Source organism: Schistocerca serialis, chromosome 2 (assembly GCF_023864345.2).
Source record: "Schistocerca serialis cubense isolate TAMUIC-IGC-003099 chromosome 2, iqSchSeri2.2, whole genome shotgun sequence".
NCBI classification, from domain to species: Eukaryota; Metazoa; Arthropoda; class Insecta; order Orthoptera; family Acrididae; genus Schistocerca; species Schistocerca serialis.
Window position 1 is genome coordinate 308,248,629 of NC_064639.1, and position 136,010 is coordinate 308,384,638.

The 136,010-nt window shown below is 42.0% G+C and overlaps 1 protein-coding gene across 1 annotated transcript; it reads right to left on the reverse strand.

Annotated features, from left to right (window-relative positions):
* Positions 1 to 47,196: 47,196 nt before the first annotated feature.
* On the reverse strand, positions 47,197 to 116,232 carry LOC126455930 (trypsin-1-like). Its single transcript, XM_050091689.1, has 7 exons — positions 116,169 to 116,232; positions 85,892 to 85,977; positions 81,171 to 81,283; positions 70,814 to 70,964; positions 65,621 to 65,734; positions 59,976 to 60,140; positions 47,197 to 47,382 (listed from the first exon to the last, which is right to left on the reverse strand). The coding sequence occupies exons 1-7, from the start codon at positions 116,230 to 116,232 to the stop codon at positions 47,197 to 47,199; spliced, it is 879 nt and encodes a 292-aa protein (XP_049947646.1).
* Between the last annotated feature and the right edge of the window lie 19,778 nt (positions 116,233 to 136,010).

The window sequence follows — 136,010 nt, forward strand, 5'->3', positions numbered from 1 at the left end:
GCTCCGCTATAAAAAATGGGCCGGCCGGGGTGGCCGAGCGGTTCTAGCCGCTACAGTCTGCAACCGCGCGACAGTTACGGTCGCAGGTTCGAATCCTGCCTCGGGCATGGATGTGTGTGATGTCTTTAGGTTAGTTAGGTTTAAGTAGTTCTAAGTTCTAGGGGACTGATGACCTTAGAACTTAAGTACCATAGTGCTCAGAGCCATTTGAAACATTTTTTTTATAAAAAATGGTATCTCTTGCACTAACCGGTATTTAGCGTGGTCAGCATGAACTACTAGCTTCTTGGAGACGTTTTGTCGATTATGAGCTCTGCGTGTTGAGGAACAGATCGTCTGAGAACAGTGTTGGTTTTGTTGTAGCTTTCATTTAACTTTTTGTGTATGTGGTGAACGTAATTACTGTTATAAGTTAACTGCCAATATCAAGTTTTATTATTGGTGAATATACATGAAATAGTTTGCAGACAGTCATGAAACAGTATTCTTTATGGTTCGTTTATAGAAAGTTTAAGAAACTTGCTTGTAAATTGTGCTTTAGAAACGAATTTAGCGTTATTAGTGCAACATAATGTTTAGAAATGTCATGATGAATTTTATAATGTGTTCTTTATCCTAAGCTATTAATTAACTAATTATTTTTTATTACTATATGGCAACGGAAAGGCGCTATGGAAACTGTAGCACAGATAAATTACATCTAGTTGTGGCAGTACATCTCAACAGATTGGTTGGTTTGTGGGATTAAAGGGACCAGACTGCTACGGTCATCGGTCCCTCATCTCAACAGGGATCACAGATTATGTGAATGTGCTTGCATATAAAATGCGCCCAAGTCAACAGTTAGAAGGCCTTCTGAAAATATAAACGAAAACGCAAACTCGGATATAAAAATTTTTGATCTCAGGAAATGGTTTTCTAATGGTGCAGAAAACGAATCCGAAGAGCATATTCTTATATTGGGAGAGATAACGTTCGGTTTAAACATGTCGCACGGAAGAAAACTTGCGTTCAGCATTGCAGAAGGAAGTAGATTGCTCCATAATTTTAGTGCAGAAGAAGCCATGGCAGGCAAAAAATGGTCTGAAGATATCCATCCAAGGAATATCGCCGAAGCCGAAGGAAATGAAGAAGGCTCCAAACAAAACTTCCAAGTCTTAGGCAAGGAACCTGTGAACTGAAGATTAGTCAAGGCTAATAAAAAAGCTAACCGAAGTAATGGGGAAGAAATCTAGAACTAAAGATCCACCCATCAAGAAAAAGTGTTTTGCAGACTCTGCAGGGAACCATCACAGAAACTTATTCGTAAAGCAGAGGAATGGTATAGAGATGTGAGAGAAAGGCGGAATAGAAGAAATGATCAGCTGCATGAAATGAAAAATGTGGACTCATGCAAAGTGAACGAGGGTGGGAAAAGGAGGGAAAAAGTTATGCTGCAGTGTCTGCAAATAATGATGTAAGACCTACAATTTGGAACATTTCTTTAAACTTAGACTAGTACTAATGTTTAAGCTCAGGGACATCATTTATAACAGTAGCTCAGTTTATATACCAAGTGTTACAAATTAGGAAGCCAGATTATTACTTTGTAGCACTTGCAGATGTTAAGAAAATTAAGTGTAGTGTATTTCTTTTTCTTAAATAAAATACCAAGATCAACATTCTGCAGCTGAGAATGGCGTTTTTTAAAGAATTCTGTAACTTACTGTTTAGGTCAAAAGAAATAAAGTGGTGCAATTCAGGCACCTCTCTTCTATATGTGACAACTGAGGCTGGGAGAGTCAACAGCCTTTATAAAGGATAGCTTAGATACTCTAGCGATATTTGGTCGGCCAAAGGCATCCCTCTTGTGGTAAGGAATCCGACTGAATCGAAAGTTGTCGCATACAGCGCTTTGACGGATGAACCACTAAAGCAAGCCCCACTGCCAGTCAAAGTTTCAGACTGCCGCTTTATAAATTTCATCGAGGATCTCCTGCATAGCCCATTGAACTAGCAGCCCTGAGTAACAGGATATGGTGCACAAAGACGTAATTCAAGATCTTGGGTTGTTTTTGGATTGCAGTGAAGCATGTTTGCATAGTTCATTTGTTACGGGCAGTGGCAGCAGAGAGTGACGTTCTGGGTTCGCCTCCCGGTTCAGCACATAAGTTTAAAACGACAAGAGTTTCATTGCGGAGTGTAGATGTTATTGCAGAGAGAGCTATTCACTCTAGGTTTACTACAGTATCATCGATACTCCCTTTCGAAGTCAGTATCGTTCACGGTCACAATCTACCTTGTCAGACATTACGTGGGGATAACAAGCTTACGGAAACAATTTGTAGGTAGTGGTATACCAGTTCTCCGTAGTTTACGTCCTGTCAGTTGTTTTGGTACACCAAGGTATGCAGGAGAACTCGAGTGAGGTTGGTAAAGTAGAATTGAGGTACTTGCGGAATTGCACTTGTGAGTAGATTTGGGACTGGGGGAAGGGAGGATACGTAAGACGTGACTGAACTGCCGTGACTGAATTGCTCAGTCGGTAAACAATTCTTCGTTTGCTGAGTTCAGGTCTAGGATACTATGAAAAAGTTTCGTACTACAAGAATCTTTTACATACTCTCCTGCAGAACAGGAAAAAATGATTGCATGTGAAAAAAAGGATTCTAATAGACTCTTAGATTGCCGACTGCTGGAACCGTAGATCTAACTATAAAGCAAGGAAATGTTTATTTCAGTTCATCGAACTCATGGTGGCTGCGCAGTCAGCTAGTATATGGCTTCAACGAAGATCAGCGTTAATTGACTCCGGGTTAATCACCCCCTTTTTTTATTTCATTCCAGAGAGCTTGAGGAAACATCACGTCCAGATAGCATCGCGCAGCGTCTTCATCGTTTTCAACAGAGGAAATAGTGCTGCGCGACAAAACTAATATAAAAATAGAAATGATACTCTAACAGTGTAGAAGGCTCTGCACAACCGCCCAGACCATTAAGAAAGTCGCCTATTGGCGTAACACGAGGCTCGGAAACTTGGCTGTACTGTAGAACACAACAAATATAAACTGGACATACAATGAGAATAAAACATAGCAAACGAATTGATTTTTACACATTAGTTAGAATCCCAGAATTTCTGTTGATCCCAGTAAACAATAGATAATATTGAAATGAACGAATACTGAACGTTATTGACCTTCTACTTTATCAGCTTCCGATCGAGCAGCAGAAGGTGAACTTGCGCAACAGTTCTGTAATGAGCTTACTCTGTCACGTATTCTCAAGAACGATAAGATAGCTATCATTCATGTTGCAAGTCTTCAATGACACGCCATCAATCTTTAATGAAACCGATTGATAAATTTTTAATTATAATTCGTAAAAGCTATGGAACGACGTTCGTGACCGAGTATGCTGTTCTTTGAGCACCTATCTTGATTCCTATTATTCATAACCCTTATTAAGTAGCTCATTGGAACTCTGGGATTCAGCTGATAATTTTGCTTGAGGAAAGTAGTGGATCACTGAGAATATGGGCAGGAATTTCTCTGGCATCAGCATCAGCACTCGGTTCTAAAGCAATTATGCTTGTTATATTTCGCTGACATCAACATTAGTGCTGTCTTATTATCAAGGCCGTTCCTAGAATTATGTCATCATTGCGTCAGGTCATTTGCACCATGGCCATTGCGAGAATTCTGACATCAGTATCAGCACTTCCTTGTCATCAACACTACCCTCCCCCTCCCGCCCCCGTGCCCGCAACCCCTGCACCAAGCTCCCCCACATCCCTGTGCCCTGCTCAGCGAATTGCATGCAAGTTCGCCCGAGCAATTTTGCACGTTGTCAGCCAATGGCCTGCAAATCCATCTCCCCACCCTCTGACCATTTTTTTTTCATAATAATGTGATTAAGTGTGCTTCATCATTTGCTGTCCAGCATAAAGAGCCGCCAGCAGTAGCAGCTGCAATCGGCTGGGAAGAAGAAGGCTATCAGTAGATATTTTGACAATCCGCCTTTAATTATCATTATTAGATGTGTATATTGTTATATTTACGACCTTGTTATTATTATTCCTACAGATGAGGACGCGCAGATGTTGCACACATCGCAACAGCAGCCACTGTCCACGGGATTTTTCCTGAAGAAGTGTCGTCCGAGTATGTCATAGCACAACCACAGCAGTCAGGTCCCAAACGAGCACCGTTGTTCAACAACACGTACAATGCGACTGCCTCTGTTCTAAAGAAGTCAACAGAGTCCTGACACTTGATAATGCCTTTGAAGTAGTTACAGAAGTAGGAATCCACGACGTATAGGTGCTTAAGTGGAGCAATCGTAGTATGAGAAGGAGTATCTACGCAGTTTTGTGAAATACATAGACGTGAAGATGACGGATGAGTATGACCCATCTCACACTCCTAGTGACATTCACAGGTTCGGATGCCGATATGCACGGTAAGGCAATGATAGAATTAACCTCATGGGGTACGAATATTCACTTCAAACATTTAAGTGTTGTTAAATCAAAAGTTCTGTGCTATGATTTATCAATTCAACAGATAGATTGTGTACTATAAATTTGTCCAAAATTTGCGCACAACAGTGTAAATATGCAAGTCTAGCAATGCATCTATGCCTGTATTATTCATGTACCACAGTGCTAAGTGTTGGCCTATAACTATAAAATCGGTGGAGGATGAATTTATTGAAGGAATGCCCATGTATGTACTTGTGACTATAGGGCTGAACACGAGTCAGGCCGAATTCAAAGTAAATAGTAAATAATTATTTGGACAGTATTTTAAAACTTAGTGATATATATATATATATATATATATATATATATATATATATATATATATGGTTTATTAACAGTAACAATACTTTTTTTAAATAGATTACTTATAGGCAGAATGATTTTATATACATAACAGCAACTGACCAACTACTACTACGGAATTTTTTATACACAATATTTATAGCATCACTCATTATAACGATTAGTAGACATACGTCGTACTAAGAGATGAGGAGAATGATTTTTATTCACACAACAGCAGCTGATCAACTACAAAGGGTTATACAGTATTTACAGTGCACAGGGACTAACAGCAACAGGCGAAGAACTGCACATATAGACACGTATGTACAAGCACATATGATGTACAAGGAAAAACGTGTGCACAGTGCACATGATAATGTAGAATAGTGTACAGTCGTACACAAACATACACACGACACTCCATCTGTGGTCCTGACCCCATCCCTACGGATAAAACGACTGTCTTCATCATACGACAGACAGGTTTTCGGTTGCACTGCAGTATGCACCTCAAGGTCGCACGACAAAAAAACTACTTGCTGTACCATACGAGGAACTTCATCATCACCTATTTTGGCACTCATTGCCTTCGATCATGAGAGCCTGTGAGGCCGCACAATGCCCAACCCTAGCCCTTCTCTGTCCAAATAGTTCAAATGGCTCTAAGCACTACGGGACTTAACATCTGACGTCGTCAGTCCCCTAGAACTTAGAACTACATAAACCTAACTAACCTAAGGACATCACACACACCCATGCCCGAAGCAGGATTCGAACCTGGGACAGTAGCAGCAGCGCGGTTCCGGACTGAAGCGCCTAGAACCGCTCGGTCACAGCGGCCGGCCCCTTCTCTGTGTGGCACAGGTATCTGTATGGTATATATACATCTTGGAACTGAGAACTACAGACCCCACAATCTGCGAGCCATTTGCCTCGTCTTACATAACCGCGCCACTAATCTTCTTGTTTTGAGGTTTTACGCGAAAGGATTATCGGCCGCTTATCCAGATGTGTCGAGTACTCAGGTTTTTACCTAACTAAACATAAAAAAAAAGAAATCCGCGAAGCAGTTATCCGAATGGGACGGAAATCGGTAGATGTGATGTATTGAATTAATTATTCAAGAGAACGCGCTTCACTGACTGAACAAGTCAATAACGCATTGGTCCATCTCTGGCCCTTACGCAAGAAGTTACTCGCCTTGGCACTGGATGTCATATTGGGGGATATAGTGCCGAATTCTGTTAGACTGGTGCGTCAGACTGTCAAAATCACGAACTGGTTAGAGGGCCCTGTCCAACATGGTCCAAAAATTCTCGATTTAGAAGAGATCTGGCGATCTTGCTGGGCAAGATAGCGTTTGGCAGTACGAAGGCAAGCAGTAGAAACTCTCGCCGTTCGCAGGCAGGCACTAAGTTACTGAAATGTAAGGAGTTTGTACTGTTTTTCTTTGTGCTGCAAAAATGCAATGGACTATTGTATGACATGTACGCATCTTACTATGCGACTGATGGTGGTTTCAGATGCCCACTCAGCCAGAAGTTTAAGAAATTATCACTCATAGCGGTGATAGATTGTTTAAAGTAGCATGGGGCGGTGAAGACTGGAGATACGGAGTACATACTGAATTCGAATCATCGCAGGACTTCCCTGCAAGCACTACAGCAGACGCTTTATTCTGCATGAGCGTCTCATAAACTAGTCATCACTAACATGAATTGTACAGCGTGTAGCATAAATGTAGAAGTATTACACAAGTATTACATTAAAGTGATTTTTCAAAGTCCGAAGATCATCGCAGACACACAACGGTTATGCAGTGTAATGAGTGTGGACAATATGTGTTTAAAGACAATTTTGACTATGCAAACCACGGGGACTATTATGCAATGACATGTGTAGATGTGATGTCTTCGCGGTAAACACAAAGATTTCCTACCCTCAAGCAGCTGAAGAAGATATATGGACAATGTGAGTTCATGGCCACCTCATAAAATGTTAGCTACCAGTAAATTGGTTTACCAATAAACAAACAGTTTCGTTTAAAAAGCTATGTACGGTACTTATTTATTCACTTACTGTTTTCTGCCTCCTCTCTTACAGTCTTCAGATAACATATGCTATCTCCGCTTCTCTAAAAGAACAGGAGAAATAATTTTCGAGACATTGCCTATACGACAGTGGAAGCGTCAGCTATCGATTTCTACTTTTAAGCAGTTTTCTCTTGCGAGCCTCTCTGTATGTGGTAAAATACCAGTCGTCCAATAAAAAGATGGTTCAGAGTGTGAACTCTCTTTATGGAATCCATGTCTGAGCAGATGCAGTGTAACCTTGGTAGGTAACCAGTAGACCTTGCAGACCAACCCGTTCTCAGATTGCTCCAGCAGCCGCGTTGTCACTGATAACCGAAGGAAACTTGCAGACTCTTCTGTTCTCAGGTTCCACTGCAGCCTTGCCATGTTGTCTCAATTTGTGTTTTACAATGCAGGTGACCACACTTCTGTAAAAGAAATGGATGGCTTATTTGCGGAATTAATGGAACATGAGAATACTGAACGAAAACAGCGGTTATTTTATGTCCTTGTGTCTAATTTTTTTTCTAGGTAGTTACCGGCTGTTATACCGTTTCTTAGATTTCATTGATAACATTTCGATGAGTTAGGGATCAGATGTCATTGATCCTGAACCCATCGCTCTTAATCCACCAACATAATTCTCAGAGTCATAGGGATGGCGTGTATATATATATATAAGTGTGTGTGTGTGTGTGTAATTTCACATGGTATATGTGTGTTTCAGAATTACATGAGCACATGGTGTAGCCACTTTGCGAGATGTGTCCTTCGGCGGGTTAGCTGCCCTGGCCCATAACCGTCTTCTCATATAATTTTAGCGCGTATGATGTTCACTTTCTTGTTGGGAATGGGGGATTTTAGGCTCATGAATGATAAGATCAGTATCATACCTGACAATATAAAAAAATAAATTTTATTCTCCATGCAAATCACGCCAAATACAGTGCTCCTCTACCTGGATTCCTTACGACTCATACAGACATCTCTTCATAAACTTGCGGAGACAGTGCTTCGGGAGGGTATACGTATCACTCGAGCTGCATTTCCTGATGATGCAAAGTTTTAGCTTGTAACCTTGTAAAGAACATGGGGGGTCTACCTATATGAATATTTGTATTAGACGGAGAGACTCAACGAAACCACATTGCCCAAAATAATTGCATGCATCAGCAAATTCACAGACACTGTCATAACAGATGCGGAGTATAGACAAGTGGTATGTGTGTGACAGGAGTTTAGCATCTCTGATAGAATTGCATTCACCAGCAAATTCACAGACACTGTCACAACAGATGGCGGAGTATAGACTAGTGGTATGTGTGTGGCAGGAGTTCAGCATCTCTGATTTAGAGGGATATGCATAAAGCCTACATGGAGATAGATGCACGCTTATCTGCAGACAATTGTGTATGCGTGGGCATATGCAATCTGGATCCTGCCTTACACGACGCCAAGGCTTTCGTGGGTTCGGTATTAAAAAAGACACGTTTCAACGTCGACCTGTTGACTGATGTTGATATGTTGCTTTTTTTCGAACGCAGAATTGACGGGGGACTTTGTCTGTAAGGCCACAGATACGCCAAGGCAAATAAACCACGACCGAGTGAGGAGGAGTACAGATAACCTGATGATTTGAGTTACGTCCTTTTATTGGATGTAAACAATCTGTATAGGCATGAATTGCAACACACAACGACTTTCCGCTGTGTCCGGAGCGCCTACTCCTGCAAAATTGTTCTGTCCCCAAGATGATGGCTATGCTGGGGAATAAGGAAAGATACATTATTCACTATAGAAACCTCCAGCGTCTCTCAGGTTGAGGATGTAACTTCTTACGATCACCTGCGGCATCTCTTTCGACTAGCGTACCTGGTTGAATGAGTACATTGATGTTAATACTGAAAAGAGTTCTGTCGGGATGTGTGAGTTTGAAAAAGATGTTTACAAATTAATGAATAATTTAACTTTCGGCAAAAACAGGAAGAATGTTGCAAAACGTCTCGAAAGTCGTTTATTCTACCGTTGGAATGGACATCATGGCCAAGAAATTATGTTGCCAGGACAAATTTGAAGCGGTCCACAATCTTCTGTGCAGGATTATTCGCATAGATGGCTGAGTTTTCATTGGAGTTCACGAATCCTGTATATATCGGTAGGTGTGTTGTGGGTCTCTCCAAACTCCACAAGTGCTGATTTACAAAAGCAGACTCCGCTGATTTTACTTTATATGAATGGAATGCAGATAGTTTCATCTACTGGGTGAAAGGCTGCTGTCGATATGAAGTAAACTCTAAGAAAAAGAAGAAAAAGACACACCACGAAGCAATTATCTGAATGGCACGGAAATCTGTAGATGCGATTTACTTGTACAGACAAGCAAATGATTACAATTTCCGAAAAATTGAATTATTTATTCAAGAGAAAGAGTTTCACAAATTGAGTAAGCCTTCATCTGATAGAGTAATAGTATTTATCCACTACAGTTGTATGTTCTTCTATGTCTTATAGAATGTTCAAATGGTTCAAATGGCTCTGAGCACTATGTGACTTAACATCTGAGGTCAACAGTCCCCTAGAACTTGTTGTTGTTGTTGTGGTCTTCAGTCCTGAGACTGGTTTGATGCAGCTCTCCATGCTACTCTATCCTGTGCAAGCTTCTTCATCTCCCAGTACCTACTGCAGCCTACATCCTTCTGAATCTGCTTAGTGTATTCATCTCTTGGTCTCCCTCTACGATTTTTACCCTCCACGCTGCCCTCCAATACTAAATTGGTGATCCCTCGATGTCTCAGAACATGTCCTACCAACCGATCCCTTCTTCTAGTCAAGTTGTGCCACAAGCGCCTCTTCTCCCCAATTCTATTCAATATCTCCTCATTAGTTATGTGATCTACCCATCTAATCTTCAGCATTCTTCTGTAGCACCACATTTCGAAAGCTTCTATTCTCTTCTTGTCTAAACTATTTATCGCCCACGTTTCACTTCCATGCATGGCTACACTTCATACAAATACTTTCAGAAACGACTTCCTGACACTTAACTCTACACTCGATGTTAACAAATTTTTCTTCTTCAGAAACGCTTTCCTTGCCATTGCCAGTCTACATTTTATATCCTCTCTACTTCGACCATCATCAGTTATTTTGCTCCTCAAATAGCAAAACTCCTTTACTACTTTAAGTGTCTCATTTCCTAATCTAATTCCCTCAGCATCACCCGACTTAATTAGACTACATTCCATTATCCTCGTTTTGCTTTTGTTGATGTTCGTCTTATACCCTCCTTTCAAGACACTGTCCATTCCGTTCAACTGCTCTTCCAAGTCCTTTGCCGTCTCTGACAGAATTACAATGTCATCAGCGAACCTCAAAGTTTTTATTTCTTCTCCATGCATTTTAATTCCTACTCCGAACTTTTCTTTTGTTTCCTTTATTGCTTGCTCAATATACAGATTGAATAACATCGGGGATAGGCTACAACCCTGTCTCGCTCCCTTCCCAACCACTGCTTCCGTTTCATACCCCTCGACTCTTATAACTGCCATCTGCTTTCTGTACAAATTGTAAATAGCCTTTCGCTCCCTGTATTTTATCCCCGCCACCTTCAGAATTTGAAAGAGAGTATTCCAATCAACATTGTCAAAAGCTTTCTCTAAGTCTACAAATGTTAGAAACGTAGGTTTGCCTTTCCTTAATCTTTCTTCTAAGATAAGTCGTAGGGTCAGTATTGCCTCACGTGTTCCAACATTTCTACGGAATCCAAACTGATATTCTCCGAGGTCGGCTTCTATCAGTTTTTCCATTCGTCTGTAAAGAATTCGTGTTAGTATCTTGCAGCTGTGACTTATTAAACTGATAGTTCGGTAATTTTCACATCTGTCAACACCTGCTTTCTTTGGAATTGGAATTATTATATTCTTCTTGAAGTGTGAGGGTATTTCGCCTGTCTCGTACATCTTGCTCACCAGATGGTAGAGTTTTGTCAGGACTGGCTCTCCCAAGGCTGTCAGTAATTCTACTGGAATGTTGTCTACTCCGGGGGCCGTGTTTCGACTCAGGTCTTTCAGTGCTCTGTCAAACTCTTCACGCAGTATCATATCTCCCATTTCACCTTCATCTGCATCCTCTTCCATTTCCATAATATTGTCCACAAGTACATCGCCCTTGTATAATCCCTCTATATACTCCTTCCACCTTTCTGCCTTCCCTTCTTTGCTTAGAACTGGCTTTCCATCTGAGCTCTTGATATTCATACAAGTGGTTCTCTTTTCTCCAAAGGTCTCTTTGATTTTCCTGTAGGCAGTATCTATCTTACCCCTAGTGAGATAAGCCTCTACATCCTTACATTTGTTCTTTAGCCATCCCTGCTTAGTCATTTTGCACTTCCTGTCGATCTCATTTTTGAGACGTTTGTATTCCTTTTTGCCTGCTTCATTTACTGCATTTTTATATTTTCTCCTTTCATCAATTAAATTCAATATTTCTTCTGTTACCCAAGGATTTCTACTAGCCCTCGTTTTTTTACCTATTTGATCCTCTGCTGCCTTCACTATTTTATCCCTCAAAGTTACCCAGTCTTCTTCTACTGTACTTCTTTCCCCCATTCCTGTCAGTTGTTCCCTTATGCTCTCCCTGAAACTCTGTACAACCTCTGGTTCTTTCAGTTTATCCAGGTCCCATCTCCTTAAATTCCCACCTTTTTGCAGTTTCTTCAGTTTCAATCTACAGTTCATAACCAATAGATTGTGGTCAGAGTCCACATCTGCCCCTGGAAATGTCTTGCAATTTAAAACCTGGTTCCTAAATCTCTGTCTTACTATTATATAATCTATCTGATACCTTTTAGTATCTCCAGGGTTCTTCCATGTAGACAGCCTTCTTTCATGATTCTTAGAACTACATAAACCTAACTAACCTAAGGACATCAGACACATCCATGCTCGAGGCAGGATTCGAACCTGCGACCGTAGCAGTCCCGCGGTTCAGGACTGAAGCGCCTAGAACCGCTCGGCCACCACGGCCGCCCTTATAGGAGTGTACTAGTTATCATCAGTAACACTTCTAAGTAGAATCAGCCCATGTTTAGCATTCGTAATAACACGTTTATTGTCTTCAGAGAAGCCTATTATCATTTTGAGCTGGGTACCCACTAAAGGAGTTAACTATCTACATGTCCATGAACCATCCAGCGTTTTGTAGCTCATTCAGACCGATGTAGATACAGAGACGTATGTTTTGGGAGTCGGTGTGGTTTCTGGTGCAGGCGATTTCAGTGCCATTAAGTTAGTATCTTATTTCTTGAAATAGAAAGGCGAATGCATTATGGATAAGGTGCGATGTCATCACTGCTGCTGTTGCTACGGCTGCTGCTGCTGAAGTCCTCTTAGGAAGCTCTTGCTTGGAATTGTCAGACCATCTTGATGTTGAATAGTAGTTTGTATCTCATTATTATTATTAAAAGTTGCTGTGGCAAACGATTTGTAGAAAAAAACATTTTTTGAATAATGATATGCTCGTCATATTGAGCTGGAGCTGTTATATCGAGTGATTTCATTGTGAGGTTTCAGTCTATGGATTTAAGAAACTCGTAATTCTCACGTGTTGTCACATTCTGCTTTCACAAAAATGTGGTCTTCAAATCGCTGTGTGGGGCGGTATTTATACTTTATGCATATAATGCAGCTTCAAATGAAATTGTACAGTAATTTCCTCACTGCGAAAATCGGAGTGATTCGTGTTCTAACCTATGATATTCAGCTCGAGATGGTATTATGTCGGAACAGTCACTGTGAGATATGGCGCATTGCTGGCAACCTCTGCAAATTTCTTACCTAGACTCACTGTAGGAAAAAATCTGTATATATTATGGATTAACCTGTTACTAAAGTATTAATTCATCATGATATCACACTCGGCATTTACTGTACTGACAAGCAGTATATCCACTTGGTGATCTGACTTGTAAATTTTATCAGTATTATTCTCCAGTTCTTAGACCTGGAGAAACCAAGTATCGATCGTATTAAAACCTTGTGGCTGAAGAACACCGCGTCTTCTATTGCTTTTATCTGTGTTTTTAATCTGTTAACGTACGCCCGTAACTAAAATCGATTTATATACCAATTATATCGTCGATGATGTAGGAGTCACGAGCTGCTGCCATAACTACCGCGTGTGCTAATGCTGTTTATTGTATGTGTTGGTGACATAGCATGTTTGTAGGCCAGTCAGTGCAATATCCTACACCCCCTTGCTTAGACCTATGGAGGTAAGTAGTTCACTTTTAATGTAAACGACCGTTCCTTCAGAGTTAATGCGTTTGACATCATACCTGCATATCAACTAAAGCCCAGAAGTACATATAGTTTGTTTTTATGCCATTTCAGGAAAAACTTTAGACATAGGTGACCGCAGAGATATGAAGTGAAGTTTTGTCAACGTCTATAGTTGTGGAACACCTGGTTCGGTGAAGTGACGACACAATATTTTTGGTGCTCTTTCAAAGTACTCACACGTTTTGTGCTGGGACAAAGGTAAAAGAGCGCACTGCATGTGTAGTGAATAAATTCCTTGACTTTCTGTTTAGTTTTATCTGTGGTTGACTTGCTGGTCACTCTGTTGTACAGCGTTGGACATTCTTATTTGAGGCATAGTAGCGAGCAGTTGAGTTCTTCCGAGAAAGAGGTTTGTATTCGTAAATCTGGGGGAAACTATCTGGAATATTTTATTTCAGAGTGGAATACAGATACTTAATATGTTCTTGTTCATGGTATCGATGAAGATTTTGGAGAAATTGTAAAGGCAAGTTTGTAATTTTTATAATGAGAGAATTTTGTAATTGTTGGAGGCTTTTTATGTTGTGCTGCATTTTTCTCTATAACCAGAGATTGATTTCTTAAAAAAAGTTTTCTTTATAGTAAAACCTACCTCCGTGATTCATACTAAAGTTTTGAATTTTTATCGTGTGTGCATTGCACCTTGTGCCACACGAAGCAGCAGATTGTTTTGACAAAAGAAATTTATGGAGATATTTATCTTTAGCTGTTGCATCTGCTGATCTGTATTTGCCTTCGAGAACGTCAGTACTCTAGACACAAAACACCACGCTGAGCACGAGGTAAGTGACTTCCGCGTCAGGGCGGGTCTCATCTTGCATTCGCGTACGAACAGTGTGTACTCACGATTGTCAGGTGCCGCACTAGCAGGTACACAACTTTTCAGTGAACAGTTTTGATAATTTGAAACAGTTATTTTCTTCCGAGTAGAGAGTAATCTTTTTTTGTGGATTTTTTAATCTAACATAGCACTTCATATTAAGCATTGTTCATAATGTGTTTCTGTACTGAGTTTTAATTATATAGTTTTCATTCAGCACACAACTGGTTTCTTTCGGAACTTAATTAGGTTCATTTTCTTTATTTCAAAATTTTGCATGTCTTGAAGTTGTAAGTTTTGTTTCACGACACTGCACAACACAGGGCCAATCAACACTCAGTTTTGCTCAGCAATTGAATACGTTATCTAAAGTACTTGTTTCATGAGTTTTCAAAATCGATGTATTCAGTTTCTCACGTACAGACGAAATTTGATAGAAAGCTTACACACGTCAACCGTTTTCGCCTAGGATAGTCCTCTGGTTTTTTCTGTGATTACACAGACTGCAATACAGGTTTTTGAAAGCCAATCAGTGCTATACGTGTATGTGCTAAGATTCGTATTTTTTCTTTCAGCTATTGTAATTTCATTGTCATATTTGTACGTGGTTTTATGTGACTTTTTCTTTTCTCCTTTTGCGAAAATTGAGAGTTAAGGTCTTTGTTGCATAGGCAGGCAAGGGTATAAAACGTGTGAAACATTCTAGTGTTACGTGGATTTTTCACAGATACTTCAGTTTCGTAAAAGAAATTATTACGTTCTGTTATTTAATGACAAACAGAAATTTTGTCTGGTATTTCCCATTATGGCTAGCAACCCTATTTCGCCGCTGTACTAGATCGCAATCACTTCACGCAGTAGTGGTGAAGCTATTAATGATACAGAAGAAGCACAACAGTCATTACACATAAATAATTTATTTGTGATTTCGGAGAATGCAAATAAGTGTTCAATATAGTTAAGTTCTTTATTAGATAATGCAACAGAACAGATTTCCAATAGAAATCAAGAAATTTCAGAAGACGAATCGGCAGGCTGCAATTCGCCTGAGATACACGAAATTTCGCAACAGCCACTTACTGAGAGAATCGGTTCGGGTTTGTTTCATTGCTTTTAATCAAACAGTACACAAGGCAATATCAGTTATAGACAATACACACTTAGTCGTCGCAAATCCAGTAAACAAGCATGCAGAAAGTAAAAATCCAACTTTGTTAGAGTTGCTACTGAAAATAGACAAAACGCTGGAACAAAACACAGAACAGTTTCAGAAAATAACATAAAGCACTTGAAAAAAAACGCGGAACAAAATGCAGAATCACAAGATATATTCGACAAGAGATTAGAAACGACTTGCAACCTATTATTACGAAGCTAGAGGCCAGGCAGCTTTGAAACTGAACAAAATAACTCAAAAACTACACAACAGAACGACAAAGAAAAATTTCTCGTAAAAATAAATACCACTGTAATGAGCGTAGTAGTCTAGCAGCTTACAAGATCTCATGACTACCTTATTATCACTATTGAAAGGAATTAAACTTTGATGAACAAAAAGAATAAATTTTCACGTTAACAAAGAGCACATTAGCCTATACGAGGTCGAACAGTGAAACAAATCCACGAAGTGACAAAGTAGGAAAAACTATCTAAAGAAAAGAATGTAATATCCTGTGTCATTATAACTCATGGAGAACAAGAAATCGAACATCTGGCTATCCCATCCTCTGAAGAACTCGAACAAACAGCCATCATTTCAAGTATCATATGCCAAAACTTAGATAACATTTCACTAGTTTGTTCTTCACGTATAAACAAACACGAAGTCTTGAAACAGTACACAGGCGGTCATATAAGAATAATGGAACAACAGCTTACACATAGTGAAAGATAATGCAAGTGCAATGATCTTGGTCATTAATACGTATTTTGGCATTTTTGGTATCTGTATGTATTCATGGCATTTAGGTAAGTTTTCGCGAGAACACAGTTTTTCTCACAGTCGAAACTGTGAACAGCCTTGGCGGCATACCAGCGAAGTTTTATTGATACATATACCTTGCAGTTACGACTACAAACATTTTCGTACTGTCAACTTGGCGATTATTTTCTTGTACGAAAACACGCTTACACACAAGACAGTGAACAGTCCATGCGCTATTGTACTGAGCTTTGGTGCAAAATAATTACTAAAAGAAATGACAGTCTGAATTCCATGTATTTTATTACGTTCAAATGTAGATAGGGGATCCATTATACTGTTTAGGTGACATAAATTGGCGTACGATGCCTGCCTGAGCTGGATATAAACCATTTTTCAGTTTCTTGGTACATTCGCCTTCTCTTACTATTCTTTTCAGTCGAAAAGTACTATCCTGATGTAAATATGTTGAAAGTAATTTTAGTGACGAAAAAGTACATTCCGATTTCCGATACAGTCAAAATGAAATCTGGGTACAAGCATTTTATGACAGTAACAAAATTTGACCCGGTTAAAGATATTTAAATGAGAAATTACTCGATTTCATAACTATTTGATCCCGTCAGCAATATATGTAGAGAAAAACAAGCTGCATTCTCATTGAAGTTCGACTGCGGCATATACGTATCAATGCGCGACAGGAAAGTACTACGGAACGGCGATTTGCCAATTCCGGCAGTAAATAATGAGTCACATCACACAAAATATACTGCTGCTGCAGCACTAAACTTTGTTCACTGATAGAAATATCTGGGATATCTTACTCATCGTCCCAGACGCGACGTCGGACTGCCAAGAATAAAAAAAGAAAGGAACTGGAATTGTGCTCTCAATAAACATTTTCCAATAAGAAATTTTAGGACGTGAAACACAGATTGGCGAAACGAAGTAAACAACTGAGTTTTGAACACCATGACGACAGTAGCAGTCGTGACTTATAAAATTGATGATTTAGTACCAGTTGTGGTGAAATATACAGATTGTTGAAATCGTAGTTATATTGTCCAAATGGAAATTCGATTTTGCAAATAGTGTTGGTACCGATGAATTGCAAGCATATGAATGATTTTATACCAGTTCAAGGAATAATTACAGGTTGTGAAAGGTAAGACTGTGTTGTCTGAAGGAAATATTAAGTGTCTGAGGTAATACGCATTTTTGTGGAGATTTTCTTTTCATGATCAGTTGTACAGTAATGAAGGTTTGTTTGCTCAATAGTGTTATTTATGAAGTGTGACTGTGGAGTATTTCTCGTGTAAGGATTGATCAATGAAACAGAGCAGGGAGTATTGACTGTTGATTATTTTCGAGATATGAGGATATTGTGAGGTTATTATGATGATGATACAGCAGAGATAAATATGTTGGAGGTATTAGTGATTATTGATGATGATGATGATTATGAGGATAATGATGATAATATGATAGAAATAAGTTGTGGTTAGGAATATGTATTATGAGGAATGATAAGGTAATGGTTAGGGCATATGTTAGAGACCCTGTTTTTTATTTTTTTGAAGTTCATTTCTCTTTGCATGGGTATATTTCGTTAGCTTGTATGTAGTAAAGGGAAGGTGATGAACAGTAATATAGTGAGTAGTACAACAGAGATCTGAAATGGTAAGTAACACCAGTGTGGTGAAAGGCAACACAATTACTTTTTTATGTGAAGGTTTTTGGGTCATGGGGTACAACTGGTATGGCATACGTTTCTGACATGTTCTTGATCTCTGTTTTCTGACCCCTTCTTATTGTATTTTGCTGCATATGACATACGAGAGCATTATCCTGTTGAAGTATGTACTTTTTTCTTTTGTGACTAATTAAGCACCTTTTTGTATTCAAGTCAGATTATGACAGATGTGTTGATATACATGTATACTGAAACGAATTTGGATACTATGCATATATTCCAGATGTATAAAACACAACTGCACATTAGGTGAACTGTTAAATAAAAAGATTTTATGATGTCACTAGGCAGAGATGCAAAACATGAGATGCATTTTGTGGCAAACTGTATATTTTTACGGTACTAATCTGTAATGATGTTTCTTCCTTTTGGCATTTTGGCACTTATTAATTAATTTTATTGCCATGGCCTAGGTTAGCGTTTGAAAAGTGTATACTTTTGTTGCATATTATGACTATTGGTTAACATAGTTTGTACCTCTTGTGAGCTCATCCATTACGCAATCTCGGACGTGTGCCACGCTTCAGTTAGTGTGCGTATTCTGACGCTTAGAACGCCACTTGTTCGTTAAATTATAGTTAAATTTTTTTTCTTCCGTGACAATTCCACTGTTCAAATTTGACGTCATCCTGAGAAGTGGTTCTCTTTCTACAGCGTTTTAAAACTGGAACTTTAACAATAAACATCCTGTATGTACACACATCAAAAAAAGCTTTGCATCACCCCAGTTTCCAGAACTCTTGAAGACAGACGTTGACTGTGGATATTATATCACATACACAGTCCCTTGGACTGTTCAGAGATGTCACTAAACCCGCCCAAAGGAGTGAACAACCAAGCATGAGCAGCGCCTATTAGCCGGAGGGGGTGCGACTGCCGATCAGTCATTCCACCAGGAAAGAGGTACACGGCTCATGTTGTCTGTAGTTCAACCATGCTTAGACGCTGAATGCCGCTGTTCGATCGCGTCCGCATTGTTACTTTGTGCCAGGGAGGCTCTCAACAAGGAAAGTGTCCAGCCATCTCGGAGTGAACCAATGCGATGTTGTTCGGTCATGGAGGAGACACAGAGAGACAGGAACTGTCGATGACATGCCTCATTCAGGCTACTACTACAGTGGATGACCACTACCTACGAATTATGGCTAAGAGGAACCCTGACGGCAACGCCAAAACATGTTGAATAATGGTTTTCGTGCAACAATAGGACGTCGTGTTACGACTAAAACTGTGCGCGATAGGCTGCATGATGCGCAACTTCACTCCCGACTTCCATGGCGATGTCCATCTTTGCAACAACGACGCCATGCAGCGCGGTACAGATGGGCCCAAGAACATGCCGAATGGACCGCTCAGGATTGGCATCACGTTCTTTTCACCGATGAGTGTTTCATATGCCTTCAAGCAATCGTCGTGTTTGGAGGAAACCCGGTCAGGCTGAACGCCGTAGACTTACTGTCCAGCGAGTGCAGCAAGGTGGAGGTTCCCTGATGTTTTGGGGTGGCATCATGTGGGGCCGACGTACGCCACTGGTGGTCATGGCTGGCGCCGTAACGGCTGTACGATACGTGACTGCCGTCCTCCGACTGATAGTGTAACCATATTGGCGAGGCATTCGTCTTCATGGATGGCAATTCACGCCCCCATTATGCTCATCTTGTGAATGACTTCCTTAAGGCTAACGACATCGCTCGAATAGAGTGACCAGCATGTTCTCCCGACATTAACCCTATCGAACATGCCTGGGCTGTTTATGGACGACGTGACCCACCAACCACTCTGAGGGATCTACGCCCAATCGCCGTTGAGGGGTGGGACAATCTGGACCAACAGTGCCTTGATGAACTTGCGGATAGTAGGCCACGACAAATACAGGCATGCATCAATGCAAGAGGACGTGCTACTCGGTATTAGAGGTAGCGATGTGTACAGCTATTTGGACCACCACCCTCGAAGGTCTCGCTGTATGGTGGTACAACATGCAATGTGTGATTTTCATGAGCAATAAAAAGGGCGGAAAAATGTTTATGTCGATCTCTTCCAATTTTCTGTACAGGTTCCGGAACTCTCGAAACCGAGGTGACGCAAAACTTTTTTTGATGTGTGTATTTGGCAGCTCTCTCGGATGGAAACATATAACATACCTGAAGAAAACTGTGACCCTTTCAGAAATGAGACCGTTATCAAGGCTATAGTTGATGTTACACGGTATTAGCGTGACGTCTTACGGTGAAAACTTATTTTTTGTCTGGTGCGCTATCTGTTCTTCTCTTTTTCTTGGTATCTCACCTCCCACATCAGCTCACCTGCTTCCACCTCGCCACACACATCAAACCCTTGCTACTGCTCCCTGTTGTGATGACGACGAACGAATCGTCGGCAATGTTGAATGACTCGTGGCCAATGCTGAATAGAAACACACAAATCTCTTCTTTGCATATACAGCAGATTTGTCAGTGAAGTCGATAAGGAACTGGCTACATGGTTTGGGTCTGCAAGGACTAAAATAATTAGAAATCGTTGGTAAAAAATAACATATTGTACTTAACTGGTGGTACAGGAGTCTTCATAGTCAGGCTGAATATAATTACAAACAGAGAGCTATAGGGGCATCATATAGGCCATACTTTAACTAAGGGCCTTGTTAGAGATTGCTTCCTGTCAACTAAAGGTTATACTATTTTCCTACTCGACGTCCCGAGCAAGAGTGGACGGGCGTTCGCTAGAGACTTGTTACAAGTTACGGAGCGGCGCTAATCGTGACTCGCGTGTGCAACGATACTAGTACGGACGGCGGTCGATAACTGCAACTCCTAACAAGTGTGGTATTGAACGGTGATAGCACACTCCCCTCTCCCCCCACCACAACCTACCACTGTGTCTTCCTCTAGTACAGTTGGTACCCCCATGTTTCACAATCACTTTGCAGACAGGGCTAAATATTATAATGGAAAAAGAGAGGAAAAATAAGTGAAGTGCACAGACGTCTGCATTAGAATATTCAACGTAATTCTTAGCAAATGTTCAAATGTGTGTTAATTTCTGAGTGACCAAACTGCTTAGGTCATCGGTCCCTAGACTTACACACTACTTAAACTAACTTAAGCTAAGAACAACGCACACTCCCATGCCAGAGGGATGACTCAAACCTCTGGCAGGAGGGGCAGCGCAGTCCGTGATAAGACGCCCGCGAGGCCACTCCGCGCGGTCCATTCTTAGCACCTAACAAGGAAAATGAAATAAAAAAATAATAAAATAAAGTAAAAATATTTGTCACAAGCAGTCCCAATCATTGCGGTTGTAGGCTACGTAACAGCGTACAAACATAATTTTTGGTAGAACTTGTGAAAAATATCTGAAGGAAAGAGGTTAAGTTCTATAATTATGCACTACAGCGTTTAATATCTTTTGCTCTGAGTCAGAATAACGAAGCCGGTCCGTTATTATGTCTTCCTTTTAGCTGTAATATCAGTCGTCGTGAGGATCACTCAATAGAGACGTATCGCGCTTTTATCATATCGCTCTTGATAATCGCTCCGGCCTTCTCGTGCAGCAGAGCATACTGTAGATGGATGTTGTTGTTAGGGACAGATCGGAGACGATGTAATTATAAATGTCAGCTAACTACTTTGTTGTGTAGAAAACGCTGCAGAGTTCTGAGCTATAAAGAAAAATGCAAAAAAATTTCAATTGTGTGTGAATTCCTAAGGGACCAAACTGTTGAGGTCATCGGTCCCTAGACTTACACACTACTTAAACTAACTTATACTAAGAACAACACACATTCACCCATCCCCGAGGCAGGACTCGAACCAGCGGTGGTAGGTGCCGCGCAATCCATGACATGGCCCCTCAAACCGCGCGGCCATTCCACGCGGCCAAATGCAAATGAGATTTGGACAAGGGTGGGGGAAAGAAATCTACCATGGTAGCCTTTGCTTGTAACAGGTCGACATTAACCAAGAATGCTTTACAGGGGAAAAAGAAACGTAATCAGATATCAGATGTGCTCTTCCAGAATACCAGTTTCTTCATTAGTCTCGACTGTTTAGAAAGCCTGCCAAATACATTATTTGATGTGTTACACTCTCGCTAACCTTGAAATAACAGTCATAAGAGTATTTTTTGTCAGACGCATAAATGTATTTAGACGCTGTCATCAACGTTAAATTTTATTTTTGCTTCATTCTGAATTTCGTTGTAAACACAATATATATATATATATATATATATATATATATATATATATATATATTCAGAATATATATATTATGACCACAGTTCTGAAATATTTTGGAAAGGAAAGTATGTTCTTCCTAATGCAAGATACATTATTCACCAGTCGCGAAGTGGACAACTGTCGTCGACTTTTCGTAACTCTGGTTTTTCTCGTATTGTCAAAACAGTCAAACACTGAAAGAGATTTTCATGTCAAAGACAAAATTACATCAACCCTTCACAACGCTGCTTTGCACTTCTACAAAGCAGATGTTGAATTGGGTTTTCTGCTCTGTCAGAGTTTAAAACTGGCGAGTGCTTTACTTACTAAAATTGAAATAGATCTAAGTGGATATTGATAAATGTGACCACGTTCATACAGTGTCATAGATATGGAATGTTACAAACAGAATTAACTTTCAGAACATGAAAGTGAACTTTTTTAAAAATATTTCTACTTAACTCCTTGACCAACCGTGCACCTGAAAATGGTTATTAATGATAATTCATAAAATGTACGGAATGAAGGGTTAAGCCATGGCACGTTATCGACATTCGATATGATCTCGGAGTTCTCTCGAAAGCCCGCAAACAATGATTTGTCGTCTGCCCAAAAGCGATGATATATCCACTAAACTCTGGAAGTGCGACTGTACTGTAATGAATTTATTCAACTGATATGCGTCAAGCTACATGAGATTAAAAAGCCATTAACTGGTGATAAAGCACCTACAATGGCACATAATTTCACTGGAGATATCATAAAATGATCACACCGATGCAGATGTTGATTCGGAGTATTTTGCGTCCTCACTCATGAGAAGTGGTGAAAATCGAATACGAGGTTGAAAGAAATCGACATTTTTGTATCAAATTTTGTAAGAGTGGGTCACTGGTACTCACTAGCATCTACCACGTAGAAGTGTGTGGTCGATCAGACCATGTTAAACATATCTAAGAAGTTAAGTTCAGAAAAGAGACACGGTAACTATTCTACAAGTTAGGTTTTTCCAGTTATTCGTTACGACTCTAAAAGAGAAGTGAGAGGATTTGTTAATGTTACTCTCGTAAAATAAAAGTCACTGGGATTCTCGTGATGCCGGCCGAAGTGGCCAAGCGGTTGTAGGCGCTACAGTCTGGAACCGCGCGACCGCCACGGTCGCAGGTTCGAATCCTGCCTCGGGCATGGATGTGTGTGATGTCCTTAGGTTAGTGAGGTATAAGTAGTTCTAAGTTCTAGGGGACTGATGACCGCAGATGTTAAGTCGCATAGTGCTCAGAGCCATTCTCGTGAAATAGATAAAATAAGACGTTAAATATCTCTTGGTACGTAACACGCTACGCTAAAATGGTATCATCTAACACCACTTTTAATGATTTTAGGGTAGTATTCATTTCAGTAATAAACAGAGTGGGATACCCGTATAAGAGAATAAACATTGCACCCCCTCTGGCTCGATGCAGGCACTGATTTATTTGGGAAGAGTGTCATAAAGCCGTTGAATCCTTCCTCAAACTTTCGAACACGGTTCATAGAGATATGTGCCATGCGAGGACAAGCGTTGTCCTGAAACTTCCTGGCAGATTAAAACTGTATGCCTGACTGAGACTCGAACTCGGGACCTTTCGCGGGCAAATGATCTACCAACTGAACTACCCAAGCACGACTCACGCCCCATCCTCACAACTTTACCTTTGCCAGTATCTCGTCTCCTACCTTCCCAACTTTACAGAAGCTCTCAGATATTTCTCCGTTTGCACTACTGGTTCTTGTTACGTAGCTGCAAAGGCAGATTGACAAATTAACTTATCCTTCAGATCTCAAAATTTTCCAGGCAAAAATTCTAAAACTTTCTGGAATCAGGGAAATATCAGGAAATTCCACTTGGGGAGATTTGTGGCACCCCTGAAAACGTGATTCATCTGCTAAGGTGACCTGTCGCCGCTCACTGGACTTCTGGTACTAACGTGCAAATTCCAGCCTTTGTCGTCAATGAACAGCAGTCCCATGGGTGCATCAATCAGGCGCCTGCTGTGGAGGCCCATACGCAGCGGCGTTCGTTGAACGATCGTTGAGGAGATACTCGTGGTAGGAACTTCGTTCACATGGGGTCAGTTACTCACCAGTTGCGCGTTATTCGCCCATACACACGACCGCATTTGACTTTAACCTCCGTCATCTATGGCCCAAGGTGCACCACAGCTACCTCGGCGGCGGTTATGGATGACCCCATTCCACCACACGCGGTATGCTGTGACCACGGCGACACCCAGGCAGTTTACAAATCTAGCCGTTTCGGAAATGCTTCCACCCTTGGCCCGAAACGTAATGATCGTACACTTTTGGACGGCAAATAAATTTCTCTGTTTCCGCGTTACGACACCGACTGCGCTGTTTTCCGCATCCTCCCGATACGTTTCATAAAACCTACACTACTATAGCGCACGAGTAACAAAGGAAGTGACAAGACGCGCGGCTGGCTTTTGGCAGAAATAGGAAATTGATGACGTGACCTCCCTCACTCGCTACTTTTGAGTAGAGTGTTTGGGTTGTTTCCATGTTATAACTTGTGTGTTACGTATGACAGTATGACATTTCAAGATAACGATGCGTTGAAGATTTATCACGTACACCTCAATATAGGTACCATTTGTTATAATTAAATATCCGTTAATGACGCATTGGCTGTTAAAGTCCTACGGGGATATCAAGATGAACAGTAGTAATGTTCAAAATTGTATCTATTCGTGTGGTTATGTGGTTGTAAGTTCAAATCCTGGTATACGGTAACATTTATTTGCATTGGGGAAACATCTTGGGTTTTCTTATTCACCTAACGGAAATATGTTGTGCTGTGTTCGATGTAATGTACGTACAAGATCATGCTCTCTCAGTAATGAGTTTCTTTGATTTCGTGACTTCAGCCTGATTAAATAACGAAAGATGAAACTGCTGTGAGTGAAGCAACCATCATTAACATTTATATTGTTTCTTCTAAAAAAAATTCGACCTTTCTCCGAATATGTCGCGATTTCCGATGATATGCTTAGTCAAGAACCTAAGAGTACAGTCTAAATTCCTGCAATTGAAACGAGCAGGAATCGTATTTATAGGCTTGCTTGTCACCAGTGTTCAGCTGCGATCGAGTCCTTAACAACGCATTTGTAAATCTCGCTGTCAAGACAAAGATCGCAGCCGCGCGGAGTGGCCTTGCGGTTTGAGGCGCTATGTCATGGATTGCGCGGCCTCTCCCGCCGGAGGTTCGAGTCCTCCCTCGGGCATAGGTGTGTGTGTTGTTCTTAGCATAAGTTAGTTTAAGTAGTGTGTAAGCCTAGGAACCGATGACCTCAGCAGTTTGGTCCCTTAGGAATTCACACACATTTGAACAACAACAAAGCTCGCACCACGCAGCGCGTGAGATATGTCGCGTGACGAATTTCCGATTTTAGCCGAGCGCCAGTCACATGGTATGGTACTTCCCGGTTTTAGTAACTCTTGTGTAGCACATACTATGCTGACGATACGGCACCCTATAGTTTTGCTGAAAATATGCACTCAGTTTTGAGTGATGACTCGATAAATGCCAAATAACTTTCACATTTCTGTGTGAAAAGTCTCAACCGTTTAGAACGATATTTCATTTTCTCTTCAGAAGGCCTGGCATACATTTCTCTAGCATATTTTGGGTAAACATCTTAGACGTTTCATTAATTCATAATTGTTAACATCCCTCTTATTGTTGAATTTTAGTGTCACTTAAACGTTAATTTTATAAATGGGCGCAAATAACCATGATATTTTGCACCCTAACCCAAATCATAAACGAAAAGTTTTCATACTGATACCCTGGAGGTGAGGCAATCGCCTGGATTTATAGATGAACAGCGGAAGGCGATTAAGTCTGCCAGTACGTTTGGATATGGAAATAGTCAGTATAGGTAGGTAAAGGTAATTCATTCACTCTGTGCAAAAGTTATCTATCAGCAGATAGCGTTTACATAACTGCGAGTACGTGTCTTAAATATCATATAGCACTTATGTTCCGTGCCCGAAAGTCGAATTATCGACAGCGATGTGGCAATAATTTCAGTTTGCATCATGAGGCCACTTCATGTGGTTTAATCGTGAATCGATAAGATGGTGCTATGGACAGAAATTAAATTACTTACTTCGTAAGTTAAGGTCAAGATGAACGTAATTTCTGCATCGCGAACAGCCTACATTTAATTTAACAAGCTGCGAGATTGTCGCGAATAAAACAGCGACCCGTACATACAATAAGTTTCCTTTAATTTACGTCTATGTTCACAAACTGTTTGTTAACAGATTACCGGTTTTGGTCTATAATGACCATCATCACATCTGTTTTATGAAAACAAAGTCCTAATGTACAGCATTTGACGATGCCACTATGGCTGCAGTACATTAGGATTTTGTTTTTATAAAACAGATCTGCTGATGGTCATTATAGACCGAAACTGGTAATCTGTTAACAAAATGTTTGTGACTACAGACGTAAATGAAAGGAAATCTACTTTTAGTTTGCCGGCACCTCCTTCAACTCTAATAATAGTTTAACATGCGGTGTTAATTATACAGTATTTAAATGTTAATTGTATACAAGCTGACCGTGAACGTTTATACAGTAAATAACTTTGTACAACTGACATAAACGTTCACAAATAGCTTCTATACAATATTTTTTGGTCACTGTATTATATAAAGAACAGTACATTACAAAACGAAAGTCAGTTAGATTCTCTCGACATAATTAAGTAAAGTAACAATTTTTCACAATTGAATTAACATAACCAGAGTGGTTAATTTATTACGAGTTACAACAAAAGCCATTGTGGTGATTAACACGCAAGGTGGAGAACAACCTGACAAAAAGGTGAGAGCAGTATAGGGGTCGTTGAGACGAGAAAAATTTTCCAGGTAGTCACAGGTCGCAAATATATCGTTGTGGAGCTATGGCAAATCAACGACGTGCTAGCTTCTAATAAGGGAGCGTGTGTGAATGTGTATAACAGCACAGCTTATTTATAATCTTAACAAATTAATGACATTATGTTACTCTCAGCGCAGTTACCCTACTCTTACCTCGTTGAGGGTCGTTTTCCCGCCCTGTATACAGTTTCCAACAAAGCAGGAAAAATTGTGTATTACTTATGACGTAGAGTAGTGGTGGCAAAGCCCTACTATTTTCAGTTTTTCTAATATTGTGGTCAATGGTGGGCAAGTTTTCCACGCGATTTCAGATCGAAGTCGAAGGCTGCTTTGTCACCTACAAAACATCCAAATTCCGGCTTTGTTTGATTATGAAATACAGAGAAATTTACAATTTAGCTAAAACAAATATTACGAAGTTTTACCCGTTTCAGATCAACGTGTGTGAAAATAGATGAGTGGATAATAAAAACACCTGAAATAACTCTTTGTAACATTATTGTACTGTATCTTAGTTACCCAACATAACACTCATCTGTATTGTCTTGTAATTTTGGACTAACGCTTAAAAATACTTGCACAGAAACAATACTTACTTCTCCACGGAAGGGGGGTTAGTTTGTCTGCTGGGTCTAAGCTATCTAGATGCTTAGTAAATAGTGTACGTCGTTAGGTCCTCTGATTTTACCTTGAAGTATTAGGCTCTTGTTTTTCTTTTCCTTTAGATACTCCTCCCCTACATAGCACGTCTGACTCTGAAGAACAACTAGCTGACTGTTTGATCTGTTTTATTCTTTTTGTGACACTGATGTAATGAAATCTAGCTTTATCATTTGGTTTCTGTAGTAAGCTCTTTTCTTTCTTTGGCACATCTTTCCTTCTCAGCAGCAAGCTTTTCTTTCCCCATGCATTCTTCTTCTATTCGTTCTTTACTGGGTTTCCACGTTAGATGCACAGACTTCAAGGCTTTGCTGGAAAGTTTCCCCTTAGTCTTTATTTTAGTCAGAATTATGTTTTTAGGTGAGATAACCTCACTCAGAGTATGTTGTATGTCATCTTTTTTAAGGTATATCGTTGAATAATTGTCGTCATACTGTTAGAGTTGTGGGGATTTACCCGAAATCACCTGCGCGGATTTGAAACATTTGCTCATTTTCTGACAAATGTACCATTGCTCACTTCGGTAATCATCTGGAACAATTATTTTCACCCGAGAATGAAGCTTCAGTGTAGTAGTGTCAACGAGAAATTCGTTGATACTTCTTTTCAAACCGTACATTACTCAATGTTTCAAGTAAAACATCAGAAAAGTTACATGTAAGTGGTGAAAAACAGACTTACCTCATTTTCTTATCTGTGGAGCGACGTATCGGGAAGAACTTTCATGGAAAAATAAGTTACAATAAGAAAAACTTACCACCAGGTGGTCACCTCCTGAAGTCTAAGGGTAGCATGACGAGTGACAGTATTTTCCAAGCCTGACGAGCAATATCTGAGCCGAGCCGAAACGGAGAAAAAGTGAGGGATGGTAGTGAGTGGGGGGGGACATTTATTGCGAAGGAATGGGAAAAATTTCTTACGAACTAAAACTCGAAATTATAGTAAAACTATGTTTATTAACCAATAAACTTACCGTACTGATATTATTAATACCTCAGCAGGTAATATTCAGATATATATGACTACGCCCATATTCACATTTTCTGTTGTTTTTTATTGACGTAACACGATAAAAAAAATTGTGACTTCAAGATACAACACCAGTGGAAGCTTCTGGAATCCACAGCTACGGCATTTTCAGAAGAAGAGAGAATGGTGGTGTAAAACGAAACAGTTTCCAGATTTCTCGACAAATGGCTCATGATACACTTGCTGCTAACCAGAGTGCATTACACGTTCTGATTTTCTTGAAACTGAAACTAAACAGTTACATTTGCCTATGTGTGGGAAGGGTAGTAGATAGAGTGTGAGTCTGATTCGCTAGAATAACTTCTTTCTTTTTTTCAAGGAGAGGGGGCCAACGGCTTTCCACTGATGTCCGCTGGGTACTCCCTTGAAAACAAGTATGTTGGAGCATGCTTTGCGCAAATGTGTATAAAATCAGTTTACGGACTTAAAAAACAGTAAATACACAACCGGTAGAAAGAATAAAACCAAAAACGGAAATTAAAAAAATACCATAGCTAATAAGAGCTCACTATAAAGGTGGTTCAGTAGAGAGAGAGAGAGAGAGAGAGAGAGAGAGAGATAAGCAAACAGAAATAAAAGTTATAACAGGAAATTCATTATGTTTTTGTAATTTTTACTCGTAAGAGTTTTGGATGCAGCTTTTCATACTAGCCTTTCCTCTGTAAGTCTCTTCCCTATACGTAAGGACAAGATCCCGCTGAAAAGTAATTTTCTTTAATTTTTCCAAGTCGCATTTATTTTCCTGAAGTATTCCATTCGTCAACGGCTTTGCATTTTTCCTTTAGGCGGTCTTGCTTTGCCACTTTGTACTTTCGGTCAGTTGTCATAAATTCTCACTACATGAATAATAATCAATGAAAAGACCATTGGTAGGTGTTATGCCGGAGCCAACGTAGTCCCTGAGGGCCGACAACCCATATTACATCACAGAGGACGAGGTTGTCTATGTCCAAGGCGTAGCAAAAGTACCATGGTAAACACCGGCTATTTACATAAAAAATAATGGAATCAGACATTCCGAGCACTACTTCTTGCAGGGGGGGGGGGGGGGGGCTCGAGCCATGGCCTGCAGGAAGTATCACTAGCCAAATCCTGATTGGCTGGAGGCAGCTAGTGTGTGTGTGTTACCACGAACCTTTGTGGAAAATTAGAAGTGAACTTTTGCTTGCCTCAATTAGGAGAGTTCAACTGGCATCGTTATTGTTACGTTTCGTTTGTTGTTCAGTCATCAACATTGTGAACTTACATCAATAAAAGTTGTGCTTGTGAAAAATTGCGAATTGTCAGTCGCAACAACAGGCACATCAGAAAATCACGCCCGTGGTGCGTACCCTTGTTTGCACTGACATCATCACTTCACACTAGGGGATGCAGCACCTGCTGCAGTGTTGTCTACTTGAAGGTACAGTGAAGTGAGAAAAGTCGTGGGGTACCTCCTTTTGCCCGACGTAGTGCAGCCCGTTGGATGTCATCTGCAAAAACATTGAGCAGTCAATAGTAGATCCATCCCCTTCACAAAAAGGTGGATGTTACTGATTTGAACAAATACCGTGGAATATCTCTTCTCTTGGTAACATACAACATCCTCTCTAAGGCATTATTAACAAGGGCAGAAGATCAACTGGACAGTCAACTGTGAGAATATTGGTGAGGCTTCAGGAAGACCTGATCCTGTGCCTAACAGATCCTCAACCTTAAAACTGTACTGGCACACTCCAAGATGAGAAACGGCGAAGTGGTTGTCACCTTTGTTGATTTCAAGAAAGCCTACAACACTGTTGATAGAGAAACGCTTTACAAAATACCGCAGGAATTAGAATTAAACAACAAAACCCTCAGACTCAATCTAGAAACCTTGACAAACACCCATTCGAAGGTCAAATTTAGAGGTGAGATCTCAAAAAGCTTCGAGATAAAAACTAGAGTGAGACAAGGGGATGGACTCTCCCCTCTTCTCATCAACGGTGTCCTCGAAACGGTTGTGAGAGAATGGCGCAAAGAACTGACCAATTTGGGTGTCCAGAGTGGTGTCTACCTGGGCCGTAAGAACGAAGGACTGTTTGTAGATTGCCTGACTTTTGCAGACGACATGGCACTGATTGCTGATTCTCTTGAAATGGCAACAATGCAGGTAAACTGCCTCAGAAAATAGGCAGCCAAAGTGGGTCTCCAAGTGTCGCTGTACAAAACAGAGTTCTTCACCAACATGAAAGAAGCTAACAAAGAGATGTTACTAGACCAGGGAAAGATCAAAAGGACTGAGAAATTTAAGTATCTCGGCGATTGGATTGAACCCAACTTATCAGAATAAACGTCAGTATTCTTGAGAGTCAACAAGTTGGAACTAGCCTATCGACTGACTATGAACACCTACAAAAAGAAATGCCTGTCACGCTACCTGAAACTTAAGCACTACACACATCAGTCATACGACCAGAAGCCCTGTATGCCATGGAATGTCTTTCTATGAACCGGAGAGGTCTGATGGAGAAATTGGAAGTCAGAGACAGAGGAGAATACTCAGGAAGATCCTAGACCCGGTAGAAGAAGCAGGGGAATTCAGAAGGCGGCATAACTCGGAGCTCTGCGAACATATCGAGAGGCTCTCCGACTGTGCAAGAAAAAGAAGGATAGCTTTCTATAGCCATGTTGCAAGATTGCCTCCAAACAGATTGACCAACCGTCTGTTCACCTTCTGGCAAAACAAGAAGGTTTGAACCATTTGACTGACAGAAACCGAGAAGGACATTAAAGAACTAGGTATAACTGACCTCCCTGAAGGAAGTCCGAGGATTTGAGGAAAAGCCCCGAAGAAAAGGTACCCAATGGACAGAAAGAAAGGAAGGAGTTACACCGACAGAGCATATAACAGTATTGGGCAAAGATCAAAGCCCAACAGTTGAACAAGCGTGGTCCAAAGTAGGCCCATTCGAAACAAGAAGAAGAAGAAGAGGAAGAAGAAGAAGAAAAAGAAAAAGAGAAAGTGTTGCCAGTGTAGGATTTTGTGCACAAACTGACCTCTCAGTTAAGTCCCATAGATGTTCGATGGCATTCAAATTGGGCGATCTGGGTAGCCATATCATTCACTCGAACTGTCGAGAATCTTCATCAAACCAGTCGCGAACAGCTGTGAACTGGTTACGTCGCGCACTGTCATGCATAAAAATTCCATCGTTGTTTGGGAACATGAAGTCCATGAATGGCTGTAAATGGTCTCCAAATAGCCGAACATCACCGTTTCCAGTCAATGATCGGTTCAGTTGGACCAGAGGACCCAGTCCATTCCATGTAAACACAGCCCACACCATTATGGAGCCACCACTAGCTTGCATAGCGTTTTGTTGACAACATGGGTCCATGGCTTCGTGGGGTCTCCGCCGCACTCTAACTCAACCATTAACTCTTACCAACTGAAATCGGAACTTGTGTGAACAAGCCACAGTTTCCAGTCGTTGAGGGTCCAACCGATATGGTCATGAGCCCAGGAGAGGCGCTGTAGTTGATGTTGTGCTTTTAGGAAAGGCACTCACGTCGGTCGTCTGCTGCCATGGCCCGTTAACACCAAAACTCGCCTCACTGTCCTAACGGATACTTTCGTCGTACGTCCCACATTGATTTCTGCGATTATTTCACGCAGTATTGCTTGTTTGTTAGGACTGACAACTATCCTCAAAAGCCGCCACTCTCGGTCGTTAAGTGAAGGCTATCAGCCTCTGCGTTGTCCATCGTGAGATGTAATCTCTCAAATCTGGTATTTTCAGCACACCCTTGACACTGTGGATCTCGGAATATTCAATTCCCTAACGATTTCCGAAATGGAATGTCTCATGTGTCTAGCTATAACTACCATTTTTTCAGTTATATGCTGGGTGAGTTCCAATCTCTGTCTTCCTCTAAGCTTTTACCCTCTACCGCTCCCTCTAGTATTATGGAAGTTATTCTCTCATGTGTTAACGGGTATCTCATCATCCTCTCCTTTCTTCTTGTCAGCGTTTTCAATACATTCTTTCCTCACCGATTCCGCGGAGAACCTCTTCTTCTGTAGGACCACATCTCAAATACTTCCAGCCTCTTCTGTTTCGGCTTCCTTGCAGTTCATGTCTCACAACCATATAATGTTGTGCTCCAAAAGTACAACCTCAGGAATTTCTTTCTCAAATTAAGATCTATTTTTGATACTAGCAGACTTCTCTTGGCAAGGAATGCCCTTTTTGCCAGTGCTAGTCTGCTTTTATGTCCTCCTTGCTCCATCCGACACGGATTATTTTCTGCCCAGGTAGCAGAATTCCTTAACTTCATCTACTTCGTGATCTCCAATTCTGATGTTTAGTTTCTCGCTGCTCTGATTTGTGCTACTTCTTATTACTTTCTCTTTCTTCGATTTACTCTCAGTCCATTTTCTGTACTCATTGGACAGTTCATTACATCCTGTTATTCTACTTCACTTTCACTCAGGACAACAATGTCACCACCGAATCTTATCACTGATATCTTTTCACACTGAATTTTAATCCCACTCTTTTACCTTTATTTTATTTCCGTCTTTGCTTCTTCGATGTATAGATTGAACAGCAGGGGCGAAAGACTACATCCCTGTCTTACAATTTTTTTCATCCTAGCACTTCGTTTTTGGTCTTCTAGTCTTATTTTTCCGTCTTGGCTCTTGTACGTATTTCCCTATAGCCTAACCCTATCTTTCCCGTAATTTTGATGTTGCACCATTTTACGTCGTCGAATCTTTTTTCAGATCTACAAATCCAATGAACGTGTCTTGATTTTTCTTCTGTCTTGCTTCTGTTATCGACCGCACGCTCAGAATTGCCTCTCTGGTGCCTTTATCTTTCCTAAAGACAAACCGATTTTCATCTAATACGTTCTCAATTTTTCTTTTTCATTCTTCTGTATATTATTCTTATCAGTAACATAAGCTATTAAGCTGCTTGGCCGATAATTCTCGCACTTGTCCGTTCTTACTATCTTCAGGATTTTAAGTCTTCCAAAGCTCTTTTAAGTTCTTATTTTAACAGTGGATTCCTTATCTTATCTGCACCGACTCCTGCTTCTTGTTCTATCACATCATCGGACAAATCTCCCCCCTTATAGAGGTCTTGAGTGTACTCTTTTCATCCCTCCACTCTCTCTTCTGCTTTTAACAGTGGAATTCCCATCGCACTCTTAATGTTAACACCCTTGCTTTTAATTTCACCGAATGTTTTCTCACCTTTCTATGTGCTGAGTCAGTTCTTCCTACAATCATTTCTTTTTCGATTTCATCACATTTTCCATGCAGCCATTTGGCCTTGCTTTCCCTGAATTTTCTATTTATTTCATTCCTAAGTGACTTGTATTTCTCTATTCCTGAATTTACCTACAACTTTTGTACTTCCTTCTTTCGTTGATCAACTAAAGTGTTTCCTCTGTTATCCATGGCTTCTTCGCAATTAAATCCTTTGTACTCGTACCTACGGCTTTCTTTCCAACTTTTGTGATTGCTCGTTTGAGAGATGTCCAGTCCTCTTCAGCTGAACTGTCTAATGAGCTCTTCCTAATCGCATTATCCTTAGCCTCAGAAAACTTCAAGCGTATTTCTTCATTCCTTAGCAATCAGACTTCCTTGCGCACTGGTTCTTCCTGACTAATCTCTTAAACTTCAGCTTACTCTTCATCATTACTAAATTGTGATCTGAGTGTATATCTCCTCATGGGTACGCCTTACAATCCAATATCTCATTTCGGAATCTCTTCCTGACCATGATGTAATGTAACTAAAATATTTCTGTATGTCCCGGTCTTTCCCAAATATCCACCCTCTTCTTGTGATACTTGAATACAGTATTCGTTATTCCTAATTGATATTTATTGCAGAACTTAATTACTCTTTCTCTTCTCTCGTTCCTATTAACAAGGTTAGTCCTGTTCTCCCGTAACCCTTTCTTCTACTCCCTCACCTACAACCGCAATCCAGTCCAACATAACTATTAGGCTTTCATCTCCCTTTACATGCTAAATTACCCGTTGAATATCTCATATACTTTCTCTGTCTCTTCATCCTCTGCTTGCGAAGTCGGGATGTATAGTTGAAGTATTGCTGCCGGTGTTGGTTTGCTATCGGTTCTGATGAGTACAAGCCTATCACTGAACTGTTCACAGTAACTCACTCTCTGCACTACCTTCCTATTCATAACGCATTCTTCTCCTGTTATAGCATTTCCTGCTGCTGTTGGTATTACCCTCTACTCATCTGACCAGAAATCCTTGTATCTCATTCCATTTCATTTCATTTTAATGATCCCCACTACATCTAGATTGAGCCTCAGAATTTCCCTTTTCAGATTTTCTAAATTCCCCATCACATTCAAACTTATGACATCCTAAACGCAGACACGTAGAACGTTATCCTGTCGTTGATTATTCAATCTTTTTCTCATGGTCAAAGTCCTCTATTGGAGATCCGAATGGGGGACCATTGCGGAATCTCATGCTTATGGAGAGGTTATCATGACATTTTTCTTTTTGCTGGTTCCTTGGAAACGGCAAGGTCGAATTCCTTCCCCGTCCTTCTTTAATCCGATGATGTCGATGAGCTGGCTGTTTTGTGCCCTCCACCGAATCAACCAACCAATTGAAGGCCACATGCCCTGTGGATACACATTATGTGTCTTTAATGTAGTGGTTTCCATTGCTGCTGCATGCTCATGTCGTTGACCGTTGCTGATTCTTCCGCCTTTAGAGGCAGTTTACCACCTCAAGGTTAAGAGTGTGACTAGTACCTCTGTCGGCTGTTTCGCCCTCTTTGACAAGGCCACTGGCAGAACGAGGGTGCTTTCTTAAGCCGGAAGTCATCGGTCGCCATTGTTGGTGATTGATATTCACAATTTAAGCAGTGGCGAGATTCGAACTGGAGACCGAAGACGTTTTGTTTACTAGTCAAAGTCGTTACCCAGAGATTCAGACAAAATTTCTGCTTTTGGTGAGCTTTTTAAAACAAATTTATTTTTAATCCAAGCGGAATTAAATAAAAAAAGAAAAAGAAAAAGAGAAACTTGTTTCTCCAAATGGACTCGAATCAACGACTTTTTTTTTTTTTAAGTGTGAAACTAATTATAGTTTTTCAATGCTGTGAAACAAGGAAACCATCTGTCTTTTTTTAATTATTTTTTTCTTTTTATAGCATCAGTCAGCTACAGGATAGAGGAGACAAAGTGGGCAGGGAACAAACCCCACAATTCTTCCTCCCATCCATGCCTGAGCTGCACCATCACATGGTTTAGTGTTTGCTCTTTGCTCATATATACATTGGGAAAAGAAATTAAAACTAGTCATGCTACTCTTTGACGATTTTCAACAGATTGTATCAGTTTCATGATGTTATTTGATATTGGGTAATGTACTGTACTGTAACCCCAAATATAACGTCATCTCTCATGTTGTGTCCCCCCCTCCCCCAACCCTCCCCCCCATCTTCTTCCCTTTCCTTTTTACAAGGGTTAGTCATCACCTGAGATTCCATAGGTTTTGTTAACATTTGTCGTTTAGACAACATTACGATGTCTTCAGCACTTTTTATGTTGATGATATTAGTCTCATGACTTTGGTTTAATGGTTTCACATATAAAAACGGTTTATTTATTATTAGTGCTTTCTAACACGGGAATTTGGTTACACGTGCTCAATCTGATGTGGATGCACTTTTGTCTGAATTCCGCCCCCCCCCCCCCCCCGCCCCCCCTTGTTTAGTTCATCCACTGTTAAGCATTCATTCACATAAGGTGTTTCTATACCATGACTTCTGTCGATGGCCTATGTGACAGTTTTGTTTCTTTTAAGATTCATCTGCTTGAAGCACTCGGGTTTGGTTTCCCAAGTATGATTCTTAATGTAAACAGATTGCAAGTTTCAAATTTCTGATCATTTTGCCCATTGATAATTGAAGCGGGGTTCTACTTTACATTAGCATTTGCCTGTATATTAGAACACATTAAGATTTCCTGGTTATGACTCAGTACTGACTGAAGTGCTTTCATGTGTACTGTATACATGAGATACCACTCTGTGAGGGATACAAATTGTAGATTGTGATTGTCGCGCTTCTCGCTAACAATTTCGTGCAGTGGAAGTGTAGCTAAACTCGATATTGTTTTATTGGTATTCAACATGTACAGGAATTTTTCTTTACACGTATTTCTTACTTAGTTGGTAACATCATTTTTCTAAGCAGCACTACAATCCTACAGTTACTATTCTTGAGACAGCATAGATGTTGTTAGTTTTTTGTATCTTTCTACTTTTTTCGTAAGTCCTATATGGCGTAAGTTAACGTTACCTTGACCTACTTACTTGCTTACCTTCATTCTTCGACATGTAATCACGGTGGTTGCTGCGCTACATTTGTTGGCATTATGGTGTTAGTGTTGCGAGTTCTTCCCTCTTGTCATTGTTTTCATGGTACATAACGAGTGTTCGTTTTCAGGGGACTACAACTTTTATGAGCTGACAGGGGATTTTATTCAGATTGCACAGCTGTACTTCTAATACTTTGATAAAAGCCGGCACAGTGTTCTGATATATTCCTTGACGTCGATAGTCTCAATTAACCATCTAAACATGAAGGTACCAGTTGACATACTACACATTGTATAGTATATCCTGACACATATTTTCTGGTAGTTTTTCTGTGGTAGGTCATACCATCATTTGTATTCCGCTGCTGAAGAGCTACATGACATATAGAGGTACATGTATTTGGTTGTTCTGATAGAAATGAGTGTCTTCCTGACATACTGCGTATTTATTGCGGTACTCTTCTTTGGACCTACTTCATAGGTTATGGTTTGGTATTTCATCCAGCCGCACGCGTACTTACCTTTTTACGTATATTTCAATACTTACTGCTTAGTAGGAAATCGTTACGGTATACTACGTTAGATTCATAGTTTGGTTCGTTAAAATGTTTTATTAAATAAATGGCAACTTATGAATGGCAACTTATGAATCTGTGATAGACTGCATTAATATAACTTTATATTCTCGTTTCATTAGTTATTATTAGTATATGGAACATGATGATAAAGATGGTTGTGGGATTGACCTCCATTAAGTGGTTTATGTTTTACTTGTATATGACAGTATGTAATGAAATGATTTGCCTTCAATTTGTACTCATCAGTGTATGACTATAATTGTTTTGCTCAAGTTGTTTCACGGGTATTGATACTAGCATTAAACTGATATCCAAGTATAACATGCAATATGATGATATGACATATATATTTTGTTTTTTATATTAATATAGTGTGCAACTCTCTCTCATATTATTCCTTAATTTATCTGTAACTTTGATGTTGCTCCCTGTACAGCTTGGTATTGTTATATGTTACCACAAATTACTACTTTTGCTATGTATTTCGTAGTGTTACCATTGTTGTCTGTACGCAGTGGCCTGAAAATAGCGTAATATATCGCCGAAACTGGTAGCCCAATGAAATAACACTCTGGAAATTTAGACGCTGAAAGGTGTTTAATTTGACGTTCTGAAATTAAAACCATTTGGAACCCTGAAAACCCCGCAAGGCGATATAGCATGACCGGCAGACCGAGTCCAAGGAATAGGCGTGTCATGTTTTGTACCGACTCCTGCAGGCTCATGTCACGATGGGAACATGCCAACTTAGTGGGGGCGTGGTAAAAACACTGTTAAGACAATTTGCAAAATACGTCCGACTATGCCGGCCGAAGTGGCCGTGCGGTTAAAGGCGCTGCAGTCTGGAACCGCAAGACCGCAACGGTCGCAGGTTCGAATCCTGCCTCGGGCATGGATGTTTGTGATGTCCTTAGGTTAGTTAGGGTTAACTAGTTCTAAGTTCTAGGGGCCTAATGACCTCAGCAGTTGAGTCCCATAGTGCTCAGAGCCAGCCGTCCGACTATGGAAACAGCGCGCAATCTCCGTATGTCCAGTCTGCAAGTACTGCCCAAAATCGAGATCTTTAAGAAATTACAATTAAGCCTTATACTAACATTTAAGAAACACTTACTGTTAATAGAACTACAACTTTATAAACTTCACTTTGGCAGCTGAAGATAACAAACACGAATAATGCACCTGTCAATGTGAAAGTTCTGAATCACGTATACAAACTAACCGGTCATGTCACGTGCTAGATCTACTCACGGGCATGACCTTCTTTACGTCACAAACAAGATGGCTTTCAGTATCGAGGCCCAGTATCTCTAGTCCGCCATGGATTTGTGCAGGACGTGGTCGTTGTGTGGACACAACAGCCTGGAGGAGCAGTTTGTATCTTTCCCGGTGGAACAGTCAGTGATGCTAGTGGAGGAGGAGTAAGGGGCATTTGACTGTCCAGAGGAACACTACCCACGGGTTTTTGCAGCCGTCGTTTGCGCACTGGTGGCTTTACGATTGATACAGTGCTTTGTGTGGTATACGAGTGATGTATTCGGTGTATGTGCGAGCGATAACATTCTGCACTGACGTCTTTAGTGTCGGAGTGACAGGTTGTGGTTGCTTATTGATGGAACACTGGAATGTGCGTGTGTACACTGTGATCAAGACAGCTCTACTTGTTGGCTACATGTTGTGAGTGTGATTAAATGCGTTAATTCTGAAGTGTTAGTTTAAACTATGCTGTGAGTTGACTTTTGAGAATTCATCTTTTTACTTACCCTATGTGAACAATCAATTGTTTTTATAATCATATAAGAATTTAGTAACATATATACGCAGGTAATTTGATGGAGAGTTGCATGCGGCTTGTTTACGTAGCTAAGAGGTGACAGTAATAACAGTAGAGGAATGCGTAACTGTGTGGCCCTTGTTAAGTCTAAAAGTTGTTTTGCCATCTTGTGTTTCCCAAGCATTGTAAATTGTTAATGTTGTTGTCCAGTTATGCACATTACAGTCAAATTCTGGATTTTAATTCTTTTACTTAATGGAAGGCAGTTTTGTATTGATTTTGTGGAGCCCTGCTTAAGGATATTTATAGGCTACAGGAATATCTTGTTTAATTGAAAATGTATCTCTACTATGTTATCAGAAGTATTTTGATGTTTAATAAAAGAACTGTTAAACTGGGTCTCACGTCTGCATACCCCTAGCCCAACCCCATTCCACCTAAATCCTAAGCTATCACAGAGAGAAAAAGAAGGAAATACATTTTCAATTTCACTTGTGATGTCGTTATTATAAAAAATGTGTTGCACACCATGAAACCATATGTGTTGCGAGAGGCTGTACTTAGTTATTACGCAGAATCGGACTCTTTGGATTTTGATTGAGCCGTAAATAAATTCTCCCGCCCCCCCTCCCCTCCCCACACTGAGACCACCCCCTTCCATTTTGGTCAAATCACTCTGCTACCTCCAGGATAATCGGTACTCACCTGTACCACTGATTTCCAGCTGATGTTCCTGTCGTACTTGTCGTAGAGATATATTTTCGGTCAAGAAGTAGACAATGATTTGATCAGAAAAAGGTCTAAGCTGTGAATCAAAATAACTAAACTAGCCTTATTAACTCATGCATATGATCAACTATCGTCGACTGTTAAGAACTGATGACCTTCAGTTGCTTGACATTGCCCCACTAGTTGCACACAAAATACAAAGGCTAGTCTTATGTACGTAAAAGTTTCGTTGCTACTAAAGCATAATGCGTGCAGTAACACTTCCCATCCATTGTATGGCGTTACTTTCCACGGTGGCGAACATTTCAAATACACATTGAGGTGGCAAGTCATGGGATACTCCCTAATATCTTTGTCGGACGTCCTTTCTCCTTGCCTAGTGCAGCAACTCGGTTGGCATGATCTCAAGAGGTTGTTGGAAGTTCCCAACAGAAATACTGAGCCATGCTGCCTCTACAGGGTGTTACAAAAAGGTACGGCCAAACTTTCAGGAAACATTCCTCACACACAAAGACAGAAAATATGTTGCGTGGACATGTGTCCCGAAACGTTTATTTTCCATGTTAGAGCTCATTTTATTACTTCTCTTCAAATCACATTAACCATGGAATGGAGACACACAGCAACAGAACGTACCGGCGTGACTTCAAACACTTCGTTACAGGAAATGTTCAAAATGTCCTCCGTTAGCGAGGATACATGCATCCACCCTCCGTCGCATGGAATCCCTGATGCGCTGATGCAGCCCTGGAGGATGGCGTATTGTATCACAGCCGTCCAAAATACGAGCACGAAGAGTCTCTACATTTGGTACCGGGGTTGCGTAGACAAGAGCTTTCAAATGCCCCATGAATGAAAGTCAAGAGGGTTGAGGTCTGGAGAGCGTGGAGGCCATGGAATTGGTCCGCCTCTACCAATCCATCGGTCACCAAATCTGTTGTTGAGAAGCGTACGAACACTTCGACTGAAATGTGCAGTAGCTCCATCGTGCATGAATCACATGTTGAGTCGTACTTGTAAAGGCACATGTTGTAGCAGGACAGGTAGAGTATCCCGTATGAAATCATGATAAAGTGCTCCATTGAGCGTAGGTGGAAGAACATGGGGCCCAATCAAGACATCACCAACAATGCCTGCCCAAACGTTCACAGAAAATCTGTATTGATGACGTGATTGCACAATTGCGTGCGGATTCTCGTAAGCCCACACATGTTGATTGTGAAAATTTACAATTTGATCGCGTTGGAATGAAGCCTCATCCGCAAAGAGAACATTTGCACTGAAATGAGGATTGACACATTGCTGGATGAACCATTCGCAGAAGTGTACCCGTGGAGTCCAGTCAGCTGCTGATAGTGCCTGCACACGCTGTACATGGTACGGAAACAACTGGTTCTCCCGTAGCACTCTCCATACAGTGACGTGGTCAACGTTACCTTGTACAGCAGCAACTTCTCTGACGCTGACATTGGGGTTATCGTCAACTGCACGAAGAATTGCCTCGTCCATTGCAGGTGTCCTCGTTGTTCTTGGTCTTCCCCAGTCGCGAGTTATAGGCTGGAATGTTCCGTGCTCCCTAAGACGCAGATGAATTGCTTCGAACGTCTTCCTGTCGGGACACCTTCGTTCTGGAAATCTGTCCCGATACAAACGTACGGCGCCACGGCTATTGCCCCGTGCTAATCCATACATCAAATGGGCATCTGCCAACTCCGCATTGTGGCCGAGCGGTTCTAGGCGCTTCAGTCTGGAACCTCGCGACCGCTACGGTCGAAGGTTCGAATCCTGCCTCGGGCTTGGATGTGTGTGATGTCCTTAGGTTAGTTAGGTTTAAGTAGTTCTAAGTTCTAGGGGACTGATGACCTTGCCTCGGGCATGGATGTGTGTGATGTCCTTAGGTTAGTTAGGTTTAAGTCGTTCTAAGTTCTAGGGGACTGATGACCTCAGAAGTTAAGTCCCATAGTGCTCCGAGCCATTTGAACCAACCAACTCCGCATTTGTAAACATTGCACTGACTGCAAAACCACGTTCGTGATGAACACTAACCTGTTGATGCTACGTACTGATGTGCTTGATGCTAGTACTGTAGAGCAACGAGTCGCATGGCAACACAAGCACCGAAGTCAACATTACCTTCCTTCAATTGGGCCAACTGGCGGTGAATCGAGGAAGTACAGTACATACTGACGAAACTAAAATGAGCTCTAACATGGAAATTAAGCGTTTCCGGACACATGTCCACATAACATCTTTTCTGTATATGTGTGTGAGGAATGTTTCCTGAAAGTTTGGCCGTACCTTTTTGTAACACCCTGTATAGACTTCCATAATTGCGAAAGTGTTGCCGGTGCAGGATTTTGTGCACGAAATGACGTCTAGATTATGTCCCATAAATGTTCAATGGGACTCATGTCGGACGATTCGGGTGGCAAAATCATTCGCTCGAATTATCGAGAATGTTCTTCAAACCAATCACAAACAATTGTGGCCCAGTGACCTGGCACATTGTCATCCATAAAAATTCCATTGTTAGTTGGGAACGCGAAGTCCATGAAGGGCTGCAAATGGTCTCCAAGTAGTCGAACACAACCAGTCTTCTACGGTGCGACCGATATGGTCACGAGTTCAGGAAAGGCGCTGCAGGCAGTGTCGTGCTGCTGGGAAAGGCACTCACGTCGGTCTGCTGCCATAGCCTGTTAACGACAAAATTCGCCGCACTGTCCTAACGGGTACGTTCGTCGTACGTCTCACTCTGATTTCTGCGATTATTTCACGCAGTATTGCTTGTCTGTTAGCACTGACAGCTCTTCCCAGAAGCCGCTGCTCTCGGTCGTTAAGTGAAGACCGTCGGACACTGCGTTGTCCCTGGTAAGAAGTAATGCCTTAAATTTGGCAGTCTCAGCGCTCTCCTGACACTGTGGATTTTTGAGTGTTGAATTCTGTGACGATGTCGAAAATGGAACTTCCCATGCATTTAGCTCCTACTACCATTCCGCGTTCAAAGTCCGTTAGTTCCCGTCGTGCTGCCATAATGACGCCTGGAACCTTTTCACATGGATCTCTTGAGTATAAACGATAGCTCTACCAATGAACTGCACTTTTATACCTTGTGTATATGATACCACAACCATCTGTATATTTGCATATCGCTATCCCATTACTTTTGTCATTTCACTGTACATCTTGCAGCATGATGACGTGTAATTTAAGTCAACGTCAGGAGTGCAGAGTTATATGTATCCCTTCGTGGAAAGTAATTCAATCATTTCGTTTTGTTCACTTGTCACTATACACCTGTGAAAACAAAAAAAATGCTATACCTTAACCGTTTAAGTTAACATATTCTGCGCGTGCGGGGAGTCTTACGTCGGACAAAAACTGCGCACTGTATAACAACACGAGAAGCAGCAGGAGAAGTTCTGTCAGCTCCGTTACCATGAAAAATCTGCTTCAGCTGGGCATGCTCTACAAAAGGATCACCGGATCAACTATGAGGACGCCTCTGTCGTAGCTCTCACTAACGACTTCTAGGACAGTGTAATTAAAGAAGCCATTGAAATAAAAATCATTGAGAATATTCTTCATAAAGATGGCGGCTTACAGCTGAGTCTGGCATGGGATCTAGAGATCGCGAGGTTGAAGCGAGCGCTCACAACAGGAAGATGATATATGCTCATATATGTCAGTACTGCGGGTACTAGTGACGTCACAGACGGCGTTTATAGTATTTAAGGGTGAACGAGCAACGCATTAGCCATTTTGCTACTTGAAAATGACAAATGAGTACTTGGTCGAAGTGTCGTGCAACTTTAACCAAACATTTCATTAAATGGTCTTGTGTTGAAACTCCTCATGTTAAAATAAATAACGGTGTAAGCGGCAAATTATACTCGAAGTGACTGTTTGATGAATATAAACAAAGAAAAAGAGCCATATAGTGAACAACAGCAGAAGCTGAACGATTATGAAATCTGTACCTGCCATTAGAGCATTAAGACCAATGGGAAACTAAATTCGATCACGATGCCAGGATGACATCAACCAATGAAAATCGAGTCAAATATAAATAAAACAACGCTGTGGTACAGGAAGAATAATCGAGGAGATTAAATGGATGTACACTCGTACGAAAAACTTAAGGACCAAACTAACTTGCGCATCATCTTTCACTGGCAAGTAACGTAGCTCGATGATACTTGGACCAAACATAGGAAGAACTACTGCAGTATAGTACAGTACAGAAGGAAACTGGAAGAAATACTCGAAGAGATGAACAGATATAATCACACTGAAGCCACCGCGATTGATGATGTGCCCTAGACATTACAAAAGGTGGGATATGGTTCTTCATAAAGTGTGTGATCACCACGGACGGTATTACATGCTCTGCAACGTGCTCCCATGCTGGCCACAAGTTTGATAAGTTCTTTTGGTAGGACGTTGCATTCCGCTACCAACACGATTGACTACTGACTGGTCGTCGGTGGATGCGGACGTTCTCCAATACGTCTTCCCAACGAATTCCATGAGACAGCGCGAGTTGTGATGTCCCTTGGACATTACAAGAGCTCCTCCACCTGTGCTGTTCGATGCGGTCGCACATTGTGAAGCATGAAAATGAAGTCAGCGCCTAAGGCGTTACTGAAAAGATGGACATGAGGAAGGAGTACAGTATCAGAGTAACGTTATCGGTCAATGTACCGTGTTGAAAGATTTGGAGGTCAGAACGCCCATGAAACATTGTGCGCCACACCATAACATCTGGACCACCAAAACGATCATATTCGACAATATCCCTGGTTGCATTAAGTGTTCCCACTTGTCACTTCATCAATTTACGTCCAGAATCACTACTCATACTGAACCTGCTCTCATCCAAGAAGAGCACACGATGCCACTCCTCATTGGTCAGTCGCTATGCACTTGCTACCATCTAAAATCATTGTGCTCTGTACACTCACAGGTCAAGATTATTATGACACTGCACTCCTCTCACATGTGCATCTTTTCAGTGGTGCAGTCGGCCCTGACGTCATTTTTATGGCTGACAATGCGCAACCACATCGACCAGCGCAGGTGGAGGAGCTGTTGGAGTGGGAGGATATTCGGCAAAAGAGCTGGCCTGCCCATCGAGCACTTGTGGCGTGCACTGGGGAGACGTATAGCAGGACGTTCATATGCACCAACGACCATCGACCAGTTGTCAACCACGCTAGTGGAGAAGAACTCCTTGCCAACCTTGGTACTAACATGGGAGCACGTTGAAGATCACGCATTGCCATCAGTGGCGATCACACACCCTATTAAGAACCGTATCACGTCTTTTGTAATGTCCAGGCGATAGTCATAAACCGCGGTAGTATAGAGTCCATAAATAAAAGTCTGCAATATACGTCTCCAAAGATGTTACTAAATTGGGCTATAGACCCATAAAATTGAACCCAAATGCATCCATGGATATGACATGGGATTTTTCTATCAATGATCATAGCACATGCTACAGAAAAATTTTATAAAACCTTTGAAAGACATCATGTTTACACCAGTGACTGTTAAACTATTTATTTCCACTATTGCAATTTCGGCCTTAGGCCATTATCAAGTGCAGACATTTTGGCTTTAAGTCATGTCAACTTTATCCACGCTGACACATTTATATGTCATTGTCATTTGCTGTTATATAATTCGTAGCGCTGCTAAGTAGTGCGGGCACATATATTGTAAAGACCGTATACCGTGAAGTTGACATGGCTTAAAGCCAAAATATCTGCACTTGATAATGGACTAAGGCCGAAATTGCAATAGTGGAAATAAATATTTTTTGGGTTTGAGGTACACCAGTTATGCAAATTACCGTTTTTCTCAGTACTCGAACATGTTTCGGCACCACTGTGCCATCATCAGTGGGTTTTCGTTTTTATTTATTCTGCAATGTTAACATTTTTGTTACATGATTATAAAATTATGTGCACTTTTAGTTCAATCAACAGATCGTTTCTTTTTGTAAATACCTTTACATTTGGTGAGCATGAATTTTCTGGACCACTTTTGTGTTAATTATTACAGGTAGCTTGTCATCTGCAACCAAACGATGTTGACGAGAAAGCTACCTGTAATAATTAACACAAAAGTGGTCCAGAAAATTCATGCTCACCAAATGTAAAGGTATTTACAAAAAGAAACGATCTGTTGTTTGAACTAAAAATGCACATAATTTTATAATGATGTAACAAAAATATTCATGTTGCAGAATAAATAAAAACGAAAACCCACTGATGATGCACAGTGGTGCCGAAACATGTTTGAGTACTGAGAAAAACGGTGTTTTGTGTAACTGGTGGACCTCAAATACAAAAAATTTTAACTGCAAACACGGCCTACGAGGAGCTGCAAATCAAAAAGATGGATATGGAAATAAATAGTTTAACAGCCACTGGCGTAAACATGATGTCTTAAAAAAATTACATGACTGTGAATCCCAGTTACGAAAAGTTAAATATAATATTTTTGTTGGATTCTCTTGTCATGTCTAGTGTATTTGGTTTTTCGTTCTTATCAGTTTTTATTACCGTTATTATTAAGAGAGATATCTTTAGGCTGTTCATGAGACCTTACTCATTATTCTTTGAACAGTATTATTTTCTCATTTCAATTTTCAGATAATCTTCTTGATTACCTACCGCAAATATTATTTTTTGAATTGTACTGCTCCTGTTGTTTTACGGAATACCAATGTAGTCTTTTGGAAATGGTGATGTAGGCCTGTAAAGTCTATAAACAAACTGTCAATCATTTTTAAACTGTAAAAAATGTTTCTGGTGGATCCAAGACTTGAAAACTGAAATAGTTACAGTAGAAGATGTAAAACGAAATAAAACTAATTTTAGAAGTTTTAGTTAAAATATCAGTCATTTCCAGGAGAAGGAAAAAGAGAAAATATGCGGAAAGAACGAATGCGAGGAAGGAAGTGGAGGAATAACAGTAAGGTGGGATTTGGGCTTTTTAGACGGTCCTCATGTGGATAAAATGATAAGAAACAGAAAACAGACATTTAAATAATAAAAACTGGATTCATGTATATTTCATTAACAGTACTTTATTATGGATGGACAATTTGAATATTGTAAAGTTATAAGGTTAGCAAGAAAATTGGAGCAATATGTGTATTAGCTTAGAATGAGATGTGAATGGTGAATGCTGTAGGCAGCTACGGCTGCAGCCTCTTGAGAGATAACTCGGCGTAGCTGGCAGCGAGCGTGTCGGCGATCCAGTCAGCGTAGTAGGGGACACTGGTATAGACCCCAGGGTAGCCGGGGATGCCACATATGTCGTGACCCCAGGACACCAGACCCGTCAGTATACCGCCACAAGCCATCGGCCCTCCGCTGTCTCCCTGCAGCAGAGTACACCAGTTCGCCACTTGGAACACAGTTTCTCTATTCCTCACTGATCATCTTAGCACTAGGAATTCACCTGTTCCATACCTAACAGTACATCCACATGTACATTCAGTTAATATTTGTTATTAATTTAGGCGCTTCAGTCTGGAACCGCGTGACCGCGACGGTCGCAGGTTCGAATCCTGCCTCGGGCATGGATGGTGTGTGATGTCCTTAGGTTAGTTAGGTTTAAGTAGTTCTAAGTTCTAGGGGACTGATGACCTCAGGAGTTAAGTCCCATAGTGCTCAGAGCCATTTGAACTATTTGTTATTAATTTACAGTGACGAAAGTGGACAATATTATATCGTGAAGCACCACCCCAATATTTATCACAGTGCGAGCGGAGTTCAATAAGTAATGCCACACATTTTTTTCTCGGTCAGTTTCGCTTGAAAAAGATCGGAAGTTACTGTGGGACATCGTGGAATATTCCCGCTTCAGCCCCTACAATTCCACGAAGTTTCGATTGGTGGCGGTCTGCTCGTAACCTTCAAAGATATTCATAGGCGCTTTCAGAATGACTACGGACACCTGGCAGTGAACAAAAGCACGGCGAGTTGTTGGGAGAGGTGTCTTTCATCGTCTCAACGCGGTCACGCAAACCTGCCCAATGTCCTGCTTGCAGACCTGCCGCACACTGCAGTGACTCCTGCAATGTTGGAACTAGTGGACACTCATTCGAGGCGATCCACGGATCCCAATCAAACACCTCGCTGGTCAGCTGGACATCTCTCTTGGTAGTGCTGACACACTCGTCCACCTGCCGGAGTACTCTTAATGTTTGTGCCCGCTGGGTTCCACACCGCCTAACAGAAGACAATAAAGAGCAACGAAGGGCCTTCTGTACGGAAGTGCTTGCCTGTTGCGCAGCTGATCGTGACAATTTATTCCCGAACATCGCCTCAGATACATGGCTTCATCATTTCGAACCGGAAACAAAACGGCAATTCATGAAGTGGCACCACACCACCTTTCCTCCGTAGGAAAAGTTCAAATCCGCACCCTTAGTCGATATAGTCATAGCGACTTTGTTCTAGGCCCCTGAGAGGGTTATTCTGTTTGATGTCCTCCACTATGGTGCAATGATCAGATGTGAAGTGTGTTGTGCTATCCTCAGGAAACTGAAGAAACGATTATAACGTGTTCTTCGCCACAAAAACGCAAACGAACTTCTCCTTCTCCATGGCAAAATGCCTCACACAGTTGTGCGCACCCAAGAGGAGCTGCCGGCCGGAGTGGCCGAGCGGTTCTAGGCGCTACAGTTCGGAACCGCGCGACCGCTGCGGTCGCAGGTTCGAATCCTGCCTCGGGCATGGATGTGTGTGATGTCCTTAGGTTAGTTAGGTTTAAGCACTTCTAAGTTCTAGGGGACTGATGACCTCAGAAGTTAAGGAGCTCACGAAACTTCAATTGATTGTTCTTCCTCATCCACCCTACAGGCCGGATCTCGCACCTTCCGACTTCCATATATTTGGTCTCATGAAGGATGCACTCTGCGGGAAGCAGTACGTGGATGATGAGGAGGTTATTGATGCAGCAAGACGGTCGTTGCGACATCAAAAATGGCTCTGAGCACTATGGGACTTAACATCTGTGGTCATCAGTCCCCTAGAACTTAGAACTACTTAAACCTAACTAACCTAAGGACATCACACACATCCATGCCCGAGGCAGGATTCGAACCTGCGACCGTAGCAGTCGCGTGGTTCCGGACTGCGCGCCTAGAACCGCTAGACCACCGCGGCCGGCACTGCGACATCGACCCTTTGAATGGTACCATGCGTGCGTACAGGTCTTCCCAGTTAGGCGGCGTAAAGACGTCGCATTGAACCGAAATTTTAGTGGAAAACAGGGTTTTGTAGCCTAAAGAATGGAAATAATATGGTGCACTGGAATCCCGAATAAAACCAACCTGCTTTCAGAAAAAAAATGTTGCATTACCTATTGAGCAACCCGCGTGTGTGAAGATGTTCATCTCGTAACGGAAATTATGTGATCAGACATTCCGACCATTTGTAGCTGCTGCCTATCCTCAACATGAGCATGAGATGTGACCCCGACAGCCACAAATGTTCTTGTATTCGTTTGAATAAAAATCATCAGCAATGTTGGCCGAAGACTTCCAGGTTAAAAATTCACCATTATTCTGCCAATGGCCGTGTTGAAAGAGGGCGGACGTATGGAGAAAGGTTCAGGACACTCTCTTACCCTTGTGGTGGAAAACTGCCCTTAAAGGCGGAAGAACCAACAATTGTCAACGGTATGAGGATGCAGAAGGCAATGGAAACCACTACATTAAAGGCACATAACATGTGTCATCAGCACATGTGACCTGTAATTGAAAAAGTGTCATGATGATTGATCTCTCCACTGCCAGAAGCTTCCGCACTAGTCCCCCATTCGGATCGAGAAAAACAAGGATTTCTAGTCAATTGAGTTTAGGGTAATATCAACAGCAGAAGAAAATCATAAAACGGGAGTAGGTTTCGTTATGAGTAGGAAGGTAGGGAAGAAAGTAAGTTACTGTGAACAGTTCAGACATAGGGTTGTTCTCATCAGAATCGACGTGAAGCCAACACCGAGAACGATAGTTCAGTTATACATGCCGACGTCGTATGAAGATATAGAGAAAATATATGAGGATATTGAAAGGATAATTCAGTACGTACAGGAAGATGAAAATCTAATAGTCATTGGGGACTGGAATGCGGTTGTAGAGGGAGGAATAGGAAAATGGATTATGGGAGAATATGTACTTGGGACAAGGAATGAGAGAGAAGACAGACTACTTGAGTTCTGCAGTAAATTTCAGCTAGTAAAAACGAATACTATGTTCAAGAACCGCAATAGGACGTAGTATAATTGAAAAAGGCCAGGATATATGGGAAGGAAGTTGAAGATAGTAACGTAATGGGGAAGACAAGAGACCTTTATAAGAAAATTAGAGAAATTAAAGGAAAATTCCAGGCAAAAATTGGAATGATAAAAGATAGAAACGGGAAAGATCTGAGTGAAGCAGAGGATGTTAAGGAAAGATGGGCAGAATATGTAGAAGACCTATACAAGAAAGAACTGCACCATGACAGGGCTCCTGCAGCTGATGTTAATGTTAATGTAGAACTAGAGCCAGATATTTTGGAGAGCGAAATCCAGTGGGCCCTTGAAAATATGGCTGATAACAAAACTAGTGGACATGATGAAATACCAGCAGAATTGTTTAAAGTCACTGGAAAGGATGCAGTGAAAGTGCTGCACTCAATATGTCAAAAAATATGGATTACGCAGCAGTGGCCAGAAGACTGGAAAAGATCAGTATTCATCCCCATTCCAAAGAAGAAAAGTTCTAAAGAATGCTCAGATTACCGAACAATCGCACTTATTTCACAGGCTAGCAAAGTTATGTTGAAACTCTTACAAAATAGACTTCGCCAATATCTAGATCGAGAGCTGCCAGAAGAACAAGCTGGATTTAGGAAAGGAAGAGGAACTAGAGATCAAATTGCTAACATTCGGTGGATTATGGAAAAAGCGAGAGAATTCCAGAAAGATGTGTACCTCTGCTTTATTGACTACGCCAAAGCCTTTGACTGCATCGATCACAACAAATTATGGAACGTACTGAAAAACATGGGTGTACCAGATCACCTCATTCATCTGATACGGAGTTTATACCTTGACCAAGAAGCCACGGTGAGAACTATGTATGGAACAACGAAATGGATAAGGATTCAGAAAGGGGTCCGGCAAGGCTGCATACTGTCACCGTACTTGTTCAATCTGTATGCAGAACATGTCATGAGGAATGCGAGGCTAGATGAAGGAAAAACAGGAATTAAAATAGCTGGAATAAATGTAAACAACCTCAGGTACGCGGATGATACGATCCTTTTGGCAGAAAGTGAAGAAGAATTGAGAACACTGTTACTGAAGGTGAAAGACGAAAGTGAAAAGGCTGGTCTTATGCTGAATGTGAAGAAAACGAAAATTATGGCAACTACACCTACCAATTCGTGGGATATAGCAGGAGAAACCATGGAGGTAGTGACCACATTCAGTTATCTCGGTTCCCAGATCTCTGCTGACGGTGACTGCAGCCATGAAATCCGGAGACGCCTGTTGCTCGGTAGACAGGCGATGTCAAACCTTGACAAGATCCGTATTGTGAGGGCTATGGTCTTTCCAGTTGTGATGTATGGATGTGAGACCTGGACCATTAGAAAGGCTGAAGGGCGAAGAATTGACTCCTTCGAATTGTGGTGTTGGAGGAAACTTCTTAGAGTTCCATGGACTGCAAAGAGAACCAACAGATCAATATTGGAGCAAATTAAACCAGATTTCTCCCTGGAAGGTCTAATCTTAAAACAAAAGCTGACCTACTTTGGACACACAATGCGAAGGCATGCCTCGCTGGAAAAAACATTAATGCTGGGGAAGATTGAAGGAACTAGAAGAAGAGGACGTCAGAGGATGAGATGGATCGATGGCATCACAGAAGCAATGTGTTCCAACCTGGAAGGTCTACGGGAGAAAGTGCAAGACAGGAAAAAGTGGCGTGATTTGATTCATGGGGTCACGAAGAGTCGGAACCGACTAAACGAATAGAGAGAGAGAGAGATATGGGAAGATTTCAGTTATATTACATCATGGTCAGGCAGAGATTCGGAAATCAGATACTGAATTGTAAGGCGTTGCCAGAAGGAGATATAAACTCAGATCACAATTTAGTAGTGATGAAGGGAAGCCTGAAGCTTAAGAGACTAGTCAGGAAAAATGAATGCCCAAAGAAGTGGAATACAGAGGTGCTAAGGAATGAGGAGATACGCTTGAAGTTCTTTGAATCTGTAGACACTGCGATAACTAATTGCTCAGTATGCAGTTCAGTTGAAAAGGAATGGACATCTGTAAAAAGGGGAATCACATACGTCGGAAAGAAAAACATAGGTACAAAGAAGGTAGGTGTAAATAAACTGTGGATAACGCAAGAACTACTTCAGTTGATCGATGAGACAAGGAAGTAAAAAAATGCTTAGGGAAATTCTGGAATACAGAAACACGAGTTATTTAAGAATGAAATAAATAGGAAATGCAGAGAAGGTAAGGCGAAATGGCTGATGGAAAATTGTGAAGAAATCGAAAGACAATTGATCGTCGGAACGACATATTCAGTTTATAGAAAAGTCAAAATAACCTTCGGTGAAGGTAGAAATAAAGGTGGTAACACTAAGAGTGCAATGGGAATTCCACTGTTCAGTGCAGAGGAGAGAGGGAGGGAGAGAGTGAGAGAGCAGATAGGTGGAACGAGTAAACTGAAGGCCTCTATGAGGGGAAGACTTGTCTAATGACGTGATAAGAAAAGAAACAGGGGTTAATATACATAAAATAGGGGATCGAGTATTGAAATCAGAATTGAAAAGAGCTTTGGAAAACTTACGATCAAATAAGGCAGAAGGGACTGGTAACATTCCATCAGAATTTATAAAGCCATTGGGGGAAATGGCAGCAAAACGACTTTTCATGTTGGTGTGTAGAATGTATAAGTCTGGCAATATACCATAGACTTTCGGAAAAAAACATTATCCACACATGTCTGAAGAGTTGCAAGAGCCGACAAGTGCGAGAATTACCGCACAATAAGCTTAACAGTTTATGCATCGAAGTTGCTGACAGGAATAACAGACAGAAGAATGGAAAAGAACATTGAGGACGTGTTAGATGACGATCAGTTCGGTTTCAGGAAAGGTAAAGGCATCAGAGAGGCAATTCTGACGTGCAAAATGGATCTGTGATGTTTCGCCAACACCGAAGAAGGTGCGAATGTAACACATGAGTACAACAGCTGAAAGAACGATTTTTATAACAGCTTAATGTGGTTGTACGAGCGTTTCGTGCGTCATGAGAGGGAGACGATTAAAAGCGCCATATGAACTTTTCTCCACTTTTAATTAATCCAGTCTCGAAACTTTTTGGACTGACAGCCTACTTCTTACCACCGAATCCTTGAAATGCTCTGCGGATGGCAAGCCAGGGGAATGGGTGGGTCAGTCAAGGATCTGTACCTACCTGGATGTTTTTGTAGCTATATAATGTATTATCATCATAATAGGAGAAGATGTGAGTAGTACAAGTTTCCTAAAGAGATTGAAACTATTTACTTCAGCTGAAATTGTATTATACGAATTTACGTAAATTAAATACAGTTCCTGAAATTTTCCCGTTTTAAATGATATCTCACTGGCTACAGCCAGATGACATCGACTTCTTGCCACTACATTTCTTCTGATAACCATTCGGCCGTCTGCAAGTGAACGATTTGTAAAAAAAGAACCCCATTAAGATATTAACTGTTAATGTAATACCTAGAGCTGAAGTTGTGTTATGAAAATGTAGGACGCCGTTTGTTCATTTAGAAGAGATGCAGCTGTATTACGATGAATTCGAAAATATTTCCATCATATGTTGACCTTAAATATGGCAGAGCTGTAATTTTAGTGTAAAAATGAAACATATACTGTTTACAAATGTAGAACAGACGCAGCTTTTGTACTGTGAGGAGAAAGTAAAAGTCTCCACAATCCATTGAGTGGAACAAAGCTGAATTTGTGTTGTGACAATGTAACATGCTGGTTGTACATTTGGCAGAAATGCAGTTGTATTGCAGCAACATTATCAGCTATATCTCTCAGTTTATATGTCTCTTGATTTCTCAAAGATCGGCCTATGCCTGCCAATATATGGAGAGTGAGAGAGAGAGGGAGAGAGAGAGAGAGTGTGAGTGAAGGATCTTGAGAATAACCCCCCCCCCTACCAACACACACACACACACACACACACACACACACACAGACGTTGACACCCACGCGCGCCCGTGAACACTTTTCCTGTTCAAACCTGCATGCCAAGTAGTTTTTCGAAAAGAAATCAATCTATACGAACACATGCACACAAGTTGAAAGCATTACGAAGTTGTGTAGCAGGAGTTCTTTCCCTGGGTGACAGTGTGTGACACGGTGTTTAAAGACTCGGCTGTGCGTAAATACAAGTGAATGAACGGGAATTTTTTTTTCTCTCTTCCAACTTACGTACAAAAAAATTCCTAGAAAATAATCAGTTCATAAGAATACGAGTAGGCAAAGAGAATATTTCATCTGATTCACGGCTGTGCACAGAGTTATTTACCGCGTAGGCCGTAAGTCAGTTGTCACTCGTAATCCTTAGACTTTATTTTGCCTAGCATTGTGGTTAGTCTGTTGTGTCTTTGGTTAGTGTGTAGTACCCATACGTCAGTTGAATACTAGCAGTTTGAGGTTATGTTGTTTGTTGCTGTTTGAGAAACAATGAATTGAAAGTTAACTACAGAACTGCGTGTATTTGTTTTGCAGACATTATGGAAACATGACTGTAATTACGGTGATGTTCGTGACTTATTTGTGGAACGTTTTGCAAACATCCAACTTCCATCTCGAAAAGGTAATCGAAAGTTAAATCTACGATTTGAAGAGACTGGAAGGGTAATGGAGCTACCCCATTTGGGAAGGCCAAAGTATGTTACTAAAGGAGAGAATGTTGACCTTGTTACGTAATGTTTTGTGCAATCACCGACTGAAATTCAAAGGAAAGTGTTCAAGGAATAGAGCATAGCAAGAACAAGCATACGAAGGCTCCAGAAAAAGCTGAAATAAGGACTACTTTTTTACTTCATGCCAAACCGGCATAAGGAATTCTGCGAGTTATACGCAGTCGGACAAACATCTGACCCCAAGTCTTACATAAGCAGTCTTTGGAGCGATGAAGCGACTTTTAAAGTGAATGGCAGAGTGAACAGAAACAACTGTGGCTGAAAAACTATGTCTCTTTTTATGTGCAGTATGTACGCTTCAGTGTTGCTCTTTACCTACTATAATTTTATTTGTTTGGGGAAGCCAAAATGGCTATTGATTATGACTGAAACATCACATTTAATGGTGTGATATGTACAATACAATACGTTTCTACTCAGGTCTGAAGAGGGTCATTACTGCCCAAAATTAATAACGTGATTACAAATAAACATTGTATCCTAGACTGGAGTTACAATAAAAAATGGTTCAAATGGCTCTGAGCACTAAGGGACTCAACTGCTGAGGTCATTAGTCCCCTAGAACTTAGAACTAGTTAAACCTAACTAACCTAAGGACATCACAAACATCCATGCCCGAGGCAGGATTCGAACCTGCGACCGTAGCGGTCTTGCGGTTCCAAACTGCAGCGCCTTTAACCGCACGGCCACTTCAGCCGGCTGGAGTTACAATAAAAGAAAGAGTTAAAATCACCTTGTTTGAGCGTTTAAGCAGGGTTTTTCCACAGTGCACTAATCGGGCCTTATTTTTATAACAGTACTCTAAATTATCTAGATATGAATCAAGAAGTGTAGTTAAAATTGGAAAGTAACAATTAATGTGGGCATATTGGTTAAACACTTTGAACGTTGTGTAGGCATTGTATTCATTACTTTGAATCGTATCACGTAACACATATTAACCAACAAAAGCATTTTAATAGGTATGATAAAGATCAAAAGTCAAAGAGTAAACAGATTTTTCAGAGAATAAACGTTTCTTTCATAATTCACGTAATATTCTTCTAATCAATAAATATCCTGTATTACACACTTTCTAAACTAGCCCATTTTCTTCCTCAGGTTTCAAGCTATCTCCGTACAAAATTTAACAGAAATTGGTTGAGTGGGATAGTCGTGAAGATTTAATAGACAGTAAATTTCACATTTATAATATTAGTACGGGTATTTTGAGGAGTGGATTAGTGGAGGAGGTATTATGGAATGGTCATCACGATCATTAGATATAACACCCATGCAATTTTCTATCTGAGGTACACTACAAATTAATATTTATTCCATCAAATTTGGTGGTATTGAGCATTTGAAAGAACAGAATTTGAGAACATACAGTCTTGGAAGATTTGTGACAAAATTTGTAAATGCTGTTGAAAAGATGCAATGTTTGCTTAGAACAGCACGTAAACCAGCTTGAGCATCTTTTGGAGTTTCACTGAACTCTTCATGTAATTCTGTGTTTACAACAAATTTATGTTTTCATTTGTTTAGTATTACTGCATCGAACGCATTTTTGACAGCTGACTTATAGCCCATCCTGTATATTACACAGCTGTTAGAGTACCATGCGTGCTGTGTTGTCGCGCACATCCCTGGGCGTCGCTGTACACACAGGAACGAATACGAGGTATGCACTTGACCAAATCGGCATGCCAAACTATTTGGGAAGTAATCAATCCATACGTACACCATCAACACTGGATGGGCATGTTTTTTGTGATTGTAGCTGTTCAGAATCAGTTTAAGAAGCTAATTCTATTATGTAAGTAACCTACAATATATCGGAATACACGTCACCGAACAATCTATTGATACCGGTAAAATTTTCTTCAACAAGGTGTCGAAACTAAGAGCGTGGTGAACTATAAATGAACGAATATTAAACACATTTCTTTTTTTTCTGTGTTATGATAATCCTGTTTCACCGTGGACAGAACGTATGTAACAAACATCTCGGTACCAAAGTCATTCTGGCTCTACCACCGTACATAGGAATAGCAATACAGGAAGCGTCTTTGTTACATTTTCTCTTAATGGATCTGATATCAGATATATTAAACGGAATGGTAACGACCGACGTAACGATGAGTTAGGTGAAATTCACGTACATTTTGCAGTAACTTGGCAAAATGATTTAGTTGTTACTGTTTAAGTGATTGGTATAAACTGTGGAGTAGGTCAGCATGAAAATGTGATTACAATTAAAACAGAATAAGAACACTACGCACGCTAAAAGTACAGTCCGTGCACACTTCGTTGGGTCTTTTGTGTCACTAGTCCTCAATTGGTAAAATAAAGACGACTTGGAGCAAACTAACACATCTGTGTCAACAGCTGCAAACCTTTGCAGTCGGGTAACGCTTTCGGAAATGAGCAGTCACGGCGACAATGTAAAACATTCCTACTTTTAAATTCGGACTTTTGTGGAGACGGATATTTCTATTGTAACAATATCTTCCATTAAGCGTGTCATTTACTTATGAAGCAAATTCTGTTTCGTCCATACGAAAGATGTAACCCTTACTTTTCTATACATGCCACATGTTTTGCTGATAACGCTACACACCGATGAGCCAAAACATTGTGACCACTTGTTTAATAGCGTGCTGTTCCACTTTTCAAACAGTACAACAGAGACTCTGCTTGGCATGAATTCCAGAAGTATATGGCACCAGATGTCTACCCACAGGTCAAGCAATTCCTGTAAATTACGGGATGTTGGTTTACGGGCATGCAGCCGGCGCCCAATATGTGTCCGAATGGGTACAGATCAGGCACATTTTCTGACTAAAACATCAATGTGAGTTCACTATAATGCTCCTCAAATCGCTGTAGCACGATTCTGAATTTGCAACACAGATAGTTATCCTTGAAGGATGATGTCATCGCCGTAAGGGTAGACTTCAGGCATGAAGCGATACAGGTGATCAGCAATAATGTTCAAGTAGTTCATTGCTGTCATGATGCTTCGAATACCACCACAGATCCCATGGAAGCCCAATTCATGTACCCCACAGCATGATTCTGCCCTCACCGGCCTGCATCTGTGGCGCGGTGCATGTTTCTTGCAGCAATTCGTCAGGGTGACGGCGTGTAAGGGACCCAGCCATCGCTATTTCACCATCCTTCAACTACTTTCCACGGGTGCTCACAACAGTAGTACGCCAACAGGCGACCAGCTTCGCAGTTTCAGAGATTCTCGTTTCAGCCGTAGTGCCACAACAGCGTCCCCTTTGTCAGACTGCTGATATCACTGGATCTCCGCATCTGAGGCCCGCGTCTTCGTTATAGTGGTTGCACGTTCGTCTCTCTTCCGCTAACATTCTTTCCTTACTGCGTCACCTGCCCGCAACACCCTATTCAGCCTCGTGGTGGGCAGTGCTCATTATGTTTTGGCTCAGCGGTGTATGATTAGCAAGGCAAAGTTGTCACAGCTCCCTGCGAAACACTAAAATTGATCATTAAAATGTACGTACACTGTGGATCGATTCAGTATGTGTGCAGTGAGGGTGAACGTATCCTACACAACTATGAGTTTGCAATCTATAGGGAACGTTATGCAAGCATGGTATGTTGTGTGCTGTATTTAGCAGCAGAAGTGTTACGACATTTTGGAAAAAACGACGTTTTGTCTACGGAGTGCGTGATTGACTATACTGAAAAATTTTTTTTTGTTTATTTATAGACGCAATCACATGTTTATGATACAGTCATAACCGGTTTCGGCCATACAGTGACCATCTTCAGATTCTAAAATAATGGAAAAGAAAATTTATATTAAAACCAGGCTTATTAGTAATCTAACTGAATTTATGCGAAATACATATAATTCATACCTAAAGGCGGGATACACTCAAGACAGATTCATGCGTTGTCAAACACCGGTCTTATATAGATATAAAAATTTGTTAGATTTTGTTCTCCCTCTTTGCGCTAGATGCGAGCGTCCTCTAAAAGATAGTCTTAATTTTTCAAAGTCCTAAAATATACAAATTTACCATTACTATTTAGGCCAAATGTACATAAAATTTAAGATTACAGAACAGATCGTTAAATCAGTAAAATAACATTTCAGAACAAGGAGAAAACATTGCTGTAGATAAAAAAGTAGTAGCACTTGTAGAGAGTATTTCTGACGTCCAATGGCGCTGTATTTCCGGCTACTGCCTGTTTATGGCGTTGTCCCTTAGTACGGCAGGGACGACACGGGCAAGACGACGAGTGTAGCGCTCTGCTGCAGGTGGATGGCACGCTCCTCCGCCTTAGAGGTTGTGGACATCTGCTGCGGCCCTCAATAGACAGTGCAATACTCGACCACTGGAAGGCTCCATCCTCAGCTGAAACACGCACGTAGTAAAAACGATTCGCTCAGATGAACAGATCGTCGTAAATGTTGAAGTATGCGTCTGTTGCAAATTCATTCTGTTCATTGAGGAGTTTGTCAGGGTCTCTGCGTTTCGTAACATAAACCTCCAGTTGTTCTAAACTGTCTGATCGTTTACTTTTTGTAACTTCATGTAGAATTTGAAGCTGTTCGTCGATGTTACCAATACTACGACCCTCCTCTTGCATATGTAAGGCTAGCGCTGTCTTATTACTGGGATACGTGTGCTCTTTAATAAGTGTCATAAAGATGTGATTGAGTCTATAAATAAACAAAAACATTTTTACAGTGTTACGACATGTTTCTCAAATTATTCAGTGGTCCTGTCTAGTCTATACAGCTTGAGATTCTAGATTATGTCCGTTCTTTATAATGACGAGCCTTAATCATTTATGATTCCGAACCAGAACTCTTGGTTGTCTCATTCATCAGCGTCCATCATCCATCCGTACCTGAAATCTGAGTCACAGTGCGTGCGCTTATATCCGAGAAACCGTACGCTATTGACACAGTCCGATAAGCTTGTCACATATTCTGTCCGGCTACTCACGTTGCAGGAGTCCTTCCCTCCTTCCTCTAGTCCAGCGCAGATGTTGTCCTCTCGTACTTCGTTGTCTGGGTTATCGTAATCGACGTACATTTCAGCGCACTCCTTCGTCAGAATGAGCGGCAGATCTACGGCTTGTAGGATTGCGGGCAACACATGATACTCGTCCTGGAACACACAAAGAGCGATGAAGGATAAGTCGCCGTGAGTAGTGCGTCAGGAAAACAAATACGAGGGTTGGAACTTAAATAATAGAAACTATTTATTCACAACCGATACAAAAGAGTTACATGTTTGCACCTGTTACTATCCTTCAAAGTAGTCGCCAGCGTTGTGTAGAACCCGTTGCCAGCGATGTGGAAGGCGTAGTATGCCGTTAGCAGAGCCTGTTCTGTTGATGGTGCGAATGGAGCGGTGTACTGCCTGTCGAATCACTGGAACAGTTCCGAAGCGAACGCCACGAAGTGGTTCCTGCATCTTTGGAATCAAATCAATGTCACAAGGACTTAAGTCCGGGGAGTATGATGGATGGTACAGTACTTCCCAGTCCCATCGACCGAATAGAGCAGCCACAGCTTGGGCTGTATGCTCCCGCGCATTGTCGTGTAAAATGATGGGTGTGTTGCGCAGAAAGTGTCGCCGCTTGTTTCGCAAAGCCGATCGCAGGTGATGCTCCAAAAACGAACAGTAATACTGTGCATTGACGGTCTGCCGTGGAGGAACGTAATGCGTTAGGATAACACCATCACAGTCTACACGAGGATTACCGGCATCATAACTTTCACCATACTGGCGCTCTGACGCATTTTCGACATTCGCGGTAGTCCATAACGACGCCTTTCATTGGATTGGCGTTTCAATTTTGGCTTCGTGGCATTCGCTTCAGGATTGTTCCAGAGATTCGACAGGCAGTAGATTGCTACATTCGCATCATCAACAGAACAGGCTCTGCTAACGCTATACTACAACTTCCACGTCGCTGGCAACGGATTCTACACCACGCTGGTGACTACATTGAAGGACAGGAACAGGTGCAAACATGTAACTCTTTTGTATCGGTTGTGAATAACTACTTGCCACTATTTAAGTTCCAAACCTCGTATATTGGCGTTGACGACGGTTGTCGTGCTGGAGAGATAACACCTTCATTGCCTTGATAAAAAGAATATTCTACAGGAGCAATAATTACAGTTCCAGTTTCAAACGGCTGTTGAAAGAGAACCATTGTTCAGAATGGCGTAAAATTTGAACAGTACATTATTTACGCAGAGAGGAACGTCACGGGAAAAAGCGGCGATTCCACAGTTTGCGTCCGAGATGCCGAACATGACTGTGTCCACGAAGAATCGCTCGGTGCTGGTGAAGCTCTTTTACAAGAATGACGACTCCGTCAGTGGCTTTGCAGTAGTTTCGGACGCTCAAGGGTAGGGTAGGTGGTGCGATGTCTGCTAAAGATCAGAAGAAAGTGATAATAGAATTCAAAAAGATACGTTCTTTTGAAGTGCATTTCGGCAGAGGGAGGTGAGCATGTGATCCGACGTCTGTCGAAGATGTGGCCACAGCACTTTCAGGAGGGATCGGGCGGTGGTGTTCAAACATGCAGTGCGCGGAGAATCGCCCGAACGTTTCACACGACTTGTGGCACAGTGCAAAAATCCTACGAAGCATACTGAATTGTTATCTACACAAAATCGCCTATGTTCAGTAGTTGCTTCGTGCTAATCTTCCAGAAAGGCGAATGTTCGCTCTGCAATTTCTTGCTTACTTATAAGAGGACAGTGAACGGCCACGGGACATTCTGTGGACCGACGAAGCCCTTTGCATTTCCAAGGACATGTCAGTACGGAGAATTCCAGAATATGGCCAACGGAAAATCGGAACTCGTATCAACCGGCACCACTTCATTCTTCAAAGGTGACGGTGTGGTGCGGGTTGAGCGTATCGTTCATCGTAGAAAAGTATTTTTTCGAGGAAGTGAGTCCTGTGATCCGGTTACCTGCACCGTCACCGGTAAACGCTACGAGAGCCCTTTGCGCACCGTCATTCCAACCCTTCAGCAGCGTGGATGTGTGGATAGGATCATTTTTATGCAAGATGGCGCTCCTCTGCACACTGCTTAGCCGGAGAAACGGCTTCTGTAGAGCTATTTCGGAAATGCTAGAATTATTAGTCACTCAGTCACCTTTTGCCTACAACATGGCCACCCAGCTCACCTGATACTAATCCGTGTGACTTAGGGCTGTGCAGTTATCTGAAAGATGTATTCAATGGTACAATTACGAACATAGCCGATCTGCGGAAGTGCATTGCGTAACGCATCCTGAACATGAGCCCCGAGACACTCCGATCTGTTGTGGAACATACTGTTTCTCTATTCCATTTTCTGGCAGAAAACTGTCGACAGCGTATAGAACTGGTCTTGCGTCAGACTCATGACAATTAGAAACCGATATCATTTTGCTTTTTATGTGATTTTTGCCTCCAGGACAACTAAAAACTAATTTCTACCATCCGATGTGGTACGAGCTTGCCGTCGTGAATGGGGTTAGCTAACTAAGCAGAGGCACGACTGTTCACTGCCGAACTTGGCAGTTGTGGACATTGAACAGTACTTTTGGTTTAATGTGCAATTCAAACCATAGCTGTCGTATTGCGATTCATATGTCATTTGTAGACGATCCCATTTACGTATCTAAGACGCTTAAAACGCCGTGTGTTAGTAAGATTTTCCTTAAATGTTTTTGTTCAATGACGCTTCCCCCTCCGTCAATAATGTGTTGCTCAAATTTGACGTCATTCTGAGCAATGATTCTCGTTTTGAAACTGTAACTTTACTTATGTACACCCTGTACATATACTACATACTGTGCAAACTACCTTGAACTTGTAAATTCCCTCTCATTTCTAGAAATATTAAATTTCATTGAATTAGAAGAAATTACATCTTTCGAAGGAAGAGAATGACACATTGTGCCTGCTGCCTTCAGGATGCCTGTAATTGTCTGCCGCACAAGACTGATAACTAGCGATGACAAGATGATGATGATGTTTGGTTTCTGGCGCGCTCAACTGCGCGATCATCAGGGCCCGTATAAAGTCCCAATTTTTAACAGTCCAATTTTTTCACAATCCAAACTATCCACTGTCACAAATGATGATGATGAAATGATGAGGACAACTCAAACATCCAGTCCCCAGGCAGAGAAAATCACAAGCCAGCCGGGAATCGAACCCAGGATCCCATGTCCAGAGGCAGCAACACTAGTCACTAGACCACGAGCTGTGGACTAGGTTTGACAAGAAACCTCTCCAATATGTAGATATAATTTGTAAGTACTCAAACAACGGAACAATCATCCATATCAATTTGCAATACCTGATCAAAAATATCTGGGCACCTACTTGTGGGCATTAATGTGGAGTGTATCCACCCTTCACCGTTATGACTGTGTGAACTCTGCTGGAGACACTTTCAATGAGGTTTCTGAATGTGTGTGGGGAATGGCAGCCCATCTTCATCAAGAACCGAATCCAGCTTCTGTAGTGATATTGGACGCTTGGATCTGGAGTGAATTCGACGTGCTACCTCATTCCCAAGATGTTGCATTGGTTCCAGGTCGGGACTCTGGACAGGCCACTTCTTTTCAGGAATGTTCACAAACCATTGCCCCACAGATAAAAACAGCCATCGTCTCCAAACTTTTTTCTCTACTGCACGCATTACACAATGCTATACAATCTGTTCATATCTAACCTTTAAGCGCAATTTTGGGACCTCCCCTTAACCACGGAAAACTCCTCCATATCTAACACCACCATATCTGTGCTTCAGGATGGCACTACGTTGGTGAGCTATGGGGTAAAACACTTTTCGGGTGTCAAGAAAGACTACACGTAGTTGACTGCCTCGATCGATGACTTTCATGACGCCAGTTGATAAGAGACCGAATTGGGTTTCGCATGACGGTTCTTTCAGGAATTCCTACTGGTTGGTATTGAGTAGGTTTTTTTGTTCAGAATATCACATTATGTGTCACCCCAGAACAGATAGACGCCAATGAATTTGTATGGCAGTTTTCTGGATCACGTTTGCTACCTCTCTTACAGAAGAATGTTCTGTAAAATTAGAAGCTGTGATCTGGTGAGACCTGTAATTGAGTGGCGTAATAAGAATCCAACGCACGCTGGATAAGAAACGAAATATCTATACATCCGATAACAGACAGATCTTTGCGGATGCAGACTTTGGACACATTCACGTTCGAAGTGGTGCACACAATGGATTTGTCACAGATCACATTGACACGTGTTGAACACCGAGAGTGTTTAACACGATGGTTTCTTCTCTGAACCGCGCCGCTGTTCCTACTGGGCAGATATTCTCGTATAATGAGTGCATGGGAAGAATTTTGTATAGATTCGCTAGATGAGGTACTTATATGACCTCATTTACATGAAACGTATGTCTTACATTTTACTTTGGATGTACCCTGAGGTGACAAAAGTCATGGGATTCCTCCTAATATCGTGTCGGATCTCCTTTTGCCCAACATAGTGCAGCAGCTCGAATGGCAGGGACACCTCAAGGAGTTGGAAATCCCTTGCAGAAATACTGACCCATGTTGCCTGTATAGCTGTCCATAATTGCGAAAGTGTTGTCGGTGCAGGAGTTTGTGCACAAACTGACCGCTCGGTTATGTCCCATATCGGACGATCTGGGTGGCCAAGTCATTCTCTCGAATTGTCCAGAATGTTATTCGAATTAATCGCGAAAAATTGTGGCTGCATGACGTGGCACATTATCATAAATAAAAATTCCATTTTTGTTTGATGACATGAAATCCACGAATGGCTGCAAAAGGTCTCCAGGTAGCCTAACATAACCATATGTAGTTCATGATCAGTTCAGTTGGACTCGAGAACCCAGTCAACTCCATGTCAACATAGATCACACCATTACGGAGCCATCAGCAGCTTTCACAGTGCCTTGGTGACAACTTGGATCCATGACGTCATAGAGTCTGCGCTCTTCCAACTGAAATCGGGTCACATCTGATCAGTCCAAAATTTTACGGTGGTCTAAGTTCCAACTGATATGGTCACAAGCCCAGGAGAGGCGCTTTAGCCGATGTCATGCTGTAACAAAGGCACTCGTGTCGGTAGTCTGCTGCCATAGCCCATTAACGCCAAATTTCACCGCATGTCGTAACGGATACATTCGTCGTACGTCCTACATTGATTTCTGTGGTTATTCCGCACAGTGTTGCCTGTCTGTTAGCACTGACTACTCTACACAAAAGCGCTGCTATCGGTCGGTAAGTGAAGGTCCTCTGACACTGCGGCGCCCGAAATTTGGTATTCTCGGCGCACTCTTGATGCTGTAGATCTCGGAGTATTGAATTTCCTAACGATTTCCGAGATGGAGTGTCACCTTCGGTCACTTTCTCACACGAATCATCTGAGTACAGATGACCACTGTACCAATGTACTGCCCTTTTATACGTCGTATACGCGATCTACCGCCATTTCTATCCCATGACTTTTGTCACATCAGTGAGTAATTTCTATTACGTATCAACTGATTACAACAGATGGGAGTACATTTTTTATTCATAGTAAGTAGTACAGCTTCACACAGCTGTACTCACCTGTTCGACGTACCCCCACCCAGTGATAGTGCAGATGCTGCCAGCAGGAGGCGTGTCATTCTGCAAGGCGATTGGCGCCACATACGTCCCGTCCAGGCTGAAGCTCCCCGCCACCTGTTCAACACATCACGATTCTTCTTTTATTAACGAAAAACGTGCATGACGTACGAATGGATGGATTCACGGCGATATATAAGAACTAAATCTTCTCGGGCTTCCAGTCGAGTCAAGTAGTTAAATGTTGTCCAAGAGCCATTCACCGAGTGAATTTTTATCCAATGAAATTTTATACACCTCTAGAGCTAATTATTTTCTCTACATTTTAAAACATATTTATGATAAGCCATTAATCATGAACGTTTAATAAAACTGGTGCTGGTAGTTATTGTCTTTGGGTGTGTTGTGTGTGAGCTTTAAACGCCTATTGGCGCAGTAAGACTCACCGCTTCCCCAACGTCCCTCCCGTTTTCCTCTTACTCTTTGCTCTAAAAACAGACGCATCGCATTGCTCATGAGTCGCGGTACAACTGTCAATTCCCGTCACGTGGGTTGAATTATACCATTTTTGTCTCCTGCTACTGAAAGTGATAACATCTATTTGATCAAATTTCGCATTAAGGTAATTGGTATAGGAGTACTTCGTTCTGCCACGACTTCGTTCATATGGAAAAAAAAAGAAATTTTTGAACAACTAATAATCCAGTTTGAGAAATACAGATTTATTTTATAAAGAAATATACTTTAGTCGGAATGTATTGTTCCATTTCAGATTAAACAACAAGCTGTGCTATAAACAAAGATCTGGAGGTTTAAAAAGAAAGCTGCAAAAAGACAAACTTTTTGAAACGTCATGAAACAATAGTTACAGGGCGCTCAGCCTCACGATATGTCACAATCTACAACAGCCCCAGACAGCCGGCCTTCCTACTCTGTTGCTCAGTCAGTTCCAAACCAAAAAGATATAAAACGAATAACAAAAGAACAAGTTAATTGAAACAGAGGAAACAAAAAAAAATACTTTAATTCTCTTACTGTACGTCAAGAAAGTAATGAAAAACGTTCTAATCTAGCTTTTAGTATGGTTCCTGATTGTATTTTGGACGATCCTGGTACTTGGCCTCCAGTGATCAGTGATAAACTGCGACAGGAAAAGCACCATCTTACGCTAGTTTCTCAGCTTTTCAGAATAGATAAAAGCCTTTTTTCAATCGACCTTTCAGAATACGTTTCAGTGAGCCTACGTTGTGCATGAGAACAGCCAATACCAGAACAAGTAAACAATTTCGACGTAAATGGTTAATGTGGAGCAAGTCGTAAAACAGTATTCATGGCTTACCTTGCAGTATTTTAAAATGAAATCAGAGTTAATTTGCAGAAGAAGGGTTTACTCTACAAAAAGTACACTACAGAAGACTTTATAGTTTGTTACCGATGCTTGAAAAAAGCTCTGAGCATCGAAAACACTATTTAGAATGGAAAACTCTTCAGACGTCATTGAAGGGACATGGTATCTGGACACAACTTTCTTCTTAAGCAGTTGATGTTTAGCTTTCCAAGAGGAAAATGCTGAGATTGGTGATCTTCACAAAGGAAATTTTTAGGGAATTTTGGAACTGATTGGATAATATGACGAAGTATCTTAGAACACCTAGCCAAAGTGAAAGACAACCAACTGATAAACAAATGGATAATACGTCAAGCTCACTACCTATCATGGTACTCATTATGTCTACAGCGGACCTCCAACGACTTGTTGAGTCCATGTCACGTCAAGATTCTAAATTACGCCGGGAAAAAGAAAGTCCGACACGATATTGGGAGGTATGTGATGACTTTTGCCACCTGAGTGTGATTTTAACAATTTCTATGCATCACATCTTCCCTACTTTAAATGTTCAAGAATATAAAATTGTGCACTATCAATGAATTACAGTTACAAGCAGTCAGTTCTTACTAATTCCTGTGTGTAGTAATTTTGGAGGGGGAGGGGGGCAGGGGCTAGAAACGAAATGTTGATATGGACTCTGTAATATGTAGAGTAGGGACCAGGGGTGGTTAATTGGTAGGGTACAGCGAAAATTCAGTCTACTAGAGAAGAGATCCGTTACAAAATGTTCGACAACGCATCCTAGAATATTGCTGAAGTGTCAAGTGTGTGGGGCCCCTACGAAATATAGCTAACCGGGCGTAATGAATGTATGTAAACAAAGAACGATAGCACGCGTGGTCACAGGACATGTTTCAGCCATGGGAGAGCGCCGAGCGATTGCTGAAAACCTAGACTGGCAGACGCTTCAAAGTAGGCGCCAACTATCTCATGAAAACCTATTACAGAACATCCAGAACAAGTATTAAGTGAGATATGCAGGAATATACCACAGCCCACTAAGTATGGCAGAAGTGCGGACGCTGACAACAAGATTACTCTAATTACAGCGGCCGATAGGCATTTAAACAACCACTCTTCTCACGCTACAGACGTGAATGGGACGGAAACAAGCCCTAATAACTGGTACAATAGGACACATTCTCTACTATGAACTTCAAAGTAGTTTGCAGAAAATGGATGTAGACGCAGAATAAAAAATCGATGCGCTCTTTCTGGATGTTACAGCTTTCACAGACATTAGTGTAGTCAAACTTCAAGATACATTGCCACATTCTTGAATGCGTTGCGAATACGATACCAAGATGTCACATGCGCCAGATGTCTCCCATTGCAGAGGATGGCATTGATGGACGAGAGTCCCCTCCTGAGAAGGTTCGGCTGCCGAGTTGCAAATTTTTTTCAGCTGGCCCCACACTGGGCGATATGCGAGTCGATGATTATAAAATAATTATGAGGACAACACAACACACAGTCCCCGAGCGGAGAAAATCTCCGACCCGGGCGCACTCCATGTCAGTCAGACCCGCTGACCACTCAGCTAAGGGGGCGAACATTGCTGAGTGTGCGACTAACAGCAGAAAACTTAGAGTTTAAAGTCCCGTAGGTGGAGTGGTCATCAGGGAATTGTGTTGGGACCGATCTTGAATTTTAATGATCTTACAGACAATGTTAATAGCAGGCGATGCTCTTATCTATAATGAAGTAATATCCTAGAAGAGCTGCACCAATATTCAGTTCGATATTGATAAGATTTCGAGGTGATACAAGAATATTAATTGTTTTAAATGTTAAAATGTGTAACATTGTGCTGTTCACAAAACGAAAACACATAGTATCCTATGATAACAATATCAGTGAGTCATAATAATGAAATTGACTATCTCGTACGAACACCTCGGTGTAACAGTTTGCAGAGATTTTAAATTGAACTATCACGTCGGCTCAGTGACTGGAAAAGCAGGTTACAGGACGGTGGTGCGACCCTCCCTAGAGCATTTCTCAAGTATATGGGACCCGTACCAAACAGAACTAATAGGGGATATTGAACCATACTATGAAAGGGCAACAGGAATGATCACGGAGATGCTGAAGGAACTGACAGATGTTTGAAGCGGCCTACTTAACAAAGTTTCAAGAGTCACCTTTAACTGATGAGTCTAGGAATACGACAGGGTACCCTAAGGAAACTGATTTAGTTATCGATTCACAAACCTTCAGTCCTCCTCTTTACCTCAGCAACTTCAGTAAAACGTTTTCTTTCACGTCTGTTTTCATTCTAGGAAACAAGAAAAACTCGCACGGGGCAGGTCGGGTGAGTATGTGGTTTAGGAACAGGGGCACCATTTTTGGTCAAGAATTGTGGTTCAGACAGGCTGTGTGGGTAGGGGCATTGTCATGATGGAAAAAACAGTCATCCGACTACTACAAACCAAGCAGCTTCCACCGCACACCATTGCGCCATGCTTCGAAAAGTTTGACGTAGAAAGCCTTGTTAACTGTCTGACCATGCGAAACAAACTCTGAATGAACAAATCCTCTCAGATAAAAAAACAACAAATCAGCGTTGTTTTAATGGTTGATTTCAACTGACGAGTTTTCTTGGGACCGGGCGAATATGAAGTCTTCCACTGGCTTGATTGTTGCTCTGATTCAGGATCGTAAGGATAGTGCCAAGTTTCATCACCTGTGATAATGTATGAAACAAAGTTTGAAACATTTCGGGACTCTTCTTTCAAAGCACAGCGTTCTTCCACGCGACCTTGTTTTTGTTTAGCAGCCAGTCGTGGCGCAAATTTGGCAGCCACCCATTTCATTCCCAAATCTTCTCTCACAATTCGCCGCACTGAACTCCAAGTCACTCCCGATAGCCCCACAATTTCTTCAACGGTCCATCGTCGCCCTCTGTTGATGATTGCACGAATGTTTCCAACATTTTCATGTGTTAGGGCCTTGGAAGGACTACCAGAACGAGGTTTGTCATCAACTGACGTTTCAAAATTTTTGAAACGGAAAAGCCAATCAAACACTTAAGTTTTCCTCATAGTGTAGCCCTTGTACGCCATTTTTAACATTTCAAGAGATTCTGTTGCACCTTTTCCGAGGAAAAAGCAGAATTTCACCGCCGCACGCCGTTGCAGAAACGAAAATCACGCAGACAATTGTCACTATGAACTCTGCCGAAACTAGTCCTGTCCTTCTACAGCGACGGCACTCGGCTTACTGACTCTGGAATGTTCTATCTATGCGCTCCTAGCCGCAAAACGGGATACTAAAAAAGCTGTGGCCACCAAAAAATTATTTCGGTTTCTGTTGGGTACCCGCTCGTATGCTGTAACTCCTCTGTATCGCTCCCGCAGGGACGCGAGGACAAGATTTAACTAACTGAAGTGCCCTCAGAGGCACTGAAGCAGTCATTCTTTACAAGACACATAGCTGAATTGAACGGGAAGAACCAAAGGGAAGCACCCTCTGCCATGCATTTCATAGCGGTTCGTAGAGTGCAGAGAAGCTCGTATTGCTGAAGGATGAGGAAGGAAATACGGCGTGCCCTTTTAAAGGAATCATCCTGGCATCTGCCTTAAGTGATTTATGGAAATCACGGAAACCTAAATATCGACGACCGAACGGGGATTTGAATCGCTATCCTTATGAAAATGAGTCCAGTGTCTCAACCATTATGCCACCTCCCTCGGTGATCAATAAGCTCACCGCGTCCCAGGCGCCCATAAGGAACCATTACAGTGCAAGGGAAACTCGAAAGTAAGAGGTGGATATACTGCGGCTAGTAGTGTAGCACCACTGACCCTGAGGATTCCGATGTCGTAGGTGAGCTTATCGTTGTCGAAGCCGTCGTGGATGAATGCCGCCTCCGCTGCCTGGGTCTGGAGGTTCGGATCGTCGAAGTCCATGACGTTGGTCATGCCAGCTGACACTATCACTCGGCTCAGAGTCTGCCTGTAAAAAGTATAACAATATAAACAACCAGTGTATATATTTCCTGGCCACAGAGCTGCATCTATTGTTGTTACAGTGGATCTTATCCTTTTTTATATAATAAGTTGTAACATTTCTTCCTTCACTACCTCTACATAATGATTACTTAATTAAGGTTGTAATTACAGCTGGTTAACTACGAAGTAGACAGTACTTCTCATAACAAAACGGTGGAATGACCACCATACTGTCTGGATCCAATCTGGTCAGATGTTCTAGTAATTAAAAAAAAGTTTAATATTTTTAGGCGGCCAAGTGAATAGTTCAGACGATCGATCCGTAAGTCTGGGGCACTAGGTCTTTTTTCTGTCATTTACGGGTTCTTTCCCCTGTAACAATGTTCTGTTAATGTGGAAAATGCTAAATTGCTTCGTGGTTCGAAATCCATGATGAAATGTAATTTGCCCTATTAATGACTGGGTGAAATACATCAAAGGTCAAAGGAACACAAAGACATATCTCCCCAAATTCCTATGCTTAGTAAAGCAATGCAGAGTTAAACTAAACCTACAAGGTGAGGAAAACGACAGATCTGTTAAAAATTAATTGTCAAACAACTACTGCCATAAGGATAATTCAAATGGCTCCAAGCACTATGGGACTAAACATCTAAGGTCATCAGTCCCCTACACTTAGAACTACTTAAACCTAACTAACCTAAGGACATCACACACATCCATGCCCGAGGCAGGATTCGAACCTGTGACCGTAGCAGAAGCGCGGTTCCGGACTGAAGCGCCTAGAACCGCTCGGCCACAGTGGCTGGCTGCCATAACGATAATGAGAACATAGAACTTAATATTATTGTACATATGTTGTTGATTTATTGGAATATTTATTTGATTAGAAAATGTTGGCTGGTATGAAACTGATTAAGATCGGCAGTGGTCGATTCTTCACAAATTAGCGATGCCTCCGGCATACATGATCCACTTAGCCGTAGTGTACGCGTATGTGCAATACACAGAGTTGTGTAAATGTGTTGTGTGTAATTAATATCAATTACAAACAAATATAATGTCAATGTTGCCAGGCGCTTCTCCTTTTTTATTATTGTTGTGGTGAATACTGCAGTTAGATGTCAGTTTAGGCCACAGAATTGGAGTGGTTACCAAAAATAGTTTTAATGACTGGGGACAAAGCTATAGTGGCACCCTACAAAAAAAAGCACATTAATAATTTCAGCGTCAGTTCCAATAACTGTTTCTCTGACTATGTGACTGCGCACAGAAATGTTACAAAAGAATGAAACAGGCGCTGAACCACACACGTGCCCACCACCGGCTCTCATACTCACAGGTTTAATAGCTGTCGTTATACAGTATGTGATCAAAAGTATCCGGACACACCCAAAAACATACGTTTTTCATATTAGGTGCATTGCGCTGCCACCTACTGCCAGCTATTCCATATCAGCGACCTCAGTAGTCATTAGACATCGTGAGAGAGCAGAATGGGGCGCTACGCGGAGCTCACGAACTTCGAACGTGGTCAGGTGATTGGGCGTCACTTGTGTCATACGTCTGTACGCGAGCTTTACACACTCCTAAACATCCCTAGGTCCACAGTTTCCGATGTGATAGGGAAGTGGAAACGTGAAGGGAGACGTACAGCACAAAGAAGTATAGGTCGACCTCGTCTGTTGACTAACAGAAACCGCCGACGGTTGAAGAGGGCCGTAATGTGTAATAGGCAGACATCTATACAGTCCATCACACAGGAATTCCAGACTGCATCAGGATCGACTGCTAGTACTGTGACAGTTAGGCGGGAGGTGAAAAAACTTGGATTTCATAGTCGAGCGGCTGCTCATATGCCACACAGCACGCCGGCAAATGCCAAACGATGCCTCGCTTGGTGTAAGGAGCGTAAACATTGGACGATTGAACAGGGAAAAACGTTGTGTGGAGTGACGAATCACGGTACACAATGTGGCGATCCGGTGGCTGGGCGTGGGTATAGCGAATGACCGATAACGTTTAGTGCCAACAGTAAATTTCGGAGCGGTGGTGGTGTGGTGTGTTTGTGTTTTTTATGGAGGGGGCTTGCACACCTTGTTGTTTTGCTTGGCACTATCACAGCACAGGCCTACATTGATGTTTTATAGCACCTTCTTGCTTCCCACTGTTGAGAGTAATTCGGGGTTGGCGACTGCATCTTTGAACACGATCGAGCACCTGTCCATAATGAACGGCCTGTGGCGGAGTGGTTACACGACAATAACATCCCTGTAATGGACTGGCCTACACCGAGTCCTGACTCGAAACCTATGGGATGTTTTGGACCGCTGACTTCGTGCCAGGCCTCACCGACCGGCATCGATACCTCTCCTCAGCGCAGCACTCCGAGAAGAATGGGCTGCTATTCCCCAGGAAACCTTCCAGCACCTGATTGAACGTTTGCCTGCGAGTGTGGAAGCTGTCATCAAGGCTAAGGGTGGGCCAACACCATACTGAATTCCAGCATTACCGATGGAGGGCGCCACGAACTTTTAAGTCATTTTCAGATAGGTGTCGGGGTACTTTTGATCACATAGTGTACGTTTTTAACTGAAGCGAGTAATTTGCAGAAATGATGAGTGAGTCACACTTCTCCCTCAACTGTAAATTCGACATATGCTTCTCTGTTTACAGTTCGAAAAAATTTTCCAGATTGCTCTTAATTACATTGTCAAGCCAACTTTGAAAACCACGTCTTTTATTGAGGGAGTTCCTTCGAAGGTTTTTCGTGACAATGGACATGCTGAGTGCGAAGATTGGAAGAATGTGAAAGATGTGGAATCGCCTCCAGAGCCAAACTGCCGAAAACCTGTGTGGAGACGAAGTGTTAATATCACCGGACCATCAAAAGGTGATGTAGGGGAAGATCAGTTTACTTTTTGGCGAAATGTAGGGAGACACAAAGGAGTACCGACCCTACGGTGTATCTTAAAAGATAAGCGAAAGAATGGAAAACATATGTTTCTAGAATTTAGAGAAAAGTTTTCACAGTGTTGACTAGAGTACACATTTTAAAACTATGGATGTAACAGGAATAAAGTGCAGGAGAGAAAGTTTGTTACCACAGTAGTGTCTGGTCAGATTGCACTTAGAAGGACACAAAATAGTCGTAGCAGAAGAGAAGGGAGTGATATCGGGTTGTGGCATATCCACCATGTTGTTAGATTTGTGCATTGGGCAGTCAGTAAACGAAATCAACAAGAAATTATATTAGACATACAAATTAAAATTCGGAAGAAGACACTAAATTTAGTCGCGCGGGATTAGCCAAGCGGTCTGGGGCGCTGCAGTCATGGACAGTGCAGCAGGTCCCGGCAGAGGTTCGAGTCCTCCCTCGGGCATGGGTGTGTGTGTGTTTGTCCTTAGGATAATTTAGGTTAAGTAGTGTTTAAACTTAGGGACTGACGACCTCAGCAGTTAAGTCCCATAACATTTCACACCCATTTGAACATTTTTTCTGAACACTAAATTTTTAAGGTTAGCTGATGACGTTGCAATTGCTTCTGAACAATGGGGCGGCAAAGGACTTGGAAGATCATTCAAACGGAATGGGTACTATCTACAATACAACAGAAGTAGAAAAACTGGAACACTGTCGAATTGAATCATGCTGTGCAGGGGGTTTACGTTAGGAAATGAGTTACTAAAATAGTGGAAGAGTTTTTTTCTTTGACGATAGTCGAAACAGAGACTGCCGATAGTAAGTAAAAGCGTTTCTGGAAAAGAGGAATTTTTAACATTGAATAGTGTGTTAGGGTACCCATTCCCAAGTAAGCACGCAGAACAAAAAATTAGTCATCCCTTTCAGAGAACACTCATTTCGCTTTGGAACGTTGTAGGGGGTGTAGAACTGATGCCTTGGAGTCCCGTGGCCGACCAGCGCTAACAGCAGCTATGTCAGAAAAGTGGTGCCAGCGTGCTTGCCTGTTGTGTGGAATCAGCGCAGTTCAATGAGTCAACATGGAGACGTGACACAAGGGCAGAAAGGAGCTGTGTCGGCACTAGCACTGTTGACATTTTTAAAACAGTCTGGAATCTGATATATCGATATTTAAAAACATATCATTGGATCATCATATATCGATCAAAGTATCCATATATCGAGGAAGAAGTTATCGACGTACTGGGCTAAAAAGTATCGGCTACACACGGTAAATATAATGCCATTTCCAGAGCTGTATATGTAAGTATTGATTTGTTATTAGATACTCTCTACATCAACAAGCTAGGAGCCTGCCTGTTCTCGTTAGGGCAAGAACTGAAAGGAAAACGACGCACTTTCACGCTTGGCGATAACCACTTTGATAAAAATAGTGAGTGCATGTAAGCGGCGCTATATAAGGTGTCCGTAGTTCGGTTTCGTCACATATCGTATTTCTCTGGAACACTTTATGACGATTTGCCTGTTTTTTTATTCCTGCCAACGCCAGCGACCTAGCGGTTATAGTGTCAAAATTGCGTGATGAGGTTAATCGTTGCAATCATGGGCATACCCAGCGAGGGGCAGGGGGGGGGGGGGGGCGGGGCCGCTGCCCCCCCCCCCCACCCTCTAGATGATATTCGCAGTTTTTCACTAGTTTACCGTTTTATTTAATAAGAAATTCTGCATGTTTTCTCGGATTGTACAAGTGCATTCTTGTATTTAAAATGTTTATTAAAAGCAGTTTTTCACTGGTTTACTGTTTTATTTAATAAGAAGTGCTGTATGTTGTCTCGAGTCATTGTTTCCTGAGACTAGTACGATCTGCCCCCCCCCCCATCCCCTCCCCCGCCGGCCGGGGTGGCCGAGCGGTTCTAGGCGCAGCAGTCTGGAACCGCGCGACCGCTACGGTCGCAGGTTCGAATCCTGCCTCGGGCATGGATGTGTGTGATGTCCTTAGGTTAGTTAGGTTTAAGTAGTTCTAAGTTCTAGGGGACTGATGACCTCAGAAGTTAAGTCCCATAGTGCTCAGAGCCATTTGAACCCCCCCTCCCCCCCCCCCCCCCCAGTTCGGATCCTGGGTACGCCCTTGGTTGCAATTTCTGTTGGTAACTCACCGCAAAGACCAATCTTGTCATTTAGGTTTTTGTTCTTCATTTTCAGCAACTGTTTTTTGAAGAATGTTGATGTGAAGAAATAACACACTAATCGTGCTTTTTTTTAACGTAACGGTCGTGCTATTCTTGTTATTCCGTACACAACACCACTACCTCCCCCCCCCCCCGCCCCCCGCCACCATGCAACTGGATTTCTTCTTTGTGCCACCTATACTTACTTCACACAGTCAAAGAGAAAGACTGGACGTGATGAAATTTAAAAAAATAGTAACTCCCGTGGAAGTAAAATTGTGTTATACTACAATTGAAAATATTTACCGAAAATTGCCAAAAGAAATATAAAATAAAAATATAGGTGCTCGACACCAGAATTTCGAAGTCTACCGAAAGAGACACCATTGATATACTATTTGGAAAAAATAACGATATACCTTTGTATCGATATCTTATCAACAGCCCTAGTCTGGACGTGGCCATGGCTACACCGTGAATGAAGCTGCACAATTTGTTGACGCACCGACGCGGATAGAGCAAAGTGCCTATAATGGACAGTATACTGTTTGCAGCCGCCGTGTAATACAGTGAAGATCAGTGGTGGTAAAAAAGATCCTAACCAACAGGGACCGGATATGAGTGTTATGCCTTGTTAGTAACGATCAGTTCGAAACCAGAGAGGAATTTCTACTCTTAGTAAATACAGATCAGTCGCAACCACTTTCCAAACGAACACTGCGAATGGAACCGGACGCAGTGGACGTTTCTCGACGAGTATTACCGTTCAGTGGTTTTGGTAAAGTGCAACTATGTTTATGGCTCATCTTGAACAAAAGTGAGGGTCTGATGATATGATAGGTATAGCCTATTTGGTAATGGAGGGAAGAATGGAGGGCAAAATTACAAAGAAAGTGCACAGCTTGACTACAGTGAGTAGGTACAACAGGATGTAGGTTACAGGAGTTGTGTACAGATGAAGAGTTTTGCAGAGGATAGAGTGACGCGGAGAGCTTCTTTACAGCAGTTTTCGAACTGAAGACGACAACAACAATAAAAACGACAACGATGACAATGAGGGGATAAGTACTGCTATCTTACAGTACAGCATGATGTTTCTTGAATAAAACCGAATACATTGCTTACTAAATTTCCTTATTTATTCCATAGTTTCGGCTACTGTCACCATCACATATTGGTGTTAAAAATACGGATACCTTTTTCGTATGTGATAATGGTAGCAGTAGCCGAAACGGCGTAATAAGTAAAGAAGTTTATTAAGATATTCACAACGATCGCTGAATCATAAACGAAATTTATTTCCTTTACTAACAACGTGATATATTCTTCTTTCCATATATATTTCTTACACATATACAAGACGTCTGGGTTGTCAGTACCAAATGTTTCCAACTGTTATCTCATTTATGGGAAGCAATTCGTAGTACATGGCCATGTATTAAACGTCTAGACGCATATAGCTATTTTAGGTTGACGGTCAGAAACTTTTGCATAGTGTGTTGCGTTTCAATGTCTCAACCACTTATTTTATTTTCATTTTTGTCAACAAAATTAGACATGAACTAGTTTATACTCTGCAGCAGCTAACTGGTCATGAGAATGCAGACGCACAAATAATCGTGCGCTGGTTGTTGTGATCTTCATTTAGAAAGTGTACAGCACATAGCACATGTATTTAACGTGTCACGTAGAGTGTGTATGTGGTACGGTACACAGCTACTCACGATCATCTTGTCTGACGTTTCGTTTTGATTTATCTACTTTTTTTTTTCTTTTTGTGGTTGTACTGATGTAAGGAACTACTGAACTTCGGTGGCCTTTTTACCGAGAAATTCGTTCAGTTTGTCACAACCCCTATATTTGTGACTGTACTGCAACAATAATATCTATAAACATAGCCCTAAACAAAAGAATTAGATTAAGAATGTTATTCGTGTATATAAGGCAAACATCTTTATTAACTTCTCGCTGGCGACAAAACGCTTGAGAAGTTTCGATTCAGTCTCAACTGATAGCAATTCATTTGTGTTAGTGTTGAAACCAACTTTTTTTTTTTTTTTTTTAACGCACCTTGCACTAACATATCCCGTTCTTTACAAGCACGTTCACGAGTATCATTTATCATGTTGTTGTCCACAAAAACTGTGATTTTGAAGAAATATGCCGAAGCCACAGACTGGTAGTTTCGGGGCTTCGGACTATACGATTAAGGGGGGAATCAGGAAACAGCACTTACATATGTAGTTGAAGATACTCTTCATGCGTACAGATGTTTCAGGATCTTGTTTCGGATAATGGATTCGAAGCAGTGGTAATGTGCTGTTACAGATTTATTAACAGAGAAGAGTGGCAGAAGTCTATAGAACTGTGTGAAGATGATTCGACTCACAACAGTTATATGCGCGGGGTATGAAGTCTACAGGGAAATAAAGCGATATTATTGAAAAACAATGTCGTGGGTGTCATAATCTGCGACCACTGATGAAAATCGCCAGTGAGTGGAGCAGATGAGCGTAGATAGATGTGTCAGAATCCGTGAGCATGACACTCTGCCAGCTGTGGTCTCGAGACCATAAGGAAGACAGTGGGACCCGTGATGTTTTGGAAACTGTGACACCTCCACAGTTGGCACTTAGTTTGAAGAGCAGTATTATGAACTGATGTCGTTGTCTTTCATGGCGAGTTGAACTTTTGGAAACGTAACTGGAAAGGGGAGGGGGAGAAGGAGGAAGAACGGAGGGTACACTCATCGATATGTCATGCCATTTCAACGGATACGAACTAACTCGGCTGGAAACTTCATTTAAGTTTAACATCAATTAAGGTGTCAGGGAACGAAATTTTTGCGTAACTCTATGATCTGAAAAAACGAGTCAATAGATGAAAGGGCATCATACCACATCTTCAAAACCTAAGAAGTTGTGAGCAAGCAATAAGAGCAGAAACTTTGTTAATTTATACATGGTAATGGTGGCGTAGCCTCGCTGTGGATTAAGATACTAGACGAAATACAGCAATCAGTCAGCTGCTTTTTCCTGTGATGATCAGGGTATCATCGCCCTTGATTTTATGGACTGCAGTCGTACTGTCAACGGCGTTTGGTTCATTGAGACGTTCCAGAACACTATAGAAGCCATTCGGAGGAAGACACATTGCATGAATCTGAAAACGATGTAGAATCCCATTGATAATCACTGCCATAAATCAATTTCGTGACAAATCAAATGATGGGACAATTGGACTGAACAGTGAAACCCCACCCAACTTACGACATGGAGCTGGTGTTCTCTGAGCGCTGTTTGCTCCAGATTAACGACAGTTGCCGGTTACAACAACATAATGGCATAGACGACAGAGGCTATAAAGATTTGCATACGTCAGTGCACATTCTCAAAAGGGGTCTGAGAGTTGGATTCACCAATGAAGCAAGTGCATCGATTTTAATGCAGAATAAATAGTAATTTTATATAGATAAAGAGTCTCTCCAGCAATATGTACGAGAGAGGAGGTTTAGTTCTAAACGTCGTAGAGATACAGCGAGATCCCTGCTGGATTGAATTATGGTGAGACAGAGCTTTCGAAATCAGCGGATTATAAGGCATACCCAGGAACAGATATAGATTGTTATCACAGTTTAGTAAAATGACGAATAGGCTGTAGTTTAAGAGAATCGCCCAGAAGAATGGATGTAGAAAGAAATGGGATAAAGAACTCTGAAAAATGACGATGTGCGGTTGAAGCTCTCTGCGGATGTACATAGTTAGATAATGCATATCACAGTTTGCAGTTGAGTCGTAGGGGAGTGGACATCTCAAAGAAGAGTATTCACAGTAGCTGGAGAGATAGGTACAAGGGAGACAGCTGCGAGAAAACACTGGGTAACGCAAGTAATTCTTCAATTAATCGACGAAAGAGGCAAGTACAGAAATGTTCATGGAAAGACATGAAGTGCGAAAAGTATTGAACAATCAGCACGCATCGAAGTCGCTGACAAGGATAATATAAAGAAGAATGGAAAAGAAAGCTGAAGATGTGTTACAAAACAGTAAGTTTTTCCTTACGAAAGGAAAATGCACTGCGGAGGCAATTCTGACATCCGGCCTGCTAATGGAAGTAAGAGACGTTCATATGAGTTGTCGACATAGAAAAACCGTTAGCCAATGTAAAATATCGCAACGTGTTCGAAATTCCCAGAAACATAGGTGTAAAGCGATATGACTGTAATGTACAGTTTGTACAGGAAACAAGAGGGAACAATAAGAGTGGAAGACGAAGAACGAAGTATTGGAATTAAAAAGGATGTAGGACTTTCTCCCTTGCAGAGCAGTTTATACATAGAAGAAACAGTGAGCGAGTAGGATTAAAATTCGGGTTGAAGGTGAAGCAGTTCTGCTACATACAAAATGAAACATGGCGGACGAAGCAAAGAGGACGTAAAAATGAGCCTAGCACAGAAAAAAGGGGACATTCGTGGCCATAAGAAGCGTACTAGTATCAAACATCGCTCTTAATTTCAGGACGAAATTACTGAGAGTGAGAATTGGGAGCACAGCAGTGTCTAGAAGTGAATCGTGGACTGGGGGAAAACCAGATAAGAAGAGATTCGGGTATTTTGAGAAGCGGTGCTACAGAAGGATGTTTGAAATTATATGGTATTATTGATCCGAAGTCCCAACTGCGGTGTTCGGTCACCTGGTGCAAGTAATTTTGCTTGACGTCAACTGAGCGTTGATGATGATGATGAAATAGTGGTGGGCAAACAAGCACACACTCAGACCCGAGCGGAAAACATCCGCGACCCGCCCACAAATCGAAACCGGAAGACACGTGCTGGAGATTCAGCAACGCTAAACAAAAGACCACGAGCTGCTGGTAGAATGGGCGAAGAAAGAATCATATGGAAAACGGTGACAAAAAGAAGGTACAGGATTATAGGACATGTGTTTAGAGGGGGTAATAATTACCATGGTACTAGTGGCAGGTGTAAGGGTAAAAGCTGCAGGGAAAGACTAAGATTGGTATACATCCAAAAAATAATTGAGAACGAAGCTTGGAAATGGCGAGTAAGTCGTGTCAGAAGACTGGTGACTCGAAAAAGAAAAAAAGTAAGCAGACCTACCGGTACGGATAGAGGCAGTGACCAGCGGTGAGCACGTGACGGGCGTCGATGATGGAACCACCACAAAAGTGGCTGCCGCCGTTGCCGATGATATACTTGCGTTGCAGCGACACCTGGAAGACAGACAAGGAGCTGTCAGTATGGCTGGATGTCGGCTTCAGCTTCTAGTGGTGGCAGCCTGGATGAAGTGAATGTGTATTAAGGTCTTGCGGCGGGGAAGATGTTTATAAGGAGGCTTGGTTTTGTCTGTTAGGTACATGATACACGCAGAAACGAAGAAATGATTACGAGAGAGTGTATCATTGGCAGTACGAATGAGAGGGGAGAATGATTAATTGAGTCCTTCAGTAAATTTCATCAGGTAGTAGCGAATACTCTGTTCATGAACCAACAAGGGGAGGAGGTATACTTTAAAAAAACCAGGAGATAGGGAGATCCAGTTAGGCTACATCATGGTGAGACAGAGATTCCGAAATTAGATATTGGATTGTAAGGGATGTCCAGGAGCAGACATAGAACCAGGTCCCAATTTAGCAATGAGGAAGAGTAGGTTGAAGGTTAAGAGACTGGTGAAGGAGAATCAATGCGAAAAGAAAAGGGATAAGGAAGTAACAAGGAATGAAGACGTAGCCTCAGCTTCTCTAAGGCTATAGATACTATGATAATGAATACCTCAGTAGGCAGTTCAATTGAAGAAGAATAAACATATCTAAATAGGGCAATCACCAAAGTTGTAAAGAAAAACATAAGTACGAGGAAGGTAACTACGAACAAACCGGGGATAACAGAAGAAGTTGATTAACGAAACAGGAGAGTACAAAAACGTTCAAAAATTTAGGAACACAGAAATAAAAGTCACGTAATAATAAAATAAATAGGAATGCAGGGAAGCTAAGGCGAATTGGCTGCATGAAAAATGTGAAGAAATCGAATAATAAACGACTCTCGGAAGGACTGATTCAGAATATAAGAAAGTCAAAGCAATATTCTGTGAAATTGGAAGTTGGGCAGGAACAATGAGAGTGCAATGAGAATTGCACTATTAAATAGAAGGAAATGAGGGGATAGGTGGAAAGAGTACATGAGGGCCTCTGTAATGGGAAATGCGTGTCTCACGACGTGACAGAAGAAGATACACGAGTCGGTAGGGAAGAGAAAGGGAATACAGTATTAGAATCAGAATTTAAATAATTTTTTGGCAACTTAAGATCAAATAAGGCGGAAGGGGTAAACAACATTCCATTGGAATTTCTAAAATCATTGGGGGGAGTGGGAACATAACGGCTATCGACGTAGGTGTGTAGTATGTATGAGACTGGCGATATACCATGAAACTTCCGGAAAAATATCGTCCTCACCTTTCCGAATATTGCAAGAGCCGACAAGAGCGAGAATTATCACACAATCAGCTTAACATCCAGGTTGGTGAGAAGAATAATATACTGAGAATGTGATACATGACGATCAGTCTTGCTTTAGGATAGGAGGCAACGTTGCGATTGATAATGGAAGCAAGACTGAAGAAAAATCAAGACACTTTCATAGGATTTGTCGACCTAGAAAAAGCGTACCGCAATGTAAAATGGTGCAAGATTTTCGATATTCTGAAAAACATAGGGTATAGCTATAGGGAAAGACGGATAATATACCACATGTGCAGCAACATCCAAGAGGGAACAGTAAGACTGGAAGACCAAGAACGAGGTGTTCGGATTAGAACGGATGTTAAGACAGGGTGTAGTCTTTCTCTCTCAAAAATGGCTCTGAGCACTATGGGACTTAACATCTGAGGTCATCAGTCCCCTAGAACTTAGAACTACTTAAACCTAACTAACCTAAGGACATCACACACATCCATGCCCGAGGCAGGATTCGAACCTGCGACCGTAGCAGTCGCGCGGTTCCGGACTGAGCGCCTAGAACCGCTAGACCACCGCGGCCGGCCTTTCTCTCTCACTGTGCAGTATACAGGGTGAGTCACCTAACATTACCGCTGGATATATTTCGTAAACCACATCAAATACTGACGAATCGGTTCCACAGATCGAACGTGAGGAGAGGGGTTAGTGTAACTGGTTAATACAAACCATAAAAAAAATGCACGGAAGTATGTTTTTTAACACAAACCTACGTTTTTTTAAATGGAACCCCGTTAGTTTTGTTAGCACATCTGAACATATAAATCAGTGCCGTTTGTTGCATTGTAAAATGTTAATTATATCCGGAGATATTGTAACCTAAAGTTGACGCTTGAGTACCACTCCTCCGCTGTTCGATCGTGTGTATCGGAGAGCACCGAATTACGTAGGGATCCAAAGGGAACGGTGATGGACCTTAGGTACAGAAGAGACTGGAACAGCACATTACGTCCACATGCTAACACCTTTTTATTGATCTTTTTCACTGACGCACATGTACATTACCATGAGGGGTGAGGCACACATACACACGTGGTTTTCGTTTTCAATTACGGAGTGGAATAGAGTGTGTCCCGACATGTCAGGCCAATAGATGTTCAATGTGGTGGCCATCATTTGCTGCACACAATTGCAATCTCTGGCGTAATGAATGTGTACACGCTGCAGTACATCTGGTGTAATGTCGCCGCAGGCTGCCACAAAACGTTGTTTCATATCCTCTGGGGTTGTAGGCACATCATTGTACACATTCTCCTTTAACGTACCCCACAGAAAGAAGTCCAGAGGTGTAAGATCAGGAGAACGGGCTGGCCAATTTATGCGTCCTCCACGTCCTATGAAACGCCCGTCGAACATCCTGTCAAGGGTCAGCCTAGTGTTAATTGCGGAATGTGCAGGTGCACCATCGTGCTGATACCACATACGTCGACGCGTTTGCAGTGGGACATTTTCGAGCAACGTTGGCAGATCATTCTGCCGACCGCGGTGGCCGTGCGGTTCTAGGCGCCCCAGTCCGGAGCCGCGCTGTTGCTACGGTCGCAGGTTCGAATCCTGTCTCGGGCATGGGTGTGTGTGCTGTCCTTAGGTTGGTTAGGTTTAAGTAGTTCTAAGTTCTAGGGGACTGATGACCACAGCAGTTGAGTCCCATAGTGCTCAGAGCCATTTGAACCATTTTTTGGCAGATCATTCTGTAGAAACACGATGTATGTTGCAGATGTTTGGGCCCCTGAAATGAAGTGAGGACCAATGAGGTGGTCGCCAATGATTCCGCACCATACATTTACAGTCCACGGTTGCTGTCGCTCTACCTGTCTGAGCCAGCGAGGATTGTCCACGGACCTGTAATGCATGTTCCGTAGATACTGCTCCGTGGTTTGTGAAACCCGCTTCATCGGTAAACAGGTAGAACTGCAACGCATTCTCTGTTAATGCCCATTGACAGAATTGCACTCGATGATTAAAGTCATCACCATGTAATTGATGATGTAGCGACACATGAAACGGGTGAAAGCGGTGACGATGCAGTATGCGCATGACTCTACTTTGACTCAGTCCACCGGCTCTCGCAATGTCCCGTGTACTCATGTGTGGGTTCATGGCAACAGCAGCTAACACACCAACTGCACCCGCTTCTCCTGTGACGGGCCTGTTACGGACCCGTTTGCGTGCTACGACCATACCTGTTGCATACAGTTGGCGGTAGATGTTTTGCAATGTGCGGCACGTTGGATGCTCTCTGTCCGGGTACCGTTCTGCATACACCCTGCAGGCTTCAGCTGCATTTCGTCGACACTCGCCGTAGATGAGTATCATCTCCGCCTTTTCAGGGTTCGAATACACCATGGTCACAGTTCCTACAACACTACACTATCACAGACGTCTGGTAACACGGTGTACTACAGTTGGTCTGCGTGCGGAGACGAATGCAGAATAACAATATCAGCAAGCGCTACATGCGGACACTACGACAGCTAGACCAAACCACAACAGTGCACTGCAGCCACACTCGTAAACACGGTCGTCATCGTAAACATGTCCCTGCAGATGCTGCTCGCCGACCGTGGGCCGTGTTTGTTACAACACGCAACTGAACGTCTGAAGTTTCAAGCGTCAACTTTAGGTTACAATATCTCCGGATGTAATAAACATTTTACAATGCAACAAACGGCACTGATTACGTATTTGTTTATATGTTCAGATGTGCTAACAAAACTAACGTTCGGTCTGTGGAATCGGTTCGTCAGTATTTGATGTGGTTTACGGAATATATCCAGTGGTAACGTTAGGTGACTCACCCTGTATACATCGAAGTAGCACTGACCGAAATAAAATATAGGATATGAGTAGGATTAGCATTCAAGCTGAAAGGATGTCAGTGGTAAGATTTGATGATGACATTGCTATCCTCCGTGAAAGTGAAGAAGAATTAAAGGATCTGCTGAGTGAAATGGATAGCCTAATGCACATAAAATATGGATTGAGAGTTAATCGAAGAAAGACGAAAGTAATGAGAAGTAGCAGAAATGAGAACAGCGAAAAACTTATCGTCAGAATTGGGGATAACGAAGTGGCCGAAATTAAGGAATTCTGCTACGGTGGAAGCAAAATAAGCCATGATGGACGGAGCAAGAAGGAAATAAAGAGTGCACTAGCACTGACAAAAAGGGCACTCCTGTCCGAGAGAAGTCTACTAGTTATCAAATATAGGCATTAATTTGAGGAAGAAGTTTATGAGGAAAAAAGGAAAACGCTATGGAAACCCTCAGAACTAGCTCTAGCGGAAAAAAGAGGAGTGTGACTTACCTGGTAGGGGAACTCCAGGATGGAGGCATTTCTTCCCCCTATGATGCGGCCGGCGAGGGTTTGGAAGCTGCGGTTACGTCCCCATCCTGCAACACAAGACAGCAGAATCACGGCACCCAGACAGGTAGCCAACACGTCGAAGAAGGTCATCAACGTAGAACACGATACGACGGTTTGACGGCCGCACAGAGTTCACGGTTGTCGCTAGGAAGAATTGTCGTTTACGAGGGTTGACCAGAAAGTAAGTTCCGATAGGTCGCGAATTGGACACCACAGTGAAAACCCGATGAAGCTTTGCGCAGATGTGTTGGGTCGTGTCTCTAGTATGACCGCCGATCGCATCAAGACGCTCTTTTAAGTTGTTAGCGCACTGTGAGCGAGTAGAGGTGCCTAGAACAACGATGTCTGCCGCCTAGTAGGAGCGCCCGCTGAGAGGCGTCGCCTTAATGAATGCAGCCCACCCAACACAACTGCCACGCACATCCTTCTTCATGGCAATTCTCCGCCGCACTCTGCAGGGGCAGTGAAGGTGCTCCTGCAGCCTTTTCGATGGAAAGTGTTCGATCATCCACAACACAGCCCTAATTGGCTCGTCCTAAGTATCATCTCTGTTCACATGAAACGCTGGATACGAAGACAACAGTCGGTCGCAGGCTACGCGCTGTAGATCAGCGTAGAGAATTATCGGAAAGCACAGGCGGCTGCCTTCTATGACGATGGTGTTGGAAATGTGATATGACGCTCCGACAAATGGCTAAGTCGGAGCGGCGACTATGTAGAGATGTATTTGGAAAGTGTAGCTAACCATTGCAAATAAAATGTTTCTGATTTTCACTGCGGTTTCCATTTAGCGACGATCGGAACTTACTTTCTGGACAACCCTCGTATTTTCCAGTTTATTTCGAGAAAAGTAGTTTTTCATGTATAATCGATATTAATTGTTTAAAATTTACGAGGGCTATTCACAAACCAATTCCCGTATTCATACAGCACATGAAGTAGTGGCGTTCAACGGAGCACTGTCTACACTTACTCAAGCAGTAGACACTCGTCCTCAGAGCAGTAATAGCAAGAAAGCCTCGTTATTCTCGTTCACATATACTAATCATTCAAAGTGAGTATTGTATTTGAGAATTGCACCAAATGTGAAATCCATTCTGAAAGAAGATTTCTAGTGGTAAAAAACTCAAAGCTACTGTCGCTCGTACTGAAATTTGTGCTATTTAGGAACCGAATGTTAGGAATGAAAATTTTATAGGGCAGTAGTATTGTTTGTTTAGAAGTGGAAGGTGGAATATTCATAATGATGAGAGAACTCATCATTCATCTGTTGTCATACTTTATCTACTTAAAAGTATCCAGACATCAATCTGTAATGCGGAATCAGCCACTTGATGTTACGAGAGGCGAACGCGCCAATGTAAAATGAGGTGGAATATGTTGCAAGTAGATAAGAAGGAACAGCAGAATGGGTCGATCTGGAGAACTCAGTGATCCCGAACGTGGACTAGTTATCAGAAGTCACGTGAGTAACAAATCTGTCAGTGACGTATCGACCCTTCCAAATTTGCCGAAGCAGACTGTTTGTGAATGTGAAATGGAAACGCGAAGGAATGTGGCAGACATCATGTAGGTTTACTGAAGGACGGGGACCGTCGAGCATTACTGAGGCTGAATGAAAAAAAAAGGAGTTAAAATGAAAAGGGTACAATGACCGAGTAATACCTAATAAGCCACACTGTATTCAATCCCAATCGATGCTTCAGATGGTGTAAAGGGTGATTCCACTGCAAAGTTGATGAGTGGACGTGAGTGATCAGACTGATGAATCACGCTACATTCTGTGACAATAAAATGGAATGCCTGGCTAACGTTACCTGCCATCACGTGTAGTGCCAACAGCGAGCTACGGAGGATGTGGTGGTACTGTGTAATAAGTGTTTCTCGTGGCTAGGGGCGGTCCGCTTATTGCGCTTAAGAAAACGCAAAATGCGGAAGAATATGAGCAAATTTTGTAGTATTACTACTGCGTGCAGTAGAGGAACACTTCGGAGATGGTGACTGATTGTATTAGCACGATGATACAGCATCTAATAAAGCGGTATCTGTGAGGAAGTGTTCTGTGGACAGTGACATTCCTACAATGGATTGGCCTGCCCAGAGTTCCGGCTTGAACCCAATGGAACACCTTCGGAATGAGACAGAACGTGCATTTCGCTCCAGACGCCAGCGTCCAAAAGAGTAATGATTTTGGTCGCTGGTGCCTGGAGCGAAATTATTCTTTAAGGTTTCGGATCTTAAAGAAGAATGAGCTACCGTTCCTGCACAGACACTGAGGCACATCACTGAAAGTGCCCCTAGCAGAGTTCAAGCGGTCATAAAAATGAAAAGTGAACACACCCCATATGAATACCCACTAATAAGTATCCCGACGAGAAGTGATAGCTACGTTAAGTCTAGTTACTCAGTAATTGCGGTGAATGATCTGAAAATAGGTGACACTGCCCGAAACCGGTCAATTTGACGTAACAAAGACAGCAGTGGGCAGATGGAAAATAAGTCTATCTGCAATAAATAAGGATCGCGAGTAAAGCTCTGTCGACAAAAATGTCCAGGTCTGATACACAATACGTTGCTTCGTCCTACCTGCATCTCGATAAAAGCCCACGAACGTAGAATTAGCGTAGCAACAAATCATTCTCTCGGCACACACTTCGTTGTTGGAGCAGAATATAAGGTACTTGACAGTCGTGCACAAAGTACACACCATAAGGTGGCTTGCGTAGTATAAATGTGGCTATACGTCTGAAATATTTATATCATCACATCAGTTGCGTCATTTGATCTGCAATCATTATTTTTTGAGTCATCAGTGTTGTGACTGGTTTAGTTGCCCGCCACGAATTCCTCTCCTGTGCCAAACGCTTCATCGCAGAGTACCACTCGCAACCTACGTCCTGAATTATTTACACGGTTTATTCCAATCTCTGTTTACCTCTACAGCTTTTACGCTTTACAGCTCCCTCTGTTGCGACAGAAGTTATTCTGTGATGTCCATCCTGTCCCTTCTTCTTGTCAGTATTTTCCATATATTCTTTTCCTCGCCTGTTCTCCGGAGAACCTCCTCATTTCTTACCTTAACAGTTTTCCCATAGCTTTTCTTATGGTTCTTCCCATAGTCCATGTCTCACTACCATACAATACTGTGCTCCAAACGTACATTCTCAGAAATTTCTCTCTCAAATTAAGGCCTATGTTTGATTTTAGTAGACTTCTCTTGGTCAGGAATGCCATTTTACCATTACTAGTCTGCTTTTGATGCTCCGACCGCCATAGGTTATTTTGCTGGCGGGAATTCCTTAATTTCATCTACCCTGAGATCACCAAGACTGATGTTAAGTTCCTCGCTGTTCTCATTTCTGCTGCTTCTCATTACTTTCGTATTTCTTCGAATTACTCTCAATCATTGTTCTGTAATCATTAAACTGTTCATTCCATTCAACAGATCCTGTAATTCTTCTTCACCTTCATGGAGGATATCAATGTCGTCAGCTTTCACCTCGAATTTTAATCCCACTATCGAAACTTTCTTTTATTTCCGTAATATTTTCTTCGATGTATAGATTGAACAGTAGGAGCGAAAGGCTGCACCCCATACACTCTTTTTATTCCGAGCACTTCGTTCTTGTACCAATTTACATTGTCTAGCGATTTTTCCAGGTCGACAAATCCTATGAACGTGTCTTGCTTTTACTTCAATCTTGCTTCCAGTATTAACCGCAACGTCAGAAATACTTTCATTTACTTTTCCTAAAGCCAAACTGGTCGTAATGTAACACATCCTCAATTTTCTTTATCATTGTTCTATATATTTTTCGTGTCTGCAACTTGGATGCATTAGCTGTTAATCTGATTGTGCAATAATGTCGCACATGTCGGCTAGTGCAATACTGGGAATAGTGCGGATGACACTTTTCCGAAAGTCAGATGGTATATCACCATTCTATACACCAACGTGAATCGTTGTTTTGTTGCCATTTCCCTCAATGATTTTAGAAATTCCGATGGAATGTGATCTATCCTTGCTGTGTTATTCGATTGTAAGTCTTCCAAATCTCTTTTAAATTCTAATACTTGATCCCCTATCTCTTCTATATCGACTCCTTTTTCATCTCCTATCAAGTCATCAGACGAGTCTTCCGCATCGTAGAGATCTTCAATGTACTCTTTTGATCTACCTTCTCTCTCCTTTGCAGTTAGCAAAGGAATTCCTATTAGATTCTTAATGTTATCACCTTTGCTTTTAATTTCGCCGAAGTGCCTGTTGACTTTTCTATATGCTGTGTCAGTCCTTCCGACAACCATCGATTTCTTGACCTTTTTACCGTTTCGCCTTAGATTCCCTGCATTTCCTATTTATTTCATTCCCAAGTGACTTGTATTTCTGTATTCCTGAATTTCCCCGAACATTATTGTACTTCCTTTTCTCATCGCTCAACTGAAGTATTTCTTGTGTTACCCATGATTTCTTCGCAGTTACCCGCATGAACCATGGACCTAGCCGTTGGTGGGGAGGCTTGGGTGCCTCAGCGATACAGATAGCCGTACCGTAGGTGCAACCACAACGGAGGGGTATCTGTTGAGAGACCTATTAGTTATAGGGAGCTCCAACGTTAGGCGGGTTATGGAGCCCCTCAGGAAAATAGCGGGTAGGTCGGGGAAGAATGCCAGTGTGCACTCGGTGTGCTTGCCGGGGGGTCTCGTCCGTAATGTGGAGGAGGCCCTTCCGGCAGCTATTGAACGCACTGGGTGTGACCGGCTGCATATAGTAGCACATGTCGGAACGAATGACGCCTGCCGCTTGGGTTCTGAGGCCATCCTTGGTTCCTTCCGGCGGCTGGCTGATTTGGTGAAGACAACCAGCATCGCACGCGGAGTGCAAGCTGAGCTTAATATCTGCAGCATAGTGCCCAGAGTCGATCGCGGTCCTCTGGTTTGGAGCCGTGTGGAGGGTCTAAACCAGAGGCTCAGACGACTCTGCGACTATAATGGTTGCAAATTCATCGACCTCCGTTATTGGGTGGAGAACTGTAGGGCCCCCCTAGACAGGTCAGGCGTGCACTACACACCGGAAGCAGCTACTAGGGTAGCAGAGTACGTGTGGCGTGCACACGGGGGTTTTTTAGGTTAGAGGGACCCCCCCTTGGGCGAAACGATAAAATACCTGACGGCTTACCAGAGAGGACATTATCATCGTTGATAAAGAATGTCCGTCCTCAGAGACCAAAAACAGGAAAAGTTAACGTAATATTGGTAAACTGCAGGAGTATCCAGGGCAAGGTTCCTGAATTAGTATCTCTTATTGAAGGAAATAGTGCGCATATAGTATTAGGAACGGAAAGTTGGTTAAAACCGGAAGTGAACAGTAACGAAATCCTAGACACAGAATGGAATATATACCGCAAGGATAGGATAAACGCCAATGGTGGAGGAGTATTTATAGCAGTAAAGAATTCAATAATATCCAGTGAAGTTATTAGCGAATGCGAATGTGAAATAATCTGGGTTAAGTTAAGTATCAAAGGTGGGTCAGATATGATAGTCGGATGCTTCTATAGACCACCTGCATCAGCAACCGTAGTAGTTGAGCGCCTCAGAGAGAACCTGCAGAACGTCGTGAAGAAGTTTCGTGATCATACTATTGTAATAGGGGGAGATTTCAATCTACCAGGTATAGAATGGGATAGTCACACAATCAGAACTGGAGCCAGGGACAGAGACTCTTGTGACATTATCCTGACTGCCTTGTCCGAGAATTACTTCGAGCAGATAGTTAGAGAACCAACTCGTGAAGCTAACGTTTTAGACCTCATAGCAACAAATAGACCGGAACTTTTCGACTCCGTGAATGTAGAAGAGGGTATCAGTGATCATAAGTCAGTGGTTGCATCAATGACTACAAGTGTAATAAGAAATGCCAAGAAAGGAAGGAAAATATATTTGCTTAACAAGAGTGATAGGGCACAAATCGCAGAATATCTGAGTGACCACCATCAAACGTTCATTTCTGAGGAAGAGGATGTGGAACAAAAATGGAAAAAATTCAGAAACATCGTCCAGTACGCCTTAGATAAGTTCGTACCGACTAAGGTCCAAAGCGAGGGGAAAGATCCACCGTGGTATAACAATCATGTACGAAAGGTACTACGGAAACAAAGAAAGCTTCATCATAGGTTTAAGAGTAGTCGAATCATAGCTGATAAGGAAAAGCTGAACGAAGCGAAAAAGAGCGTAAAGAGAGCAATGAGAGAAGCATTCAACGAATTCGAACATAAAACATTGGCAAACAATCTAAACAAGAACCCTAAAAAGTTTTGGTCATATGTAAAATCGGTAAGCGGATCTAAATCCCCTATTCAGTCACTCGTTGACCACGATGGAACCGAAACAGAGGACGACCGAAGAAAGGCAGAAATACTGAATTCAGTGTTCCGAAACTGTTTCACTGCGGAAAATCGTAACACGGTCCCTGACTTCAGCCGTCGCACGGACGCCAAAATGGAAAATATTGAAATAAACGATATCGGAATTGAAAAACAACTGCTATCACTTAGTAGCGGAAAAGCATCCGGACCAGACGAGATACCCTTAAGATTCTACAGTGATTATGCTAAAGAACTTGCCCCCTTTCTATCAGCAATTTATCGTAGATCGCTGGAAGAACGTAAAGTACCTAGCGACTGGAAGAAAGCGCAGGTCGTTCCCATTTTCAAGAAGGGTCATAAATCAGATGCGAATAATTATAGGCCTATTTCGCTTACGTCAATCTGTTGTAGAATAATGGAACATGTTTTATGTTCTCGTATTATGACGTTCTTAGATAATACAAATCTCCTTCATCATAACCAACATGGATTCCGCAAACAGAGATCATGTGAAACTCAGCTCGCCCTATTTGCCCAAGAAATTCACAGTGCCGTAGACACTGGCGAGCAGATTGATGCCGTATTCCTGGACTTCAGGAAGGCATTTGATACGGTTCCGCATTTACGTTTAGTGAAAAAAATACGAGCTTACGGAATATCGGACCAGGTTTGTGATTGGATTCAGGATTTCCTAGAAGAAAGAACACAACATGTCATTCTTAACGGTTCAAAATCTGCAGATGTAGAGGTAATTTCGGGAGTACCGCAGGGAAGCGTGATAGGACCTTTATTGTTTACAATATACATAAATGACTTAGTTGACAACATCGGTAGCTCCGTGAGGCTATTTGCAGATGACACGGTTGTCTACAAGAAAGTAGCAACATCAGAAGACTCGTACGTACTCCAGGAGGACCTGCAGAGGATTAATGCATGGTGCGACAGCTGGCAGCTTTCCCTAAACGTAGATAAATGTAATATAATGCGCATACATAGGGGCAGAAATCCATTCCAGTACGATTATGCCATAGGTGGTAAATCATTGGAAGCGGTAACGACCGTAAAATACTTAGGAGTTACTATCCGGAGCGATCTGAAGTGGAATGATCACATAAAACAAATAGTGGGAAAAGCAGGCGCCAGGTTGAGATTCATAGGAAGAATTCTAAGAAAATGTGACTCATCGACGAAAGAAGTAGCTTACAAAACGCTTGTTCGTCCGATTCTTGAGTATTGCTCATCAGTATGGGACCCTTACCAGGTTGGATTAATAGAAGAGATAGACATGATCCAGCGAAAAGCAGCGCGATTCGTCATGGGGACATTTAGTCAGCGCGAGAGCGTTACGGAGATGCTGAACAAGCTCCAGTGGCGGACACTTCAAGAAAGGCGTTACGCAATACGGAGAGGTTTATTATCGAAATTACGAGAGAGCACATTCCGGGAAGAGATGGGCAACATATTACTACCGCCCACATATATCTCGCGTAATGATCACAACGAAAAGATCCGAGAAATTAGAGCAAATACGGAGACTTACAAGCAGTCGTTCTTCCCACGCACAATTCGTGAATGGAACAGGGAAGGGGGGATCAGATAGTGGTACAATAAGTACCCTCCGCCACACACCGTAAGGTGGCTCGCGGAGTATAGATGTAGATGTAGAAACGTGCAGTTCCTGAAGAGGGGCAGCAGCCTTTTCAGTAGTTGCAAGGGCAACAGTCTGGATGATTGACTGATGTGTCCTTTTTTGCACTATATTTGCACCAGGAATCTTTTGGGCACAGGCTGTGTTGAGGGTATTCATTGGAAGACGCAGTATGAAGGAACAATGCCGACACTGCCTTTCGCCTGTCACTAACATTACTAGTATTTCGCCTTATAGCATACCCATAGTATCTCTGTAGACGTTCAATCACCTCATCAGTAAGCCTGCCTCTCCCTCCTATTGTCTTTCCATCACTGAGCTTACTTGAACCCAAAGTTTGTTTGAGCCTTCGAAGCCGAAACGGTAAACTGCAAAGAGACGATGTTCCACGCTCTTAGCGCTTCATTTTTCACAGAAAACAATGTAGCCAACCCTTGCACACTCGCTGTATGCGTAACATAAGGCGCTGTATGCGTAAAAGGCCGAGAAAATCCCAAGCAGTTCGCCAGGAAGTCACGAAAGGGTGTTAGATGCATTCAGCGGCCGCCCATTTCCTCTGCAGGCGTGGGGGAAAATGGTAATAACTCCACTTCTAGGGCGAGTACAACAATAATTCAAAGTATACATTAAAGAGGAATGTTCCATTTAATTTTTGGTAGCAAAAAAAATCGTAATTTTTTGGATTTGACCACCTCCGGCTCCCCTTAAGAAAAGGGTAAATGAAATAGCAAGAAAGAAATCACAAAAGAAAATTTTAAATTGATGAGGTCTGAAGACTGGTTGCGCCTTTCTGCTTGAGTGCAATGACTGCTAGGCTGATTTCCTTCGCGTATTTATTTATTTACATAATTGCATATTTTCTCTATAGTACAGTACGATTCATAATAGCGAATCCAACAATACGTAGTGTAGTTAGTCTAAGATCGTAATGGCGCACCGTAATTTCTAACACGGAAAATATTAGTGTTGTAATTACCGAATGTCAGCATTAACGTCTACCGTACTTGCTTAGCATCATTTCTCTTTTCAAAGAAACATTTAATTGCAAATTATTCAATTCATAATACTATGGTAAATATCCACCCCCATGAACCATGGACCTTGCCGTTGGTGGGGAGGCTTGCGTGCCTCAGCGATACAGAAGGCCGTACAGAAGGTGCAACCACAACGGAGGGGTATCTGTTGAGAGGCCAGACAAACGTGTGGTTCCTTTTCAGTAGTTGCAGGGGCAACTACTGAAGATTGACTGATCTGGCCTTGTAACACTAACCAAAACGGCCTTGCTGTGCTGGTACTGCGAACGGCTAAAAGCAAGGGGAAACTACGGCCGTAATTTTTCCCGAGGGCATGCAGCTTGAATGTATGGTTAAATGATGATGGCGTCCTCTTGGGTAAAATATTCCGGAGGTAAAATAGTCCCCCATTCGGATCTCCAGGCGGGGACTACTCAAGAGGACGTCGTTATCAGGAGAAAGAAAACTGGCGTTCTACGGATCGGAGCGTGGAATGTCAGATCCGTTAATCGGGCAGGTAGGTTAGAAACTTTAAATAGGGAAATGGATAGGTTAAAGTTAGATATAGTGGGAATTAGTGAACTTCGGTGGCAGGAGGAACAAGACTTTCGGTCAGGTGACTACAAGGTTATAAACACAAAATCAAATAGGGGTAATGCAGGAGTAGGTTTAATAATGAATAGGAAAAAAAATGGAAATGTTGTGTGGCTAGGGCCTCCCGTCGGGTAGACCGTTCGCCTGGTGCAGGTCTTTCGATTTGACGCCACTTCGGCGACCTGCGCGTCGATGGGGATGAAATGATGATGATTAGGACAACACAACACCCAGTCCCTGAGCGGAGAAAATCTCCGACCCAGCTGGGAATCGAACCCGGGCCCTTAGGATTGACAGTCTGTCACGCTGACCACTCAGCTACCGGGGCGGACAATAACGAATAGGAAAATAGGAATGCGGGTAAGCTACTACAAGCAGCATAGTGAACGCTTTATTGTGGCAAAGATAGATACGAAGCCCACGCCTACTATAGTAGTACAAGTTTATATGCCAACTAGCTCTGCAGATGACGAAGAAATTGAAGAAATGTATAATGAAATAAAAGAAATTATTCAGATAGTGAAGGGTGACGAAAATTTAATAGTCATGGGTGACTAGAATTCGGTAGTAGGAAAAGGGAGAGAAGGAAATGTAGTAGGTGAGTATGGATCGGGGCTAAGATATGAAAGAGGAAGCCGCCTTGAAGAATTTTGCACAGAGCATAAGTTAATCATAGCTAACACTTGGTTCAAGACTCCTAAAAGAAGGTTGTATACATGGAAGAATCCTGGAGATACTAAAAGGTATCAGATAGATTATGTAATGGTAAGACAGAGATTTAGGAACCAGGTTTCAAATTGTAAGACATTTCCAGGAGCAGATGTGGACTCTGACCACAATCTATTGGTTATGATCGGTAGATTAAAACTGAAGAAGCTGCAAAAAGGTGGAAATTTAAGGAGATGGGACCTCGATAACCTGACTAAACCAGAGATTGTACAGAGATTCAGGGAGAGCGTAAGGGAACAGTTGACAGGAATGGGGGAAAGAAATACAGTAGAAGAAGAATGGGTAGCTCTGAGGGATGAAGTAGTGAAGGCAGCAGAGATCAAGTAGGTAAAAAGACGAGAGCTAGTAGAAATCCTTGGGTAACAGAAGAAATATTGAATTTAATTTATGAAAGGAGAAAATATAAAAATGCAGTAAATGAAGCAGGCAAAAAGGAATACAAACGTCTCAAAAATGAGATCGACAGGAAGTGCAAAATGGCTAAGCAGGGATGGCTAGAGGACAAATGTAAGGATGTAGAGGCTTGTCTCACCAGGAGTAAGATAGATACTACCTACAGGAAAATTAAAGAGACCCTTGGAGATAAGAGAACCACTTGCATGAACATCAAGAGCTCAGATGGAAACCCAGTTCTAAGCAAAGAAGGGAAGCAGAAAGGTGGAAGGAGTATATAGAGGGTCTATATAAGGGCGATGTACTTGAGGACAATATTATGGAAATGGAAGAGAATATAGATGAAGATGGCCGGCCGAAGTGACCGTGTGGTTAAAGGCGCTGCAGTCTGGAACCGCAAGACCGCTACGGTCGCAGGTTCGAATCCTGCCTCGGGCATGGATGTTTGTGGTGTCCTTAGGTTAGTTAGGTTTAACTAGATCTAAGTTCTAGGGGACTAATGACCTCATAAGTTGAGTCCCATACTGCTCAGAGCCATTTGAACCATTTTTTGAACCATAGATGAAGATGAAATGGGAGATACGATATTGCGTGAAGAGTTTGACAGAGCACTGAAAGACCTGAGTCGAAACAAGGCCCCCGGAGTAGACAACATTCCATTATAACTACTGACGGCCTTGGGAGAGCCAGTCCTGACAAAACTCTACCATCTGGTGAGCAAGATGTATGAAACAGGCGAAATACCCTCAGACTTCAAGAAGAATATAATAATTCCAATTCCAAAGAAAGCAGGTGTTGACAGATGTGAAAATTACCGAACTATCAGTTTAACAAGTCACAGCTGCAAAATACTAACGCGAATTCTTTACAGACGAATGGAAAAACTAGTAGAAGCCAACCTCGGGGAAGATCAGTTTGGATTCCGTATAAATGTTGGAACACGTGAGGCGATACTGACCCTACGACTTATCTTAGGAGAAAGATTAAGGAAAGACAAACCTATGTTTCTAGCATTTGTAGACTTAGAGGAAGCTTTTGACAATGTTGACTGGAATGCTCTCTTTCAAATTCTGAAGGTGGCAGGGGTAAAATACAGAGAGCGAAAGGCTATTTACAATTTGTACAGAAGCCAGATGGCAGTTTAAGAATCGAGGGACATGAAAGGAAAGCAGTGGTTGGGAAGGGAGTGAGACAGGGTTGTAGTCTCTCCCCGATGTTATTCAATCTGTATATTGAGCAAGCAGTGAAGGAAACAAAAGAAAATTCGGAGTAGGTACTAAAATCCATGGAGAAGAAATAAAAACTTTGAGGTTCGCCGATGACATTGTAATTCTGTTAGAGACAGCAAAGGACTTGGAAGAGCAGTTGAACGGAATGGATAGTGTCTTGAAAGGAGGATATAAGGTGAACATCAACAAAAGCAAAACGAGGATAATGGAATGTAGTCGCATTAAATCGGGTGATGCTGAGGAAATTAGATTAGGAAATGAGACACTTAAAGCAGTAAAGGAGTTTTGCTATTTGGGGATCAAAATGACTGATGATGGTCGAAGTAGAGAGGATATAAAATGTAGACTGGCAATGGCAAGGAAAGCGTTTCTGAAGAAGAGAAATTTGTTAACATCTAGTATAGATTTAAGTGTCAAGAAATCATTTTTGAAAGTATTTGTATGGAGTGTAGCCATGTATGGAAGTGAAACATGGACGATAAATAGTTTGGACAAGAAGAGAATAGAAGCTTTTTAAATGTGGTGCTACAGAAGAATGCTGAAGATTAGATGGGTAGATCACATAACTAATAAGCAAGTACTGAATAGGATTGGGGAGAAGAGAAGTTTGTGGCACAACTTGACAAGAAGAAGGGATCGGTTGGTAGGACATGTTCTGAGGCATCAAGGGATCATCAATTTAGTATTGGAGGGCAGCGTGAAGGGTAAAAATCGCAGAGGGAGACCAAGAGATGAATACACTAAGCAGATTCACAAGGATGTAGGTTGCGGTAGGTACTGAGAGATGAAGAAGCTTGCACGGGATAGAGTAGCATGGAGAGCTGCGTCAAACCAGTCTCAGGACTGAAGACCACAACAACTACAACCTTCCCTGTGCCTACGTTTTTCTTTCCCATTTCTGTTATTGCTCCTTTCAGAGATGTCCATTCCTTTTCAACTGAACTGCCTTCTGAGTTATTCCTTATCGCAGTATCTACAGCATCAGAGAACTTCGAGAGCATCTCCTCATTCTTCAGTACTTCCGTATCCCACTTATTTGCCCATTGATTTTTCCTGACTAATCTCTTAAAGTTCAGTCTACTCTTAATCACTACTAAATTGTGACATGAATCTATATCTGCTCCTGGGTACGCCTTAAAATCTAGTATCTGATTTTTGAATCTCTGCCTGACCATGATGTAATCTAACTGAAATCGTCCAATACCTCCTTTTTCAAATAAACCTCCTCCTCTTGTGATTATTGAATAGGTATTTGCTGTTACTAACTGAAAGTTATTGCAGAACTTAATCTGCCTATCTCGTCTCTCATTCCTAGCACCAAGCCCACATTGTCCTGTAACCTTTTCTACTACTCCTTCCCTAGCCGAGCGGTTCTAGGCGCTTCACTCCGGAACCGCGTGACTGCTACGGTTGCAGGTTCGAATCCAGCCTTGGGCATGGATGTGTGTGATGTCCTTAGGTTAGTTAGGTTTAAGTAATTCTAAGCTCTAGGGGACTGATGACCTCGGTTGTTAAGTCTCATAGTGCTCAGAGCCATTTGAATCATATTCCTTGCCGCGCGGGATTAGCCGAGCGGTCTAAGGCGCTGCAGTCATGGACTGTACGGCTGCTCCCGGCGGAGGTTCGAGTCCTCCCTCGGGCATGGGTGTGTGTGTTTGTCCTTAGGATAATTTAGGTTAAGTAGTGTGTAAGCTTAGGGACTGATGACCTTAGCAGTTAAGCCCCATAAGATTTCATCCACATTTGAACATTTGAACCATATTCCTTCCCTTACAACTGCATTCCAGTCCCCATGGCTATTAGATTTTCATCTCCCTTTACGTGCTATATTACCCTCTCAATATCCTGATATGCGTTTTCTATCTCTTCGGCTCCCGCTTGCGACGTCGGCATGTATACCTGAACTATCATTGTCGGTGCTGGTTTCCTGTTGATTCTGTTGAGAAGAAATCTCTGAACTGTACACTGTATCTCGGCCTCTGCCCTTTCTTCCTATTTATAACGAATTCTAGTCCCATTATACCAGTTATTACCGCTGTTGATATTGCCCTATAATCATCTAACCAGAAATCCTTATCTTCTACATTCCACTTCACTGATCCCCACAGCAGTTTGAGCCTTACCATTTCCATTGTCAGTTTTTCTAGTTTCGCTACCTCGTTCAAACTTCTCCCACTCCATTCTCCGACTCGTATAACATAATCCTTCCATTGCTTTCTTACTTTTTCTCAGGTCACCTCCTCCTTGGCATTCGCCTCCCGGATCCGAATGGGGGTCTATTACGGAATATTTTGCCAATGAAGACTTCATCCGGTCACTTTTTTCAATTAAAGGCCACATGTCCTGTGGACCCAGAGTATGTGTCTCTGTGCTGCTTGAGGGTTTCCCGACGGACTAGTTGTAAATATGGTTCTCGGGCGAGACGTCGGATGGCGTTGTGAAAACTCCACAATATTTAGTCGGTGCAACTGAAGATGTTGCTCAGTGCGCCCACGGAATGTTGTAGAGTTTTCACAACGCCGTGCGACTCTTCACCCGAAAACCATATTTACAGTATGCGTCTTTAATGCAATGGTTTCCATTGTCTTCTGAACCCTCACGTCGTTGATCATTGCTGTGTTTTCACCCTTTAGGGGCAGTTTTCCACCCCCGAAGCTCTGTCCGTTCCTCCGTCCTCTTTGATAAAGCCGTTGGCAGAATGAAGATGACTTTTAACCCCGAAAGTCTTCGGCCACCATTGGTGTTGATTTTCATTTTGATTGTCAATCAAAGACGCTACTTTTAGACCGCCAGTTCTCCAAAAGAAGAAATTATACTTTTAATACCCTTTCTACGAGTAGTAGAACACAACGATCATCACTACAGTACTTTGGGAAGAAGAAAAAATACGTCGAATATGCAGTGATATTCTGTGCTTTTGTCACAAATGCACTTACTTTTAGGCCAATGCACAAAAGGACTCGTGCGTCAGCAGTCTTCGGCTACAGTCGTACCTATTTGGTTTGATCGGCCTTGGTATTTACTTTACAATGGAGAGGATAGCGAGGGCAGAGAGGTGTGCTATTTAAGCGCTTGCGCGTTGACGCCGGAGATTAGCCGGTTTGGAGAGAGTCAGGTGACCAGTGAGCCTACGGCGTGGTTTCCAGCGGCTTAGGCGTCAAGTTTGCTGCAGGTGTCTGGACGTTCGGCACACCGTGTGTGTGTTAACTAAAGGGCAGCGCCTGTTGACATTGGTTGTTGTGGCAGCGAGGACAGTCTTGACTCGTGTGAGTGGTGGGGCATAACTTGGTGTTGCCGTGTCAGCTTAATGAGATGCATTTGTGCCGATCAACCTTCATTCTGGAATATAAACAGAGCTGAGTTCTCACTAGTGCTGTGGCCGTCCTTCCTAGACCCGATCATCTGTCGCCACGATGTTGCTTTAGTTACAGTCACGGGAAACTGTAATATTCAAACCGTGTTCCTAAATATTCAGATCCTTGAAAAAGCGGTGAAAAATTGTTGTATATTGATAGACTAGTTTTTAGCGATCTGGTTAAAGAGTGTTTATTTACGTAAAACCTCGGAAAAGTTCAGTAAGTACTTAATTAACTGCCAGTGATGTAAACAGTGCTTAACCTTACAGTGACCTGGTTGCCGGTCACATTATTTGTTATTGTAGTATTAACTAAACTGTTATGAATACAGAACTACGGATAACTAAAGATGCCGTTTTAAACTTGTAAGGCATATACATTGTGTGTTGTTGTGTACTGTTAGCTGCTTGTAGTAATCGCTTGTTTACACTAGTTTAGCCGTTTTCAATATTTGCAAATTCGGCCTGAGCCATAGGAAGTGGAAGACCCGCCAATTTGACTCGTACTATTAATGGTTGAATACGACACCATCTGCGTGAGTTATTTCTTGTTAACTTCATTTACTCTCTTGTGAGCTGCCTGACTTGTAATCACACAATTCGGATCTGTAACTGTTTTCTGTTTGCTACAACCCTGAGTCTTGATATTATCAAGGATTTAGATTAGGCTTCAAGGATTTGTTGCAGGATGTATAAGTTATTGTGAGTTTCTCTTAGAATGTGTCACTGAGTTTCAAGCCAAGTGTGGGAACTTAAATTTGGTACAGTTGAGCAGAATATTCCTGTATTATTACTAGTTTAGACTACTATCAAAAATTGTAAAATTTAGAAATATTACGTAACTACAGTTTCAGTTAACTAAGACTGGCTTTATAGAAACATATTGAAGTTGTAAGTGAATTTCAGGTTCCATTGACCGTTCACTGGTTTTCCATGCTGTGCCCTTAAGTTCCAGTCTGTGGTTGATCACATTAATTTTTTTTTTTTTTAATTTACTTACTTCAGAATAGAGTGTCAGTTTTACCTTGTAAAGAAAATAGCGTGAATATTCTGCTCAATGGCTTTGAATAGAGTTTTTGTTCATTTTATTGAAATGTTTAAAACTATCTTCTTATTAGTTTTCATTATTGCTTTATTGTGTTTTGAAACTGATTGTAATAAAGTCGTTTTCAAAATGAATCATTTAATCTCGGCCCATCGCCTCACCACTCCCTGCCTGCTCCATACTACTACACACAATCCAATGTTTTGGTATTGAATATGTTGTGTTCCTAAAAAAAAGATTTTAGAAAGTGTGGGAGTTATTTATGTCTGTTATAGCCTGTTTATTGCACTCAAAACATTTTCCTGCGGCCAATTTCGATATCTGAGAATACGCACAAGTCAGACGATGACGGTTCCTGTCATCAGCGACATCCCTTAGTGTTGCCATAGAGACATTCGTGGTCTGTCCTCTTGCACTGTTCAGCATGAACTAACCGTAGGACTTTTCGTTAGCTGTTAGTCCTTTGAAAAGAATGTTGCGATATATTGTTGACATATATTTCTGAAGTCGTAGTTTGGTGGGGAAAGGTCGTTCCAGTACTCCGTGCTGTGTACAAGGACTTGCGATGTAATTGATGAGAATTTTCAGATCTCCAATGCCGAGTCTTCTGCACGTCACATACGCCGAGAAAAGAAAATGTGTTTCAGGACGAGCGTCATCATCATGCACTCTCTGTGCATTACTGCCGTCGAGCAACAGTGTCGGAATTGATCACTCGATGCTCTACCGTCACTTTGTAACGCTTGGGTTAGAGTTTGCGCAAACTCTGTGTGCAGATATTACTGACATACCAGCCGAACTGTTAAATGGTGCAACATTTTTTCCAGATCTCTTTCCACTGTTGCTCTTAATTCGTCAAGTTCAGCCGAAACAGGCACGCAATATTGCCAAAGCCCAGGGAACTGACCATACGCGAAATTCTGAGCATGCCTTCCAGGGTGCTTGTTTCCGTGCAACGCTTATGCTGTCCGTAAGGTACAGTATCATCGCCTAAACAAATGCTATTCAGACATGCTTCACTAACACGTATTGCCTTTTCTTTTCATTTATTTTGGAAATTGCATCTAAAGTGGTATACAGTCTCCCGTTAAGATGACTTCATTTCCAGTCTCCTTCCCTACTCTTCCTACAGTGAAAGCTTAGTCACATCGCTCGCCCTTTTCCTCACTCATCACTTAAACACCCTATAGGTTAAGTAAATTCCCAGATCGCATAAATGATCCGATTTTCGTGCCTTTAACGTGAATAAGACGAAATTATTTTTGGGATTTCTTCGACATTTTACATTACTTCAGCATTCCATGAGTATTGTCCAGGAGCCTCATTACTGCTACGGAAAATTTTTTGGAAATTTGTGGTAAGGACTGTGGGACCATACCGCTGAGGTTATCGGTCCCTAGGCTCACACGCTACTTAGTCTAACTTAAACTAATTGACGCTAAGGACAACACACACACACCCATAGCCGAGGGAGGACTCGAACTTCCGACGGGGGGAGCCGCGCGAACCCTGACAAGACGCATGAGACCGCACGGTTACCCCGCGCGGCTTTACTGCTACGTTTCAAGACTGTACTCTAGTTTGCTGGTTTGACCAGCAGAGGCTCTTCAGACATTTCAAATTTTCATAATATTCTGGATGGTTAATAGCTTACAAAAGCCTCATTACTTGCACTGAGAGGGACTGCGATGAGGATTTTGAATTCGTAATAAGCACTATCTCCATTTTCATAGTTTCATTTTTCAGTTTTTTTTTCACAGATGTCACACACGGTAATTTCATTTTCATCACATGGGTCGGGATTTAGGAGGAGCCTACCATCTTATTTGCACGCCTATGTTTCCACGACACGCGATCACCTGTTTTGCATACGTCGGAAAATCACATACATCTGATCTCTTTCATATTCGACTCTTACATTCTCATCCAAACACACACGCACACACACACACACACACACACACACACACACACATCACACATGTACGCACAGGTGCGCGCGAGGGCGCCTCTGCGATAACATCCCGCACATGCGCACCCATCAACACATACAACCACGCACACACAAAGCTCCTTCCTGGCAGCTAACTCAGCTACGCGTGGACTTCAGATAGCACGTTAAATATTATTATGACAGGCCAAGGAACTTTTAATGAATGCTGCAGTACACTTCAAAGTAACACAGATGCATGACACATGACACTGTTTTTCAGTATATCCATAAACAACGATCTGTACGTTCTACCAACAGTTCAAATCCTCAGCGACAGAAAACTGCTCTTTGGTTACAGACCCTTTCGAGAACAACAGTGAGAATGTCCTCATCGTCGGAAAATTAGCGATTTCCGCAAAACAATTGCTCAGTTGACTGGACAATGTTGTCTGTGGTCGACATCGAGGGCTTACTTTCCGATCATCGTCGCTCATGTCTGTTTGGCCTTGGTCAAATAGTGACACCATTACATAATAGCTAGAAGCGACTTTAAATTTGGTCCAAAGGCGAATCTGTGTGCAATGTCCTGCATACTTCACATTTGTAGTACATTTCACTGCCACACTGTGATGCACCTGTTGTTCGTACCACAGCAAAACAGTGTGCAGGCAACCTGGCACATGTCCCTCTTCTGATAATGCGCCACTCTTGATTGGCAATGGTTTTAGCATGGGGCAACATGTGTAACTTACTTATTGAAGTGCTCGCATAGATGTCACATACCACACAGCTGCGGAAGGTAGTCATAGACGTGCGCTAACCTGGCAGCTCCAATGCTCGTTAATCGGAAAGGGAACGTGAGCAAATGTCGAGTAAGGAGTAACGACGGACATGTTGAGGCTCTCTAACAACATTCCTACTCTCAAAACTGTCCAGACCACTGTAATGACTGACGTATTTTGAATTTCTCATTGATATTGGTACAGGACATACAGCGTCAAATTCGCTTGTTACTTATCCTCCGCAGCACTATCCAATAGTAGTACGTACTGTGACAACATGCAGAGCGAGGAGAAACTGTTCTCATGATCTACAGATTATGACATAACGACAGTTAACGTGCTAGTGCAATTCCCTTAGGTACTTGCCTGCAGCTCTAGCAGAACACAAAGCGCCATCAATTCGTCGGTGCACTGTTTTTGTAATACTAGCCAGATACAATACTACCCGATTAATTTCTTCATTGAATTTTCCAGTCGCTTTTCTGTTGCGTGTACACCATGATGATGGTAACATCTTCTCCTTCGTCGTATATCATACCAATCACTCAAGTATTTAAGCCTTACACATTGGTAACCATTTACACGTTTTGCACTAGATTCTCGCGTCAACATACTCAGTACTGGATTTGAGATTTGGACATTTCCGTAAACATTCGCATGTCCAAAACAAAGTCTCATAAATCGCGTGAGAAGTAATTCACAGGGCATCAATCAGCCTATAGCACAAATATGGAGCTGATTTACCAATAGAAGTAGTTATCAACCTTGAGTTGGATAATATAGCCTTACGAGAGGTACCACATTTACACACTGATCTTTTTTTATTTTCCTTCATTCATAGGAGCTTCAGTGTATGCTGTAATGATAAGGTCGTCGATGTCAGCCTGCATTGTCACTATTACTACGTGGAGATCTTCGTCTCTACAAAGTGGCACAATCATGCTGTAACAGTGTAATGTGGAGGTAGCAGACTTCGTAATATTTATAGCCATTTTTTTTAAGCTACGCTTACTGGAAGTCCTAACTTAAGCGATGTGGCACAGGGCTTTACATTAAGCGTATATTTAAGCTGAGGCAGCATCATAGGTTGATAGATTCTCTAACGCTATTTCGTGTTGTGACCCTCAGAATCACGACAGTTTCCACATCAACGAGTACATCTACGTATCTGTATGTTATAGAGAATAGCATTAGTTTAATATGTGTTGCATTTGTTTAGCATTTATAACAATGGAGGCTGGTCATTTCATATCCTGCGTAAGGCACTGGGTGCATTTTGATGCCTCACTGTTTTTGCAAGGCGTACGAAGTCTAATTTTCGAAGCGATAAATATGTATTTTCTTTATTTTCTGGGATGTCGACTCTGACATTGTCCTTGAAACTGTCACGCCGCTCAGTGTTAACATCTTTGCTAGTGCATTTAAATTTTACATCTACATATATACTCCGCAATCCACTATACGGTGCGTGGCGGAGGGTACCTCGTACCACAACTAGCATCTTTTCTCCCTGTTCCACTCCCAAACAGAACGAGGGAAAAATGACTGCCTATATGCCTCTGTACCAGCCCTAATCTCTCTTACCTTATCTTTGTGGTCTTTCCACGAAATGTAAGTCGGCGGCAGTAAATTTGTACTGCAGTCAGCCTCAAATGCTGGTTTTCTAAATTTCCTCAGTAGTGATTCACGAAAAGAACGCCTCCTTTCCTCTAAAGACTCCCACCCGAGTCCCTGAAGCATTTCCGTAACACTCGTGTGATGATCAAACCTACCAGTAACAAATCTACCAGCCCGCCTCTGAATTGCTTCTATGTCCTCCCTCAATCCGACCTGATAGGGATCCCAAACGGCCGAGCAGTACTCAAAAATAGGTCGTATTAGTGTTTTATAAGCGGTCTCCTTTACAGATGAACCACATCTTCCCAAAATTCTACCAATGAATCGAAGACGACTATCCGCCTTCCCCACAACTGCCATTACATGCTTGTCCCACTTCATATCGCTCTGCAATGTTGCGCCCAAATATTTAATCGACGGGACTGTGTCAAGCGCTACACTACTAATGGAGTATTCAAACATTATGGGATTCTTTTTCCTATTCATCTGCATTAATTTACATTTATCTATATTTAGAGTTAGCTGCTATTCTTTACACCAATCACAAATCCTGTCCAAGTCATCCTGTATCCTCCTTCGACGACACCTTCCCGTACACCACACCATCATCAGCAAACAGCCGCACATTGCTATCCACCCTATCCAAAAGATCATTTATGTAGATAGAAAACAACAGTGGACCTACCACACTTCCCTGTGGCCCTCCAGATGATACCCTCACCTCCGATGAACATCCACCATCGAGGAGCAGTCCATGTACCTCTGCAGTTTAAGTGATATCTCGGTAGTAAAAACGCCTTATTCCTTCCTTCCCTAATGAGACAACTGTGTTACGCTTGTGCTGCTGGTGGTGTAGTTAGTTACAGGTTTTTGTTTTTGCGAGCTATAGTTTTCATTCACGCAACTGCACAGGTTGAATACACAGTTTACGTACTTAGGTGTCGCTGCAGCATGACCATCACACTTTTCGCACAACTGACGTATTTTTAGAATATTGTGAGCAATATTACAGAAAAAGTACAATCTGTAAAACTTTTATGGAGCTTTTTGATTGAAAACAGTAGTTATTGTGCATAGCTTTCTTTAGGGATGTGTAATTTGTAAGAATAGAAAGAACTGGCAATCAATAGCATCATTTACATTTTTTCTAGTAAATACCATCATACATTGTATTTATTCCTGCTAAAATGTTACTTGAGAACAATTTAAATGTGAGAATATATACTTTGAGTACGTGTTGCGACACACATCAAGAATAGGCCTAATAATTTACATTCAGTGTATTTTCCTGCTTACCACAGCTTTTAGCTAACACATGTTTTTCTGCAGTTATAGGCCTAGCGAGGTTAGTTTTACGACATCACATTATTAGACGTAACTTTTGAAATGTCAGCTGTTGTTAGATATGGAAATCGAGCATAGGGGTACATACTTTAAAATTTTGGTCATTAATTTGGCAAATATGTATGTATGTGGAAATTAACTCATGCTTTCTTTTACGATGCATATGCACGTGATGTCACAGCCATTGATTTGGCTCTTACAGTGATTTTTCGTGTATTGACCTCAAGTAGGCCATTGATAGTCAGTGGAAAAGATTGTACTTTTTAAATTCTCATGTTTGCGGTTCACGGTCATATAAAAATGTAGCGTTGGGGAACACACGCTTTTGGGCACTAATTTGGCCAATATGTGTACAGTGGAAATTAACGCCCACTTTCTTTTGTATTGCAGATGTATTTTTGCTATATTGTGACATCTCATTAATTTTAGATCCTACTGCGTTTTTTTCGTGTATTAATCTCAAGTAGCAATGTAAAAATTGCACTTTTCCCGCTGCCAACTTGTTTTGAAGATATTTTAGAAAATTTTCAAAATCTTCAATATGCAAAATAAATAATTTACCACTTTATTGCGTTTTCTAACAGTGCAGCAATCTATTGGCGTCAGTAAGAAACCGTGGTATACTGATCAGACTTCACACTCAGTTTTACAGTACAGACATCTGATTGTGACGGTAAGCACTTGTTTTCTACAATGCAGTCATCTGCTGGTTACAGAAGCTAGCAGAATGTAAAACAGGATTCGATTTTATTTACATTTTCAGGATTTGTGGGATAGTATTTAAGGTAAAACTCGTTTTCAACAAATACGAATTCCTAATTCGTTATTTATATTTCATAAGCAAATGTTGGTTTTTAATTGTTTATAGGGAAATATGCTGTTTAGTTATTCCAGTATTCCATGATGAATGACTTGTAGATTCAAATAAAATTTGCCAATGTGACTCGTGAGACACTGTTCACGTGTGCCGTCGCAGTCCTCCGTATTATGTGCGCCGTGTCAACAAGTGTTTGTGTTTTTCTCGTCCAGCGTGAACGGCTTCATGTTTATTGTTTTTTGTATCTACATTTTTTGCCCGCCGTTTTTATTGTATTGTCTGTGTCACCTATATGTCATATTATTGTACCACTTAAGGCTGAAGAGCGGCGTAATATGCTGCTGACAGCCCGCCTGTATGAGGTGCTTAAAATTACAAGAAAGAAAAAAAAACTCGTGAGACAGTATTTAAACGAATTTTTGGATGTCATTAATGCAAACATAATTGACAGAACTTTTCTGCAGTTCCTATACTCTGTATTACTTGGCCAGCAAATAGGGGCGTGGGGCGAGGTGGCCTCCCCCACCTCTCCCCTCTCCCCTCCCTCTATATACCCTTTGCACGAGGCTGGATGTGCAGCTGCTGAAATGATGATTCCTGGAATGGCCTTGGAGATAAGGAGGTGCGGATGCTAATGTGACAAGATGCCTGATCCCACTCCCCTCCCCACCTTGACCTTGACCTTGACCTTGACCTTGACCTTGGCATGTGGCAGGATGTCATGATTCCCAGTATAGCTTTGGAGATAAGGAAGTGCTGATGTGATGTCACCGCAGTGTAACATGTACACTTGTGTCAGCTGTAATAAGACACCACAGATGAAAAAATGATGACAGATGCCGAGTCACAGTTTTTGGCTCGTATGCTCATTGCCCTACTATTCTCGTGGACGAGCAGAGAGAGAGAGCTGGGCTTTGTAAGACCGTTGTTAGCGGAATTCTACTCAGCAGCTTTCCGCTCATCACGTGCTGTGGTCGGAAATGCTTGGTCCAGCATATGGGCTTCTCTGTATGACTCTCTTCTATCCATGGGTCGTTGCCGTTGCAGTATATCTTGCACATCACGAAGTGTTATGGTATGACAAACAATTACTTTAACAGTGTCGTTTCGGCAGTTCGAACATGGATCATTCCAGTCGGAGGAGAAAGACAGACAGAGAGAGAGAGAGAGAGAGAGAGAGAGAATTGCCGGGTCCGCGAATACACAATCTCCCTGCAGTCTGATTACCGGAACACTGACGAGTGCGTCCTTGTAGATTGGATTCGTTCAGGATTTTATTTTTGTGTGTCGCAATTCCCGAAAACTTTAGTTTAGAATCCTCATAAAAGATTCTTCTGACTCATTTATCGGAACGGATTTAGTTGTCTTTGATTGCAGGCTACCTGCCCACTTTGGAATCTGATAAAGTCTAGCCATAACATGCAGTGAACGTCCACAATAGGCTCGCCGAAGCTCTTGTGTCGTTCCAGAGACGTGGGTGGGCAGCCACTCTCCCGTTATCTGGAGACAGCCATTATCTCTGTCAATCAGTGGCTTGAGTACACAACCGAGATTTCCGTTGCTCTATTTCCTGACGTGAACGACCTCCAAGCATTCACATCTGTTTACGACGTATATGCTGTAACTTGCAGCTGTTGTATATTCTCCCATAAATGTATTACACATCAATACCGCAGCGCGAACGTATAATTGCGCGTTGTTATCCAGTAAAAAATTTGGAGGAATACTAGCTTCTTTCGTAGGTGCGAGTGGGTCACAGTTTGGTTCAACGAACTTAGAGAGCTCGCACTGTGCATCACAGGAGCGCCTACTCTAAAATCCTGATGATGTATTAAGCATGAGGTAACGATATTACATAATAATAAATACGCCTCTCGGTTAAAAAGCATGATACTGCAATTAGAAAAATTTAAGATATTACCTAGGTGTCCCAAGAGTGGATCTTATCATACAGTATCGTAGATCAAATAATAAGAAAGGAATTGTTAGTGGCAGACTATGCATTCCTCATCAGTCATTTCATACTTTCGAGGAACAGAATTAGGTCTAAATGTAGCCACATTGACCTGCTCTCTATACTTCACCTAGCCTCAAAATAGGACGATTGCGACAAAACGCGGGAGACGTTAACATTGTTATGAGGGCAGGAAATTTACACAGTATCAAATAGTAAATAAAACTGACTACTGCATCGACTTACAATTGTAAGACGGAATAGAATTATCCGTAGTCAGCTGCCAGGAGCCATCTTCAGATCTATAAAGAAACTTGAAAACAGAGTTAATATTCTGGTTGACTACGAAGACACTGGTGTCTAGGAATCATAAAGTTTTACTTTTATCGGTAATTGCAACATAATAAGTCGGTTGTAAGATTCTTCGTTATGCACGTCTCTCATTACTGGTAAACTGGACGACAAAATTTCAGACATTTGTCTGTCGCTGATCGTTAATTCATTTGTTTCCGAGTTTGTAGTGTTGATCTAAACTTGTGTTTTCTATGTGTGAGAACTGCCAAGACTGAGTAGGTGCCCGGGAAAAGAGAAATTTAGAGGCAATAAGTATATTAGAGTGCATAATACCTTGTGTGAAACTGTTACATGTCACACCTTGTGAGCATCAAATGCCGTAGGTACTAAATTATATAACCAGCCAAGTTCGTAGAAAACTTCATTTTTATCCTGTACTTTAAAAATGTAGCAGTGATAACGTTAATACCCTAAATCGGAATTAGACTCTTGCTGTTAACCATGTGTTGCTATGCTATCTGATCTCACTACCTAGCTTCTAAGAGCAAACATTGCGAAGGTGATATTTTTTATTTGAAAATCCTTTAAAACGAAAAGAAATTCTGATCAAGTGATTTTAAAATGTGTGACACGTGTGTCTTCAGTACGAACAATGACATCCCGTGCAACGATAACCAAACTATTTGGAAACAAAACTAGGATTGTGTGGGTCCTTAGATGCATTGCAAAAAGGCAGATATTCTGCAAGCATATTCCTCGGCACCGTTGTGGCTTACTTTATACAACATAATTATTTGGAGTATTATAGCAGGTGCGTATGGGTTTTCACTGAAGAGAACTGCTCAAAAAGTTGTGTCTGAAAGTAATGAATGTGAACCAACAATTATAATTGCACCCTTTGATGGTAGCTGGCAGACACTTGGACACATTTCCCTGCTTGGAATAATTTCAGCTACTTCCATTGAAAGAGGAAAAGCGCTTGATGCGATAATTATGTCGAAATTCTATTTCATCAGCAGTCAATATGCAGACGTTGAGTACGTTTCTCAGAAGAGCGGGGATCGGCTCTGAGGTGGAATGGAAGGGCCTGTCTTGTTAAATATTATCAAACGAACAGTTGAAGGCACAGGTTGTCTCTTACGTTGGTTACATAGGAGACGGCGAAAGGTTTATCCCTAAAAGAGTTGTTGCTAAAAATGATTACGATTCCAGAAATTCTGTCTACAAGCTAGAATGTGTAACTCATGTGAAAAAAAGGCTGTAGACGGACAAGTGAAGGAGAAAGCCGGAGAGAGGCTTGAAGATGAGAAGGTATAGAATGGCAAGGAGCACCTCACCACCTCAGAGACAGCTAACATTCAGAATTTTTATGACTTAGGCGCAAGAAGAAATAGAAATACTCCAGAAGCCACGAAGTTAGCTGCCTGGGCTGTACTTTTTCCACAAACTGCCAATAGATGAAAACCGTTATAATTATCTTGCTCTCTCCCCTTCCGAACCACAACTAGCACCCATGGCTGGTGTCGGTAGCAACAAAAGTATGACTAATGTATGAGCACAAACATTCATTAGCAACATACGTTATGAACAACACTAAGAAAATATTCAGCCAATGCCCACAGTTGTTAAGGAAATTCCTTCATAAAACATTTCGAAACTTTAATACAGTGTAAATTCAGTTATATAGGTTGATAGCAACATTACAATAGCTACGTAATGAGCAGAAGCGTAGAAAAATAATAATTTTATAAACATCCACTCAGTGTCTAATTGTAGGTGTAGACATGATAGTAGGAATAGAAATACCGAAAAATTAAAAACATAAAATATCTGTTTGATGAAAGTGCTGTGAACTATTATTTTGACATTCAGTATTCAATAGCAAGATGACGGACTATTCATAAATCAGTAACAAAGTGGTTTTCATATAATAACAGGGTATAATTAAATGTCCTTTACGGACTTTGAAGACAGGTTTCTCACACCAAAATGAGAAAAAAGTCTAGTAAACATGGTCTCTAAAATATATCAGTAAGAGCACTTGTTCATCTCCTGTACTGTGAAACAAATCTCTTCTACTGAACTAGTGCTCATACCTCGTAAGGTATGCATTCTAGAGCCCATGTTTACTAGACTTTTTTCCTTTTTTTTAGCGTAAGGAACCTGTCCTCAAAGTCTGTAAGCAGAATTTAGTTACACTCTTCAATAACCTATTCGCCAACCGGGCGTTAAGACCTAATGTTGCTTCATTTCTTTTACGATAAGTTACCTTTGAATAGTAGTACTGTTGAAGTTAAATTAATTAGAAACCAGAGAAATAAAGAATATGAACTGCGTGACAAAAAAAAGTTAAGCATCCAGAAGGGAGGGAGGAAACTAAATGAAACTTCACAGGTTGAGAGGGTATGTAACACTATTTTAGTGATTAAAATACCGAGTCGGATTTACATATAGCTTGGCAATATGAGTCCACTTATCAGCATGATATCCCCTCAGGCCTGATTCGGCTGGGAAAGTTTTCATAATGCCTTTATATCCTCTCCTGAGGCAAACTGGTCTCCAGCTGTTGTAGCTGGGCCTTGATATACTGCATACTGCCTCCTGAGACAGAACTGACGTCCGAGCAGGTCCCATACATGTACACATGTTCTACTGGGGACGGATCTGGGGATCTTGTTGGCCACGGCAGTACCTCAGGATCACACAGACGGATGACAGAGACACTTACCATAGGTGGACGAGCATTGTGTTGTTTGAAAATGGCATAACGATCCTGTTGCATGAGAGGTAACTCGTTAAGGCGCTGGATGTCAGTAAGGAATCGTTGCGGCGGCAGTGTTCCCTTAACCACCACCAGCCGACCCCTGAAGTCATAGCCTATGGCTCCCCACACTTTGACGCGAGCAGTAGCGCCTTCTTGCCACTCCAAAACATTGGACGAATGGGACCTTCCCAGGTCGCTACCACACACTACGATCGTTCGTGACAGTGCGGAACCGCGATTCATCGGATTCATCGCTGGGCACAATACCAAGCCATTCATCCCCATTCGATGCTTCACGGCTCGCCACCAATCCAAGCACAGCCATTCGTATTGTGGTGGTAACGGCAGCCTACGCATAGAACTATAATTCACTAGTCTGGCTGCTGTTAGTCTCCGACAGTGGCGCAGTATGACTCAGAATGTGACAGGGAGTCCATTAGTTGTTCACGGATGGCAGACGCATATGTGAATGGGCTACGATGTGTTTGGTGGACAGTACGGCGATACTCTCGAGTGTTGCTCAGGCGTGCTCGATAGGAACGTTGACAACAAATAGCTCTACCGATGCAGTCCAAAATCCGGCCATTTTCACATTCGAATGCCTTACAAATCGGCCAGCCGACCACGTGGAGACCCACAACGAGGTTTCTTTCGAACTCGGTGCTGATAACCCTGTCTCACACGAGTACGGGGCCCTTACCTATCCTTTGGTGAAACCAATCAATATATGAGACTACTAACACCCCTTATATGCTCTACCAGGCCTGGCAACGACACTAAACACGAACAACACTAATGTATTATGGTGATCGTTTTACATGTCACAGAAAATGCAACACTAACAATTTACAAACCCACAGGTGGAGTATACGGGTTCGAAGTAACATTGTTATCCGACCTCGTCTTCTGGGTGCTTCACTTTGTTTGTCAGGCAGTGTAGTTAAGTATTATGGGAGAAGTAAAGGATTACGTCAGCACGAATACAGGTCTGGTCAATTAATAGGAGTATGTTTCAGGAAAGTTAATGGTTAGCTGTCTCTAAAAATGACACCTCATATGTTGCAACAGACGAGTTATACAAATTTTAAAACAAGCCTTCAGTGAAGAAACTCTTCCAGTTCGGTGCCGACCGAACCTTTATTGTTCGCGAAGACGAGGTTGTAATAACTGCACCCCACCCAGAACCAGACGAGTGGTCTTCCATCAAATTCTCTGTCCGTCAGAAGGGAGGTAGAATACTTTCCATAATGAAAGATATCCATGCCAGAAATTTCATTTTGACCTGCAAGGTGTTTCTGAAGATACGCTACATGTCTACTCATATTTGTCACTACTCTCAACTGGATTCTTAGTTAAGTAATGTAAATACGTTTAACAAATTGTCAGCAACTTAGTTGAAGTACGAATCAATCGGAGCGACATATCACATGTGAAATTTACAGTAAGTACTTCATGTTAAATGCTATTTACAAGTTCCCATGATACACTATAACATTTTAATCTGATCACATCTGAGATGTTAGCCAAGGATATTGGGACAAGTCAAGAAGGGGTGCCAGATCGTAATTCCACATTGACACAAAAGATTCAAGTCTACTCTCATCAGTATGGAAGTATTTGCGAGACGCGTTGAAGTGTGTTTTTCGATCTTGTACTACGTTCTTACAGTGAGGTAACTTTGATGAAAATCGATCAACTTATTGTCCGTGAAGCACTGCAGATACGTCCTGATACTCTGCCCGAAGACAAAAACGGATGAGTTACTGTTCAGTATCGCGGAAAACAACACGAAGAAAATGTTTTGACCCATGGAAGGAACGAATATTGATATGTATGTATTGAAATGGTCATGATTTGTTGTCGGACACCACTAATTTGACATGTTTGGGAAGCCCGCAAATTTGCAGCGTCCGTCAGTTTTATTTCGTCAGACCTCGTACAATTTTCCAACGGAGAGTAAGTACAAGTCTGAACTAAACTGCTCGTCCACTGCCAAAGAGATGGTACATTTTAGTGACTATTTTCACAGTTTTAGGAAACAGTTTACGCTCGAAAAAAGCATTGCAAAGAAATACATTCTTTGTTTTGAGGCAATATATGTCTACTGTATCTATTAGACGTCCTGGAAAAAAGGTCCTGCATAACAGACTGACGCAACTTTGGTATATGGGAAAGTTAGCTGCAGCCGTAGCCTCTGGGGAGGATGCCTGTAAACTGTTCACAACGACCAATCTGTGGAACACGGGCGTACATTCTTTTTATATTTCATGTTATATTAGACGTATGTTTTCAATTATAGTCTGAAACAACTTATGACAGATTACGAACGGAGAGTACTCACCGTGGCCGACGGCCAGCCCACACAGGACCGTTGCCGCCAACAGGACACGCGCCGCCACCGCCATGGTGTCTGAGGCAGATGCCCGGAGCTGTCCGTGTATAAAGCCAAACACTCTTATCAGCACTCTGATCGTCAGTAAAAGTGGTATTCTTGCTCCTGACGAAGCAGAAGATAACGCACGCTACAGTGATTGTCTCCATTTGTTTGGAGCCAAACACTTTGTAAGCTGCCACAGATTTCGTAACTGTTCACACAAGATTACGAACACAGTTTATGCCCTGAAATATAGCTACAGGCAGTGAGTATGACCCTTTGCTAGCGCAATCTGCATTTTTAATAGTCATCAAATGCAACAAAAAAGGGATAGAGGGGAGGAAGTCGCTCGGAAGTACAACAAGTGAATACTGAACATGTGCCCGAATGCAAAACACGTACAACTTCAAAGTATAATAAATTTCACCTTATACGTCAGGTTTTTGCAAGGAAAAATGAAAAGTGCAAATGGAAACTGCTCTTAGTGGCAAATCTCACATTTGTCGGAAGAATCAAAAAACAATTTATCTCTTTTTGTATAAAACTCATTTGGGGAATGGGAAGTTGTACTGACACCTCAGACATGCTGTCCATTTCATCAGTGCCAAAAGTGATGCGAGAAATTAGAAAATCAATAATTTATTAAGACCTTCTAATAAGGGAAGACCTCAGACACGGCCAACCGATAGGGCTCGTATTTGACAGGTCTCTTGTATACAGAGTAAAATGAAAGACTCTTAAGTATTTAGACACAACACGCCTCCAGTTTTTGAGAAAACCGCCCCCGAATTTCGTGGCGCGTAATAGACTCAAAACTGACGTGGTCGATAGATAACTGGAAACCGAGCATTTTTTCGTCATCATCGTATACGAGGACCACAAACGAGGAAAGAAACTGCTGCAGCTGCCACTTATGTAACTACAAGGCAAAGGCAGCTCAACGAAAGACCAAGGCATCTAGCTGAGATGCAGAGAACCAATGTTCGATTCCCAAACTCTTTTATTTGAAATTCTTTCCCGTATTGAAATCGTATTAATGGGAGGCTTAATAAGGTAATTAGTAATAGGCAAATAAATTTGTCAAACGATTTGGATTAGTAAAGATTTAAAATTTTGATCCTGGTTGCCTTACAATGGCTCTTTTACTTACTCTGTTGCAAGTCCTCACTTTCCTTCGATCAACTGAGTGGACGATCCTTTTCATATACGCATTCGAAGCAACTATTCACACCAAAAACATCTAATGAATGCACGTTCCTTCGCAAGACCTGGCGGAAAACAGACTTGGTTTACATTCAAAAATATTTATTTTTCGGGAATTAATTTTAATGCATATCACCTGTACGATAAAAACGGTTGAAAAATAGATCCTTGAAGTTGATCATGAATTATACTATGTACGGTTGTTGTATCCGAACGGTTGTGCAGTTCCCGGTGGGTTTCCAGAAGCACAATGCAATTTGGAATATACCAAATAAGGTTCTGTAACACCCCTCGCTGTAAACAAGCAACGCTCGGTCGGCAGTCTGCGGTCCCTCTTGACGAATTCGCAGCGGTGTAGCTCGGAACTGTTTCCATGCAACGAGACTTAAAATTTTAATTCCCTGCTAATCCAAGTCGTTTGAGAAATTTATTTGCCTACCCCGTTATTATTCCTTATTGATTACCTTATAACCCTCCTGTTCTTACCAATTTCGATAGAAAGCACAATTTAATAAAAGTTCCAGATTGCATTTTGAGAAGCGAACACAGGTTCTCTGCTCCCCAGTCAAATGCCTTGGTTGCTACGCCAGTGGCATTTTTATGAACAGAGTACCTTATGGATACATAAGCGATAATCCTAACGGTTTCTTTCCTCGATTTTCCAACATCCACACATGATGATGAAAAATAGTCAATTTTCAATTAGCTGTCGATTCCATTCATTTTGAGTTGATTGCAGGGCTTGAACTTTAAAACCAGGAAAGTTGGTTGGTTGTTTTGGGGGAAGAGACCAGACAGCGAGGTCATCGGTCTTATCGGATTAGGGAAGGAAGTCTGCCGTGCCCTTTGAAAGGAACCATCCCAGCATTTGTCTGGAGCGATTTAGGGAAATCGCGGAAAACCTAAATCAGGATGGCCGGACGCGGGATTGAACCGTCGTCCTCCCGAATGCGAGTCAAGTGTGCTACACCGGGAAAGTGTTGAGCCAAAAACAGGGTGTATCAAATATAATCATCCGATTTGGCACGTCTGTATTTCTGAAACTAACAAACATATACAATGAATTTGTTTTTTTTTTTTTTTTAAGAACGGTAAAGCCGGCCTTGTGGCCTAGCGGTTCTAGGCGCTTCAGTCTGGAACCGCGCGACCGCTACGGTCGCAGGTTCGAATGCTGCCTCGGGCATGGATGTGTGTGATGTCCTTAGGTTAGTTAGGCCTAAGTAGTTCTAAGTTCTAGGGGACTGATGACCTGAGATGTTAAGTCCCATAGTGCTCATAGCCATTTTTTTAAGAACGGGAAACTCAAGAAGTTTTTTATATCATAGGTGTCTATAAGCTTGCCCACCCCCGAGATTCACGGCATATGTCAATGCGGTGTTCATATTGTTCCCACACTGCAGTCTTGAGTTACAGCTTCCACAGCTGCTGTTAGCGATGTCTTCTTTATTCATTGTTGTTGGTAACGGAGGCAGATAAAATCTTTTATAAACCCCAAGAAGAAATAATTACACAGAGTCAGATCCAGCGACCTTGGATGCTAGCAATGTAAGAACCATCGTTCAGTAATCAATTGATTTAAAAATTCACGCACTTCTATATGCCAATGTGGCGGAGCCTTATTCTGTTGGTAAATGAAGTCGTTCGAATCAGTCTCCAATGCGAGAAAAGGAAGTTCTCAAGCATATCGAGATATGTGCTTCCCTTAAGAGTGTTCTCGGCAAAGGAAAATGGACCAAAGCACGTTAAATTTTGGAGACTCCCTCTCATGTTGTACAACTTCATGTGGTTGTTCCGTACCCCATATTCTCACATTATGACGTTTCATCTCTCCATAACCGAGCGAGCTGGCGCGGTGGTTAGCACACTGGACTCGCATTCGGGAGGACGACGGTTCAGTCCCATCTCCGACCATCCTGATTTAGGTTTTCCGTGATTTCCCTAAATCATTTCAGGCAAATGCCGGGATGGTTCCTTTGAAAGGGCACGGCCGATTTCCTTCCCCATCCTTTCCTAACCCGAGCTTGCGCTCCGTCTCTAATGACCTCGTTGTCGACGGGACGTTAAACACCACTAACCTAACCATCTCTCCATTGAAATGGAATGTCGCCCCGTCACTAAACATTAAGCGTTGAAGAAAACGTCATCCTTCATCTTGCCAAGAACGAACTCCATGTGCTGTTGTTTGCCATCAGGACAGAGGCACTACTTTGTATTTCTGATAATAGGAGCACAGAAATACAGCTGTAAAATATTAGTTAGTAGAACTGTAGTCAACAAAAGATAATTCTAACATATTTTTAACTTTTGTTACAAGAGAATAACAAAAACTAATTCATGGAATTAAATCTTTCAGTATTGATTTCTATTTCTTACAGATTCCATTCCTGGGATCGGGCGTTGCAAGTCTGCCGTAAAATTCGATGTGTTGTTGAGAAAGAAATGGCAGCGCCGTGAACAGGTCATTCTGTTTTGCAACTGATGGCTGATCTTCCAAATGAAGTACGGCGTCACGAAAGTCATCTAGTTTTCATGCATACAAAGAGGGCTAAGGGTAGCAACCACAATTGTATGTGATAGGTGAAAATTTCGCTACAAGAAAAATAAATACATCGTCGCGTAATATCTACAATTGATGTGAAATCAATGACACACTCCAGGTGCAGTATAGGTATAGAGTTAAATGAATTTACTCCTGTCATTAAAGAGAGGTTAAGGATGAGATTTCGTCTCCTTAAACTACTCAAAAGCAGCTTGAGAGTGCCCTATAGGAGTTGGTTTATCGTTCTGTCATTCTGTATGGCCGTTCTCGGTGCTTTGCAGAATCCCAGCGGGCCCACGCGACTAACGACGGAGTCGGCAGACATACTGTTCGCGCAGCCAAGATGCATTGTACAGCCTTGTCGTGTACATGTACACTGAATGAGGAAATGAACCTGACTGCAGCAACACATTGTCCACACTGACAGTACCACGACGCCAGGAGCACCACGGAATTTCACCACGGTGACTGTTGTTACGGTTTCCGCTGACGTGGCAGTTTATTTTATACGCCAAGACAATTAATAATAATTGCTCTCATACTCTCTAAATTTGTGTTTCTTGTAAATCTAGCCATCAGTGTTTTCGCTCAGTTTTTATCATCATTTTAATTATGCTGATGCGCGACTGCTATGGTCGCAGGTTCGAATCCTGCCTCGGGCATGGATGTATGTGATGTCCTTAGGTTAGTTAGGTTTAAGTAGTTCTAAGTTCTAGGGGACTGATGACCTACAATGTTAAGTCCCATAGTGCTCAGAGCCATTTGAACCATTTGAATTATGCTGAACGAAGCGAAAATAAATGTAAGGAGAGCAATGAGAGAAGCCTTCAGTGACTTTGTGAGTAAATATTTTGCCAACCGATCCAAATAAAAACCCTAAGAGGATTTGATGTTACAGTAAGCTGATAAAAATCATCTCTTTAGCCACTCAGAGACCACAGTGGCGCCGAAATGGAAATTGACAGAGAGGGCCGAAATGCACAATTGGAGTGGCAATCATTAAAACAAAGGCGTTTTTCGTTGCGACGGGATCTTCTCGTGAAATTTCAATCACCAGTTTTCTCCTCCGATTGCTAAAACATTCTGTTGGCACCCACCTACATAGGGAGAAATGGTCATCACGATAAAAAGAGAAATCAGGGGTTGCACAGAAAAATTTGAGTGCTCGTTTTTCCCGCGTGTCTTTCGAGAGTGGAACGGTAGAGAGACAGCTTGAAGGTGGTTCATTGAACCCCCTTCCAGGCACTTTATTGTGAATAGCAGAGTAATCACGTAGATGTAGATGTAGATGTACTACTTGGTCGCTAGCAAGTATGTACTGAATATAGCTGTTGGTTGATTAGCGAGCTACATTAAACTATGGTTAAATAATAACCTGTATTTACAGTAGCGTAAAGAGCTATTGGATGTGCTCGAACGTTTTTAGGCGGAAATCGGGCACAGCATTAAAAAAAGTGTTCAAATGTGTGTGAATTCCTAAGGGACCAAACTGCTGAGGTCATCTGTCCGTAGACTTACACACTACTTAATCTAACTTAAACTATCTTATGCTAAGGAAAACACACACACACACTCACACACACACACACACATACACACACACACACCCATGCCCGAGGAAGGACTCTAACCTCGGACGGGGGGAGCCGCACAATCCGTGACATGCTCCCCTCCCCTCACCCCCCCCCCCTCTCCACACCGGCCACTCCGCGCGGCGACACAGTATTAACAGAGGACGTGCCCTAGCAGCATATCACAATCTTTCGGACTTTGAAAAAGGTGTAATCATTGGCATCAGAGACATGGGACCAAAACACCAACATAACGCACAGAGAGTCTTGTGTAGTAGAATAACTGCCGAAGGAGTGGTGTCCTTCTAGAATGATTACGTTACGAGAAGATCGTACCATTATTAGATTGACGCTGACAAACAGACCGTTGGCAGTAGCTGAAATGCGGCTAGAAGTTACAGGCAGAATGTCACCACGATCCATCGCGAACAGATTGCTGAAAGACTGTTTGAGATATCGAGTTACCGCGCGACGTTTACCACTGACACGAAATGGGTTCCCAGATAAGTGAATGGTTCGAAGAGATGTTAAGTAAAAGAAACCATTATGTTGTCCACGACGGCGAGTATTCATCGTCAGGAGTGCCCCATAGAACTTTGATAGGACCATTATTATTTTCTATATACATTAGTGATCTGGCGGACAAGGTGAGCAGCAATCTGTGGCTGTTTGCTGATGATGCTTTGGTGTACGGGAAGATGTCGTCCTTGAGTGGATATAAGATGACTCAGACAAAATTTGTAGTTAGTGTGATGAATACCAGGTCTCCCTAAATGTAGAAAATTGTATGTTAAGACAGATGAATAGAAAAATAATCGCGTATTGTCAGAATACAACATTAGTGCGTCACGTCAGTTAAATATCTAGGCATAACACTTAAAGGTCTACTTGCTTTATTGGGAGAATTTTATGAAAGTGTGGTTCATCTATGAAGGAGAGCGCGTGTAGAACACTAGTGCGACCCATTCCTGAGTATTGCTCGAGTGTTTGGGTTCCGCACCAGGTCGGATTGAAGGGAGGCATCGAAGCAAATCAGAGACCGGCTGCTAGATTTGTTACCGGTAGGTTCGAACAACGTGCAGGAGTTACGGAGATGCTTCAGTAACTCAAATGGGAATCCCTGGAGAGAAGGTGACGTTCTTTTCGATGAACACTATTGAGAAAATTTAGAGAACTGGCATTTGAAGCTGACTGTAGAACGTTTCTGTTGTCGCCAATGTAAATATCGCGTAAGGACTACGAAGATAAGATACGAGAAATTAGGGCTCGTATGGAGGGATATAGATAGCCTTTTTTCCCTCGCTCTTTTTGCGAGTAGAATAGGAAAGAAAATGACAACTAGTGGTACAAGGTACGCACCATACGGTGGCTTCCAGAGTGTGAATGTAGATGTAGATACCATCTACATCAACATCTACATGATTTGCCAAGCACAGAGCTTGTCTCGGTTATGATGGGAAATGCGGACTTTCACACCGACTACCAGCTAGTAATTTCCATGGACTGACACAGAGTACCATGTTTCGGGCATAGAGGCTGTTTTCTTCCATTTCACAACAGATACTAGAGAGTATCCGTGCTTGTGGGGGGGGGGGGGGGGGGGGGGGGGGCGACAGCTCACGCTAATTTTGATGATGCCTATCAAATCCGAAAGACTACAACTTTAACCATTTAGGACCTGTTATGCCTCGAGCACCTCCACGAACTTTTGGTAAATAACAGACGGGGGCTTTAAGGTTCAGTGCTTTCAATTTCAGTCAGTGTATTTTTGAACTACCAGTCACTTTGCTCTTCCATGTTTGACAGCCACATTTGAAATGAGCTAACTACAAGAAGTAGTGCCATCAGCATAGAGGAACCACATATTTAAAGGCACCGTATGACGTGAACCCGACTTACGTCGAAATATTCCAATCCTCTTCGCTTTTGTTAATATGGGTTCTCGAAATGCCTCATGGGATATTCTGACACCTCCTGCTATGTAGGCTCTTTTAAACCTATCTTGCAACTTTTTATGTTATTCGGTGATTACTGTAACATCCGGTAGAGCGAGACAATACAAAATATCGCGTAAAACTGTACTAGTAGCTCCACACGGATAAAGCCTCCATCAGCTCTATCCACGAATCCAGGACATTCAATACGTTCAGTGTTATTTGCCGTCGTAAACACCGCTGTTCCATATCTAACATAACCTGTAAAGTTGGTAGCATTACTTCCGTTGCGATATACACTATAAATTTGTGAAATAATTGTTCCAATCTATACTCAAAATTATCCCCCCGCTCCATCCTCCCTTATCTCTCTCTCTCCATCTTTCTCCCTCCCCTCTTCTTCTCTCTGTCATTCTTTCTCTACCTATCTCTAACCTACGTCACTTTCCTTTTTCTCCTCTCTTTCGTCCTGTCTCACGTAATAACTCCTCCCGCTCTCAGTCCACATCAGTACCCCATACTCTAAATCTTCCCTCGCCCCTTCCACTCTCTCTCTACATATAAGGAGCGAAATTCAAATATTTGCTCAATGGTGGTGGTTTCTGTTATTCGTGGTTTCCTTGAGTCAGCTGAGACGAATGGTGATACCACCAACGATTCCGTTGTTCACCATTTGCCTATCAGAGCTTGTACTCTCTTTCTCATTTTCTTGATGTCAACGGAAATTATAATTTTATTTTGTTTTATCACTTTTTCTGATGTATCAACATGTAGTCACTTTTACTCCCATCGTACTCCATCTCAAACGATCATACTGATGACGAGACGTCAAATGATACCAAAATAAGAGAAGAAGAAAAATCATTTCCATAGACGTTTGCATTACAATGTTCGTTACTATTCTTAAAACAGAAACAAGCAAAGCAAAATCTTGACGAATTAAATACCAGCAAATTGGCGCCAGAACGTGTATTCGACATTTTAGGAAAATGTAGGAACTTTCTCAGTCGTACGTTGCAGCGTTTGATACCTTTCGGATTGTGTCAGAATGAGGAAGCTGGTCAGACATTATCTTTTAGTTTCAACAACTTCATTCGATAGATATATATCGCACTCTTTTATCAAATAACCAATTGATAATTACTGTGGCCTACTCGTTCCGTTGAAAACGCACAAGAAAGATTTCTTGCCATCGGCAGGGCATGGGCGGTGTAGTTACTTGTATCAGCTAACTACTTTGTAATCAAGAAGGCGCTACACAGCTCTCTGATACAAAGAAAGAAGACTAGCTACTCGCGTCCTCCGCAATGCTTGGCTGTAAAGTCGCAAGGTTAGGGTATGACATGTCTTTAGAGACAAATCAAAACATACCGAAATGTACGTACAATGAGATAGCAGAAACGAAACAAGTCATGAGGACTGAGTGAAGATCTGAACATGATGCAGACAAAAACTCAAAAGAATTTTGTGAAATGTGATTCATAGTGTTTGAACATCGGAAGAGGGGCCAGAAAGGGCTACGCCACTACAGCATCCGTCCATTTCACGATTCAATGTTCACGATTAAAACATCCGCTATATCTGTACAGTTATTTATTAAGTGAAGTGTTTACACCGCCAGGTTTCAGGGACTCACCCCTACCTTCAGGTGCATCTATAAATAGTCGAAGAGTCCATGTGAAAGCTAGCTTACAAGGCAACACATCTGCCGCACATGGCTCATGAGTTTGAATACCCAAATGTGCCCGCGCAACAAGCATCTTCAACATGTTACTGATCGTAAGTTTGTTCTTTGAGGGGCCCGTATTTCTCGTGGGCCCCGTTGTCCATGTAGCGCTGCCACTGAAAGGCAACATACGGGTGAGCTGCAACAAAAACTCGTACAGAGCGCTAATTCATCCCGTCTGCTAATGGAAAGAGTCTGATGAGCCATGTACTGTAGATGTGTTGCCTTGCAAGTTAACTTCGACATGGACGTTCGACTACTGTTTGTAGATACCCCTGAAATCTAGTAGCTTACGAACTTAAGCCAATAAATAATTGTACAATTGTAGCCTATGTTTTAATAATGAACATTACGTGTAGCATTTGTGGATCATCCACCAGCAAACAGGGAATTCAGTTCCTAATGGTCTCAAAGGTGCCGCCTTTAATGACGCTGATACCTTTATGAGAACCAGTGCCGAAGATTCACCGAATTATAAAGAGATCAAGAAGAACTTTTGGTGTGAGGTCCTTAACCTTCATAAATCTTTTCATTAGATCTGTTGTAGTATGGAAATATCCATGAGAGTTTAGAGTAACAGGCGTGGTGTCCAGTACAGTTAAAATACGATATGGAAGCCCCAAAACCAATTTTTATGACGAGAATGGCTTGTTATTTTGTAGGAGTTAGCGTCACGCCTAATACCTATCACTGAAAGAGACAGTTCGAGCTCCTGTACCACAAATAATATTCTTATGTCTGTCCTTCGCTAGTGAGCTGCATCACTCATACTCTGTGAATCATGACATAACGTTTGGTCGAACTTGTAAAATTTACATGTCGCTACACGACCATGGAGAAAACATTTAAAAAGACCCCTAGCACTGCCGTATTTAGAGGCTACTGCATTTACCTGAGTTGTGGAGGGGTATGATTGTAACATCGGGAAAAGGTCTATATTAAGACTTACTAGCTAGTGTGAGTTCTGGAATTCAGACAGTTTCGTAATTACTATCAGTGGGGTTTCAGGAAATATATTTCTATTCTTGATAAGCTGAATCCTGTTGCAGGCAACCGGAAGTCAAGCTTTCCTATTATAACGATATCTAATAATGCCGTTTGATTTCATGCGTAATAACTTTGTTTAACTCCGTTGTTTGGGGTTCAGAGGATGACTAATTATCTTTATACGAGCCTGTGTTCGCTACTCTGTGAGACCTCAAAAATCAAAAGTATGTGTGCGTTTGCGTGCGAGTGTGTGTTTCGACGTTGAACTGCGTTCTTAAACTGTGACAAGTTTCAACCCTCTCGATCAACTTTGTGGAAGTGGACAAGCAGATAACTGTAGACTTGTTCTTGCACTCTGCTGAAACATGTCTCCAACAAAAAAATCGAGACGGCTTCTGCAACTCTGTGTATTTCCCAGATATGTTAAGTTAAAGGAAAGAAGTAAGATTGGGGTTTAACGGCCCGTGGACAAAGTTATTACGGAGAATTGACAAAAGTGCAAACAGGACTGGTCACATACACAAACTTACCATGCAATCGTCTGTTACACTCCTCCCGGTAACTACAAAGTTGTTTAGAAACCCCGCAGTACGCTGTTTAGCGGCACTTACGACTGAAATAGACAGCACTCTTTCAGTATAAGGATGATAAATACAAGTTTACATTACCATGCTGGTTTTTAATATCTAAAGTTAGCGCTAACGTCACATGGAAATACACGCTAATGGCAAACATTTTATAAATGAAAACCACAATATTATTTATTTTCTACATATTTCTGTAAAACATAGACAGTATTGCATATCAGAATCAGTTAATTTCGGATCATTTTAGGTTAGTCTTGACCGTAACCATTATGAATACATCATCTACAGATATTGTACGTGACATAAATACTTCTGAGATAGAAGCCTTTGGCCACTGAAAGACAGTGCCACGTATTGCCCACAAAACGTCATAGATACTAATCGTCCATGCTTTAATAATTAAAATAAATGCACCTAATGACGGAGGAACAATAAACGTGACTCGTTACAATGATTTGTAATTTGAAATGATATCCTAAAGGGTCTGTTCAGTGATACTATCTCACCACTATCTCAATCTCTGCATACCAAATGGATTAAGCATCTGCGACGCTGAAATACACGCAGAATTAAATGAGATGATGCAGATGAGAATATGTAATCTGGTTCTGAAATTTTTTGCTGCTGCGACTGTGGATACTTCAAACTATCCAGTGCTGGGGACGTACCAACAAATTTAGACCAAATAGGACTCCCTTCTGCATGAAAAAAGAATTTAGAATCAGTTGTCACTAAGCAGCATACCAGGGCATATACGAGGTGCATTCAAGTTCTAAGGCCTCCGATTTTTTTTCTCCGGACTGGAAAGAGATAGAAACATGTGCATTGTTTTAAAATGAGGCCGCGTTCATTGTCAATACGTTCCAGAGATGGCAGCACCGTACAGCAGATAGAATTTTACCGCCAGCGGCGAGAATGAGAACTGTTTTAAATACTTAAAATGGCGACGTTTTCCTTACTTGAACAGCGTGCAATTATTCGTTTTCTGAATTTGCGTGCTGTGAAACCAATTGAAATTCATCGACAGTTGAAGGAGACATGTGGTGATGGAGTTATGGATGTGTCGAAAGTGCGTTCATGGGTGCGACAGTTTAATGAAGGCAGAACATCGTGTGACAACAAACCGAAACAACCTCGGGATCGCACAAGCCGGTCTGACAACATGATCGAGAAAGTGGAGAGAATTGTTTTGGGGGATCGCCGAATGACTGTTGGACAGATTGCCTCCAGAGTTGGCATTTCTGTGGGTTCTGTGCACACAATCCTGCATGACGACCTGAAAATGCGAAAAGTGTCATCCAGGTGGGCGCCACGAATGCTGACGGACGACCACATGGGTGCCCGTGTGGCATGTTGCCAAGCAATGTTGACGTGCAATGACAGCATGAATGGGACCTTCTTTTCGTTGGCTGTGACAATGGATGAGACGTGGATGCCATTTTTCAATCCAGAAACAAAGCGCCAGTCAGCTCAATGGAAGCACACAGATTCACCGCCACCAAAAAAATTTCGGGTAACCGCCAGTGCTGAAAAAATGATGGTGTCCATGTTCTGGGACAGCGAGGGCGTAATCCTTACCAATTGCGTTCCAAAGGGCACTACGGTAACAGGTGCATCCTACGAAAATGTTTTGAAGAACAAATTCCTTCCTGCACTGCAACAAAAACGTCTGGGTAGGGCTGCGCGTGTGCTGTTTCACCAAGACAACGCACCCGCACATCGAGCTAACGTTACGCAACAGTTTCTTCGTGATAACATCTTTGAAGTGATTCCTCATGCTCCCTACTCACCTGACCTGGCTCCTAGTGACTTTTGGCTTTTTCCAACAATGAAAGACACTCTCTGTGGCCGCACATTCACCAGCCGTGCTGCTATTGCCTCAGCGTTTTTCCAGTGGTCAAAACAGACTCCTAAAGAAGCCTTCACCGCTGCCATGGAATCATGGCGTCAGCGTTGTGAAAAATGTGTACGTCTGCAGGGCGATTACATCAGAAGTAACGCCAGTTTCATCGATTTCGGGTGAGTAGTTAATCAGAAAAAAACTCGGCCTTAGAACTTGAATGCACCTCGTATTTATGAAAATCTACACTGAGGTGACAAAAGTCATGGGATACCTCCTTATATCGTGTTGGACTCCTGTTTCCTGGCGTAGGCAAGGACTCAAGTCGTTTGAAGTTCCCTTCAGAAATATTGAGCCACGTTGCCTCTATGACGATCTATTATTGAGAAAGTTCTCCAGGTGCAGGATTTTGTGTACGAGCTAACCTCTCGTTTACGTTCCACAAATGTTCGTTGGGATTCATGTTGGGCGATCTGGGTGGCAAAATCATTACCTCGAACTGTCCAGAAAGTTCTTCAAACCAATCGCGAACAACTGTGGCCCAATGACGCGGCACATTGTTATTCATAAAAAATTCCATAGTTGTTTGGGAACGTGAAGTCCATGAGAGGCTGCAAATGGTGTCCATGTAGCCGAACGTAACCATTTCCAGTCTACGACCGGCTCAGTTGGCCAGAGGACCCAACACTTTCCAAGTAAGCACAGCACACTCTATTATGGAGCCGCCACCAGCTTGCTCAGTGCCTTGTTGACAACCTGGGTCCATGGCTTCGTGGGGTCTGCGCCACACTGGAACCCCACCGTCAGCTCTTACCAACCTAAATTGGTATTAATCTGACCAGGCTACGGTTTTCCAGTGGTTTAGTATCCAACCGGTTTGCTCACGAACACAAGATTGGCGTTGCAAGGGATGCCGTGCTGTTGCAAAGGCGTCGGCCTGCTGCCATACCTCATTAACGCCAAAGTTCGCGACACTGTCCTAACGGATACGTTCGGCGTACGTCCAACACTGATTTCTGCGGTTATTTCACACACTGCTGCTTGTCTGTTAGCACTGACAACTCTGCGCAAACGCCGCTACATTCGGTCGCTAAGCGAAGGCAGTCGGCCACTGCGTTGACCGTGATGAGAGGTAATGCCTGAAATGTGGTATTCTAGGCACATTATTGCTGCTGTGGGTCTCGGAATATTGAATTCCATAACGATTTGCGAAATGTAACGTCCCATGTGTCTAGGTACAACTACCATTCGGCGTTCAAAGTTTGTTAATTCCCATCGTGCGGCCACAGTCATGTCGGAAACATTTTCACATGGATGACCTGAGTGCTAATGACAGCTCCCGCCAATGCACTGCCCTTTTATATCTTGTTTATAGCCGGCCGGGGTGACCGAGCGGTTCTAGGCGCTACAGTCTGGAACCGCGCGACCGCTACGGTCGCAGGTTCGAATTCTGCCTCGGCATGGATGTGTGTGTTGTCCGTAGGTTAGTTAGGTTTAAGTAGTTCTAAGTTCTAGGGGACTAATGACCTCAGAAGTTACGTCCCATAGTGCTCAGGGCCATCTGAACCATTTTGTTTATACGAGGGTTGGAACTTATTCACAACCGATACAAAAGTATTACATATTTGCACCTGTCATTGTCCTTCAAAGTAGTCGCCAGCGTTGTGTAGAATCCGTAACAGCGATGTGGAAGGCGTAGTATACCGTTAGCAGAGCCTGTTCTGTTGATGGTGCGAATGGAGCGGTCTACTGCCTGTTGAATCTCTGGAACAGTTCTAAAGCGAATGCCACGAAGTGGTTCCTTCATCTTCAGAATCAAATCAAAGTCACAAGGACTTAAGTTTTTGGAGCATCGCCTGCGAACAGCTTTGCGAAAGAAGCGGCGACACTTTCTGCGCAATCCACCCATCATTTTGCACGACAATGCGCTGTTGCATACAGCGCAAGCTGTGGCTGCTCTGTTCGGTCGATGGGACTGGGAAGTACTGTACCATCCACCATACTCCCCGGACTTAAATCCTTGTGACTTTGATTTGATTCCGAAGTTGAAGGAACCACTTCGTGGCATTCGCTTCAGAACTGTTCCAGAGATTCGGCAGGCAGTAGACCGCTCCATTCGCACCATCAACAGACAGGCTCTGCTAACGGTACAATACGCCTTCCAAATCACTGGCAACGGGTTCTACACAACGCTGGTGACTACTTCGAAGGACAGTAGTAGGTGCAAACATGTAACTCTTTTGTATCGTTTGTAAATAAATAGTTGCCACTGTTTAAGTTCCAGACCTCGTACGTGCATATCGCTGCCCCCTGACTTCAGTCACCTCATTGCAGTAGACACTTCACCCAGTATGTCGTCATGACTCAAATTGCATCTCAATGAGCCATCTCTATACAAGCACTTGACGATATTGTTGAACGTACATATGGCAACGTGAGTGGTAAGAAGCAAGAGGCAACTGGAAGTGTTCCAGTAGACAGCTATCTGGCCGACGATTTCCTGTTAGCGTTCTTTCGAACAACCCATTGGATTTGACACACAAATTGTTTCCCCACTGAAAGACTCGCTTGTGTGTATTAATATTCCACATTTTGGTGAATAGGACGTTATATGCTGGTGATAGGGGAGCGTACAGTTCAGCTTAAGGGCTTACCCTTCAATTTGCTTATCGACCCGATAAATCCCAAATGAGATTTACATTTTTATGTTAAGTACCATTTAATTTCAATTGTATTCTATTTTCAGAAGTCTGGTATGTATTTCCACGGCATCTTTTGCACCATCCTTTACGGTACCTTAATTTATTTACAAATGGCCGTCTTCTGTTTAATGTTAATCCTTTTTGTCGCGTTTGTATGTTCGACTTTATAATTGAATTCCTTTTGAGCGCGTATAACAATGATGTTGTACCCCCTACTCCAAATAAAAAATGAATAGCCTGCCGCCTTGATTTGCAGTTTCAACACGAGAGAGCTATTAAATCTGCTAATACATTTTGATAAGAAAAGAGTTTGGATATTAGTTAATTCATTCATCAGATATCAGCAGACACCCTTTGCGCAACTAAGAGTCTTAAATATCACGCGATTATTATGTTCCTGGCCAAAGGCTGCCATAATCAGCAACGTTACGGCAACATTTAAGCTTGCATCATCTGAGTCAAGTGACCAGCTGAAGTACTTTCACAATCATGAATTGACAAGTCCGGTGCTATCGGTAGTACATTATATATTTCGTAATGAGACTCGTCAAGGTCAAGAAGAATCTAAGTTTTCCTTTACCAACAGCCTACTTTTAGCTTATCTGCTGCATCTCTAATAGCACAATAAGAGACTTTGTTCATATTGTTTCCATATTCATTTATTGGTCTACTTGAAACAACTTAAATTTATTTCAAACGACTGGTTTCGGTGCAACACTTACGCCATCTTAAAGTCCACTGTCAACCAAAAAAGTACTTACATTCCTTAGCCCGTGTATCCTAGCGCCCTTTTAGTAGTACTTGTCGTGTAGAGTGTACTCCCCTGATGTATGAAATCCACAAGAACTAGCGTTATATGGGTTCTACAATACACGGGCCAAAGAATGAAAGCACTCTTTTTGCTTAAAGCAGACCTGAGAATGGTGTAAGTGTTGTGTCGAAATTATTAGTCTGAAATAAATTTATTTGATGATACAACTGTTGTGGTTCATTTGTCTGTCTCAAATAAATGTTCACAAATAACTATTCTACAATTCGTTTAGCACCTATGTCGCTGGTATAAAAATACATAGAAAAGAATGTGATCAATCAGATTCTCTCGAAGCAATTTCGCAAACTAATTATTTTGAAAATTAAATGAACATAATTCAAATATTCCTACTATAATAACCTATGACACAACTAATTAAGTGCTTATGATCTAGATTAAACGGAAGAGGATAACTTATGAATGATTTGGGACATGTTATTTATACATCAACATGAAGCTACAATTTGACACATACAGGAATACTGTGTTTAAAAAATACGATGAACCACCTAAAGTTGCTCATCTCTGCTAAAAACATGATCAAGTAAAATTTTTCGAGAAGATGTTTCTTCAAAGATTAAACTCTGATTACACTAGCAAGATATCTGATATCAAGAACTCATTGAATACTTTTGTCCTCGAGAAATGAGCATTGTGTTCATGATAGACCACATGTTTCGTAAAGGGAATGATTCATAACGGAAAAACCACAAAAAATATTATTTTTGTACACCTATGGAAAAGGACGTGCAAATGTCACAAGTTTTCTGTTCGGTATTTCACTAACGGAAAGGGAGGATAAAGTTATTCGTAGTTCTTGTTCACAGTGAGAGGTGAGGGACAGAAATGGGCGCAACAGAGCCCTATGATACTCCTAAGGATGACCGCGTAGCACTTCAATAAAACTGAAATTCCATCCAGGGGTGGTTTAGACGTCATGACAAACATTTCTGAGAACAGATTAAATTTTCTGCGTCCAGCGTTCCCAGGACAGCTGTTCCAAAGTGTGAGAAAAGTCCTCCTAGCTTCCCAGAGACGTGACAGATTACGGAGCGTTCTCAATCTTACGTCAGAGTCCACTATCTAGGGAAATATCCTCCTTGCAGTATAGGTAGCAGGTTTCCCAAGTTGTCCCTGTAAGTAAAGCGTGAGGTTATGGAGCTTACCCATCGCTGCAGACTAAAGCTTAAATAAGCAGTCACAAAATCAGTCAGACGTGTCTCTTGTGGTAAGCTGCAAAAGGCCGGACCACAGGCAACGATCTGTATGTGCAGTTACCTGCACAGTGTCTCCAAATGAAATACACTAGCGGGGAAAAATCGCAGCACCGCGGAGTTGTGCTACATAAATGAAAGACGTTAGGCGTGTTTCTACATCTGTAAAATGTTGCCGACCCGGGTGGCCGAGCGGTTCTAGGTGCTACAGTCTGGAACCGCGCGACCGCTACATGCCTCGGGCATGGATGTGTCTAATGTCCTTAGGTTAGTTAGGTTTAAGTAGTTCTAAGTTCTAGGGGACTGATGACCTCAGAAATTAAGTCCCATGGTCCTCAGAGCCATTTGAACCATTTTTTTTTTTTTGTAAAATGTTATCTATTAAGATTTCAAGCCAGTCGCGTAAGAGTGGCGCTAGTAGTGTAACTATGAGGATGCAAATCATGTCTACTTTAAATACACGTTGTAACTGCCGTGAACATTAGTTACCTTCAAGATTGGATGTGGTGTGTTGATGTTAGTCAAGAGTGCCTTCAAGGTGACAAAGACGCGATTATCAACGCCCTACTGAGGTCTTGACAAACGGACCCAAGGAGGTCTTGTAATATGGCAGCGAGCAGCTTAATGTTCCTTCTGCGATATTGCAGAAACACTGGACAGGAATTTAGCCACAGTACACGATTGCTATCAACGGTAGGCACGAGAGTAAACAGTCGCAAGAAGATAGGGCTCCAGATGGCCACTTCGCACCACCGAGAGGGAAGACCGCCTGTTCGTTGTATGGCTCTGGGGCATCATTTCCGCCGTTTTTACTGACGTGAAAAATACACACAGCGAGACCTCCAGAGGTGGTGGTCCAGATTGCTGCAGACACCAGTACCTTTAATAACAAGTAGCACGTCCGGTTGCAATGACGCATGTCTGTATGCGTCGTGGGGTACTATACACAACTTCATCAAGGCACTGTTGATCCAGATTGTCCCACTCCTCAACGGCGATTCGGTGTAGATCTCTCGAGTGTTTGGTGGGTCACGTCGTCCATAAACAGCCCTTTTCAATCTATCCCAGGCATGTTCGATAGGGTTTATGTCTGGAGAACATGGTGGCCACTCTAGTCGAGCGATGTCGTTATCCTGACGGAAGTCATTCACAAGATGTGCACATTGGGGGCGTGAATTGTCGTCCATGAAGACGAATGCCTCCCCAATATGCTGCCGATACGGTTGCACTATCGGTCGGAGGATGACATTCACGTATCGTACAGCCCTTACGGCGCCTTCCATGACCACCATTGGCGTACGTCGGTACCACATAATGCCACCCCAAAACAGCAGGGAACCTCCGACTTGCTGCACTGGATGGACAGTGTGTCTAAGGCGTTCAGCCTGACCGGGTTGCCTCCAAAAACGTCTCCGGCGATCGTCTGGTTGAAGGCATATGCGACACTCATCGGTGAAGAGAACATGATGCCAATTGCTGCTACTACTTCTACCTTCAGCTCAGTATAGTGTGTTTAGGATCTAGCCATCGTTTCCCTTAGTGCTTGACACGACTCAGTGTCTGTAACAATGTCTGTTATTATTCGTCTACTTCAATTATATCGTTGTTTCCAGACCTGCATTCCACCATGCTTTTTACAGTGCTTCCTTTCACTTACATTGGGTATGTGTAGCAATTCCAACATCTAAAGAGAAAAACAGAAATCTCTTGCAAGATATATGTTCATCCTGTTGCGTCTCTCACAAACCTTCAACTAATTCCAAGCACATTTTGGAAGCATTTGTTAATGACTACCCCTTGTGAGGCACTTTGACTTCACGATTGATCGTTCACAACACAGATTCAGCCTATTAGTCAGGGAAATTTTTTTTGTATCTTGAAACAGACAAAACAGCTATGATCTGGATAAACTATCCTATAAGAAGATAAATTTACTGGGTGGCATTGAAGAAGGACAACTGTAGGATAAGACAGAAGTCACATTGTGATGCCAGTGGTTTGTATTATAGCCATCTCTCCATGGTCCCAGTATCATGTTGAGATACCAAGTGCAGTGCGCTGATGACCTCTCCCATTTTCCCTTTACCATACATATCCCTTTACCATACATATTCCATCAACACTGCCGGCCGGAGTGGCCGTGCGGTTCTAGGCGCTACAGTCTGGAGTCGAGCAACCGCTACGGTCGCAGGTTCGAATCCTGCCTCGGACATGGATGTTTGCGATGTCCTTAGGTTAGTTAGGTTTAATTAGTTCTAAGTTCTAGGGGACTGATGACCTCAGAAGTTAAGTCGCATAGTCCTCAGAGCCATTTGAACCATTTTTGAACCATCAACACTGTTAGGAGTCACAAAATGGGCCTTGGGACAATTTTATGCTATGGAAGAGTTACCATGTACGATGATTTTCGACAATAGGCACCAATTGTTAGCTCAAGGAACTCACCTGCCTTTTGTAGAACCAAGGACATTCGCCACCTTCTCTCAGCACTGATATAACCACAATTAAAATGTATGTAACAAAACAGGACCGTCCCAGTATTACTGCTACTAGGAATGAGAGTGATCAATAAAAATTTAATAATAAAAATAACTGATGTTTAAGGTTGAAGACAGTTTGATGAAATATGTTAAAAGAGGAAGAAACCTGATATGTTTCTATATTTCGAATGATGCTTGAATTCACCGAATATAGC

Coding starts and splice junctions, on each gene's coding strand:
- LOC126455930 (XM_050091689.1), bottom strand. CDS start 116,232: ATGGCGGTGGCGGCGCGTGTCCTGTTGGCGGCAACGGTCCTGTGTGGG. Junction 65,735..70,813: donor ACGACATCGGAATCCTCAGG/GTCAGTGGTGCT, acceptor TGTGTTGAACAG/GTGGCGGGGAGCTTCAGCCT. Junction 60,141..65,620: donor GGTGGGGGTACGTCGAACAG/GTGAGTACAGCT, acceptor TGTGTGTTCCAG/GACGAGTATCATGTGTTGCC.